Genomic DNA, 140,749 nt, shown 5'->3' with positions numbered 1-140,749 from the left:
CTTCATGAACTACGCAGGGCAATTATTGATATGGGAATTCAAAGTACTTTTGTACAAGGCATGTTTGAGGCTACTGCTCGTAATAATGCCATGATTCCTGAAGATTGGAAAGTGACTATGAGAATGCTTATGACACCTGCACAATTTGTTGTGTGGGACAGTAATGAATGTCTTACTCGTGGTGCTGCATCTGGTGGTGTCTACACCTCTGATCAACTTTATGGGTCAGAGCAATTTGCCTCCCCTGTACTTCTGCTTTTCAAAAAGTTCTTGTTTCAAGAAAACCCTCCTCCTCTTTTTCTAAGTTCCTAGTGCCTCCTGGCCATGAGGGTCTCATCCTGCCTCGCTCTGAAGCTCATCAAAGAGGTCTTTTTGTTTTTCCTTTAGTTCTTCCTGAAGGCACGCACTCTCCAATTACTATGCAGCTGTGGGTTAATATGCCACAGTCTCTTCCCTCTGACATAAGTCCAGCACATCTCATTTGTTATCCCTCTACTTTCTGTAAGCCTCATAGCCCAAAGATTGCTTTCTCTACTCCTATTTCAGCTCGTCCGCGGAAGCACAAGTTTTTGGTGGAAGGCGAGAGCTAGAGGGTCTTTTGCACATGGGCTGATTTAAGTGTTATTAGTCAATCACTTTGGCCTCTAATTGGCCACTTGAAGGTTGTCCTTCTGTTTGGGGAGTTGGTGGTCAACAATCTTGCTTATCAGAGTGCTTCTTTGCTTTCTTTTTCTTAGTCCTCAGGTCTTACAAGATCTCACTGCTACTTTATCTATTTCTGGTCTTCACATTGCCCCAGAAAAAATTCAGCGTGTTGAACCATTTCTCTATCTTGGCAGACGTCTTTTAGCACAAACTGCTATTCCTCATCTTCCTTCTCTACAATGGCCAAAACCTCTAACCTTAGTTGCTCTACAACAGCTTTTAGGAACGCTTAATTGGCTGCGTCCATCTTTTCCATTATCAACAGACCTGCTAAGTCCTTTGTTTCATTTGCTTACGCAGGGTAAAGCCCCAGGGCATATATTTTTTTTCTATTTATTGCCCGCCACTCCCTTACGGCTCGTGGCGGGTTACAACATTTAAAAAACCCCAATAAAATCCATTAAAATCCCTCAACAACAATTACAATATAACATTATCGGTTAGCAAGCTAACCTGGCAAGATAGGCTAATCAACCTCCCCCTCTTACTACAAGCAGGTGGAGAGGGGATACTGATGGTACTAATCCCCAATCTCAATCCCGGGTCCCCGGGGGGGGGGGCATAGATGTTGTCCCATCTCCAGAGGCTTGCAAAACTTTTAATCAAGTGTCACTAATTCTTAGTCAAACTTTTGTAGACCGAATTCCTCCAGATTTTCAAGGTTTACAACTGTTAATTCTATCACAAAAATCTCTTGCTTAAGACTACTGACACAAAGACCTGTCGCTTGTATTTTCTGGAATGGTTGTTCCTACCCCACACTCCTTCTGGCAGTCTTACTTCACTCCCTGACCTGGTAAGTTGATCTGATCTCCCAGGGTCCTGAACGTGCTCTTATCTGTGGTGCTACAGACCTTGTAAAAATTTCTGTTCCTTTGACAAAACATGCTTTTCCCCTAGCATTTCAGCATTCTTCTCTTCTACAATGCGCTTTAGCAGATTTTGTGGGACAGATCTCTTTTCATCTTCCCAAAGATCCTCGTCTTATTCTCTTTGCTAACTCTTCCTTAAAGTTCCTAAGTCTTCTGTCTCTCACTCCCTTACAGGGAGCGCCTACAGTCTTTTCTGATGGAGGAAAAACAAGAGGTGCTATTGTTTTTAAAACTCCTACAGGCACTTGGCAATCTCTTTACACAGTATGATTACGAATGTGTGCTATAAAAAAAGCATGTTTTGGTGCCAATAGGAGTTCACGCAAAGTTAAAAAAAAGAGATAAAAGATTACAATCGAGAGATGGGGAGAGATAAGCCTTGGATATGCCCGCCAGCAATCTTACTGTATATTGCGAATTGCTAATAATATTAAGAGAACAGAAAGGAAACGTTTGAAAAGCCAGGATTATGGCAGCCAACTCTGCTCGCTGGAAATATCTTCATGTGTGTGTGGATACCTGTTCTGGCGCTCTTTGGGTTACTGCCCAGCGTGGAGCAACCACTAATCATGTCATATCTCCCTGTCCACTGTCTGGCTTCTGTTGTGGCCTGGGGTCGGCCAGCTCGACTCAAGACTGACAACGGTTCTTCTTACTTTCACAGGCTTTTGCTGCTTTTTGCTCACGCTGGGACATTCAGCTCATTCGTGGCTTGCCCTATAACTCTACAGGCCAGTCCATAGTAGAACGTGCTAATCGTTCCTTCAAATCCCTACTTTCTAAATTAATAGAAAAGAGTGGACATCCCCCTACCCAGCAATGGGCTTTTAATCTGGTCTCCAAGGCTCTTTTTGTTTATAATCATTTAAATTTGACACCCTCACTTGGCTCCTCTGTAACACCGGTTTCAGCCTTGGACCGGCATTTTCGGGCACGCCCAGTCCTACCCTGCCCATGGTCTTTTACCTGACAGGTCCACGTGGCATGGACCGGCTCCTTTGTTAACCTGGGGGAGAGGGTATGTATCTTTTTGTCACCCATAGGTCGCATGGCTTGGCACCAAGGCCAGCCCAACCCAGTACCGGAGTTCCCGAACATCTCTCTCCAACACCACAGAGTGCCAACAACCAACAAAGCAGTTCCCGTGACCTGGGGGGCTGTCAAAGCAACGACTCTCCAAGCTCGCCAGCTTCTGCAACAAACTGGAGCCCAGGAGACACTAGAGAATCTGTTCCTTGCACTTTCTGTGGCTATCACTGCTAATTCTGCTCACATACGCACCACTTCTCCTTCTGCTGGGAATCTTTCTGCTGCTATCCACCAGACCGGTGCAACTACTTCTCAACCGCCTTAAATTTAATCTCTGGACCCATCTAGCACAGCGAGTAAATGCATCCATCTTTTGTCTGCAATCCACCATGCACTTGCACAATTTACTCTCCACATGCTTAATTCCTGTCTGTACTCCTCTGCATCTGTTGTTAAATGAGACTTGGTTGAAGGGAGTAGTACCTGCTAACAAATTCAGTTATGGGCAGATGTATGATTGGGGAAAAAACTCACGCACACTCAAAGACAATTCTCTTTCTCTGTATACTCCTTATGTTGCTTCCAATACTACCTGTGCACATGTCATTAATTGCACATCACATCACAAGAAGCCCCACTGTCTTAAAGTTGGTCCTAATGTACTTAATTGTTCCTCAGTTGAAAATGTTTCATTTGCTTATGCTCACACATTTCTTCCTCCAGGATGGTTTTTCCACATGTGGATCACGCACTTTTAACTATATTCCAGCTAATGTGTCAGATTCATTGTGTTGTTTAAATCGCTTATCAGTTGTGTTACCACGCAAATAATGGTTTTCTAGTCAGAGAGTTCGCAGAGACGTGGCCTCTTTAGATGAATCTTGCAATTCAGAGGTAACTCTTTTAAATAAGGCTGAAGCTGTAGCTCTCGCCATCTCTCTAGTGGGAGTGCCAAGTTTAGCAGTTATTAACCATGGAATGACTGTTGCTATTGCCTGTAGCCTAGCCAAAAGTATAAACGCTACTTCAACAGCACTAGCAGCACTTAATGAAGACCAAAAAGAACTGAGACATGCAATCCTAGATAATCGAGCTGTCGTTGATTATTTGCTCCTGCTGCATCATCAGGGTTGCCAATCTGTAGCAAATACGTGTTGCTTCAACCTTTCTGATAATTCAAATGTTGTGCAGAAACAAATGGATTCTCTCCACACTTAGGCTGCCACTATTCGCAAGGATGTTCTTCCTACCTGGTGGGCTTCACTTTGGAGCTGGTTGCCCCCTGGCTTCTTCGGAACCATAGTTAAATTCGTTTGTCTTGGCTTTTTTGCCATTCTAGGGACATGTTGTTTGTTCCAATGCTTACCCATTCTGTTGGCACAGAAATCTTGCGCTGCTCCACCTCACCGTATGCAGGCAGCGGTGTTGTGGCGGCAGAACAGGAGGTACAGTGACTCAGATGGGGAAGAGGCACAGACAATGCTCCCCTAGATCTAAAAGTTCATAGATTGCTACCCCTCACAAATTAAAAATAAAAAAGGGTGGAATGTGGTGCAGGCCTAGTGTGTGTGTGTGTATTGCTAAAGTGAACTGCTGAACACGATGTTATCGCAATGCAAGTAGAAAGCACAAAGAACAATAGCTGCTTGTACACTTACATGCAAGAAGCTTCTGGGTTTGAGTACCGGCCTGAAGGCCAAAAGAGATACATGGATACATGTTATGTGCAAGTGACGTTAATAAAAGATGCTGTTCTTCGGGGGGAGCTCGGCGGAAAATCGACAGACTGTGTGTGTCTGAATCTCTCTCATCCCAACAGTTCCCTTCCCAACTAGTCCAAGACTAGTTAGCTATTGCTATTGCTCAGCTTGATGTGCTTACAGGGTTGCTGAAGATGGGTGGCCCGAGTTTGAATGCCCACTACACCACAGAAGCTTGCTGGATAGTCATGCTCTCTGCATTACCTACCTCACAGGGTTGTTGTGAGGAAAAAATGGAGAGGACGAGAACGATGGAAGCCACTTTGGGGGTCCCCATTGCCCTGACCTTGATGATTGGGAGAAATGAGAATTCAAACCGGGGTTGCAAGTCCACACAAACATCTGGAGTAGAGGTGCAGCACTGGCTCTTAGCCACAAGGTCTAGATGGAACATGCTCCCTCAGGGGCAGGGATGCTCTGTCCTCTTGGGGCTTGGGGGGCACAGTGGGAGGGCTTCTGGCCTCGGTGGTGGACCTCCTGAAGGCCCCTGGGTTTTGGCCACTGTGTGACTCAGTGTTGGACTGGAGGGGCCCCTGGGCTGATCCAACAGGGCTCCTCCTATGCTGGCCTCTCGATCCCCTCTACCGCAGGCACCACAGGCCGCCTCTACCGGAGCACAGAGTTCCACAGGACTCTGTAGCCCCCCATTTCTAAAGGAACAAACCATGCGGGAGTGAAGATGCGGGACTTCCCTTCACCTGTCCCAGCAACATCCATTTTTCCATTTTCTTACTTCTTTTTCCCCCTTTGTCTCTTGCCCAAGGAGCTCCGCAGCACATCTGCCAGCAAGTTGCCTGCAGCCCCTTGGGGGGCAAAAGTCGGGCTGTTTTTTGGAAACAACAGAAAATAGATCAAAGCCATTCTACGCAGGTTCATCCCCACCCTGCCTCCCCCACCCAGGGACTCTGCCTCATGAATGGGACGAAGCCAGAGTCCTCCCCATTTTGCTGAATCAGACCCTCAGTCCACCATGGACAGCCAAGGCCAGCCAGATCCCAATGGATCTCAGAAGCTAATCAGGGCCGACCCTGGCTCGGATTTGGATGGGAGACCCCCAAGGATTTGGGTGGGAGTTCCTCCAAGGAACATGAGGGGTCGTGACTCAGGGGGCATAGCACTGCCCACCCCTTCCCTGGTACCCACCCAGCATTTTTGCTTAGGGGCTTTGGCCCAGCAAGCTTTCTGATTGGTCAATGGAGATTCGATTGGCTGTGGTGCAGTGGTTAAGAGCAGCAGCTTCTCACCTGGCAATCCGGGTTGGATTCCCACCTGCTCCTCCCCATGCAGCCAGCGGGGTGATCCTGGGCTCGCCACAGTCCTGTTAGAGCTGTTCTCCCATAGCAGTTCTCCCAGAGCTCTCTCAGCTCCACCTACCCCGTAGGGTGTCTGTTGTGGGGAGAGGAAGGGAAGGCGATTAGAGGCCACCGCTCTTAACCACGACACCGATCTGGTTCCGGCTTCTAAGCAGGCAAGCCCGCCCTTGAAGAGCCGGGCGTCGGATTCAGCAGAAGGCAGTTCCGTGCCTCCACGTGTCCGAGAGGCTCGGCCCATCTCCGCCGTGTTTCCCCACCAGATTCCAGAGCTGTGAGGGCAAACGCGGCGGGACGCCAGCTGAAGGCCTGACCTGGTTCCAAAGGACAAGTTATCACTGTTCCCCCCCCCTCCCAGCCCATCCTCCCCACTTAGGTGACGGCAGCGTCTTTCTTTATTTCCTGTAATCTAATTAAGACAGGAATCTGCATTCGTTAACAGCTCCATCGGCTCTGTAGCCCTTTCTGCCGCCCGGCCCTCGGGGCTCAATGGAGGGTCTGTAGCCGCCCCGCGGAATTCCAAAATAACCCGTCGCAAAGCCGGCATCACCGCCGATGGCTAAATAAACAGCCGCGGCCCCCTTCAGCCAGCTCTGGATGCGTCCACGCAGGCCCGGCTCATGAAAGATGGGTTTATATTGGGGTCAAGTGATGCCGAAGGAGTGTTTCTTCGGGGGGGGGGGGGCGGGTTGCCTAATTAGCCCCTGGTGCCACAGACGGCCTGCGCTCCTCCGCGGACCCCTGGTGAATGTGCCTTGGTTGTATTTTTCCCCCCCTTCGTAGAACAGCCTCAGCTGTTTCTCCCTTCGTAAAACAGCCCTCAAGGCTTCTATTTACGGCCGGGATGTGCAATGAGGTCGGCATTCTTGCCCGCCACTAACTGCCACTTAGCGAGGGCAGCTCACCGCTCTGTCCAACAGCCCTGGAAAGCAAAGAGGCTCCTGTGTCCGCCGGGGTGGGTCGCTGGACCGTGGCCTGGGACACTGCGGGTGTGTCTCTAGCCGGGAGAACCAGGTTGGATTCCCTGTGCCTCCCTCAGCCAGCTTGGTGCGGGGCACGGGTGGCCAAACTGGGGCTCTCCAGAGGTCCGTGGACTACAATTCCCATGAGCCCCTGCCAGCAGGCAGGGGCTCACGGGAATTGTAGTCCATGGACCTCTGGAGAGCTCCAGTTTGACCACCCCTGGTGTAAGGGTTAGGAGCAGAGGGCTCTAATCTGGAGAGCCGGGTTCGATTCCCCACTCCTTCACGTGCAGCCAGCTGGGTGACCTTGAGCCAGTCCCAGTTCTCCCAGAGCTCTCTCAGCCTCACCTTCTGCACAGATTATCGTGTGGGGGGGGGGGGAGGCTAGGTGGTTGCAAGCCACTCTGGGACTCTTTTGGATCATGAAAAGCGGGATCCAAAAACCTCGCTCTTCTTTTTGGCCACTGGCAGATCCAGTTGAAGGGATGCTACATCCTTGATCCTTCTCCGCACGAAGGCAGAAATAAACACAGTGTGGAAGTGACACACTGGTGACATCCTGGGGGTGGACACTCTGGATTTGGGGCAAACCTCTATGATAAGAACCTCATTCTGCCATAGAGTTTTTGCCCACAAACCAGAGCGTTGGCCCTGACATGCCGAAGTCACTTCTGGGTGTTGTAGCCACGTGGTGTTCATTTCCGGCTTCTTCTATCCTCTGCCGCCTGGTCCGGTGAAGCTGGCCACCCTACACTCTGGACATTTGGGGAGGGAGCCCGGGGAGGGCCCATCGCATGGCGTTCCCCCTCCCAAGCAGCCCACCCCAGCCAGCCCCCATCCTCTCCCGGTGGCCCTGGCTGCAGAGGAACGCTTTGAGTCAGCCATACTTTGTCCTTTGTTCCTGCCAGCTTTGCCTCTTGGATGGGCACGGTGTGAAAAATAGCCCTCTCCTGCTCATCTCAAAGGTTGTGCGGGTCCCTCGGGGAGCAGACGTTCCCTACCAGCTTCCCGTTTCTTTTTCTGGCCGTGACCACAAGGACAAGGAGGGCGTTTGCCCAGCTGGAGAGGACAGAGAGTTCTGGAAGCTTCTTTCAACAAACCGGGGCCGTTTGGATCCCTCCACAGTGCCTGGAACGTCTCGTGTGCCTACCAGGGCGGGCTGCGGTCAAACGGAAGCCAAATATTGGGTTCACCTGATGTCCTGTGGCCCGGCCAGTGTGGTTTGTGGGAAAGGGTGGGGGGGAGAAGCCGGTGAGAATATTTCTCTCTCTCACACACACGGGTCTTTTTGACTCGCTTGAAAATGGAATGGAAAGGAGGAGGATGTAGACCAGGGGTAGTCAAACTGCGGCCCTCCAGATGTCCATGGACTACAATTCCCAGAAGCCCCTGCCAGCGAATGCTGGCAGGGGCTCCTGGGAATTGTAGTCCATGGACATCTGGAGGGCCGCAGTTTGACTACCCCTGATGTAGACGGAAGAGACCAGGAGGTGTGCTCCAGGCCCTGAAGCAGTGTCTTTTCAGCCATCTCTTTGTCCTTCTCCTGACGAGCAAAGTTCCAGCATTTCTTAATGCGGGGAGAACAGAAATCTCCTCTAATGTCAGGGCACGGCGCGGATCACTGCCGAGGGGCTCTGGGGTGTCGACTGGGAACGAGGAGAGCCGAGTTCCAATCCTTCCTTGGCCACTGAGCGACTTTGGGTCTCCCCATCTAGACTCCCCAGCAGGGCTGCTGGAAAGGGGGGGGAATGGAAGGGCAGAATCACAAGCTCTTAGGGTTGCCAGCTCTGGGTTGGGGTTTTCCTGGTGATTTGCCACAGCCAGAGTAATGCCGGGATGAGTAGCAGCTAACAGGGAAGGCACAGAAACAAAGGGGGTGTTGGACACCGTCGCCGGCAGCCACATTAAAATATCTGAGAGAATGTGGGATAAGGTTTCAGCCGCCCCAGATCCATGGGCACGCAATCTATACAAGGAGGAAACTCCAGTGCAAGGGGGGGGGGAGCATTTAGCCCCACCTCTGATATCAAGGGCATTCAGCATCATTCCTCACCTGCAGACCCTTCACACCCCTAAGGAGGGCATGCATCTGTGCCCCTCGAGGCTCTTCCTCCAACGCGGAGAGTCCCAGGAACATGAAATCGCTGCAGGAATGTTGAAGGAAGTCAAAGAGAGCTGGGAAAGAACTACGCATTTCAAGGGAGGAGCGGTTTGCATGTAGCAGCTCTGGCCAGTGCCTCTGCTCTCTGAATGGAAAAGCAACCTGTGGAAGGAGAAGAAGAAGAAGAGCTGGGTTTCAAACCTCGCTTTTCGGTACCTTATGGAGTCTCAAAGCAGCTTACAATCACCTCTCCCTTCCTCGCCAACAGGCACCTTGTGAGGTAGACGAGAGAGCCCTGAGAGAACTGTGACTGCCTCAAGGTCACCCAGCAGGCTTCATGTGGAGGAAGCAAAAAGACAGCTGCGGTTTTTGTACTTCACTTCTTACTTGGAGTCCCCAAACGGCGTGCAATACTCTTGCCATTCCTCCCCCCATAATCGCGGGGGGGATAGGAGCAGGGTTGCCAGATGCAGGTCGGGAAACTCCTGGAGATTGGAGTCTGGGGAGGGCAGGGACCTCAGAGGCACCCAAGGCCACAGAGTCCCCCCCCCCCCCGCCCAAGGCATTCATTTCCTGCATTAGTCTGGAGATAGTCTAAACCAGGGGTAGTCAAACTGCAGCCCTCCAGATGTCCATGGACTACAATTCCCAGGAGCCCCCTGCCAGGGGGCTCCTGGGAATTGTAGTCCATGGACATCTGGAGGGCCGCAGTTTGACTACCCCTGGTCTAAACCCTTTGTGGGTTCACAGCTCCCCCCATAAGTCACACATGATGCCCTCCTCAGGGACGGAGAAGCCGTTTCAGCAAAAGGTGGCAAGACCCCCCCCCCCGCCCCCCCGTGGCTGTTACAAATCCTGCCCTGGCCAAGAGGCTGTGGGACGCAGAGTCAATAAGCAGCGTGCCACGGAGGCATCGTTCAACCCACGCCTTTCCCCACAACTCCCCCTGTCCTCCCCACACAGAGACACACAGAAATATCACACCTGTGCAAACACCAGGCCCAACTGGGGGGGGGGGCCTTGGGGGGGCGAGTTAAAAATGGAGGGTGCCACTTGGATGGCCGCCCCTCCCTCGGGCATCCCGAGCCAGCAGGTAAACACGGCAGGGTGGATTTCAGAAATAACCCCGGGCCTTGTCTAAACAGACCCATCGCTTCCCAGCGCATCTGTTTGGTTTGTCACGGCTTCAAAACCGAGCGAGCACCTTGGACATGAAAGGAAGCCGCCGGGATGGAGCACGAAAGGATGCAGAGCGGGACAGCAGCCCTGGGCTCGGCCTGGAAGCAGAAAGCCACCGGAGCGGCAGCCGGAGCGGCCTGGAAGAGGAGGCCCCCTCGACTCCTGCACTGAGAAAGATGGGCAGCAATGTTCCCCTCCCGAGAGCAATTTAAAATGTGAGGGCCAAATTACATTGGGGGGGCAGCCCTGTTTGCTTCCCCTTGAGTGTCCTGTAGAATGCAAGGAGGGGGGGACAACAAAATTACAATCGGCAAGCCTCAGGTGGTATCGTTCCGTACTTTTTCTATAGCTTTGGCACAGCAAGGCTCCTCGTGGCATATTTTATCTGTCTTTCTGGCCAAATCTGAGCCACGAAATGGTAGAATCCTAGAGTGGGAAGGGGCCATGCAGGCCATCTAGTCCCACCCCCTGCTCAGTGCAGGATCAGCCTCCAGCATCCAGGAGAAGGATCTGTCCAGCCGCTGCTTGAAGACCACCAGTGTGGGGGAGCTCCCCACCTCCTTAGGCAGCCTATTCCAAGTCTGAACTAGACCCATAGAATCCTAGGGTGGGAAGGGCCCTGTAGGGCATGACCCCTTCCATTTCAAATGAATCAACCTTCCTCCTGCAGGCTTTCTTCAGTATCCAGCACACTCGAGAGATCCGTTCCTGGGCTTCGACCACTTCCAATTCCTTCACATTGACGATGATTCAAAGTCAAGTTTTTACGGCTCCATCCCAGTACAACAAGAAAACCGTCTCTCTTTGCGTCTCCTTCAGTTTCTCTGCTAATGAGATGATTAAAGATTTAATGATATATTTATGGTCCCCAAGCTTATCACCAACTGGGAACTCTTAGCAATATTATGTCAAAACACACATTTTCTTCTCTCTCCCCCCAAACCCCTCCATTGCTGCTTCGTGTCAGGTTTCTGCAGATTGTCCAAGCTGAAATTGATCCTCCTCTTTAATATGTGCCAAGCAGGACCGGCTTCCGCACCAGAGTTGATGGCCATTTTTGCTCATTTGCAAACTCACCCGAGAGTTTTCCTTTGCTCATTTTCCCCTTAGCGACAAGCACAGCTGATCTCTCCGGATTCTAGGGTGACTTTCCGGGAAGCCTAGTAAACAACGTGTCCTGGGCTTCACCCTCAGGTGTCCCAAGGTGTAAGTTAGCTCAGACCTAGAGCTGAAAGCCTGTGGGCTTCACCTAGTAGACCATCCGGAGGGTTGGAACCTGCAATCTCTGCAGCGTGCATGCTTCAAAAGGATATGAAGAACATCCTGCAGGGGGGTTTGCACCAGATTTGCATTTAGCATAGTTTGATCAGGAACTTCCTGGTATTTTTATTAGCTCATTGGAGACTTCCTGCTCCTCTGCGCACCCTTCCTCCCTGCTTGCCCCCAGAACCGACAGACAGAATGTTAGTCGGAGACAGCCTGTAGGACCCTCCTCTCTCTTTTTTGGGATTTTGCACATTGTCACAGCAATTGCTTTCATAAGGATAGATTCCAGGGCAGGGAGCGGGTCCTGCCAGCAGCAAAGGGGAGGACCTACAGTGATGGGTTTAAACTACGTGGCTAGATATCAGGGGGGAAATTTTGCAGTCTGAGTAGTTCAGCTGTGGAATGGGCTGCCTGAGGAGGTGGGGAGCTCCCCCTCACTGGCCGTCTTCAAGCAGGGGCTGGATAGAACCTTCTCCTGGATGCTGGAGGCTGATCCTGCACTGAGCAGGGGGTGGGACTAGATGGCCTCATGGCCCCTTCTCACTCTAGGATCCTATAAGTCTAGTTCAGCAGTGGGATGGGCTGCCTCAGGAGGTGGGGAGCTCCCCCTCACTGGCAGCCCTCAAGCAGCGGCTGGACAGATACTTCCCATGGTTGATTTAGGCTGATCTTGCACTAAGCAGGGGGTGGGACTAGATGGCCTGCATGGCCCCTTCCCACTCTAGGATTTTGTGATAATACCGGGGTGGGGTGGGGATTAAGACATAGCAAGAATTCCCAGTGTGATCTTCCCTTCCCATATCTGAGGGACGGAGCAGTGACTCACAAAACCACAGCATGCTTGAACGATTTGGCAGTCTTTAAGCGGCCTCAGGTCTTGCGTTTGATTGTGTTGCCCCGGGGTCGCTTTCCCTGTGCCATCTGCTGGGAACAATTGCCGGCTTCCCAAGAAAGGCTTGTTGTTGCGTTGTGCTGTTTCAGAACTGGGCCTGGGAGTGCGTGATCTCCATCCCCCAGGCTGAAAAAGAAAACATTTACAACACTGGGCTGCCTTTCCGGCACTGTCGTTTTGCATGTTGTCGAAGCTTTTATGTGGGAACACAATGGGTGGGCATGACGTTGACATCCACGGAATCAGACCCAGCGTCCATCCAGGTCACTCCTGTCTCCTCAGCCAGGCAGCTGTTCTCCAAGGTCTCCGGCTGAGGTCTTTCCCGTCCCCTCCTGCCTGGTCCTTTTCTCATTCCAACTAATACCCACCCACCTTCAGCTAGATGGCTGATCTTCAATAACCCGATCCCGTCAGATCTCAGAAGATAGGCAGGGTCAGGCCGAATTAGCACTTGGATGGGAGACCCCCAAGAAAGTCCAGGGTTGCTGGGCAGAAGTCACCCAGGGCAAACCACGGCTGAACGTTTCTTTCCTTGAAAACCCTGTTGGGTCACGTGAAATCAGCAAAAGTATGTGCATATTCAACTCAAAAGTAACACCTCCAGTGGTTTAGAGCAGGGGTAGTCAAACTGCGGCCCTCCAGAGGTCCATGGACTACAATACCCATGAGCCCCTGCCAGCGAATGCTGGCAGGGGCTCATGGGAATTGTAGTCCATGGACCTCTGGAGGGCCGCAGTTTGACTACCCCTGGTTAGAGATACCTTACCACTTCCCAATTCATAATGTATTTACTCTCCCCTTTCCCCCAAGGGCACAATAAGCCATTCCTCCCCTCCCCCCAACCCCCCACCCACCCCCCATTGCCGTCATTTTCAGCTGATCCTTCAACCCACTGACAGCTCGGGGGGGGGGGGAGGCCGGTGATGCCTTCAGGCCATGATCCCTTTGACCACCATTTCTTTGAAAAAATACATCCGGTGAAGGTGGCCTCATTAAAAGGCTCGTTCACAAAGCCAAGTTAATTATGAGTGTTTGGATGCGGGGGCAGAGAACAGCCTTGGCCTGGAGCGATTCGGCGGTCCCCCCCCCCCAACCTCGATCCGGAGGGGGAGGGTGGTCACGGGTCTCGGTAGGGTGTCCTTGACTGGCACCAACAGTACCAGCCGGTTTCACCCCAAAACCCGCCCTGCCATTGAGTGCACCGTGGCAATGCATTTCGTGACAAGGCATTTATTAACTTCTCTCGAATAACTCCGCAATGGCGTCTTTCCTCATTTGGCTAACTGGATTCTGTTAATAAAGTTAAAATGTTGGGCAGGGTGGGTGTGTTTCATTTGTTTCCTGGAATGGATGCTTGAACAGGAAGAGGCAGAAGCTTTTTCTCCCTTTCGCCAAAGATTAGGGCATCCCATGAAGCTGATGGGCAGTAGGTTCGCAACAGTCCAAAGGAAATACTACTTTACACAGAGAGCGATTAAAATGGGGGATTTGCTGCCAGAGGATGGAGTGATGGTCGCAGGAATAAACTACTTGAAAAGGGGGATTAGATTGATTCATGGAGTAGGTCAATTGCTAGCTACTGTCCATGGTAAATGAGGGGAACCTCCACATTCAGAGGCAGTCAACCTCCGAATCTGAGTGCCAGGAGACCCTGTCAGCTATTTTTCTTGTGCTGTTAAATCACACACTGTAGAGATCTTTACATATCCCACCATTAACCACTATATCACACTGCCTCATTCTGGACTCGACCGGCGCAACGTAAGGAAAACCCGACAGCAATATTGCTCAGATTACATGCAGAAAAGAGCAAGAATCCAGTTGCAACCTTAAAGACTCACAAAATTTGGGGTAGGGGAGGAGCTTTATTCCCAAAGGCTCCTCCCCTGCCACGAATTTTGTTCATCCTGGACTCTGGCTCTTTTCTACTCCTACAGGCAAACACGGAGACCCATCCGGATCTATCCAATCACACATTTTGACGTTGCTGTAACGTTTGTACTTCCTCAGCACCGCGCCGAGATTTCTGCTGATGCAAAATTTGGAACTCACATGGCCCCACTGAGAAGCCAAAGGGACCACACACCACTGAAGTCCTGCCCTGGAAAGTTTCCTGTTTGGCATCTCAGAGGCAGAAATATTTTGCTGCTGAACACGGATGACTGAATCATTCACTGTTACCGTCATGATCACAAAGACAGAGGAGAAGCAGGACAGCAGGGGGGGGGGGGAGGAGGTCCGGATCCTGCAATGAAACCCCCGGTTCTCCCTTGTTTTAAGAACTAACCTTTAAATTGAATGAGGAGGAGAGCTTGATGACATGGAGAGAAAGTCACGTAAAACGATGGACGTAAAAAGATACCCAGAATTGCCCTAAGGAGGCAATACAAGTTGAAACCAACTTATGGCAACCCGAAGAAGAAGAAGAAGATGCAGAAGAAGAAGAAAAAGAAGGAGGAGGAGGAGAAGAGGAGGAGAAGAAGAGGAGGAGGAGGAGGAGGAGGAGGAGCTGGGTTTTATTCCTTGCTTTTCTCCACCATAAGGAGTCTCAAAGTGGCCTCCCCTTCCTCTCCCCACAACAGGCACCTTGGGAGGGAGGTGGGGATGAGAGAGTCCTGAGAGAACTGTGACTGGCCAAAGGTCACCCAGCAGGCTTCCTGTGAAAGACTGGGGGATCAGAACTAGTTTCCAGATTTGCAGCTGCCTTTCTAAACCACCACATCACGCTGGCTTAACTAGTGGTTAAGAGAGGTGGATTCTAATTTGGAGAACCGGGTCGGGTTCCCCACCCGTCTTCCCACATGGGGCCTGCTGGGTGACTTTGGGCCAGTCCCGGTTCCCTCAGAGCTCTCTCAGCCCCACCCACCTCCACAAGGTGTCTGTTGTGGGGAGAGGAGGGGAAGGTGATTCTCAGCCCCCGGAGGTAGAGGAAAGTAGGATATTAAAACCGGCTCTTTGTCTTCGGCCAGGAAACACAAGGTGCTGCAGGAAAGTTGAAATGGAGGGGCCAAGGGGCCAAGGGCATTGGGTGCTTGGGATCAAGGGTGGGTCCAGGAGAAGCAGGTGTCAGGAGAGAGTGGGGCTGCCCTCATCTGCTGCCCTTCACAGAGGTCAGGCAGGAAACAGGTTGGGACCAAAGTCACAATGCTTCCTATAAACCAGAGCCCAAAGTAACGTTCGCGAATATTTCACATTCTACAATGGAGATTGGTGCTGAAGCTTGGCTTTTCGGGAATATTCCTTTTGACTCCTGAAGGGTGGCTGTTTTCAAACACAATCCTCTTAAACTGTTTGGTTTTTAGCTACGCTGCAGGTGACGTGAATGCAGACCTGGTTATGAGTGATTGCAAACTTCGGAGAGGATGCAAACTGAGTTGTGTTTGACATAACAAAAAGCAAAAAAAATTCCAGCCGATTATCTGATATGTGTACAATAGCAGCCACTCTATGCATGGCAGGGATGACCCGCCACCCCTTTCTCTGCCACAGACCTGCCCGTGGCCGGGCATTCGTCATGTGGGTATTTTTATCCCCTTGCAACTGGCAGACGGTCCCTGCTGCCAATCTGTACTGCCACCTTGTGTGAATCCAACTTAAAAAAAAAATCTCTTTCTGTCCCTTTGATAAGGCGCCCGTCATTTCAGTGATCCTGAATGGCTGACAGCAACGAGCCAGTCATCTGCGGATTGTTATGGCTTCAAGCTTTAAGGACCCCTCCTTCTCCTCCCAGGTGCTGCTCATGGCTCCCTTTGAGGCTCAAGGAGGTGGGGAGAGTAGAGGGGATGGCCCGAAACACGCTTTCCTCGTGCAAATGATTCGGAGGCCTTCCGATCTCCTTGGGAACGAGGACAGCCCGTGTTGGGAACTGGTTTCATGAAACTGGAAGTCAGTGGCATGCCGGGGAAGCTGCCGAATCCGAATGGGCAGAGGCTCACATGCACACCCAGCGCATCTCCACCACATCTTCTCAATATATAAATAGCTCCATTGTTGTCATTCCAAGCAGGTAGGCTTCTGAAGCAGTGACCTATCCATCTTCTGGGTGAACAAATACGCCCCTCTTTGTTCGTTTGTGAAAGACGTGACACGCTGCAGGTTTTTATTTTCTACTTGGGGGGGGGGAATCACAAGAGGAATAACACGTACCTCAGGGGAAGCTAGTTTCTCTGGTCTGGGTTATTTGGTTAGTTGTGCGTGACCATATAATGGGGACCTTATAGTTTGGGCAGCAAAGAACTAGGCTCTGGGCAGCTTGAAGACTACAAAGCCTATGGTGCAGTGCAGGGCCGAATGCCCATGATGGAGAGCTGCAGGAGCAATTGGTAGGTTCATTGTCCGCCCCACAAAATGCACTTCTGCTTTGTTTGGGGGGACTTTTCCTGTAGAACAAGATGCTCAGGCAACGACAAAACAAGGCAGGGAAAGTCTGTGTAAATAAATAGCCGTCCCCCAGGAGTGCCTCTGCCAGATTCTGTTCTCCGGTCTGAAAGGAGAGGGGGGAAAGCAGCTAACAGGACAATTCTTTCCCTTCTCTTGCCATTTTTTTAACCATTAACTTCCTTTGGGGTTTGGGTCTCCACTGACCCTTCTGAAACCAGGAATGCAGGAGACAGGAGGAAAACCCCCTCCAAGAGGTTGCCGTGCTGAACTGCTTCTCAGCGAAAGGTCCAGCTGAGCTTGTAGGTTTTTCCAGCCACCCTCCTTAGCCCTCCTTCTGCCTGGTGGACCTTTGGACTTGCGCAGGAAACACCTTCCCCCAAAGCTTTTCAGCATGGTCCAATGTTTCCCCACAGACGAGTCAAGCATTCGTAGAAGGGGGAGGAGGGGGGGACAGTTCCCGTTTCTTCTTTTCTGGACCAGTTCCCACGGTCCTGTGCCCATCGTGCTCGCCTTTGACCCACAGCTCATCCGGTCTGGTTAATCGTCCCTCGGAATGCAGAGAACTGCCAGGCGAGGACAGAAAGCCAGCAGGGCAGAGAGGCCAGTGGCTACATGGGAAGAAGAAGAAGAAGAAGAAGAAGAAGAAGAAGAAGAAGAAGAGCATCAAGCTGAGAGGGTATCAAGCTCCAAGTCCTTTCTAAAAGTAAGGCAGAAGACGAAGAACAAGAGCAAGAGTTGGTTTTATACCCCACTTCTCTTTCCCTTAAGGAGCCCCAAAGAAGCCAACAAATGCCTTTCCCTTCCTCTCTGCACAACACACACCCTGTGAGGCAAGTGGGGCTGGGAGAGCTCTGAGAGAAGTGCTCTGCTAGAACAGCTCTGAGAGAATGGTACCTGGCCCAAGGTCACCCAAGTTGGCTGCATGTGACCTTGGACTGGGCACAGTTTGTTCTCATAAGAACAGCTCCTTTAGAGCTCTCTCAGTCCCACCTACCTCAAGGGGTGTCTGTTGTGGGGTGCAGAAGAAAAAAGGTGCTTGTAGTAAGTTGCTCTAGTCTGCTAGATATCAGAAGGTGAAAATCTTTTAAAAGGCCAGAAATGCAGGTATTGTGCACTTTTTCGTGATTTCAAATACGGAACCACCCAGGGAAACAGGAGTCCTGGTTTCATGTTCCTGTGACTCAAGACCTGGAAATTCAACAGCTGAGGACATCTCAGAAGAAAACACCTTCCGGTTTCATAACTTCTGCTTTCAGCAAAGAGACTCGGCAAACAGCGACTGCATGACTGTAGTTTTCTTAAAGGTAAAGGTCTCCCCTGTGCAAGCACTGAGTCATGTCTGACCCTTGAGCCGGCTGCTGGGATCAAACTCCCAGCCTCATGGGCAGAGCTTCAGACAGCATGACTGCTACCTTACCACTCTGCACCACAAGAGGCTTTCTTACTGGGGTTCATATGAGCAGAAGCCATGCTGGGTGAGGCCAGGGGCCCCTCCAGTCCAACGCTCTGTGGCCAAAACAGAATGGCCAAAACCCAGGGGCCATCAAGAGGTCCACCAGCAGGGCCAGAAGCCCTCCCACTGTGCCCCCCACCGTCCAAGCACCAAGAAGACAGAACATCACAGCCTAAGCAGGTTCTCAGCACAGTGCTGGCAGCCACAGGGTTGGGGAATGGCAGGGAGGGGGTTTCAGGAGGATATGATGTTGCTTGCAAGTGACACTCAAGGAATTTCCCCTCATCTCTGCGGGAAAGACTATAGACACCAAGGGAAATTCCTAGAGCATCACCATCCATGACACCCTTTATTCTCCTGCTCCTTCATGTCTTACAAGGAGAAGTTGAGAGATGTGGGGACATGGAACTTAGAGAAGAGGAGGGCCAGAGGTGAGAGGATACCTGTGTTTAACTTCGTCAAAGGCAGACATGTTGAAGAGGGGGCCAACGGGTTTCCTGCAGCTTAAGAGACAAGGACCAGGAGCCATGGGCTCACTGGCAGTCTTCAAGCAAAGGTTGGATACACACTTTTCTTGGATGCTTTAGGATGCTTAGGGTTGATCCTGCGTTGAGCAGGGGGTTGGACTAGATGGCCTCTATGGACCCTTCCAACTCTATGATTCTATGATGGGAAAGGACATTCCCCTTAAATGCCAGGAAGCATTTTCTGCCATGAGGGCTGTTTGAAGATGGAAACTGCTGTCTTGGAGGGGAGAGCGTGGCATCTCCTTTGTTGGAACTTTTTGGAAGGCAGTTGGATGAATGCCTGTCCGGAGTGCGTCCTAGAAGGTAGGGGGCTGGACTGGATGGCCCCTGGTGGTCTCTTCCAGCTTTGTAAGATTCCAATTCTAACCGAGGAGGGAGAGGGGGGATTGCTCACTGCCCGCCACCAAGTGGCAAAGTCTGCTTCCGGCAGAAACGAGAGAGCACAGTCTTGAGTTCAGCTGAAAACCTGAAAGAGAAAACATAACATAATCCGTGAGGATTTCTCAGTGGTCACTTGTCAACTCACCTCTGTCACCTTAAGCCTCTCACGTTTTTCTACTCTCCTTTAGGCCCAAGAGCTGGTGCTCCTATCAGAGTAGGAAAAGCTTGTAGAGGAGAGGAGGTGGAAAGATTGCAGTCCTAACAGAGCAGAGGGCGGCTGAAATGCCACGGAAGAAGGGAACGCGGAAGAGAAATCAATTCCAACTTAGGCCCACACTAAGATTCATGGAGTCAGAACCCAGAAGCCCTCCCTGGTGGGCTGAGGGCCCTCTAAAGAAAGCCAAAAGCAAGGGGAAACAAGTTTCGCACAGCCGGGCTTTCTCCACCTGTGGCCGAGGTGGGGCCAGGAGATCGCTCCGAGTTCCTGGGTACGAGTTCAATGCTAGCAGCGATGGATTAGGGTTTTTAAAATGTGGGATCCACTGCCAGAGGATGGAGTGATGGCCACAGGAATAAACAGCTTGAAAAGGGGATTAGAGAGAATCATGGAGAAATCTACCTCGGCCTCTGGAGGCCACCGTGGGCTGTCCAGAGGAACCGGTTGTCCAGTGTTTGATTCTGTGAAGGTTCAAGAGGGTGGAAGGTTTAGCGTGGATGAGCAAGAGGGTTGTGTCCTGCATTGTTCAGGGGGTTGGACTAGATGAACCAGGAGGCCCCTTCCAACTCTTTGATTATTCTATGAGACGGGATTTAAAAACTGCATTATTCAGCATGTGTGGAAGCACCCCATGTTAGCCTGTCCGTATCAGGATAAAAGAGCAAGACTCCAGTAATTGTAGAGGACAGGTGAGGCAGCCTTCACCTGGGCCTTCCTGGCCAGGGGCTCGTCCACTGCTGGCCACCAAACAGCAGTAATGTAGACCTGTCAAGGGAGGGAGAACAGACTACCGATCGCCCTCCATTCTGCAAATTAAACGGTGACATAACAGACAGGCGGTTCATTCTGGCTGCCAAAAGCGGGCAGGAACAAACCCGAGGCAGACTCTCCTTTATCAGTTTTGAGGAAAGGGCTGTGTGGTTTTTGTCTGTGCAAACCATCCGTCACAGATAAAACTGGATTGTACCAACCTTGATCTGATCATCAAAAGCAAGGCAGAAGCCTATAATAATATGGAAAGTAGATACAGCTCTTCCAGCCTGGCCAAGTATCAAACCCAACAGAGAACAGAAGAAGGAAACCCAGAGGCAAAACAGAACCGGGATGCCAAAAGCAACTGGAATTTCATCAGGGGCTTTTTGGCAGTAGGGTTGCTCCCTTATCAGTATTGGGTCACCTGGGGCCGAAGAGGACACAACGCAACCTCAGAACAACAAGGAAACGGTGCTTCTCCTGCTCTCCTGTGCACTCTCACAAGATAACACCTGCCAGCTGAAAAAGGGCTTGAGACGCAACATGGGTGGGGAAGGATGCTGAACTAGCTGGACCCTCCCTGGCCTGACCCAGCAGGGCCACCCTGATGTCCTTAGGAAGGCCTCGGCCTCCCCGCCCCGTGGCTGGCCCTCCAGAGGAATTTTCAGATTAGGGCTCTTCCTCTTCTTTTGACTGCAACCTGAACGTGAATGGGATCTACTTGAATAAATGTTACTTTACTTTTTATTTCTTTTTCTTCTTCTCCTCCTCCTCTCCACCCCCCCCCCCCCCAATATACCTCTTCGGAAATTTATTGATTGTATTCGGGATCTCGCTTCTCTGACCAAGTAAAACTCTGCTATATTAACCCAAAACCCTAATAATTTCGAGAGGGGAGCCGGGGGAGGTCAGGGGATGCCAACTGTAGCCTGGAGATGACCCATAACTCCAGGGCACCCCCAGGTCCCATCCGGAGGCTGGCTGCCCTATGAGGACCACCGCCCGGGGGCTGAGGCCCGCTTGCTTGTTTCCCATCACAGCAGTGGTTGCATGTCAGATCACCCCCTCCCCCCCCCCCGCCGCACTATCTCTGCCGATAGCAAAGTCCCAGCAAACAGCCGCCGACGGTTCCCACCGGCCGCACATGTAAACATCTCCCCCCTCTCGGCGGAGGGAGACCGGCGATGCTGATGGCCGAGATAAGGGCACAGCTGCCTGCCAGGCCCGGGATCGGAACCAGCTGCTCCTGGCGGCTTCCTGGCCTCTCTCTGCCTGTGCAGAAGCCAAATGGAGGGGTGGGGGACAGGAGTGGCTCCAGGGGATGGCGAGCGAAAGGGTCCTTCCAGAAGGCAGAGATGCACTTCCTGATGGTGGCTTGCAGGGGTGAGGAATCAAGCTGCTTCCCTCGAGGGGCTGTGCTGGAGACCTTCTGGAATGACCAGCCGTCTCCGAGAAGCGCAGTTACATTATTCCCCTGGAGAAAAGGGCTGCAGCCCACCTTCCGAAACAGCTTCCAAGGGGACAGACTCCTCTCCCCAAGCCCCGCCCTCCCCAGGCTCCACCCTTAAGGTCTCCAGGAATTTCACAATCCAGATTTGGCAGCCCAAGGGTTGCCAACCTCCAGGTGGGTCCTGGAGATCTCCCAGAATGTCTACCTCCTCCAGCCAACAAGAGATCAGTTCCCACAGAATAAATGAGGCTACAGAGGGAAGACTCGAGGACACGTAAGCCTCACCTGTCCCCAAACCCCCACGCTCCAGAGGCTCCAGATCTCCAGGAATTTCCCAATCCAGAGTTGGGAACCCTGCCTACGAGGCATGAAGTGTACAACAGATAGGGCCAGGCATCTGTGGATGGCCAAACTATAACTCTCCAGATGTTCCTGGACTACAATTCCCATGAGCCCTTCCCGTCAGAAAATGCTTCCTAATATTTAAGGGGAACCTTCTTTCCCGTTATTTGAACCCATGGCTCCTAGTTCTTGTCTCTAAGATGGCAGGAAACCAGTTGGAAACCAGGTCTACCTCTGACATAGTTCAACTCCACTCTCCTCTCACCGCTGGCCCTCCTCCTCCCCAGGATGACCTTGGGCCTGTCACAGTTCTCTCAAAGCTCTCTCGGCCTCACCTACCTCACAAGGAGGGGGAGGAGGGGAGGAGAATGTAAATTGCTTTGAGATCCCTTCAGTGTAGAGGAAAAACAAGTCAGGAAGACAGCTCTTCTTCCTGGGGCATTGGTTCCTACCCGGAGAGCAGCTGGGACTGCTTGGGAGTGATGGAGAGAGCTGGGCTGCTGTTCAGAGGCCTGGGACGGCCACCGGCCTTTCCCAAGCTCTAAAGTCTTTCCCAAGCTCTGAAACAGGGTTTGCAAGACCATTTCCTCACCATCGCAAACCTTACAAAACTTCCTTACAGAACTTGAAACTTTGTGAGCCCTTCGTTCTCAGCTTCTGGGGATCGCAGCATCTCACGAGCCTTCTGTGACATCACAGCAGCTAAGCCAATCACGGCAACCGGTGCTGTGATGTCTCCGCTTATTACCTGCAACGGACTCTGAAAGACTATAGATTTTGTCCGCTCAATTCCGCGGTTCCTGATCACCTGCCAGCATTCAAGGCGCCTCGTGATTCAGCAGGACGCAATGTTCAAGGAGGAAATTCCTTTCTTACGTGCCTTGGAGGAATCTCGGCTTCTCTGGTGGTTTCCCCGTCCCCCTTCCTCTCCCAGATGTGAGCGGCTCTCTCTTTCTGCCTCTGTCTCTCGGCCCTGAGCTTCCGCCTCACTTTCCATGAAGCCTTGTCCACAAAGTTTCCAGTCCATAAGAAATAATGTGATGCCGCGGGACGAATAGAAAGAATAAGAGTGGAGGAAGATAAATATATATCTCCCCCCTCAGCCCTCTCTACGGGAGCGTGGGGACCTCAGAGGAAATCATAGAGGGTTTGCGTGTTTTGAAAACATGCCTGGATCGTCCAGTCTTTTCAACATAATTACAGAGCGGGTTTGGGCAGAACAGAGCGTGGCCTCTTTTTATGCTTCTACGCAGCATTTTTTGAAATGTTTTATTCTTTCTTTTTTCATAGTAACTTTTTTCTGGGCTACGGTCTATTTTGGAAACTTGGGACTGTGGGTAACTGTATCCGTGTGGTTTCCACCCATCGGGGACTGTGTTGGAGGGTTGGTGAGAAAGAAAGAGAGTCGGGGGGGGGGGGGAATCATATAAGGGAGCGCAAATTATAGAGAGCCCGTTGCTAAGGAAATGCAAGGCCTGCTTGGCCAAAAAGATTCTGGGATTAGGGCTCCGTTTGGGGAGCAGAAAGTCAAGAGCAGTCTGTACAGTCACTCGTTCCTTCTAGTTTTAAGCCTGTGGGCCGCTTTGCAATTCCAGGACAGCGTGCTGGGCACAGCGACAACATGGCGACTGCAGGAGGCGGGGCCAGCCACACCTCACTTGCGGTCACACAGCAGAGGCTCTTGTTCCATATGTGTTTGGGCTGGGTCATCTGAAGTTCTGAGAGCCAGTCTGGTGTTGTGGTCAAGAGCGACGGCCTCTGATCCAGAGAACCACATGGGTCGATTCCCCATTCCTCCTCCAAGCTGAGTGACCTTGGGCCAGTCACAGTTCTCTCAGAGCTCTCTCAGCCCCACCTACCTCACAGGGTGTGTGTTGTGGGGAGAGGAAGGGAACTGTAAGTTGTTTCAACATTCCTTTTGATAGTAAAAAGCGGGGTATAAAACCCCAGCTCTTTTCTCTCTTATTCCGTGCCTGCAAAGAAACTGGTCATGTGACTGAGCCTTCACGGTTCCCGCCTAATCTCTGAATTTTTTAAAAATAGAACATGTGGAACTACGCATCACCGTCTGATTACAATTCATGCTCCACCACAGCACATGGGTGCATCTTCCTCGAGCGCTCTCCGCTTCCCTTCTTGAAGAGTTGGCAGCTTCTCCAAAAGTTGGTTATCACTTTTTTCGTCAGCTAACAAAATATAGCTGTGCACACTATGAATTATTGAACTGGAGTTATGCTGGAGTGGCGCTTTTTTTCTTTCTTTCCTGGAACAGCTTGTTTTACATCTGGTTGCGCATCAATAAAAAGTCCCGCTGTCTTTGTAGAATTGGTTATTGTACCACAATAAGCCATTTAATTTGTTTCGGATAAGCTACCACGTTGGTGTGTTTTGTGGGTTCAAAGTGACACTCTAACTGCAAGCCGCAAAGTAGGTTTATTTTTGTCTGTTTGTTACTGACATAAGACCCTCAGAAGAGCCCTGCTGGGTCAGACCAGGGAGGGTCCCTCTAGTCCAGCCTCCTGTCTCACCCAGGGGCCAGCCAGTTCCTCTGCAGGGCCAGCCACAGGGCAGAGAGGCCGGGGCCTTCCCCTGAGAAGACCCTCAGAAGAGCCCTGTTGGGTCAGACAGGGTGGGTCTCTCCAGTCCAGCCTCCCGTCTCACCCAGGGGCCAGCCAGTTCCTCTGCAGGGCCAGCCACAGGGCAGGGATGCCGAGGCCTTCCCCTGAGAAGACCCTCAGAAGAGCCCTGCTGGGTCAGGCCAGGGAGGGTCCCTCCAGTCCAGCCTCCCGTCTCACCCAGGGGCCAGCCAGTTCCTCTGCAGGGCCAGCCACAGGGCAGTTAGTGTTGTACCCCCCCTGATTTCTCCACATGCCACTCCCAAATGTTGAGGGACTTCCAAACCTGGAGGTGGCCACCCTATGGATGAGTAAAAAGAGAACACCAGCCTCCGTAGCTGTGTTATCTGGAGCTGATTTTTGCATGTGTTTTATCTCCAATTTTGTTGACAGACACCGTCCGCTCTTGGGAGCACCTTTGAGCTTCCCCTTAGGCCAGGGGTCCTTTTTGTCCACCTCCAGGAGCTCTCTGTGTTTGGCATTCCTGGGGTCTTGCGAGAATCCGGCTGACTTAAGTGGAAACGTAAATAAGGGCCGTTTAGCAGAGAAGGAAATGGCTCGTGGCATTTTTTGCATTGCCCAACTAATCCCAGATAGCTGGAGCCAGAATCTTCCCCGGCCGCCTTTGAATGTTCCCGCCAGACCGCAGTCTTTTCTGCAGGCCAAGAAACCGTTCCTCCTGGCCAGTGCGTTTTACAATAAGAGCCGGAAGCACGGTCCAGCATGGGGTTGGCAGAGTCTGTCTACGCAGAGAGGGCCGGGCCCCAGGCTGCGTAAAGCATAATATAGTTCTTGTTCAGAAGAGAAACAGTGATGGACAGGAGAGAAGAGGCCTAACCAGCTAGCTACCATTCTTCCGTTCAACAGCTGTTCTAGAGGCAAGCAGGGAGGAAATGTGCTCAAAAAGCAGGAAGTGTCCTGTTGAACCCGTCAGCCCACTAGAGAAGATAATTTGAAAATCGTCAGGACGCCTTCAGATAGAGAAACGTGGAGTGCCAAAAAAGAAAGAGCTCTATTGCTTGTCCTCCAGCGACCATCTGGAGGATGGCAACCAGAGTGGTGGCCAAAGAATGGCCTGGGGAGGGAAATGTGGGGACAGCCATGCATTGGAGGAGAGGAAAGTGCCACATCGAACTGGACTGGCCTTTGAGAAGGACTATCCTTCTCCTCCATAGCGGAGCTGGTTTGTCAAGCAGCTTTGGCTCTCCTTTGAGAGGCCTGAACTGCTCTGGGGCCTTTGCCTGCATCGAGGTGAAGCCATGAGAATCCCCTCCTTGTGACTCTCTCCGCTGGAAGCGCGGCCTCCTTGGACACAGGAACGCACCATCTCCAGGAGAAGCAGCTGAGGGTGGGCCGGGACATCCACGTCTACACTACGCATTGGAATGAACCTCATTATGTCAACGGATTGGAGAAAAGGACTTCTGCATGGGGGGGGGGGGGCTGCTTCAAAGGGACGCCAGAGGGGCTGGGAACATGAGTGCCTCTGAGGAAGATCAGCCAGGGGGTCACTGTGGGTGGGCAGGTAGCTGTCCTGGGAACAACCCAGTGTTCCTGATTTCGTTTCCCTTTAAATTTGCTTCTGTTTCTCTTGGTGGTTTTAGTTCCCTCCTTTGGGCTGTGGGTTTATTTCTGTACTTCCTTTATGTTCCAGCTATTCCCCCAATGGAGACTCGCGGTGGCTTACCTCATTCCTCCTCCATTTTGTTCTCACAACGACCCTGCGAAGTAGGCTAGATTGAGAGTGAGTGACTAGACCAAGGTCACCCAGCAAGATTCCGTGGCAGAGGGTGGAGTCGAACCTGGGTCCCCCAGATCCTAAACCGCCACAGTGGCTCTCACAAGATCATGGAGCAGACCCTTGCTGGGAGGGGGGGGGATATAACATAGGGGGGATGGCACATGTCATGGAAAAATGTGTTGCAAGGGAACATAAACTATTTTGAAAGTCAGAATTACGGGCTCAGTTAGCAGCAGGGGAAAGCAAAATCTGAATGGCTTTTAAGGCTGAAACTGCGGAAATCAGAAATACAAAACCATTCAGATTAAGAAAAGCCTTTCCCACCCCATGCCAGAGCCCCAGAATCAGACTCCTGAGCCCACTGAAAAATAAATTTTAAGAGGAACAATGCACTGGTCCATGAGGGATTGGATCAGGGGTAGCCAAACTGCGGCCCTCCAGACGTCCATGGACTACAATCCCCATGAGCCCCTGCCAGCGAATGCTGGCAGGGGCTCATGGGAATTGTAGTCCATGGACATCTGGAGGGCCGCAGTTTGGCTACCCCTGAATTAGATCAATTGTAATAATGGGTATTCCCAGGTGCCACCTGGAGGTTGGCATCCCTATATAACCCTGAGCTGTCCACCCAAGTTAGTACATTCACTCAAGTTTCCCTTTCAGTCTTCAAACTCTCTTTCTCTCTCTCTCTCTCTCTTTGTGCCAGAAAGGTTGACCCTGAGAAAGGAGAGACCAAAAGATGAATGCCTCAATAAACTGACTTTTCCAAACTAAAAACAGTCCCCCCTCCTTTGAACTACTCCTCGGTGTAGCAGGGACAGCCGAGAACGGCGTGGGAGAACTCACCCGCATGGGGAAGAAAAGGTTTCGGCTTCCTCTCCATCCATCATGAAGCCGCCGGTCCTTTGGCATTTGCTACCCGGTAACTCCGGACGGTGACTCACCTCCCGTCACCAGGGCAGCCACGGCCGGCCGGGGCTCTGCAGGGCCTTTGCGTAATTTACGGCTGCCCCCACTGATGTGGTCCGATCGGAATATTATTCCAAGGCGCATTACGAATCTCGGCAAGCTCTAAGGAAAGGAAACATTTTCGTTGGCCGGCCCTTGCAATAATAAATCAAAAAACTCAGCGATGGGCTTAAGACAATATCGACGGGGACCCAACGGCAGCTCTTCTGGCGCTGGGCTCTTCCTGGGGTCCTCGAGGAAATTGACCAGAAACAAGAGCAAGGAATTGGGCCCGGGAAGATCATAGGAGTCTTTGTTGCCAACAGGCCGGCTTGAAAGGGAGAAACGACTCCGCCTTCCACGCAGCGGCTGTGGCTGGGTGTCGGTGGCAGAAGAGCTAATCTCATTGCAGTAGTGCAGAGGCTTAGATGTTCCCAGGAATGTTTCCCAGCAGAGTCAGAATCTGCCCCTCTGCCACACTGCAGGGCAGGGCAGCCTGGAAGTTAAAATGCATTTTAAATCTGGACATGGAATTCGGCTCACTGTGGGTGGGCAGGTAGTTGTGAATTTCCTGCATTCTGCAGGGGGTTGGACTAGATGACCCGGGAGGTCCCTTCCAACTCTGTGATTCTAATCCGTAAGGAGCCGCCTGGAAGACAAGCGTGCAGGCAAAGCACCTGGCTGCAAGCAAAAGGGATCCCACGTCTGAACGCTTGCCTAGAAAACTCGCAGATTGGGTTGGAAGACTCGCCCATGCAAGCGGCAGAAGGATTGGGACAGGGAGGAGGGGCAACATTGCAAGTTGAGATGACACCACTGCCAGGAGAAAACAGGAAGTGACAATAGGAAGCGCTGGAAACTCTATGGTAAAACCACAGAGTTTCTGGAAATCCCTAGAATGACCCACTTCTTTACCAGCACCACTGCTGATTTTTTCTCTCTTGTGCTGCTGCTCCAAGCAGCATCAGGCCACAGGAGCTGGAAGGAGGGAAACAGAATCACACGGAGCTGGAAAAGACTCCAAAGGATCATCCAGTCCACCCCCAACTTCAAAATCACACTCTCCTGACTCACCTAATCTCCTTTTAAAAACTTACCATGAGGAAGACTCCGTCACACACCAAGGAAGCCCATCCCACCTACCAACAGCCCCCAACATCAGAAAATGCTGCCTAATGGAACCTCCTTTCCCGTCATTTGAATCCAAGGCCCCCCTCGGGAGCTTGACAGTTCTACTAACCTGTCAGGGAGAAGACTAGGCCAGCATACCTCTGGTCTTGCTAGCTTCCCAACAGCAGGGTCTTTCTGCCACGGGTGCCATTCGACCAGGACATCGCTGAACCCTTCCCGTGCTAAACTAGTTCACATGCTAAACGAGAAACAACAACATTTGAGACCAGCGGCACCCTTAAGACGTGAGCTTTCGAGGGCGTGTGCTCTTCCTCAGGCAACGACACCAGAAACACGCAATCCCTGCGAACAATGCCTACTGTGTGTTGTAATGATACGACAGCATCACGTGTGCTCGTTAAGTATTACTCGTAAGAATAATAAAGATATCACAGAAGTCGATGTGATCCTGCAAGGTGAACTGAGAGAACCCCCAGCCTGACTTCTGCAATAAACTGCAGGCCGGCAGACCAACGAACGTCGTCGGTTTGCGATCCTGCGGAAAAGCAGGCTGCGATAAACTGGAGACAAACGGACGGCTGAGCTGCAGTCTAGCTGACGGCGAGCATCAGAATGCCAGCCCGTTTCATGGCTGATCGTCCTCAGAGGTTATTCTTACTACGTCTTCCTCAAAAGTCATCTCCCCGTGATTTATAACTCCTATAGCTCACATGGGAAGCGAGTCAGACTTCTCGTCTTGTCTCAATCTGGTACGAGGGGCTTCCGTTCTAACAATAGCTGGCTCTGTGATCCCGGGTTGTTTGCAAACTAGTTCACACAGCAGGGCCTCGGCCAAAGATGCCAGCTGATGGCGAGTCCATACGTGATATCCGGGGCCCACAGGCTGGACCTTGCATTGAAGGCTGTTAGATGTTCTGGGAATTGAACCCCATGGACCCGCTTTAATGAGTTCCGTCCTGCTACCAGATTTCACGAACAAAGGGAGGCATCAGCCAACCCCCTCTGCTTCTCCCTTGCCTTGAAAGCCCCTTGCTGGGATCGCCCCTAGTCTTGGATAGGAGACCACCAAGGAAGGCTCTGCAGAAGAAGGCCATGGCCAACCACCTGTACTTCTCACTTGCCTTAAACACCCTTTGCTGGGGTCAGCATAAGTAGAATCATAGAATCATAGAGTTGGAAGGGGCCATACAGGCCATCTAGTCCAATCCCCTGCTCAACGCGGGATCAGCCCAAATTCTTGAATGGGAGACCACCAAGGAAGATTCTGCAGAAGAAGGCAATGGCCAACCATCCCTACTTCACCCATGGCTTGGATCGCTGGGATCGCCATTATTCTTGGAGGGAAGACCACCAAGGAAGACTCCGCAGAGGAAGGTCTATACTTCTCACTTGCCTTGAAAGCATAAGTCTTGAATTGGCGACCAGCAAGGAAGGCTCTGCAGAAGAGGGCCTTGGCCAACCATTCCTGCTTCTCCCTTAGTTTGGAAGCCCCATGCTGGGATCGCCATTAGACTTGGATGGGCGACCACCAAGGAAGACTCTGCAGAGGAAGGAAACAGCCCACCACCCCTGTTTCTCGCCTGCCGTGAAAGCTCTTCACTGGCGACACCATGCATCTTGGATCCTGCTGTTTTTCCAGACCATACGAATAATACTTTTATTGCCTTGTGAGGTTTCTTCAACTTTGTAATAACGCTTGCACGTGACCAAAAAATTTACACAGAGCACAGGGTCTCTTGGGAACTGAATGGAGGTTCTGCTCTGAATTTTTTTGGCCATGTGCAATTATTATTAGGAAGCCGAAGAAGTCTCACAACGAAACTAGACATTACCTGGGAGTCTACTCTTGTTTGGATGAAATTAAAGACTCTGAGGACAAGACTTCTCTTCGTGTTTAACGTTAACCTCTGGTAGGAACATAGGGATTCTTCAGTTAACTGCAAGATTTATTGAGCTCCTGCTTGTACACATCCTTCTGTGTGTCTTTCCACTTTCTTATTTTGGTTTCCAAGGCCAGGCTAGCAAACATATCCACGATGGTTGACGTAGGCTGTTGAGAGGTGACAAAGGCCATCTCTTCCTCTCCCCACCTCCCCTCGAAAAGTGGGGGGGTCCAACCTGCTGCTCTTGTTCTTCCTCAAAGGCCATCTTCCCATGAAATCTTCAGTCCAGCCTACTGAGACAAAGAGTAAGATCATGCAGCTGGGACAGATGATGCAGTTATTCATTCCCTGTTTCTCCTGGTCTCCACTTCCTTCCCCCGTCTTTATTATCTTCCTGGAGGCCCGTCTTAGTTCCTCAAATATGCTTTTCAGGACAGAGAATGGCCTTCTTGACCATCTCCAAGTGCCGTCCATATTGATGACATAAATAATTGACAATTAATAATGCAGCTCGGCTAATGAGCATCAGCAAAGAGGATGAACCCAGGCGAATGAGCATAGGAAGGAAGAGAAGGAGCAATTAAAGAAAAAAACCCTGGAAGATAAATGTTTGCAGCGCAGGAGATTTCAGCTAATGAGGAAGGCAATTAATGAGGGCGAGCCAGTCTCTTGGGATGGGTGGCTCCAGGTTCTTGATAGGAGATGGCTTTCTCCTCCCCACCGCCCCATTTCTGGTTACTTTTCCACCAGCTTTGCTCAATCGAGCCGAGGAAGCAAGAAAGGAGACGGTTATCTCTGCATCGAGCTGGAGAGCGAAACACCAGGCTCGCCCAGAGGCCGCCTGACCCCGAGTTGACTCGGTTTGGTTTGGTCGCTTCTTCCTCTGTAATCATATGATCACGTTGGAAGAGCCCAAAGAGGAAAATGAAAAGCCATCCGTCTCTTTGGCTCCGCCTCCTTGTTCTGCAAATAGAACGTGGGGTCAGGGATATTTCTTGAGTTGCGTACAGCAAGCTCTGCAAAATGGCTTTCAGGGAGGGGGGAACCACAACATCTAATCGGTGGTGCCATGCGGCATGTGTCAAAATGTCGTGCGTCTGACCGGCTTCCTGTACAGCTCCTCAAACAATTGCATCAAATGCAAATGGCGTTTCACAGTCCCTCCATCTGTTTTAACAGCCAATGACCGAATGCTGCCGTGCGCTGCCTGAAATGCCCTGCACATTTATGAGCGTCCCCCAAAGGAACTGGAGGGTGTTGGGCAGGGAAGCAAAATGTGGCCTTCCCCTGCAGAGCCTTCCTTGGTGGTCTCCCATCCAACACTTATGCTGACCTACACAAGGGCTTTCAAGGACAGGGAGAAGCAGAGGTGGTTGGCCATTGCTTGCCTCTGCAGAGCCTTCCTTGGTGGTGTCCCTTCCAAGTACAGACCCTCCTTATCGTCTAAGAGGTGACCAGATGGGACCATAACAGGCTGCCTTCTCTCCCTCCTGCTGCAGGTGAGAGGCGAGCAACCAACCGTCGGCTGTTTCTAGCCTTCTAGCCGCTTGACGATTTGTTGGCAACATCAGCCCGCTAGACTGCAGCAAGGACTTGTGGGCCGAGGCACCCCCACCAAAAAATAACTACAGAGTAAACAGCTCAAGGACTGCGGAGTCAGAGTTTCTGACATCTGGATCGCTGACAGCTGAAAAGCTGATGTTTGTCACCAACACTCCAGAGCGAGTGAGTTCCAGATGTGGCCCAGAGTCTGCTGACAGCCCAACTTTCGTGTGAAATTTCATTCTCAGGCCCATTTGTTGATCCCCAAAAATGTCGTGCCGGAGCTTGGAGAGGATCCGCTGATTGAGAACAGGTTTCTACCCTGAAGGTCAAAATCCTCATGTGGACAGAGAATGAGAACTGTGCAGACACCAGCAGTGTCAGAATACGAAAATACTTTACAAGCCGTAAAATGAAAAATGAGAGCCACGGTGGTGTGGTGGTGAAGAGTAGCAGAATCCGGAGAACTGGGTTTGACTCTGCCTGCCTCCACGTGCAGCAGCAGCAGAAGAAGATGAGGAGTCTTATATGCCACTTTTCACTCCCCTATGGCGTCTCAAACAGACTTGCATGCATCTTTCCCCTCCTCTCCCTGCAACAGACCACCTGTGAAGCAGGTAAAGCTGAGCGATCTCTTACAGAACTGCACTGTACAAACAGTTCTCACAGGAGGTCAGCTGGGTGAGCTGGGACTCATAGTTCTCTTAGAGCTGTTTCTGCAGATCAGTTCTCAGAGAGCTCTCTCAGCCCCACCTACCTCACAGGGTGTCTGTTGTGGGGAGAGGTAGGGAAAGGTGTTTGTAAGCTGCTTTGAGACTCCTGTGGGGAGTAAAAAGTGGGATATAAAAGCCAGTTCCTCCTCCCCTCCACCTCATAATTAGCCTCTCTTTTTAGTTTAGCTTATTGGGAAAGTTTGTGGAAAAACCTCAATTTTGTGCTGAACTTTTCTGAGAAATCGTGGAGAGACCAAGCCCGGAAGGAATTGGTGCCAACATTCTCCATGATACCCACCCCCTTCCCAAAGCTTTCTGTGGTGAGAGAGGAGGGAACTGGCGGGGGAGAAGTCTCCTTGGAAGTCGCCAGAGATTCTCCCGGGGCCGTAGGAGCCCTGCAGCAGAGGAGCCTGGGACAAGAGATTTCTGGCACCGCTTGGCCCTCCTTCCATGAAGAAGAGGCATGGCTACACACAGAGCTGCCTCCTATGGAGTCAGACCCCTGGTCCATCTAGATCGGTCCTCCCAGACTGGCTGCAGCTCTCCAAGGTCTCTCCCATCATGTGCTGCCTAGGGGGGCCAGCCTCCAGGGGGCTCCTGGATAGCCTCCCACATGACGCTGCATCTTTAGATGGCAGGGCTCACTTCCCCTGGAGAGAATGGACGCTTTGGAGGGTGGAATCTTCATCACTGGACCCACTAAAGTCCCTGCCCATCCCTAAACCTCCAGGCATTCCCCAACCTGGATCAGGCAACACAACTCCGTCTATACCGGGAGCTGAATGCCCTGGCCGTGGGCGGGGCACAAAGGAAAGCTTGGCCATCTGGGTGGGAAGCCACGTGCCCAACACCCCCCCCCTTGTTGCTGGCCCTGCAGAGGAACTGGCCGGCCCGTGGGTGAGACGGGAGGCTGGACTGGATGGTAGGGAAGCCAGTCCCCGGGGGGACCTGGGGATCCCCTGGAATTACAGCTCATCTCTAGGCAACAGAAAGCAGTTCCCCTGCAGAAAATGGCTGCTTGGGAGGGGGTCTGGCATTATACTTTACCGAGGGCCTCTGCTGGTCTCAGGTTTCAGTTCTCAGACAGAAGGAGCTACAGATGAGCCGATATGAAAACAGAATGCCAAGGGGGCAGACGGAATGCAAGGTCACACAGTCTAGTGAGTCAAGAGTCCGAGGGCATCAACAGAACCCGGGCTTCCCAGCCCCAAGTTAATATAGGCTCCCAGCAGCCTCTCGGGGCTCACTCTGCAATGACTCACCAGCTTCTGCCGTCAGCAAGTGCCTTGCTAGCCTGGCGTGGTGCCTTTTAGACGGGAGCTCTATTCCAACAGGCTTTGCTTAATTGGCTCAGGTGAGCCAGGTGAGCTGGCCAGACAAGGAGCTGCAGCTGGAGGCTGGGCAGGAGGAGCTTCTGCAACCACTTGGGAGTCTGAGCCCTGTTTTGTCTGCAGCTCCCTTCCTTTCTGGTGGTCAGAGCTCTCTGCCTGTTGAACATCTGGCTGGGCTTAGCTCTCAGAGTTAAGCAGAGCTTAGCAGAGGCTCTGGGGGCTCCTGGCAAGTTCTCACTACCAGGCCCTGAGCTCACAGCAGGTCCCTCCCTGCCCCAAATCCCTCCCACTCCAGGCTTTTTTCAGCCCAGAAGGGCAGCCGTAGTCTAGATTGATCGGATCCTGTAGGGCTCATATGATACGCTTGATCTCTCCCATCAGAGATCCTGGGAGATCTCCAGCCACCGCCTGGAGGTTGGCAGCCCTAGGTCTTTCCAAACTAGTTCCGCCAAGGTTTGAACCTGTGACCTTCTCCACGAGAAGCACATGTGCCACCACTGGGCTATGGCCCCTTCCTGCCCACGGGCAGCGCTCACAAGCAATGCTCAGAAGCCATGAGTCAGCTTCCTTTCCCAAACCGCAGAGAGGACTCCGGAGAGGCTGGCTGTCTTATCAGAACCTGCGATGCCAACCGCACCGCTGCTCAGTTTGGGGGAAGGTGGATGCCGTTCCCGTGGCACACCCAAGTGGCACTTCCGCCAGCACTGCTGGGTTCACGGGGGAATTGCAGAAACATCAGAAAGGGAACCACTGGGGGGTCTTCTGTTTCAGGCCCCCCTTCTCTCTGAGTTGCACCCCAAACCTTTTTTTACAAAGAGTAGGGTGACCAGCTCCTGGTCACGAAATACTTGGAGATTTGGGGGGGGGGGAGTCTTAGGAGGTGGACAAAGCTCTGTGCATGTGTGCTAAAAAGAAACAAAATAACAAACAGACACTGTTTCGTCTTTTGGACTAATTTGAGCCCTTGATTTTAGGGCACTCCATTCTAGAGCCAGCTTGGTGCAGTGGTTAACAGTGGTGGCTTTCTAATCTGGCGAGCCAGGTTTGATTCCCTGCTCTTCCACATGCAGCCAGCTGGGTGACAGTTCTTTTAGAGCTGTTCTTGCAGAGCAGTTCTGTCAGAAGCTCGCTCAGCCTCACCTACCTCACAGGGTGTCTGTTGTGGGGAGAGGAAAGGGAAGGTGATTGGAAGCTGCTTTGAGACTCCTTTGGGGAGAGAACAGCAGGACATAAAAACCAACCTTCCTTCCTCCTCCTATGAGCCTCTTCTCCAGAGCAGCCATTTTCTCCCGAAGACGCGGAATACATGTTTTCAATCCATAAGCAATAAAGCAATAGAGATCAGCCATTATTGCGGGAGGCCTTCTCTCCAGCAGGGCCGGGCGGTCGGTGGGTCACTGGTTCGGGGTGGGGGCTGTTTGCCGTCTAGCCAAGGCAGGGTTGCTGCCCCTCCTCCTGCTCTTCTTGATCTCGAGTTGGCATCTGTGTGGACCGCATCTTATCCCTTCTTTCCATCTGGCAGGTACTAATCTGCCCCTCTCAGAAAGCCCTTTACACTTCAGATGGATGAACTTAATCCGGCTTTGTGGCCTGGGACCCACCCAACCTTCTCAGACGCCCCGTCCGGCGACTCTGCTTCTCTTGCATCTCTGCAGAGAACATCCCCTTCCGTTTCAGAAACACAAAAGGGATGCAAGAGAGGCAAGGCTGTTGTGGAGGGATGCCAACCTTCAGGCGGCAACTGGAGATCCCTGGTGGGGCCTGGACATCTCCCAAGAATTGCAGCTTGAGAACCAGCATGGGCTAGTGGTTAAGGCTCGTGGCCTCTAATTATTATTATTATTATTGTTGTTGTTGTTGTTGTTGTTTTTATTTTATTTTATTTTATTTTATTTTATTTTATTTTATTTTATTTTATTTTATTTTATTTTATTTTATTTTATTTTATTTTATTTTATTTTATTTTATTTTATTTTATTTTATTTTATTTTATTTTATTTTATTTTATTTTATTTTATTTATATACCGCCCTCCCTGAGGGCTCAGGACGGTTTACATAAGAACAAACAAAATATGCTTTGCTCTTGTTCCCCCCCCCCATGCCTGGGGCTCACGAGAGCTAGGAAAGGAGGCCTCCTGACTCCTCCGAGGTGCCCCAGAGGCCATCCTCAAAGCTGCCTCTGAAATGTCCCACTGGAAAGAAGGCTTGGGGTGTCTCCGTGGACCTGGCCCTCTTCTATCAGGTCTCCCAATCAGGCCCCACAAACCTCGTTATGGGTCAGGGAGGGCAGCAGCTTATTTCAGCCCTTAAGGAACAATCGAGGCCTATATTTAGCCGGCGGACTTTGTAATCCCCTTTTGAAGTGAAATCTTGACTCTCCGGAGCAATAAAGCAATTTTCTCCCTGGTGTGCGGCTGGAGAGAGATGGAAGGGAAGTGTTTTTCCAGTTCTGTGCCGATTAATTATTGTTTAAAACGGAGGGGAAGAAATCGTCCCCCCCCCCAGGCATAAATCATTGCCGTGACCAATGACCGGATTTGCCCAACATTAACAGCTCCCCGCGGGTGAAAGTGTAATAAACAAGGCCAGCCTTTGTGCGGGCGGAGTGGCCACGGCCAGAGGCCGCGCTGGAATTTACGGAATCGTCATGATGGAAAGGGGTATCCAAAGGTCATCTACTCCTGCCCCGCAAGCCGAAGTCTATCTTGTGCAGCTCTGGATTTCCAGCCAGGCTCCTCTGGGGGCCACAAACAGGGGGGAAACAACCCAGTCGCAAAACTGGGTGCCACAACAGGGTCTCAGTTAACGTACCTGATGGCCCAGAGTAGACCAACCTTCTCAGATCTCAGAAGCTGGCTCGTATTTGAATGGGAGACCCCCAAGGGTTTGGGTGGGGGTTCCTCCAAGGAACACCAGGGCTAGCACACCACCTTCGAACATCTCTTGCCAGCTGGATCACACACACACCGCATGCATTAAATAAACATTAGTTACTCCTGCCATCCCCCAATTAAGAATCGGTCTCTGATTTTGATATATTTATTTCCTTCACTATGTTTTTCCTCCAGGGTTAAACCCCAGCGAATGGTGATCATAGAAGCTGTTATTCGGGTTGGGTCCTTGCATCTGTTCAGCATCTTCATGATGTCGGCTGCTCATCGGCTGTTCACCCTCCACCTGCTTTTACGGACTGGCAACTTCCATTTTAACGTATCTGAAGAAGAGAGTGTGGATCTGGGAGCTTATAGCTAGAATGTTTTTTTTAATTGGCCTGCAAGGTGCCGTTGGACTCGAAATTCATTTTGTTGCTTTAGACCAGCCTCTCTCAACGTTTTTACCCTCGAGAAACCCCTGAAACATCCTTTGGGCTTCGATAAACCCCCAGAAGTGGCACAATCCTGCAGAATATGTTTGGGAAGCAGGGCTGTGGACACGCCCACCTGGGACCCCTCCCCTTCCCACCCCCTCCAGGCCCATCACTGGCCATCTGGGGGTCAACATGACCATGTACGGTCATGTTATCAGATGAATGTCTAACAAATTTAAAAAATATATTAAAAATGAGTTAAGCCACCCATTCAGGAAACCCTTCCAGGGACATTTAAAAAATCCCGGAATTTCACCCTGGCTGAGAAAGCGTGCTTTAGACCAATGCAGCAATGCGCATGAAATAATGTATCTGAAGCCGTGTGCATGCCCTTAGCTGCTACCCAGAATTCACCTTTGTCGGACTTCAGGGTGCTGTGTTCTAATTCCACTACAGGCGCTGATCAAAGGTGCCCAAATAACTACCAGTTCAGCTTGCATCCAGTTCATGGGTCACAAACAGGGACCGGATTTTACGATGAACACTGGGGGCCTCGTCCATCTATTCATCGGTGTCCAACAGACGGCTTCACTACACCTCGGGCCATCAAGGCCAAACTGGTAGCTGCCTCCAACTGACTCAGGAAGAGATCTTATATCACCTATTCCCTGCTTCCTTTAACTGGCGATGCCGGGGATTGAACCTGGGGCCTTCTGCAGGCCAAGCAGAGACTCTGCCACTGAGCCAGGGTCCCGGATCATGGCCTTTCCCATCCCCTCCTGTCTGATCCATTTAACTGGCGATGCCGCTGAGGATTGAACCCGGGACCTTCGGCAGGCCAAGCAGAGGCTCTGCCTGAGCCAACAGCCCCTCCCCAAAGAAGCAGGGGCACATGAGCACGTGAATTTGCCTCGTGCTGAATCAGCCCATCAGTCCCCCGGGGTCAGTCCTGTGTGCTCCGACTGGGCGTGTCCATCCAGAGTCTCAGGATGTGGACTTTCATATCTCCTGGAACTTGATTGTTACTAGAGATGCCGGGGATTGGACTCGTGACTTTGCCCCGCCAGACAGGGGCTCTAAATGCCGAGCTCTACTCCTCCTTTGCCTTCCTAACCACACAATGGGCACCCATGCCCGTTCTGGCTAGGAAGGGCAGTGCCCAGGGCAGTGCCTGGGGATCCCCTGGAATTGTAGCTCATCTGCAGGCAACAGAGATCAGTTTCTCGGGAGAGAGGCAATGCTTTGGAGGATGGTCTCCGAGGCATTGTACCCCACAGGAATTATTCCCTTATTTAAAATATTTATTGGCTGCTTTTCTTCCTTACGGAATTGGAGACAGCTGGCATGAAGTAAGCAGGGTTGGTCTATTAGTAAAGCTTTTTTTCTGTTTCAAGAGTTAAGGTTGTTGGTTCTCTAGGGCAGGGGTAGTCAACCTGTGGTCCTCCAGATGTCCATGGACTACAATTCCCATGAGCCCCTGCCAGCAAACGCTGGCAGGGGCTCATGGGAATTGTAGTCCATGGACATCTGGAGTTACCACAGGTTGACTACCCTGCTCTAGGGGAAGAGATCTCTGTAATCTGGAGGGCTTTGTCTTCTCCCGATTGGTTGTAATTTGGGAGACCACCAAGTGCCACCTAGAGAGAGGGAAACAGCCGCTGAGTTTGGCAGCTCTTTCAGCCCAAAATAAAGACTGAGAAGGGAAAGGCTAAGATATTCTGTTCTGCCTCTCCCCCTCTCCCCTGTTCTCGTTCTGCCGCAGTGAGGCTTGCAAAAAGACAGCGCCGTTTAAAACCAGCCGGGCCAGAATTGCTGTCGTCCCAAGAGGCTGAGCACACAGACACCTCCCTGGACTCCGTTCGCTCCAGAGGATGGAAGCAGCAGCACGTCCGAAGCCAGGAGATTCTCTGAACTCCGGGAACTTCTGTCCCTCCATTCCTGTCCCATCAAAGCCGACAAAATGAACCTGACTGTTGGGCAACGGTCTAATTTTATCGTCTCCTCTTCCCCAGTTTGTCTTTTTATACCGCCGTGCTCAAGGGCCCTTTGTGTGAGCATGACCTCCCCACACCCCATGATTATAGCTCTCCTTGTCCTGGGAAAACAAATTGGTTTTATTTCGGCAGCAAAGGAGATGGGACGAGGAACAACACTGGCTTTCAAGGGCCTGGGGGAAGCAGGGTCCCAGTGGCAGCCTCCGGAGGAGGGAACGCCACCTTCCTAATTTCGGAGTCTGGGCATGCATGTGGGCAAACAGCGGTCCGGCCAGGGTAGCTTTAATACATGCTGTGGATACCTCAGTAGGAGACAGGGTGGTCTCCAGATGCCACAGAAGGCTAGCCAGGGTGGCAGAGTGAGACTTCCGTATGCAGAGAGAGTCACAGAGTCATAGAAACAGAAATAGTGGGAAGGGCCCTCCATGGTCATCTAGTCCAACCCCCTGCAGAATGCAGGAAAATCACACCTACCTGCCCACCCACAGTGGCCACAATTCCATGCCCAGATGATGCCCCCCCCTAAAAAAAACCTGCAGAATCCCTGGCCAGTCCTGCCCGGAAGGAATTTGCCTTCTGATCCCAAAGCGGCAATGGGCATTTCCCTGGGCATGTAGGAAAGGCCCCCAAGAGCCAAGCATAGACACAGTCCCTTCTGCCCACCCACTTTTGCCCATCCAGTCCATACCTGAACACCAGGTGCTGTAGAGCAGGGGGAGACAACCTGTGGTCCTCCAGATGTCCATGGACTACAATGCCCATGAGCCCCTACCAGCATTTGCTGGCAGGGGCTCATGGGCATTGTAGTCCATAAACATATGGAGGACCACAGGTTGACTCCCCCTGCTGTAGACCAAGGGCTCCCAATGTGCACCAAGGCACCCCTAAGCTCCTTTCTGTTCCTTGATCCTCCCTCACAAGATTTATGATCTTCGGATCAAGACCTGTTTAGGATCCCTGGCGGGAGAGAGGTGAAACTGGCCGCCTGAAAGGAGCAGGGAGTCTCCAGGGGAGGCAGCCAAGCCACAGGAGGAGAGAACTTGAAAACGCCAGGAGGTGCCTAAGCCAGGTCTGCTAACTCCGCATCTCCTGCAATGCCGATCTCTCAGGTGCTGCAGGACTCGAATCTGGTTCTTCTGCTGCAGAGAACAGGGTTCCTGATCAAAGCCGATACGGGGATGACCATGAACCAGCTTTAAAAAGCAGTCAGAGACAGGGGCGTGTGGCAGAGACTTTCCTATAGAATCGTCGAGGGTCGGACATGACTGAACGGATGACATCATCATCATCATCAATTTGAAAGAATTCTGCCAAAAGTCTGTCTTTCTTTCTTTCTTTCTTTCTTTCTTTCTTTCTTTCTTTCTTTCTTTCTTTCTTTCTTTCTTTCTTTCTTTCTTTCTTTCTTTCTTTCTTTCTTTCTTCTTCCTTCCTTCCTTCCTTCCTTCCTTCCTTCCTTCCTTCCTTCCTTCCTTCCTTCCTTCCTTCCTTCCTTCCTTCCTTCCTTCCTTCCTTCCTTCCTTCCTTCCTTCCTTCCTTCCTTCCTTTTTCTTTGTCCCTCCCTCCCTCTTTCCCTCCCGCCTTCTCTTGCTTCTTTCCGCCATCCTCCCCCCTCCCCACACTGAAGTGGTCTAGTCCAGGGAGGGCTGCCCCACACCCCTGAGCCGGCAGTCCAGTCCAGCAGGCCACTGACAGGGTCCAGCTCCGGAGTGTTTTAATAATTGTGTTTCCGTTTCGGTTGGTTCCTTCCCCCAAGACAAACCGTGCCTGAGGCCTTTCATCCTTCTTCCTCCTTTCCAAAACGCCCCCGGCCTCTGCTGCCGCCCCGTGAGCTCTTTCTGGTCCATCTACGGCTTCCTTTCAACCAGAGAAGCCAAACTGGGTCAGGCTGGGCCGGCCGCAGCCAAAGGGGAGCCCTCGAGCTCTCTGCCTCAGACCCCGGGCCTCGGCTTCATGCATCCCCGGAGGGCATTCCTTCTGCTTTGCTTCTCCACTAAGGGGAACTTTTTTGCTTGCTTTCCCTTTTTCATGGCACAGCCCTCCGCGGGCCATTAGATCATTGCTCCAAGCGGTGTTTTGCATTTTGCTCGGCTCAACACAGCTGGGTCAGGGACGGCAAACCATCCGCAGGTCGGTGGGACTGGCCTTTTTGAGTCCACTGATTTGGGTTGTTTGTTTTTGCCCCTGGAGGTTCTGTTCTCAGAGCCTTCAATTTTTCCCAGACTCACTTTTGTTTCCTTGAGAAAAACCACTGCAGCACTCAAAGAAGAGTTGGTTTTTATCCCTCGCTTTTCACTACCCGAAGGAGTCTCAGAGTGGCTTCCAATCGCCTTCCCTTTCCTCTCCCCACAACAGACACCCTGTGAGGGAGGGGAGGCTGAGAGAGCCCTGATATGACTGAAGAAGAAGAGTTGGGTCTTATATGCCGCTTTTCACTACCCAAAGGAGTCTCAGAGTGGCTTCCAATCGCCTTCCCTTTCCTCTCCCCACAACAGACACCCGGCAAGGTCATATTGCAGAAAGAAAATGATGGTGTTTGGAATATAAAGCTATAAGAAAAGTAGATTTTGAAACAAACAAAAAAAGGTCCTTATTCTCCATGATAAATGATCGATCCTAAAAAGCTGGGCAAATAGGGAATTGCAGCAAATATGTAGAAAAGAAGGAGTATCAAATAGGGGCTGTGTAGTAAGGATGGAATTAATAATATAGCTGTAAAACATCTTCATTCCACAATGAGAGGCTCGTCACCCTACCCAGAGCCCACCCTCCCAAGCAGCCCTTTCCTCCAGGGGAACTGATCTCCGCAGAGTGGAGAGAAGCTGTAATTCCAGGAGATCCCCAGGCCCCACCTGGAGGCTGGCATCCCCTGCCGTCCCCTGTGGAAGCTGAACCGGGTCTGTGCTTCTCGTGAGCAGCCCGGCTGCAGGGAAGCGACGTCCAAGCGTTCTGTATGGACAGAAGACAACTGCAGAACTTCGTGGTGCACCATAAACCTCCTGCGGCAAGAGAGGGAGAGGAGCGGAGGCAGGGAGGGAAAGAGGTGCTGTTCTTTAGCTATAAAGCAGTTCGGGGGGAACCAGCTCCCTTGTGATCAAATGACAGGTGGGTTGACTCCCATCCTTTGTGATTTATGCTCAGATTGATTTCATTTCTGATGAGAACGCACAGGGAAACGAGGGGTGATATTTCTCTAGGCAAATGTGAGGTCTTTATGGTGTTTGCCAGGTGTCGGAAGCAGTTTACAAAATACAATGTTGCTTGGAAGCACATGAATGCATGGCGCTGCCTAAATCCGGCCCGTGGTCTACCAAGGTCAGAATTGCCTGCTCAGACTGGTAGCATCTCCCCAGGTTCTCAGGGAAGAGGCCTCTCCCATCCCCTCCTGCCTGGTCCTTTTAACTGGAGATGCCGCCGGGGATTGAACCTGGGACCTTCTGCAAGCCAAGGAGAGGTTCTGCCACTGAACCTCCGAAAGATTGCAGGGAAGTCTTTGAAGTCCACAGGAGCTCATGAAACTGGCTTGCACTGAATCAAAGTCTTGGACCAGCAAGGCCAAGGTGGCCTGCTCTGAGAAGGGCTGTCCAGGATCTCAGACTGAGGTCTTTCCCATCTCACTGCCTTTACCCTGATAATATCTGACCATGACGTGTCAGGAAAGGGGTGATCTCCAGGCCTCAACTGGAGGCTAGCAACCCAAAGGGGAGCCTCTTTGCCCCGGGGCAGAGAACAGCTCCAGTTAATCAAAACGGAAGACAACTTTTGCAAGGCTTAAGTTCTGAGATGTTCTTTTGGGAACGGCACAACCCCCTCACTCTCCAGAACGGCACATTTTGTGTCTGGTTAAACATTTTTAAAGCCCTCGCTCTTTTCCGGATTTGGCCGCTGCAGTCTTGGAGCGGAAAGGGCCAGGCTCGGACCTTGGACTTTCCGCTCGCAGGGCCAAGGATCCACAGGCCCACCTCTTGGGCATTCCGCCAGCACCCTGAGAGCAGGGCCTCCTCGCAGGGGCTGTCCGGCCAATCTGATCCACAGAGCTGGACGAACGTCAGCCAACATCATCTGTTTGTGCTGTAGACAGAGTTTAGATAGGCAAGAATAGTCCTGTCTAACTGACTCAATTTTCTCCGGAGGGGAAGCAGGGAGGAAATGTGCCCAATGGAGTAGAAAGACTCCAAATAAGCCAATCAGAACCCCGGAGGAGATCTTTTGAAAATTACCAGGAAGTTCCTGATTTAACTATGCTAAATACACATCTTCTCTGATGCCCCCTGCAGGACAGTCATCATACACCGTTGAATCATGCACGCTGCAGAGCTCGTATGTTCCAACTCCCAGGAAAGCATCCTTTGCATTGCAGCCGAAACTCAGCTGGGCAACATCTCCAAGCAGCTTCCTCACCATCGGACACTTCTGAAAGCCCTTGTCTGTTCATAGAAAGGGGGGGCTAAGTTTTCAATAGAGTCATGGTGTTACTGATACGTAATGTGACATCTATTCATCACAGGTAACACCGGGAGCCATTTCCTTATATATCTATATATATTTTTCTTCTTCTTCTTCCTTTTTTCTGTATACTCTATTTTCTATTATTATTAGTTCTGTGTAGTTCTTTTAGGCTATGCTCTAAACAGAAGTTGTGAAGGAGGAAGGAAGGAAGGAAGGAAGGAAGGAAGGAAGGAAGGAAGGAAGGAAGGAAGGAAGGAAGGAAGGAAGGAAGGAAGGAAGAAAGAAAGAAAGAAAGAAAGAAAGAAAGAAAGAAAGAAAGAAAGAAAGAAAGAAAGAAAGAAAGAAAGAAAGAAAGAAAGAAAGAAAGAAAGAAAGAAAGAAAGAAAGAAAGAAAGAAAGAAAGAAAGAAAGAAAGACCTTATCAGAGACAAACTGTGAACGCTTCAAAAGGAATAGTTGTTCATGGACAACCACGAACACCTGACGCTGGCGCGGCCCCGCCTCCTAATGCCCGTCTCCCTTGCTCTGATCTGTGCCAGCCCTGGAGAGATAAAGATAATGCTTCTCAAGGACAGGTGATTCCACTACCTGTGATCAGGTTACAGCACTCAGCAGCAGTAATGACTTCCCTCATGGCTTTCCACCTGACTCAGCAGGGGTCTTTCTCGGAGAGGGCGATAAGACACCACCCCCACCCCCACCCCCATCCCCACCCCCACCCCCTCCTCCGACACATGGATTGGGAACCAGTGGAAATTGGCTCAGCCGCAGCTCTCGGGTCTGTTAGTTCCAAGCCAAATAGCATGAAAATACATCCGTGATAAAAGCTCCGGGGACTGACTAAGCACTTCTCGGACGGGGTCTGGACCCAATTAATATTTACCAGCTTCTCAAACTGCGGCCGCCCGTCTAATCATTGATCCCTTTTACTTCTTCGCAGAATGAGTGACCATTCGGGGAAGGGACATTCCGAACTGTTCCGGAGGCACGACACATTTCTCGCTCTTGTTGATTTCTGTACTTTATGTACTGCCTTTCGCCTCAATGGGGGTCCAGAGGAGCTAACTGTGTTCCCCCGCCCCCCGTTTTATCCTCACGATGGCCCTGTGGTGTAGGCTAGGCCAAGAGCGAGTGACTGGCCCCAGGTTGCCCAGCAAGCTTCCATGGCAGGGGGGTGATTTGAAACCAGGTTTCCCACATCCTAAACCAGCACAATAACCACTGCACACTGTGGCTCTCCAGATGTCCATGGACTACAATTCCCATGAGCCCCTGACAGCTCGCTCATGGGAATTGTAGTCCATGGACATCTGGAGAGCCACAGTTTGGCCACCCCTGGGGATCCTTGTTGAATGTTATTCATGTGCAATTTTGCTGGTACCCAAACAAGTTTACCTGCACATGAAAGCTTAAACCCAGAATTAAATTTTGTTGGACTTAAAGGTGCTTCTGAAATCGAACTTTGTTCTCACATCTGTTAACTCTTGTATCGGTTTGCTAATTTGCTTCACCCACAGGCCTTCCCAACTGCCTTAAACCAGCCTTGGCTATAATCGTCCACTTCCTGATGCATCTGCCTTTCCTGGCAACTAATCCCCCCACCCATCTATATGTAAGGCTTGAGGAAGCCTATACCCATAATTAAACTTTGGTGGCCTTCAAGGTGCCCCTGGACTCAAACTTTGTTCTGCTGCTTCAGCCCAACTCGGCCGCCCATCTGAATCAATGTCCCTGCAGGAGTGTCCGTGCACACAGAAGTCCATGCCCAGAATTAAGCTGGGTCTCTCAAAAGGAGCCAGCCTGCTGGCTTATGCCAAACACCTGCACACACCTACCAGACAAGTTTGCATCAGGTTTTGGCCAAGCGGCGCACACACAAAGACACTGCTGATCCAAGCAGATAGGCGCCGATTAACGTCACCGAGATGAACGCCGGGCTGTTGTTGCTGCTTAAAACGCATTGTGTTTGACTATGGCGGAGCGTTCCCACTTTGCTCCACCGGGCTCTGTTTACCTCCCCTGGAAGTGTGCATTTTTCTCCCCACCCCTGCCCTGCCACTGGAGCACTCTGCTCTTTCATCTCTCCTTTATGCTTGCAAAGGTGTGCACCAGGCTGGGAAATACCTGGAGATTTGGGGCGAAGCATGGAGAGGGCGGGGCCTGGGAAGGGGAAGGACCTCGGAGGGACACAGTGTCCTTGAGCCCCACCCTCCAAACAACAGACTCTCCTCCCCCCCCCCAACATCGATGCTTCATTCAAGCCTTATCCAAGCCTCCCCGCCGGAAGACCTGGATGTGGAGCATGACCCACTGGGAGCTGCTGACAATGTCCTTGGTATTCTTGGGGGCTGTTGATGTTGCAGATATTGCTGGACCGTGGCTAGTTTTAATTTTCAATTTATTTTAACGTGATGGGTCAGTTTTGCATTCCATTGTGGTTATTTCATGTTGTACACCGCCCTGAGCCGGCTTCCTGGGTAGGGCGGTATAGACAACAAACAAACAAATAAAATAATAATAATGATGATGATGATGATGATGACGATGATGTTCTCCAGGGGAACAGACCTTGTTCGTCAGGGATAATAGCGGGAGAGTCCTCTAATGCCACTTAGCAAGCGTTGCAGTGCTGGGTTGGGAAATACTTGGGGGTTTCTTTAAGGAGGGGCGGCCTAGTGAGGACAGGCTTCAGGGAGGGACCCTGCCAGGGTGCAAGGCCATAAGACCCACCCTCCAAAGCAGGGGAGATGCTCTCGGGCATCTGGCTATCAGTTGTCATAGCAGGAGATCTGGAGATTCTCTAGTGGTATTTTCCTAGCTTTATTAGTCAATATCCAGACATGAAAGCAGCGCTGGGCTCTCCCAGCCTCTCAGGGGAGGAAAAGGCTGTTTGTCAATCTCTGTTCCAGGAAGGGAAGGAGCCGAAATTGACAAACAGCATCCCCCCCCCCCCTTGAGTGGCTGGGAGAGCCCACCTCCCCTTTCATGTTTGGAAACTGACCCATCAAGCCAAGAAAAGGCCATTAGAGAATCTTCTAGCACAGGGGTAATCAAACTACGGCCCTCCAGATGTCCATGGACTACAATTCCCATGAGCCTCTGCCAGCTGGGAATTGTAGTCCATGGACATCCGGAGGGCCGCAGTTTGACTACTGCTGTTCCAGGAAATAAGAACGTCTGCTAAGGATTGATTTCTGAGCCACTGAGGAAAATCATGCTATGGAAACGGCCTGTGCATCCAGTCTGTGCATCCGGTCTGGCTCATTTTGAATGAAAGAAGAAAAAGACTTTCCCCCTGGCCAGTTTCTCTGCTGGTCTGGCATCACATAACGGCCAGGTCCAGCTGTCTTTGGCGTTCTCCAAGTGGGGACTGGCAGCCCCAGCTGTGCCCCAGCACTCTCATGACCCTCATCACAACCAGGTTGCCTCTCTGGGTCCCTCGCCTGATAGACTGCTCCTCCATGAAAAAAAATCCCTGCTTCTAGACCAAGATGTGTCAGGAAGGAGAGTCTTAAGTGCTGTTTGCATGCTACTTTCCGGTATGCGTGGATGCTTCTGTCAATGGGAGACCCTCCCGGCACGTGGTGCTCCCCACCACCCCCTAAAGTGGAACAGTCCAGCGACATGCGGTCCCTACTCAGGGCTTCCTGTCATAGCATCAAAGAACCCCGTATCCAGAGTTAATCCTGGAGATGAAGTGGAGCCTGCAGCCCGGCCCTGGAGCCAAATCAACAGCTCCATTTTGCTTGTCGCTTTTTCCTTTTCATGTGGATGAAGGGAATATCTTTTGCATCTTCCCGAAATGGCATTGTTGCGGGCCCTTTGTTCTCCGGGGCGAGGCTCCTGAAGCCTCCCCTTTTATCTCCGAAGGAGAGACGTTTGTCGAGCTCCAGATCTTCGCCGCGTTAATGATTACAAAAGCGGACCGAGGTGGCGGGTCCTGATCGGCAACCGCTGTGCCCCAGGAAAGTCACAGACTTTGACTCAAGGTGCAAAGGGAGGCTCCGTTATCGCAAGAAGGGGGCCAGGCAAGGCAGCGGGGGGGAGGGGGGCCTCTTGCCTGCCCCATTAAAATGAGAAGCGGGGGATGCTCTGGCAGATCGATAGCTTTACAGGAGGGGAGACAAATTTAACTATTGGAAGATGCAAGATCTGCAGAATATCAAGGGTGTCCTGCAGGGGGCATCGGAGGAGATGTGTATTTAGCATAGCTAGGATAGGAATTTCATGATGATTTCCCAGTTATTTCCTGCAATGTCTGCATTGGCTCAACAGGGGACTTCCTGCTTGTTTGAGCCCACTTCCTCCCTGCTTGCCTCTAGAACAGTTAAGACTGTAGATCTTTTTCTCTCACACTCTCTTTCTATGCATAGTTGTTCCTCCTCTGAATAAAAAACTACTTTATCCTTTAAGCAGCCTTGTGCTTTGCTCTCTCTGCTATTCAACTCTGCCAACATCGACAAGGGAGGGGTCTTCCAAGTGCCCGACTGCACTCAGACTTGTTCCTGCTGCTTCGGACCACCCACCGGGGCCACCCACCCGGATCTATCTTCATGGGTGCTAGCCTGAGCTATGCTGGAAAGCAGGTGAGGCTGAGGGTCACAACCCCTATCTTTGTAGTTCAGAGGAACCCAAGATGTCACCATGTCACCCACGTCGTTAGCAAACACCGATGCTGCCTCTCCAGAGACCCATTGGCACATTACGTTGTGCTGGGAGTGAAGAACGTGGTCTGAGCCGATGTCTGTGCGGCAGAAGTAGTTTCCTTTTTTAGGCCCATTTCCCCCTCTTCCTTGACGCATTTCTGATACCGCAGGTGTATTGAGTTTCCTCTCCGTTCGACAGCCTGTGTTGGTAATGCATATTGAGCCAGGCGGCGGCACCGGTTGGGAAATGCCCGTCCCCCGTTGTTCTCACACTCGAAGAAGGGAGCTCAGACTCCCAAATCAGGGTGGTCTCGAAAGTGCTGCTGGGGGTGATGATGGCCCAAGGACGTCCCCGTCCGGCTCCACCGGCTGGCTGCCCTGGAATGTTCTCGGTTCCTAGAAGTTTTCCATCAGAGCGGGAGCTGGACGGCGGAAGGGAGGGAGGGAGGGAGGACCGGAGCCCAGCATGTGTGCCGCTCTGGCATTTGGAAGGATCTGTCTTTAATAATTAAACAGAGCCGAGGCAGCCAGGCCCTGCCGCCAGCCCCTATCCACGGGGGCCATGTGCTCCCTCCTCCGCCGGGCTGCTCCTTCCTTGAGGCCCGGTTGCCGGTTGGGATTTCTTGCAGTTGACCGTCTAAAAATATATCAGCAAACATCAGTGTCAGAGCAGCAAAGGCCCCAGTGAGCGTCCATGGCTCCTTGGCGCTGCGGAAACCTTATTTACCGTCAAGGAGTGACGGCGCTCGGCCGCATAGTGGGCCGATTCTCTCTCCCCTCGCTTCTGGCTGCCTCCTTCAGGGCCTGCTCATGTCGGGTTCCGGACCGCTGCTCACCTAGCCCCTTCCCCCCCCCCCCCCGCCCTGCTATATATAGCCGGGGGCTTGGGAAGCCGGCCTGGCGTGGCAAAAGGCCTTCCGGGAGAAGCTGAAACGAGGTGGCTAATTGAGGGGAGGGAGCCTGACGCCGCTCGCCCCGCTGGGAGGGAGGGAGGGGACACCTTTACTGATGCCTTGCACATCTATGCTCAGCGGTGCATACAGGCCGGGGGGGGGGCAACACGCATCACCAAAGGCATCTCGGTACTATTCAATGTAAGCGTTTATTTAGAACAGTTTACAAGAGGCGTTTCTTCCTTGCGAAGCATGAGATGGTTCCCAACCTACAGCCGGTGACTGGCGAGTTCCTGTGATTACCAACGAGTCCCAGGCAAGAGAGGCCAGGTCCTCTGGGAGGGGGGCTTTCTGGCATGATGCCCCTGTCCAGGGGTAGTCAAACTGCGGCCCTCCAGATGTCCATGGACTACAATTCCCAGGAGCCCCCTGCCAGCGAATGCTGGCAGGGGGCTCCTGGGAATTGTCGTCCATGGACATCTGGAGGGCTGCAGTTTGACTACCCCTGCCTGTCAATTACCTCCCCCTATTCAGGGCTACTCTAATCCCATGCAGCCCCAAGGAAAACAGTGGCAGGGGTGTTGTGTGGCCCAGTGGTAGCATCTCTGTTTAATTATTAAATTTCTATGCCCCCGAGGTGCCTGAGTGGACAGCAGTTACAGTTACCAACCTCCAGGTGGGGCCTGGAGACATCTGAGAATTCCAACTGATCTCCATGTTGGGAGGGGGGGGAGAAATGGCCACTTTGGAGGTCCCTCCTTGCCCCCAACCCCCACCTTCCCCTTGTTCGGAAGCTCCAGGAATTTCCCCGCCTGGAGTTGGCAGCCCTCCAAACTAAATGCAAGGGGCAAACAGAGCAGGGGCAAGAACCAAGGATACCAAAGGGAAACGGGGAGTGGGTCGTGTCTTCCGACCCAATTTTCTGCCGGCTGGCTGAGATCGAACGTTTCTTATTAAGGCTGTCACCCAATTAAAGAAACCTTGGTTTAATCAATCGCACATGTCCATTGATCAGCTAATTGAATCTGCATGGATTCCCAACTGGCTTGCCAATGGGGGAGGTTTTGTTAGTGTGTTGAATCGGGCATTTTCTTGGAAGGCTTGTCGTATTTGTCACGGATATAGAAGAAGAGTTTTTGGACCCCGATTTTCATTACCGCAAGGAGTCTCAGAGTGGCTTCCAATTGCCTTCCCTCTCCCCACAACAGACACCCTGTGAGGGAGGGGAGGCTGAGAGAGCCCTGAGATTACTGAAGAAGAAGAAGAGCTGGTTCTTTCTCTACCCGAAGGAGTCTCAAAGGCTTACATTCGCCTTCCCTTCTACTCCCCACAACAGACACCCTGCGAGGTAGTGGGGTTGAGAGAGCGCTGAGAGAACTGGGATTGGCCAAGGTCGTGCAGCTGGCTGCATGTGGAGGAGTGGGGAATCAACCCCCCCCCCAATGGTTCTCCAGATTAGTGGCTGCTACTCTTAACCTATTTATTGATTGATTTTTATTTATTATATTTATATACCGCCCTCCCCCGAGGCTCAACCTACACCACGCTTGTAGGGGCAAAGGTCAGGAAGACAGGGAACAACGCTGGACTTGACTAAAAGGACCGTGGAGAATGCTGACGCTTCGGCCAAACTGATGTTTCAGATAAACATGCCAAACAGAGAGTCCTGAAGCCCAGAATAGCCCAGCTTCAGAGGGAAAGAAAAGAATAACAGACTGATGTGATTAGAAATAGTATAATGACAGACAAGATTAGAAACAGCATAATTAACTCGTGTTGGGGTCCAGGTGCGAAATGCGTCTGAGGAGAAGAATGTCCAACTTAAGTAGCGCTGCCTGGCCCATCAAACCAGCTGGTGGGGGCAAAGGGGAACCTACCGGGGGCAGGCAGGGAGGACGCCTGGAAAAAATATCTCTTTGTGGGCATTAAAAAAAAAAGTCGCCTTTCTGACGCTCCGTTTCTGGGGGGGAAACACTATGGTAGAATTAGCTTCTGACCATAGAGTTCGGCCTACATACCAGAGCATCCCCCCAATGTAATCAAAATCCTTAGGTCACTTGCAGGTGATGTCCGACATTGTTTTTTTGTTTTGTTTTTCATGCGTCTGTCATGGTTGGGAGGAGGCGGGATTTCCCCGGGGGGGGGTTCTTAAACCCCTGAAGTGGGGGTGGGGGTGGGAAGGCACCAAACAGAGATCCCCAAGGACCAGCAACCCTAAACTTAATTCTTATGTGAAGATGCAGTTCAAAGATGGGGAGGAAGGTTGTGAACCCACCCAATTGCTCTTGCAGGAGGGATCTAGTCCAGCAGCACCTTGGAGACAAACGAGATTTTTGGAGTCCAAGGCCCGTCCGTCCCTCGGATGCTTGGAGTCCAAGGCCCGTCTCACCCAGGGGCCAGCCAGTTCCTCTGGAGGGGCAACAATGGGGCAGAGAGGCCGAGGCCTTCCCCTAAGATTGCCTTGTGGTTCTGGGATCCAGAGGTATAGTGCCTTTGGATGTGGAGGTTCCCCTCAGTCACTGGGACCAGTGAACCTGTGAGGGGAGGTCCAGGAAAGAGAGGCTGAGCAGCCTTGTGGGTTTCAGAGCCGAGCCGAGATTGGGACCTGAGCTGTTCCTTCCTGATACCACCATGGCTGTTCGGTCCTAGCTATGTGGCCCTGGTGCCCATGGGCCTTCCTGAGAGCAAGCAGCTTTGGAAGACGGCAGGCAGGGCACTGAGGCCTCTAGTCTGCAGCAGCTCCCGGGTTTTACGGTACATATTTATTTAGGCTGCCCTAGCTGGAAATAGACACATTTGTGGTTCTCAGAGAGCCACCGCCCACCCACCCCTCCCCTCTCCTCTCCCATGGCATTCGGAATTGCAGAAATATGTCGATTTAAAAATACCCAGCTATCGATTTCAAAGCAAATGGGGATTTTTTTTTTTAAGTCACACACACGGCTTTCCATTCGGTGTCTTTGAAACAAAATGACCCATCGCCTTTCCAAAAATCATGTGTGATGTTCCAAACCAAGGAAGGACCCAGAATTTCAGCTGGCGGAGGGGGGGGCATCCACCATCACAGATATGTACGGTAGAGAGGAAAGTCGGTGTCCAGGGACACCTGCAAGACCAGCAAAATTAAATCTGGGGAGAAGCCTTTTTGTGCACGCACAAACTTTGTTGGTCTTCAAGGCACCCCCACACTCCAGCTTTGGCTTCTGACCAACACGGCTCCAGGCTTGAATCCAGGTGTCTGAAGAGGTGGGCCTCATGCGGAAGCTCTGTCCTTCGCTGGTCTTCTCTGGCCGCTGGACTCGGCCTTGGGGCTGCTTGTGTCTCACCGACATGATAGCCTCCCGCCTGCCAGACTTCCAGTTGGGGCCTTCAAAATAAAGTGATCCATCGCCTTTCCAAAAATCACATGCAATCTTCCAAAGCGGAGGGCACAGGATCGGCTTTTGGGGGGTTCACAAGACCCCCACACCCCATGCGCAAGGTCCCAAAGCAGAGAAGGGTACGGGGCCATTCCCAGGGTGCTGACACCCCCTCCCCCCCCCAAAAAAACAAACAGCTATTTTGCGGGAGCAAATCCTCCCTGCCTCTAGCAGAGACCCCCGAGGGGCAGGGCAGCCTCCGAGCGCCCCCCTTGCAACAGCTGGCAAAGGGGGCGGGGCGGGAGGTGTGGCCGGGAGGTGTGGCCGCCCCCAGGCTTGCGGTTGACTGGACGGTGGTCACGTGGGGGCCCCGCCAGCCAATGGGGCGCTAGCCACGCTGCCTTTTCTCCTGGCCCGGGCCCCGGCGGCTTCATGCTGCTGCGCTGCGCTCAAGGCTCCCATTCATGGCGCCCCGACGCCGCCGCCGCCGTGCGCGCTCCAGGGGTGGGGCAGGGGGGCAGGGGCAAGCACTTCCCCAGAATCAGTCCCCTTGCAAAAGACGTAGCTCGAAGCACTTTTCCCGGGAGTCAGCGCCGCCGAGGACGACGGGGCTTGCCTCCTGCCTGCCTTCCAAGGCGCCCTGCTGGGGACTGCAAACACGCCGCCGAGTTCTCTCTTTGTAGGCATTACGGCATTTATACGCCGCTTTGCCTCGGGGCTCTTCCCGGCGCCCCGCTTTGAAAGGCGCGACGCTCTCTCGAGCAAGCGGGGGACGCCGAAGGGCCCCCGGGAGAGCCCCTCCGTTGCCGGCCTCCGAGGAAACGCCGCCGCAGGCTTTCGTGGAGGCTTGCTCCCGAGCAAACCCACGCCCCCGGCCCCCGAGTCTCGCTTGCTCCCCGCGCCCGCCCCTCCCTCTCCTCTCGCGGAGGCAACGAGCCAGACCCCCGAGGTGCCAAAGGCGGACGGCTACAAACTTACCGGCAGAGACGCGCTTGAGGACCGCGGGCGGCTTACTCGCGAGTAAGCCCCCCTCGCCTCCTCTACCGGAGCCGCGCAGGGGCATGGGGGCTCCCGCTGCCGGGATCGGGCCCTGGCGGGGCAGACGCAGGCAGTCCGCGGCTTACCTTGGCCGGGCGGAGCGGGGAGGGGCCGGGAGCCGGAGGGCCGGCGGAGCTCAGCCCCCGAGGCCGGACGCCGCCTGGGCTGGTGGGCAGCGACGCTCCGCGCCGGAGAGAACCGAGTCGGGCCCCTTTCCCAGGCCGAGACCCCCACCCACCCACCCCCGGGTGGGGCTCGCAGGGGCGCAGGACTGTCCCGGCCCCCGCCCGCAGAAGGGCCGCAACGCCCCGTTGCTGGAAACAGTTGCAACCGGAGGGGGGGGGGATCCCGCTCCTTCTGGCTTTGCTCGGGACCCCGTTGGAAACTGCAGGGGGGGGGATAAAAGCCTCCCCCCCCTCCCTCCGTGTTCCGGAGCGAGCCCTCCCGCCGGCTGTCCGGGCCTGAGTCCGCAGCGGCTCTGGCGTCCCCCCGCACAAGAGGGCCAGTGTGTGGCTTGGGCGGCGGGCAGGGGGGGGGCATTAAAAAAAACTGGCAGCGGGAAAGGGCGGGGGAGGATTTGGGGCTGCCAAACCCCGTTGCAAAGACGGGGAAAGAAAAGCCTTTTTAAAAGCCCCCCCCTTCCTCCCCCCCCAGCCCCGCCTCACCCACCGCGACTTCGCTGCAACTTCAACCATAACATTAGGGAGCTAAAAATAACGCGGGTGGTTTCGAGCGCTCCCGCCCCCCCTCCTCCCTCCCTCCCTCCCTCCCTCCCTCCCTCCCCCTTTGCCTCCGCCTCTCTCTCCCCCCCCCCCTGCGCCCTCCGCCTAGTTGCGCGGGGGGAGCGGGGAGCGGAGCGGCCGCCCGGCCATATGGATGTGATTTCCCGGCTCGGGGACAGATGCGCGAGGCGCAGGCAGGCGGCCGCCGCTAGGCAAGGCGAGGGGAGGCAGCGCCCCGCATGGACCTCGCGCCCCGCCCGCCTCCTGCTTGTGCCGCCCGGGCCGCGCTCCGGCGCCCCTTCGCCGCCTCGGCCATGAGGAAGCGGGCCAAAGGCACGGGCGCCGCCGCCGCCGCCTCCCGCCGCTCGGGCTAAGCGCGGCCGCACAGCCTGCCCTGCCTGCCTGCCTGCCTGCCTCCTCCGCCCGGCCGGCCGGAGCGACCCTCGTGGATGTGGCAGCCGAGGCGAGGCGGCGCCGGCGATGGGATCCGCGCTGCTCTACCAGAGCCTGGGACTGGCCTTCTGCTGCTCCGTGCTCAGCTCTGCCTACCTGCGGGTGAGTCTCTCGCGGCGGCGCCCACGAAGCGAACTTTCCGATGGGCCCGGGGAGGGGGGGGGGCTTTGCCCGGGGACCCCAGCGTCCCGTCCCCCCCCCCCCCCAGTTCTCCCAGCCGGCGGCAGCCCTCGCGATTTGGGGGAAATTAAAATCCTCAGCCTTTGCGAGTCAGGGACTAGGGAGAGGGACACCCCCTCCCCCCCGCCGTGCATTCGGTGCATTGTGAGGGCGGAATTCCTGCTGGTGCAGTTTGGTGTCACCTGGAAGGTGCTGGGTGCCTCCTCCAGCCTTGGGGCCTTCCTGTTGCAGGACCCCCTGGGGAACAGTTGCTGGAGCCCTGTGGCCGGAGGAGAGGGTCCCAAACTCGCAGTGGTCAGTAAAACCGGAGTCCAAGACCAACAAAGATTTATTCAAGGCGTGAGCTTTCCAGTACAACTGGACTCTTCCTCAGAATCTCAGGATGGGTGGGGGCGATGGCAGATTTTGGATGATGGGACCCAGCTTTTGTGGCTTGGGTGCAAATGCTCCCGAGGTCTCTGACTTCAGCGCTTTCCAGTGTGCACTATTCTAACTGTTCTCCCCCCCCCCAAAAAAAAACAGTTTCATTTGCATTTTTTAAAAAAACCCAGAAAAATCCCCAGCCTCCGTGCATCAAGGACTAACCCAAGGGACATCTGCCCTTCTCCCCCAGCCCCTGTGGGTTGAGTTTATTGTGACCGGCACGATGCGTCTGGTTTTCCTCTCCGGCTGATAGTGCTACTTGGAAGGTCTTTGGTGCTACTTGGAAGGTCTTTCCTGCCTCTGTCAGCCCCAAAGGACACCCCTGGGAGAGATTCCTCCGTCAAGAGTTTGCGCTTCCTGTTGCAGCGACAGGAGAGGACATGGTGTGACGGTCCGAATTCTGCCATGGTGGAGACGGCCGAATGGGCAGGGGGGACAGAACCGGAATCTCAAGCGCTGCACGTCTGCTTCATCTTGACAGATTTTGATCCCCCCCCCCCGCCCCATTCAACAAACCAGCAAATTCTGGGGTCAGGGTGGCATTTGGTCTGATGCGCTCCTTTGTGTGTGTTATGTGCCGCCGTGTTGCTTCCGACTTCGGGCGACCGTCTGAGTGAACGGCCTCCCAAATCTGTGCGCGTCCAACATACCTCAGGTTTAAAATGTTTGTCCGGTACCCAGCTACGGGGATTGTATGCGCCAGGATTTCCAAGCGTACATTTCAGGGCTTGGTGCCCTTGAAGGATCAGCTGCAATAAACGGAGATGTCTTTCTTTCATTTCAGCGTTCGAACATGAAAAAAAACCCACATAGCTTGAAACTGATTCTCTCATTCCTCCCCACAACAGCCTTATGAGGCGGGTCACGTTGTAGATTGCAGACATTTAACGGTGCAATCCTAAGAATGCTTTGAAGGGACTAGGCCTTGCTGAGTAAACCTGTTTAAGGGCGGCTCTGGGTGGGCTGCGGCCATCTCCGATTTTATCTCCTTGCAGTCAGGGACACTTGAGCAGGATCAGGCCAGATTTGGGTGAGTAACTGGTGTGGAGCAATAGAGCAAAGTCTGAGTCCAGGGCATCTTGAAGACCAGAAAAGTTTATAAGCTTCCGTGTGCACACAGAACTCTGCAGAGGCATAGATTCCGATGGGCAGCTGTGTCGGTCTCAACCCAGGAGCACCTTTAAGACCAACTAAATTCAGGTCTGGGCATCATCGGCTTGCGTGTGCGTGCCCACTCCTTCAGACCCGTTCATTCCCGTGGGTCGCCGTGTCGCTCTGAAGCAATAGGCCAAAGTCTGAGTCCAGGGGCCCCTTGAAGGCCAGCAGTTCTGGGTATAGCCTTCACGCACAGGCACAATTAAGCAGGCATGCCCACAAAAACGTCTACCCAGAATTAAGCAGGGGGCCCACAGCCTTCTCTGTATAAGGCCACCAAGCGAGCGTGCTGTCCCAGTCCTCTACAGCAGGGGTAGTCAACCTGTGGTCCTCCAGATGTCCATGGACTACAATTCCCATGAGCCCCTGCCAGCTAACGCTGGCAGGGACTCATGGGAATTGTAGTCCATGGACATCTGGAGGACCACAGGTTGACTACCCCTGCTCTAGGTGTAACTGCCAGCGGACCAAAAAGTCACGGGTCTTTGCACTGGGTCCGAATTCTAAGGAAGCAGGAGAGGGGGAAATGAGCACCCCACTTGCTCCCTGCCGCTGCTTGGCGATATGCTGCCCCTCAGCATAGGGGCTGCCCCTACAGCAAATACTCCCCACGACAAGGGGCGTCTTAGGCCCAGGGCTTTCGAATTCTCCCCTGTATCACCCGGCTGCTCTGCCGACAGAGGTTGCCTGGCACCTTCAGGAGAGATCGACTTGGCCTGCGGAGTCTCGGAAGCTAAGCAGGGTCAGCCCTGGTTAGGATTTGGAAAGCCCAGGGCTTCTCCGCAGAGGCAGAGAGGCAGCCCAGGGCAAACCACCCCCCAACCCCTCTTCCCTTGAAAACCCTGCAGGGTCACCAGGAGTCGCCGTTGGGGCTCCATTACAGTTTCCGCCAGCAAGGATCAACCCCCCCCCCCCCCGCCCCAGCCTGCCCTTCAGGACTATTCTGAATTGGCTGACATTACACTGTTATTTTTTGGGGGGGGGGATTGGCGGGGCCCAGTGCTAAATGCTAGCTGTACATGGGGGGGGGGGTTGCTTTGCAGTCACACCAGCCTGTAAACTGACAGGGCAGGAGATCATTTCTGCTCATTCGGTGTCGGCGGCATGCCATCCTGGTGTGGGCGCTGCATTCGCGTCCAGTGGCACCTTCGGGACCCACAAGGTGTTGGAGAGAGGCCCGGTTGGTCTGAAGCAGCAGGACGAAATCTGAGTCCAACGACACCTTTAAGATCCATAATGTGTTATTTGAGGTATGGGCTGCTGGGTGAGCGCCCACCTCTTCAGGTATGTCCACAGGGACATTGCAGGTCTGCCCGTACCGGCAGGGCAGAGGGGGAGTAGCAAAGTTGCAGATGATGTGACGAAGGTGTGGGGCAGATTCGAGGAATAACAATCTGAGCGTAGATAGTCGTTGTTTGATCCCTGCTTGTAGCCAACAAGGTGAATCCCCCCCCCCCCGAATTTAGCCAAAGCTTGCTATTCAGATTCTGTCCTGGCGTCTGTTGAACACCTCAGTGATGCTGTCTGCTAATAATCTGCTGCCCCCCCCCCCTCCACCTACTTGTGCAAACCGGCAACTTAATGTATGTGAAGAAGCAGTATCCGTGTTTGCATGGAAGGGTCTACCTTGAATTAATACTTTGCTGGTCTTAAAGATGCCGCTGGACTCAAGCAAAGGTTCTGAAGGTTTGTGCTTTTGAAAGTCCAAGCTCCCTTTGTCCCTTGTCGGCCTCGAAAGAGCTAACTGGGCTTGGATTTGGCTTTCCTAGGGGGCGACCCTCTGGGGCCAGCTCCCTCTTGCTGCTAAGAATTGTGTCTGGAAGACCCAGGTTCAGACATTCAGGCTGCTGGGTGCACTTTCAGCTTCGCCCGCCTTGCAGGAATGTCGTGAGAGCAGCACGAGGAAGGGGAGAACTGTGCCCACTGCTTTTGAGCCCTTTGGAAAAATGTTTTTAAAAGTGCTCTTTAGATCAATTTGACATGATTTCTGCAGCCATCCCGGGTGCCTCGCTGGGGTTGCAAAGGGGGAACTGCTGTGGAATGTTCCGGCAAAATAAAACTGGAGCTACAGGGTGCCCCAAAGACCCTCAGTCCCAGCTGCCTGGGGACCGATGTTTTGTTCTGCTTCTTTCAGGAAACGGATAAACTTTCCCCTGGAGGCCTTTTTATCTCTCGGCCTGCTGCAGGGAACTGCGATAACCCACAAAGGCAGGCAATGCACAGAAAAGGCACCATCAGGGGTCAGGGAGGCAATCCGTGCATCTCGGTTTTGCAGTCCACTTTGGAAGCGCCGAGGAGGGCATTGCCAGGAAACGGAGCAGGTATCGATAACCTGCGCAAATGGAGGGGTTCTTCCGACGTGCTCAGGGGTCAGCCTCTGTCTCCCGGCAGGAAACAGCCCAGCGATGGGGCTCGGGCTGGCCTGAGACACCGACCAGTCTCTGCGCTTTTTCCAGCTTTGGATTAGAAAGTTGCCCCGTAGGGTGTACTGGTTAAGTGGCTGCTCGGAAATCCGGGGGGGTGGGGGGGGTGCGTGTTATGAAAGTGTTATTTCGCTATGAAAAAAGAGATTAGAATGCCGCAGGATTCCCCCCCCCCCTCCAGCTTCTGAAGAGTCAATCAGAGCAGGCAAGCCTTTCTGTTGCAGCTTCGTTTCAGAGGGGAGCCAGGCTGGTCTGCCCTGGAGGAGACGAATTCGAGTCCAGCAGCGCCTCAGGGACCAACAAGATTGGGGGAGATAGAAGCTTTCGAGAGTCGAAGCTCCCTTTGTCAGATACAAGCAGGAACGGAGATCCTTGCATCCTTCTAGCTAGATTACCCTGGGCCGGCCACAGCTCTCTCAGAGCTCTCAGCCTCACCCACCTCACAGGGTCTCTGTTGTGGGGAGAGGAATGGTAGTAAAAGCGGGATACAAAACCCTGGGTCTAATTGTTTTTCTTCTTGCCGTGATTGTTGTTCTGCTGGTTCTTGTGGTTCTCCTTGTTCTTCTTTTTCGTGAAAAAGTACTGTTGTTGGGTTAGCTATTCCTGGTGCAAATGGTATTGCTGTTGGGTTAGCTATTCCCCGTGCAAATGGAGGGCCACTTCCAATACTCTTGGTGGTCAGCCTCTGTCTCCGCAGGACACGTCCCAGAGACTAGAGGTGTTGTCCGTGGGCATTTGGCCGCCTTTTGCGCAGAGGTTCTTTGTGTAAGCGAGCCCCGCAGTCGTCCCAGCGATGGCCAGGAGGCATTGCAGAGGAAGTAGCATAGGCTGAAGTCCAGGATATTGATTTATTTATATTTGGATTTTTATACCGCCCCTCTCAGGCCAGCTGCCTCAATGCGGTGTACAACAGGATCTGACATTGATTACAAGACAAAAATAGCAAAATGTCAATGTAAACATTTTGTAAAATGCTGTTCAGGGTTCCACAGGATTCTACGTTGGCAGAGTTTAAAGGTGCAAAGGAGCAGAGAACAAGGTGCTTAAAAGGATAAAATGGTTTTATTGAGAAGAGAAACAACTTTGCTAGTAAGAGAGGAGAGAGGTAGACCTAACTGTCTAACTGAATAATTGTTGTTCTGGAGGCAATCAGGAAGGAAGTGGGCTCAGAGGAGCAGGAAGTCTGCAATTGAGCCAATCAGGACAAAGGATGATATTATTTTAAAAACATCAGGAAGTTCCTGATCTAACTATGCTAAATCCACATTTCGCCCAGTGCCCCCTGCAGGATGTTCTTCTTATGCTGTTAAATCAGGAACACTGCAGGATGAGACAGGAAGGAAGAACAATCACACTGCATATTCCAACCATCTAAGCCCCAAGCCAGCACAAGGAGATACCTTTTCATTGGTGAGGAAGCAGCAATCAAGCCGCAGTTGACTTAGGCGGGGGGGGGGGGGGGACCACAAAGGTCTATGCTGAGGAGGTTCCCCTCCATGTCAGGCACTGTGTACTCTTCGGAGGCCTCCCATCCAAATGCAAGTCAGGCCAACCCTGCTTAGCTTCTGAGATCAGACAGGATCAGGCTAGCCTGGGCTACCTGTTTAAAAGGAGACCTGCCCAAACAACACAAAACAGTGTGTGAGTTTTTGGCTTCTCAGAATCACACAGAGCTGGAAGATACCCCTAAAGGCCATCTGGCTCAGCCTTCACAGCCCTCCTGGATCGGCTCATCCCAAGAACTTCCAGCGGAGACTCCACCCCCCCGCCCCGAGGGAGCAATTTCCATCTATGAACAGCCCCCACCGTCAGAAAATGATTCCTAACGTTTAAATGGAACCTTCTTTCCCGTCATTTGAACCCAAGGCCCCTTGTCCTTGTCTCTAAGGCTGCAGTGAACAAATGGGCCCCCTCTTGGACATGACACACCTGTCACATCCCTCCAGGCAAAGCTACCCATCCCCAAATCTCTCAGCCTCTCCTCTCTCATCCTTTCTCCATAACTCTTCTTCCAGCTGGGAGTTCAGGGGAGAGGAATGAAAGGCCCTTTGCATTCCAATTGGAAGAGCTTTGAAAATAATAAGAATTATTTCTATTATTTTGCAACCCATGCAAAGCATTTTTTCCAATGTGGAGGTCTCCCTCGTGTGTGTGTGTGTGTGTGTGTGTGTGTGTGTGTGTGTGAACGTCTGGTCTGCTGGAAGAGTTCTGGAAGGACTCAAAGCCGCATTGTTTTGGTTGGTGCCGCATAAAAGGGGATCTGCGTTTGGCTTGCCATTTCCTTTGAACCTCTGTGACTCCAGGCGACCTCTCCTCCAAATGTGGTTTTCGGCCTTTGTGGAGGAAGTTGTGACAAGTGAGGAAACACAGATTTCCAAGCGCTGACAAAACACGTCCGGGATTTCCGACATGAATGTGCGCTTGTCAAAATCCGTTACAATTTAGGACGCTCCGCCTTTAAACTAACTTAAGTCCCATCCTTCCAGGATTTTAGCCGTACCAATCTCCATTTGTGAAAGAGAGCTCAGCATTTGGAGTTGGGGAGAATTAAAATCTAATTAGCACTCATCTAGGGAGAGAGAGAGAGAAAGAGAGATCAACCATGCATTTACAAACAGGAACATGGTTGGCTACAGAAATGTTCAAGACTCTCCCAGATATTTCAGAGGGCAGCAGCTCAGTTTGAACCCGGAGACCCTTGGAGATCGACAAGCATTTCGGGGCCTGACGTTTCAAGAGCCGGAGCTCCTTCAGAGAGGGCGTTCTCCCCACGGGGCGCTGGTGTCAAAGGTGCTGCTGGCCTTTCAGCCACCAGATACTTCAGTAAGCTGCTTGAAATTCATTCCGCCTCTCCTTAAAAAATCTTGCATGGTTTTTTGTCAGAGCTAGCCTGATCCCATCTCAGAAGCTAAACAGGGTCTCGGGGCCTTTGAACCCACATCTCCCGGGCCGGGGATCATCCAGTCTCCTCCCAGGAACGTCCAGCGAAGGAGGCTCCATCTAGGAACAGCCCTCCCTGTCAGAAAATGCCTCCTGATATCCAGTTCCTTTCCCTTCCAGTTCCTCTGGATGGCCAGCAACAGGGCAGAGAGGCCAGAGCTTTCCTCTGCGGTGGAGCCCTGGCACTGGGATTCAGAGGTTGACTGCCCCTGAACATGGGGGTTCCCCTCGGCCACCATGGCTCGTAGCCACCGATAGGCCTTCTCTCCGTGAATCTCTGCGATCCACCCTTGAAAAGCCTGTGTCCATCGCAACGTCTTCCGGCAGTGACTTCCACATTTTCGTTTGCTGCATCGAAAGAGTGACTGTGGCCAGCAGTGTGGTCATCCTTTCAAGCTTCCTGCAGCAAGTGTGAAGAAATCCCACTGGAGAGGGAGGTGGTGCAGCCTCTACCTTCTACCCCCCCCCCCCCCGTCCCTCCCCCGGGTTTCTCACACTCCCAGTTGAGTGCAGCATTGCCCAAAAGGCACCTGCATTTGGTGCATCCTATAATGGGCTGAGTTTTATATGCCCTAACAGGGGTGACCAAACCGTGGCTCTCCAGATGTCCATGGACTACAATTCCCATGAGCCCCTGGCATCTGGAGAGCCACAGTTTGGCCATCCCTGTTCTAGAACTTCTAGACCCCATGCAAATAAGCACTACAACCGCTCCGAGTCTTTTGTCAGGAAGGAATAGCCAATAAATCTGATAATATATTAATAATAATATTATAATCCCCAGATCCCAAACCAAGACATCCCCCCCCACACACAGTTCTTTCAGAGCTCTCTCTACTCCACCTGCCTCACAGGGTGTCTGTTGTGGGGAGAGGAAAGGAGAGGTGTTTGTAAGCCACTTTGAGACTCCTTTGGGTAGTGAAGAGAAGGGCACAAAGACTGCCCCTCGCCCTCCACCGATTCTTCTTCTTCTATGAGAGATCTGTACTCTTACTGGTCTCAGAAGAAGGGAATTTTGCCCATTGCAAGATTCTCCCCCGGAAATTCAAGGGGGTGGCAGGTTACGGTGGATGAGCGATAGGGTTGTGAGTGCCCTGCATGGTGCAGGGGGTTGGACTAGGTGACCCAGGAGGTCCCTTCCAACTCTAGGATTCTCTGATTCTAAATCTGATTGGTTGGAATACAAATCGGCTCTTCTCCTGCCCATCAATACGGTGGCTCTCCTGAGACTGTTCTCATTTGGGGGCATCGCTGAAAGGAAAGTAAAAAAAGCGAAGTGCAATAACAAGGGAGCAGGACAGCAACGGCGTCAAGAACATCTGCGCCCAAAATGCGAAGTTTTGACATCGACAAGAAATACTCGGCCTGGGCCCAAATCGCTCGCAGGCAGCGGCAGTTCCAAGGTGGTCCTCCACAACAGATACTTCTCCGGAGAATGTAGCGTCTCCGGTCCCTGCGGGTCCGTTTGTCATAAAACGCCTCTCCTTTATTCTTCTTAGAAGCCTTTATCTCCCTTGCAGAATCTCGGCGGGTTCCGTGCATTTAGCCGCGTGGCGCGGTCTCTGATCGGCAAGCGAGATCCTCCCCGGTTGTATCTTGCTGCTGCTTCTTTCTCTTTTTTGACCAAACCATAATAGCGATTCCCTCCCTGACCCCCACCCCCTGCCCGCTCCCCGGGGTGCAAGGGCCTCGCTTGGTGCACGGAGGGGCTCAGGCCTGCGGTGTTTGTCATGTTGTGTCTGTGTTCTTAAAATTGTTTATGCTTTATTTTCCTGGAATTAATTGCATGTGGTTCTGCTCTCGGAGAGGCTGTTTGGCATCTCTTGAAGCCGCGTTCTCCTGCAATTATTCCACGCTGGCACCACATTCCCTGTTCCGGGTTTCTAATTATAGAGCGAGCGGAAGTCCCTTTAACTGCGCCTGAAGAGTTCACGGTTAAGCTCACGTTGGCCCGCAACTCCGATGCTTCCAGGGGCTCCTTGTAGCATAGGGCCAGGGCGGTGCAGCGGACAGGAGCACCCTCCTCGTGCCATGGAAGCTGCCTGGTGAGCCTGGGCCTGCCACACGCTCACTGGTCTGATCCAGCAGGGCTCTTCTGATGTTGAGCTGCCTGAAGCGAGCTGTGACTTGAGGCCTCTTTGCTTCCACACCCACCAAATGAGAAGATGTCGTTTCTGTGCTGCGTTTCATCCCTTCAGGCTTTCTCCTGGTGCTCCCAGAAGAGCTTCTTGGACTTCCATGTCCTTCCCCATCTTCTAGGCTCTAAGAGCATGCACAAAGTTTAACTCCGGGTACCTGAAGAACTGCGCATGTATATGTGGGCTTAAACCTGGAATTGAACTTTGTTGGTCTTGAAGTAAGTTTCCCCCCGGACTGGAGCGTTGTTCTCACTTCTGCTCAAGTGTGCATCTCACCACAATGCTAACGGTTGCCTTGTGCCTCTCACAGTTGGGAAGCCAAGAGCGAAGGAACTTCTGTTGCGCATGAAGCCAGGAAGTATCGCAATTGCGGGCCACGGCACTTCCGTCCCCTTGCGTAACTTCCACGTACAACATCCAGTTTTGTCTCTGCGTCTCTAATGGGAGTTTGCATCATTTGGAGCTCTGATGGCCCAAGCCCCCGGCTCTCATGGACTTCATGGGTCTTCCTCTGTCTGTAAAAATGCAGAAGACACGATCCGTCTTGAGCCACAATGGGAAAGCAGGGAGGGGGGGGGGAGTGTTAACCCTTCAAGGCTTGCTCGATTTTGCTTTTCGGAACTGGGTTCCCTAGACGGTTCCTGGGACTTTGGAGGGATAAAAGACATGAGTTTTTTTAAAAAGGCGTCTTGAATTTGAAGAATGAAAACGAGAGGAGCTCACTTTGGATTTGTAAAACCAAGTGGGGATTGAAAGCTAAAATGTTACTTCTTTCATTTTTAAACCCACCTTTGTCCTCAAGGTGGACCCAAAGCAGCTTGCTGTATCCGAGGCTGGTTGTTCCACCTGGCCCACCTCGCAGGGTTGTTGTTGGCGGTGGTGGAGAGAGGAATCCAGTGTTCTAGCCATGTGCGACTGCTGAGGCTGGGCATGGGGTGGGGCACTGAAAATCTACCCTATTTGCTGGCAAGGACGATGACATAATCGATAGATTATGCCAAATAAATCCAAAGTAGCTAATTGGTATGGAAGCTCTAAGGCAGGGGTAGTCAAACTGTGGCCCTCCAGATGTCCATGGACTACAATTCCCATGAGCTAACGCTGGCAGGGGCTTCTGGGAATTGTAGTCCATGGACATCTGGAGGGCCGCAGTTTGACTACCCCTGCTCTAAGGCATTGGGTGCCAAACCCCGCCCTCCTGTAGCTCCACCCACAGATTCTCCAGGTAGTTCCCAGCCTGGAGCTGGCAACCCGAATGGTTCCCAGCCTAATATTTGACACCCCTGATCGCCGTCTATCTCCCTAGATAAACCAGGGGTAGTCAAACTGCGGCCCTCCAGATGTCCATGGACTACAATTCCTATGAGCCCCGGCCTGCTGGCAGGGGCTCATGGGAATTGTAGTCCATGGACATCTGGAGGGCTGCAGTTTGACTACCCCTGCCCTAAACGGTCAAGCAGTTTTCAAACTGGTATGACTGTTTGGCGTCGTGGTTAAGAGCGGCGGCTTCTAATCTGACAAGCTGGCTTCGATTCCCCGCTCCACATGCAGCCAGCTGGGTGACCTTGGGCCAGTCCCAGTTCTCTTGGAGCTGTTCTCTCAGAGAAGTTCTCTCAGAGCTCTCTCGCACCCACTTGTCTCGCAGGGTGTCTGCTGTGGGGAGCGGAAGGGAAAGGCGATCGTAAGCTGCTTTGAGACTCCTTTGGGCAATTAAAAGCGGGGTATAAGGACCAAGTGTTTTCCTTCTTCATCTTCCAGAGCGGACGTTTTTTGAATACACGTAATGCGGCCGACGGAACAATGTTAAATGGGGGTAGGAGATGGGAAAACAGCTGCCCGAAGTCCGAAGGCTTCTTGCAGCAATCCTGGTAATAGAAAATCCGTCTCTAAATTGTGCCTTGAGACAATCTGCCTTCAGATCTCTGCAGAATATCAACGACCAGGGAATTGTTTGAATGAGCAGCAGCACTTATCTCCCTCCTCACGGCTTAGATAAATTCCTTCCATCGGTTTTGAATATTGAATAAGAAATAAGAACAATTCAGAGGGCCAGGACTGATTAGGGGGTGGCTTGTGTGTGACAAGAATGAATTATCTCCTCTTCTGGGTGGGAAACGGGGATTCTTTTAGCCGAAACGCAGGGAGGCCGGAGATGATATTCTCATCTTGTTAACCGCATTGTTTGACAGAGTGACGGTAACAATTTAAATTAACTGTTATGAGATACAACCTTGGAAGAAGGAGGACAAAGACTAGGTTTTCATATCCAATTTTTGGCTCCCAAAAGGGGTCCAATGCAGCTTACGAGCCCCTTTCCCTTCCCCTTCCCCACAATAAACACCCTATGAGGTAGGTGCGGCTGAGAGAGCTCTGAGAGAACTGGGACTGGCCCAAGATCACCCAACTGGCCACGTGTGGAGGAGAAGTGGGGCCTCAAACCCAGTTCTCCAGATTGGAGGCTGCCGCTGGCTGTCCTTCACCATTCTGCCCATTAGAGCCACCTAAGTTTTCTGTTTCAGGAGATATTTCAGGTCTTCCCAAGGAGGAAATACAGTCAGGACGATGCTCCATTTTAGGGTTGCCAGCTCCCCAGTGGGGGGAAAGGATGCTCTGCTCCCAGCTAAAAAAATGTGGTCGTTTTTCTGAGCTCCGACAAGAGAAAAATAAAATTTAAAGCCCTTAAGCCGATGGTGTGGCATCATTTCTGAGTTTTCCCCAGAAGTGACATCACTCCTGTCTGCCAATTGCCCAAATTCTTAGAGAGGACTGATGACACTTCTGGGGAAAACCCTGGCATGGCTTTAGTCCTATCTAGGAATTGCTTACTTGGTGACCAGTGGCTCATGCAAGCTCATCTCCTAGCACAAATTTTGTTTGTCTTTAAGGTGCCCTTGGATTCTTAGGGGGGTGGACTAGATGGCCTCTAGGCCCCCTTCCATCTCGATGATTCGATTCTTCTACGACTCTATGATTTTTGCCCTTTTCTGCTGCTACAGACAGGCTAACCTGTGAAATCCCATCTAGATGCTACAGGCTAGCCTATTCTCTTCCCATCTTTAAACCTAAGTAGGGGAAGCCCTGCTTACTATTTGGATGGGAGACCTCTGAGGAAATCCAGGATGGGCCACGAGGAGGAAAGCCCTGGCAAACCGCCTCTGAAAACCCTCAATGGCCACCATAAATCATCTGGGGCTTGACGGGACTCCTCAGCACCCCATTTCTGGGAGAACTCTGTGTGAACGCTCCAGATTTCTTTTGGTGGGTCTGAAGCAGCTCTCCCTCACGGAGGCCAAGCCATAAATAGATCTGCTTATCTCCAGCTGGCCTGGAAGGGCAGGATCAATAGAGAGCCATTATCTATTTCACACAGACAGGAGCCCTCTGCCGCCATAGGGACACCGAGACAGAAAGAGAGGAGCTGATAAGGGATGGGCAGTGGGAGCGCTCACCTGGTCAACAAAACATTACAGCTGTTTAGGATGAGTTCCCTGGGGCGAAACTATCTATCCCTGGGTCAGATTCCCTCTGTTCTTGGGAGAAGACAAGGCAGGATCTCTGTGAGCGGCTCTCAGCATCCCACGATTAAGGGATTGCGTCTGCCCGTTAGTCTCCCATTTTGACATGTTTATTTCCTTCACTATGTCCCCCCCTCTCTTCAGAATTAAACCCAAGCAAACGGGAACCTTTACAGGCCACGCTTGTTATTCCTGTTTGGTCCTGGGATCTGTTAAAAATCGTCCTTGTGCCGTATGCTGATTTATTGCCCACCCTCTGCCTACGTGTAGGGCCCAAGCAAATACAGACAAAAGGGACGGTTTGTAGTGTATACAAGCAACAAGAGAGAAAAACCTATCCCAAGGCTACTAGCAATGCCTGCAAACTTTATACAGAGTCAAGAAAAATAAGATAAAAGGTCTCTTCTTTCTGTGGATTTCTAGATCTCTCCCGTTTTCAAGGTAAATTTTCCTCAGTGGTTGCATTACTAGCCTCCCTACACTGCAGAGCCAAAGGCCGGGGTATACTTTAATTTCTTTTAGTAGAGGTATTGAAGTACCAATTCGTTTACAAGTGAGAGGAACAACCACTGAGGAAAATATACCTTGGGATAGGTTTTCCTTTCTTTTTAATATGTGTGGCCCAGCAACTTCTAGCTCATAGAGCAGCCAGCCCAAAACCTTCCCCTGATCTTGCCTCTTGGCACTGGGATTCAGAGGTGGACTGCCTCTGAACATGGAGGCTCCCTTGAGTCCCCACGGTCAGCAGCCATGAATCTGTTTAAAAGCCTTTGGCCGTCGATTCATCCTCCGGCAGCAAATTCCGTGTCGTGATACTCCCTGCGTAAACTCAGGCCTAGAATCATACGACTGTAGATTTGGAAGGGGGCCAGGCAGCTCTCTAGCCCAAGACACCCTGTCAAGGCAGGATCACCCTAAAACATCCATGTTCCCCCCCCCCCACCCGTTCCTCCAGATCCCACGAGATCAGTGGATGAATAAGCACCCGTTAAGGCATCCTAGGACTCCTCGGGCCGCGTTTTGCCTCATTTCCCAGCATTATTTGGTCTCTTGTTGCTCTTTTGCATCTGCCACAATGAGGCCTGTTTGTGTTTGTGTGTGTGTGTGTGTTTTCCATTCCTCGGATCATTTCCCACTCGTGAGATTCTGACTCCGACCTGCGGAAACCGCGGCGCAGACAAAAGAATTCCCGAACGTCCCCTGCAGAGACGCTGGATCCGGCAGTGTTTACGGGCGAGGCCGAGCTGGCACGGACTGGAGGGAGCACAGGGAAGGAGGCGGCACAGGCCGGCTCACAGCTGCGGGCAGAGTGGCAGAAAACAGGAGGCTGAGCCTGGTGCCTACCCTGGAGGGGTCCCCAGACCAAGTACCGTTGGCTGGGAATTGCAGGGATGGGGGAAAGATGAGATGAATCCGTGGGATTGTGGACAGAGCCTTTTGTCTAGGGCAGGGGTGTCCAAACTGTGGCTCTCCAGATGTCCATGGACTACAATTCCCATGAGCCCCGGCAGGGGCTCATGGGAATTGTAGTCCATGGACATCTGGAGAGCCCAGTTTGGACACCCTGGCGGACGTAGAAACAAGAGGACTAGCCAACTTTAACGGAGAACAGATGAAGCTGGCTTGCAGGGGTCTCCTGATCGATGCCGGCTGGAATCATTTTAACAGGAGAGGCTGGAGCGCTGGATGTGAGAGGGGGGAGTCTTCTGAGGGCCAAGGAGGTGTGCCATTTCGCTGAACCTGGCACGACACAGAGGAGCGCTCAATGTTGTTGATAAACCAGCAGCCGACTCTTGGACCGCTGGGCTGTTTTCGGGTCTGTTCAGCGTGGTTTATCTCCAGGCCCTTTGCACAGAACCAAAATCCGGTGTGTGTGTGTGTGGGGGGGGGGGGGAGTCAAAGAGGGCAAGTTCCCCTGGTTGGCCCCGGGAGGGAATCAGCACTTTCCAGAGGTCAGTGAGATTATAAGGAGGCAAGAACAGCCAAGTCAGCAGAAGACGGTGGGTTGCTTTGCCAAGGCGCAGTTTCCTGGTTGCCTGCCAGCCCCGGATCCATAAAACCAGGATCCAGATAGGAGATGCTGGAAGGCAGGCTGGGATGGTGCAAGGGGAAATCTCTTGGTTCAGAGAGCCATTGTGGTTAAGAGCGGCAGCCGCTAATCTGGAAAACTGAGTATGATTCCCCGCCCTTCCCCATGCAGCCAACTGGGTGACCTTGGGCCAGTCACAGTTTTCTGAGCTGTTCTCGCAGAACAGTTCTCTTGGAGCTTACTCTGTCCCATCTGGGAGCCGTTCCTGTGGGCACCAGAGGGCGAGGATGGGTTTAAGTGACAGGCGGAAAGATACCAACTGGATACTTGTCATTTTAATTTTTGCAGTAATAGTAGTTCTGCATTGAAACCAGCTGCCTAAGGAGTTGGGGAGCTCCCCCTCACTGGCCGTCTTCAAGCAGCGGCTGGACAGATCCTTCTCCTGGATGCTGGAGGCTGATCCTGCCTTGAGCAGGGGGTGGGACTAGATGGCCTCAGTGACCCCTTCCCACTCTAGGGCTCTAGAAGTCTTGTTCAGCAGTGGAAGGGGCTGCCTCAGGAGGTGGGGATCTCCCCCTCACTGGCCGTCTTCAAGCAGCAGCTGGACAGATCCTTCCCATGGTTGATTTAGGCTGATCCTGCACTCAGCAGGGGCTGGGATAGATGGCCTCTCTGGCCCAACTCTAGGATTCTACATGATGCTCAGAGGTCTCACATCTGCCTGGCATATGGAAGGTCCCAGGTTCAATCCCCAGGCTCTCCAGTTAAAGGACCAGGCAGGAGGGGATGGGAAAGACCTTTCTCTGCCTGACCTCTGGAGCTGCTGCCAGCCTGAGTAGACAAGACCGACCTTGACGGACCCAGGAGGCAGCCTCAGGAAAAGTCTGAGAATCTGGACGTCTGCCATGTGGGCTCCAGCGGCTCGTTCCTAACCTCGGGACCTCTGACCCGTTGGGCGCGTGCCCTAGAAATGCCAGCTTTGCTTCCCGCCCAGGGTGCATCCCCCACGGCTTGCTCATTGCTGGACGTGCTGCTCTCTAGTGGCTCTTAACTTGGCAGCAGCCGTGGCTATGTTTGGGTGCCCCACCCCCCCAGACAGCCCTGAATAGTTCCCTGCCCCCCTCCGCCAATGGCCCTCTCTGGCGAGGCATGGCTGCCACGTACGGGGTGGGGTGGGGTGGGGGGCCGGGGACAGCCTGAGCATTGCTCACAAGAGCAGCCCATGAGGTCACAGCTTCTCAGCCTCTCCCTGGCCCTGACACCCCGCTGGTGGCTCCGGGCCAGGACCTCAGACCCGTGTAATTCCATGCCCAGCGAGTGAACTCAGGAGGCGTTTGGGGATTCTGGGCTGACACCGGCGAGGAAACGCTTCGCTCTGCCACCATGATCAACCCAACGTCTGATTCAGTATAAAATACTTTATGCAGCGGGGAGGGGCTGTGGCTTAGCGGAAGAGCCTCTGCTTGGCCTGCAGAAGGTCCCAGGTTCAATCCCCGGCAGCATCTCCTGTTAGAAAGGACCAGGCAGGAGGGGGTGGGAGAGGCCTTGGAAGCTGCCTTCTGACTGAGGGGGGGATTCAACAAAAAACTGCTTCGTGTGTTCCGGTCTTATGTTGTTGGGAGGGCCCAGGGCTCAGTGGCAGATACCTGAAGAAGGGAGCGGTGTCTCCGAAAAGCACCTCCCCTGCCCCAAATTGTGTTAGCCTTGAAGGTTTCTGCCGCCCATCTTGACCTGTCTCCACGGAAGGCACCACCTTGAGCCACAGGGAATGGAAACCCCTCAGCCTGGTGCTCTCGGGTGAAGCGAGTGGCGGCTCTGGGAGCTCCTTTCCTGCCTCTACGGAGCTCCTGGGCTCTGCCTCTTTTCTGCAGCCTCCGTTGGGCCATTTTTAGCTACGGGGGGGAGTGTTCCGGCTTGATTGGATCTCGGGCCCTCTTAAGCCGACAGAGATGACAATCTGCGCCAGTCAAGTTGGGCGCCCTCCTGCTTGCCCCCCACATCCTGCTCGGAGGCGCATCGGCAGCAAAGCTGACTAGCTGTGAGTGGAGACGTCATCGCCCGGGCTCTCTGAATTACACTGCGGGTTTCATGCGCCCACTTGCACAGTGATGTCCTTGTTGCAGGCTGATACTGCAACGCCCCCCCCCCCTTCCCAGTTTCTTCCAAATCTCTGTTGGCCCCATCAACTGCCCTTCTCTCCTCCGGGGATCCGCAACCGAAATTTTTGGAATAGCTACGGGGCAAGCCAGTGGGGGGAGGGGGTGGGGGAGCCCAAATGCGGAGGGGGGGATTGTATGACAGAACAGAAAGGCAGGAGGGGGAGAGAAACTGTCCCCCCCCCCAGATGCCTGCTTGCAAACTCCCCCTGGCAGAGCCTGGCGTGTTTATGGAAGGCAGCCCTGTGAATGAAGACATTAATCAAAGTTATGGGCCTCGAGACTTGGGTCAGATACCTGTGGTTTCGGGGCTTGCCAGAAAAGTAAAATTTCACTCTGGGTCATAAAACCCAACGCTACTGATTAAAGTTCCGCAGCCCTGTTTCCAGGGGGCCGGGTGAAGGGGTTACGCATCAGCGGCCGAAAACACAGGCCAAAGGCCTCCGTGGGATTCCGGCCACGCTACGGGAAGGCTTAGGGTTGGGTGTGCAGCAGCGGCAGGGGGGGGGGTTCTACCTTTCCCCCTTCCTGCCCCCCTGCTCTGCTCAGGGCTGGCTCCCGTTGCGAAAGAGCCGGGGATGCAGGCGGAGAGCTTGCTAGTCCGTCTGTGGCAGCAGAACAAAGCCAAAGTCCTGGCGCGTCTTAATGACTTAACAGGGCAGGAGCTCTGGGGAGTCTCTCTCTCTATATATATGTATAGTCAGCACATTTAGATTAGGAACTTCCTGGTATTTTTCAAATAGTCTTCTCCTGTGTCCTGATTGGCTCATTTGGAAACCTCCTACTCCATTGAGCATACTTCCTCCCCGTTTTCTTTCAGATGAAGAACGGTAGTCAGTTAATCTGTTAGGACTATCTCTCTCCTCTCTTTACAAAGGTGTTCCTCTTCTCAATATAGCTATTTATTCTTTAAGCAGCTGGTGCTCTGCTCCTTTGTACATTTAAACTCTGCCAACATTTTTTGTTAAAGGTCTGGGTTAATTACCGATGGCTGCTAGAGTGGTGAAATGGATCCTCCATGTTCAGAGACAGCACACTAAGTTGTACACTGGAGGCAAAGGGGGGGAAGGCCTTACCTGTCATGTCATCCTCGGGAGCTTTCCACTGGCCACTGCTAAGTGGGGAAGAATTCCAAAAAAGATGGACTTCGGGTGATTCTTGTGAGAAAACTTGCCAGAGCCAAATCTCACTTTTAGGCCAAGGAAATGTTGGCCTTTGGTAGAGAGAAATTTGGGGCGGCTGACAGGAGCGTAAGTCCGCTTCTTCTTCATCTTCTTCATTTCACGGACTGAGTGGGAGAGCCGAGCTTTCTGGAGCTGAATAATTTCACTTTCCAGCCGGTCAGTCTGCGTTTGTTCGGCAGCCGCTGATGGCCGCAAATCGTGCTGTGTAATCGCACCCCCCCCTCCCTCCCTGCGCTTGGCTTTCCTTCCACATGGTGTTAAATCGCAGGCTGGAGCAGGCGGCTGGGCCGTTTCAATGTCACGGAGGCAGCCCGGGGAGTTCTTTCAGGAATTCTGGCCTTTGGGAGAGAAGGAAAGATAAGGATAAATAGGACTGATTTGTCAGAAGTCCTCCGAGCATCCTGGGAAATCATCTACAGGTTAAATCCGGAGCAGACTCCCGGGCTGCACAAATAAAGGCAGGCAGGGACACATCCAGCTGGCTTATCCTAAATCAAGATAGATGCAAGTTTGTCGCTGTGTTGGTCTGAAGTAGGATAACAACAATAGAGTCCAATAGCACCTTTAAGACCAACCAAGATGTATTCAAGGTGGGAGCTTCTGAGTGCACGCACAGAGTGCACTCTATGCGTGCACTCGAAAGCTCCCACCTTGAATACATCTTGGTTGGTCTTAAAGGTGCTATTGGACTCTATTGTTGTTGTTATACTAAATTAGATCGTTGATTCATCAAAGGTGATATTGTCCACTCAGGCTGGCAGTAGCTCCCTAGGGTCTCAGGCGGAGGTCTTTCCCATCCCCCTTTGCTTTTGACACCTGCCCCTCCCAAAAGGTCATTGTTACTTTGCATTGGGCTAAATTATAGCTCAGTTCAGGCCTGGCCCACCAGTTTGGACTCCCCTTCTCCTGACTGGCATGTGGATTCTTGAAGGTCAGCGGTCTATGTTTTTGGCTTGCTCTCTTGCATAAGTTGGGTTACATCAGGGGTCCCCCCCCCATGGCACCCACCAAGTGTTTTCAGGAAGTGGGTGGGGGCTTCTACCCAGCAAGGATGTGCACACTTTTGAAAGCATTTCTTCGGCAGTCGCTAACACCTCGGCCTGAGCATCTTCGCTGGCTGACTCAGCACAGGTGCTGTGCGTGCAAGGAAGTGTGTTTCAACAGTATGTTCAGTTCGAAGGCAGCCTGCTAGACAGAGGTTCTTCCTCGAATCATGAACTGTTACGATGGGGAGTTTTGCATGACCTTGCTCCCTGTCCTTTTCTGGGTGGCTCCCTCCCCTGGGGCAGCCACTTTGTCAGGAAGCCCACCACCTTCCACGAAAATCCCAGAAATGCCCGCAGCCTCAAAAAGGTTGGGGGAGCTCCTAGGCCATACCCAAGAGTTTGCAGCATCTCCAGGTCTAAGCCTGAGCCCCAAGCTGGGTCCACACTGTGCTGGCTGTTGGGCGCCAGAGGCTGCCCTCTGCTGCGGTCACTGCAACCCGCCAATCATCCAAGGAAGCCCCTCCAAGAGTCCAGTGCAGCAGTCTAACTTGGAGCAAACCAATCCAGAGATGCTCCTAGCAGCATCGGGTTGATGGCCCGTCCCCTTCAGCAGCCTGCCCTGATGTTGCCAGGGATCGTAAAATGGGCTCTGTCCCATTCCACAGCTGTTTTCCCTCACCGGCCCAAGCCGGCACGATCTGTTTATCTGCCTGGTTGCCTAGCTCCATTCCCCGGTACTCTCCTTCTCATCCTCGGTTTCCAGACCAGCTCCTCGGCTTCCTTCCAGCCCGCTGGTGCTGCAGAATCATAGAATCCTAAAGTGGGAAGGGACCTCCTGGGTCATCTAGTCCAACCCCCTGCATCATGTAAGACACCCAGAACCCTCTCGCTGACAGTGTAACCTGCCACCCCCTTGAATCTTCCCAGAAGCCGGTGGGCGGTGGGTTCCCGTCCTTTCCTTTCTGACTTGGTAAGGCCTATGAAATACGAACTGGCCGTTTGAGGCTGTGGGCAGGTGTCATAATGGGCAGGAGGGCAGCTGCTTGCGATATAAATGGGAGAGGGGGGGGGAATCCGCATGACTGAAAAGTAGCTAAAAACACGCTAAAAGCAGTGTGTTCTATTTTAGCTCTGCGCATGAGAGTGGATTTTGTCCGCGAAACCCACAGAGTTAAAATTCCCTCTGCACGTTCAACCCCACCGAGGGTGCCTTTTGCGTGTTCTGGCCGTGGTTTCTGACACCCCCTCGGGAGTGTGGCAGAACCTGCGTCTGAGTTCACATTGTCGCAAAATGCGTCCCCTCAGACCAGTCGGTCATTTTCTTTTAGCTTTATTCTCTGAGGGTTTCCCCCGCTCAAAAAGAAGAAGAAGAAGAGTTGGTTCTTATATGCCGCTTTTCCCTACCCGAAGGAGGCTCAAAGCGGCTTACAGTCACCTTCCCTTTCCTCTCCCCACAACAGACCCCTGTGGGGTGGGTGAGGCTGAGAGAGCCCTGATATTACTCAAGAAGAAGAAGAGTTGGTTCTTATAGGCCACTTTTCTCTACCCAATGGAGTCTCAAAGCGGCTTACAGTCGCCTTCACATTCCTCTCCCCACAAAAGACACCCTGTGGGGTGGGTGAGGCTGAGAGAGCCCTGATATCACTGCTTGGTCAGAACAGTTTTATCAGTGCCGTGGCGACCCCAAGGTCACCCAGCTGGCTGCATGTGGGGGAGTGCAGAATCGAACCCAGCATGCCAGATTAGAAGTCCGCACTCCTAACCACTCCACCAAACTGGTTACAAAACAGGTTTAATGACCCCCGTTGTCAGTTTCTCCATTTCCGTTCTCCCCGGCCCAGTAAGATTCTCCGCTTTCCGTGACTCTGTCAGGGCGTGGAAGGAGGAATCTCTCCGGCGGAGGGAGAGAAAGAACGACGCCCGCAGGGGCAGCTTTTCAGAACCAGCCGAGAGATGTATCCTGCGGGGATGGACGGACGGATGGACGGATGGCGGAGGCTGGTTCCTCCTTCCAGGCAGAAAGTCTCTGGGAAGGCCGGGCCAGGGTGGGGAGGGGCGGGGAGGGGAGGGGGGAGCCATTGAGAAAGGCGTCCCTGGGACATCCCCTGCTGCAGACCTCTGAAATCTGACCCCGAAAGAAAAGTTTATGCAGTTCAACTGACTGCGGGCCTCCCAACCTGGCTGTAGCGCTGCCAGAACAAACAACCGCGCTGTGACCGCTCCGAGGTGTTTGCGGCAGGCGTCGGGGGGGCGGGGGGGGGGCTGGAAAAAGCTTTCCGTGGAGGAGAGCGAGAACAGGCCGTGCAGATGCGCGCACGTTGGCCGCATGGGCTGTTTGCAAGAGGGGACGGATCGGGGACCGCTTTGGGGCACTGCAGCCCGCGGTTACCTGGCTCTGGGTGGAAAGAGGGGAATCCCTGGAGATCTGGGAGGAGGGTAGGTCCTGGGGAGGGGACAGTGGGGGAGGGGAGGGACTTCCGTGGGGCATCAGGCAAAAGAGTCCTCCTCCCAAGCAGCCGTTTTCTCCAGGGAAATTGTTCTCTGAGGCCTGGAGATGAGTTGCAATCCCAGGATGTCTCCAGCTATTACCTGGAGGTTGGCAACCCTCGTGCTTTTGAGAGGCTAAGGAGACTGGTCTTGTAGGGTGATGTGGGGAGTGTGAAATTAAACACTCACAAACACACACGGGGTGAATCCTGCAAATGTGTTTGCCTTGCCCCAAAGAGAAATAGTTGTTGTTTTTCTTTTTCTGATGCTGCTAAGTTTTGCAGAGAGCGGCTTCTCTGCTGAGTTGGAATGTTACCAGGTTGCCAGCCTCCAGGTGGGACCTGGAGATCACCAGGAACTTGATCTCTAGAGCAGGGGTAGTCAACCTGTGGTCCGCCAGATGTCCATGGACTACAATTCCCATGAGCCCCTGCCAGCGTTAGCTGGCAGGGGCTCATGGGAATCGTAGTCCATGGACATGTGGGGGACCACAGGTTGACTACCCCTGCTCTAGACTATGGAGACCGACCAATCTTCCTGGAGAAAATGGCTGCTTCAGAGGTGGGCCCTGTGGCATTGCAGTACCCTGAGGCCCTCCCCCTCCCCTCCCCAAATGCCTCCTCCCCTAAATCTCCAGGAATATCTCCCCCCAGAGTTGGCAACTGCACACCATTCTACCATGTGAACTCGTATAGGGGGGCAGCCACTGAAGAAGGGAGCCGTGACTCACAAACGTTCCCCCCCTGCCACAAATTGCGTCAGTCTTTGAGGTGCTCCTGGAACCGGGTTCTTTTCTACGGGTCGCGGTCATTCTCAGCCAGGGTTACTCCAGACCGCTGGAGGGGAAGGGTCTGCCTGGTCTGCAGCGGCCTTGTTGAATTCACGCAGGATGGAAAAGGAATGGGAGGGAAGACTGAATCAGCCACGGATTCTACCCTCCAGAGCAGCCATTCTCTCCCCCCCCCCCGGAAACTGATCTCTGTAGTCTGAAGATGAGTTGTGATTCCAGGGGATCTCCAGGTCCCACCTGGAGGCTGGCATCTCCAGCCAAGAGCTCCTTTACCTTGATCCAGTGTAAAGACTGTGCCCAACCTGCATAAGGATTCCTTTCTTCCCAGGTTTCCCCCCTTGCCCTGAGAGCTGTTTCCGACCCTGGAAAATAGATTCTCAGGTCTTGCTAGAATGTCCCACCTCCTGGTGATGTCTGAAGATCTCTCAAAAGTTACAGGTGATCTCCAAATCACAGAGATCCTTTCCCCTGAGGAGAATTGCTGCTTCACATGGTGGGCTATATGACAGCAGAGATGACTGCTCAGGCAAAGTACTGCACGCAGAAAAATGAAACTATCTTCTTATTTAACAAGCGTTTTGTTTTGTGAGCGATGCCATGCACACTGTAAACATGTGACTTCTGGGGGTGTGGCAGGGAGGCGGGGCCAGGTGTCATCACTTCCGGGGTTACTGGAAACCTGAAGATTATTTCAGGGATTACTCCACAGTCTAAAAGTTGAGAAAGGCTGTGCTAGATTTAATTCTGGTAGGACCTCGGAGACCAGCAAGATTTTGAGGGTCTGACCTATCAATTGGGGGTGGGGGGAGAACCCAGGAAGGTCACAGTGCAGGTGTATGCGGTGCACCCACTGTGCTTCTGAGCACAACAGGCGTTGCATATAGTGTCGGTCTATAAAAAAATTTATTGCGTGGTTGGCATCGGTTGCCTTCTGACAGCCCAAGCGGGCGCGGTGGAGAACCGACTCATGACTGACTTCCAGATGGGCGACAACGGAAAACAAGACATCAAGGCTGATGGCTGATTGTTGTTTAGAGTTTGGGGATGAAAGAGCTTTTTTCGTCTAACGGCTCCCCTGCTGCCGGATGAGTGTTCTGGTTTATTTATGCGGAGGATCCAGGATGAGCGCGTTTGTAATCAGGAGGTTATGAATTAGGGGAGGGAGGGAGGGAGAGAGAGAAGGGTTCCAGGTGTTGCTCACAGGCTGGGCAGGAGAAAAGCACTCTGGAGCAGGGCTGTCTGAACGCAGGGCACTGGGGGCCATTGGCCGGGGCCCCACAAGCATAGGGGCCCCATGCTTTGTGATATGTGAATGGGCCAGCTGCTTATACAAGATGTGAAAATTGTAGGATGTAGACCTTGCTTTTTAAGGTTTAAACAGTGGTTTTGTTGGAGGCACCGATAAATGTAAGTTTAATTTTACTGATAATTTATGGTTTTATTCCTGTGAGTGGTGGTGTTGGTAGGACCCTTTTCCCAGGGGCATTTATAATGCTCTCAAGACAGCCCTGTTTGCGTCAGACCCGCCTCACGCTCTCCCCATCTCAGACCCCCCCCCAAAGGGGCGAATTGTTCCTTTACACAGCGGGAGACATCATAAGCCCCTGAAAAAGCATTTCATGCCCCAAAACGATAGGTTTAAGCATGCTGAAACTTCAGCAGAACAACCAAAGATGGATCTTTGGGGAAAAGAGCTAAGCGAGAGCTCAGACTGGGGGCTTCAGACATCCAGGATCTGAAAAGGAACCCCAGACGGTCACATTTTTGAAAGGTTTATTTCAGGCTTGCACTTACCAGATCCCCCGCCCCACCCCTGGCCAGAAACTGAGGGTGGGGGGAGGGTGAGTTGCCAGATCCAGGCTGAGAACCTCCTGCAGATTTAGGGATGGCGGCTGAGGGGGGCAGGGGCCTCAGTGGGGCACAAGGTCCACCTTCCAACACCTCCGCTCCCTCCAAGGGGAAACTCTACTCTGGAGATGGCAAGTCACCTCTGGATGTCTCTTGCCCTGACTTGGATGGCCCAGGCTAGCCAGATGTGGCCAGATTTCCAAAGCTAAGCAGGGTCGGCCCTGCTCAGTCCTGAATGGGAGACCCCCCAGGGAAGCCCAGAGTCACTACGCAGAGGCAGGCAGCGGCCAAACACCTCTGAGCATCTTTTGTCCTGGCCTGGCTGGCCCAGGCTAGCCTGATCTCGTCCCATCTCAGAAGCTAAGCAGGGTCGGCCCCGGTTAGGACCTGGCAAGGAAGAGGCAGGCAGTGGCCCACCAGACTCTTCATCTCTCGGCCTTGACCACCGAACAAAGTTGCCAGAAGTTGGGCTGTCTGAACGGCATAAAAAAGAGGCAGAAACAGCAGCAGGTTGATTGAGAAGCCGGCAGTCCCGAGCCCTTGGCCACGTAACCCTCTTTGGCGATGAGGGCCCATGCGCCCACCAGAGGCGATGTTTGGCTCCATCCCTGGACACATGAAAAGCATTAAGGGCTGTTTTTTTGCAAAGTGCACCAGTGTTTCACTCTCCTGGAATGAGGGAGCCGGGAGACGGTGATTGCTCTGGGCGCAGCCCCTGCGTGTGCGTTTGGCAGCCCTCCCCTCCCCGGAGGGATTGGAAAACGTTCGCTCCAAACTATGCTCTCGACGGCAAAAGCACAAGCGTATTATTTGTGTTTTTATTTTCGTCTTCTCCGTACCACAAAACATCTGTGCATGACATCACCATCGATCGGACTTCCAAAATACTTCTCTTTTTTTTTAGCGTCGAAATTTGGTGTGTGCGATAGTAACTTGGCAGGATCGAGCACCAAAATGAAAGCCTTCTGCAAGAGCTTTGGCCTTGAGAACCGCTGAATTGGAGACCAAAAGGCCGCTAGTCTACATCTCGTTTCAAGGACTGGCTAGCTAGATGCCCGCCTGTTGGGTTAAGGGGTAGTCAAACTGCGGCCCTCCAGATGTCCATGGACTACAATTCCCAGAAGCTCCTGCCAGCATTCGCGAATGCTGGCAGGGGCTTCTGGGAATTGTAGTCCATGGACATCTGGAGGGCCGCAGTTTGACTACCCCTGGGTTAAACGTTAAAAAATCTGATTTTCTTTGGAACATGGAAGCTGTATGCAGTATCCATGATTCTCCATGTTCCCCAGTCAAGGGGGAAATGCCGTCCCGACCAATTACAAAGATGGTCTGACTCCAATGGCAACAAGAGAAAGAAATTTTACTTACAAAAATAACAGCAATTCAGGACATATTCATATAGGCTTTTCCTTTTGCAGGGACAGCATCGTGTAGCGATTAGAGTCTCAGACTAGAGGAGGAAGGGTCATGGCTCAGCGCCAGCACCTCAGCTTGGCATGCAGACGTTCCCAGGTTCAGTCCCCAGCAGCTCCAGTTAAAAGGACCAGGCAGGAGGAGATGGGAAAGCCCTTTCTCTGCCTGAGACCCAGGAGAGCCACAATACTGGCCTTGATGGGCAGAGGGTCTCTGTTGAAGGCAGTTTCAGTGGAACAACTTCTGCCTGGCCTGCAGAAGACCCAAGACTCCAGAAAGTGACTGCTAGTCTCTCCGCCTAGACCAGGGGTGGGCAAACCGTGGCTCCCCAGATGTCCACGGACTACCATTAAGCATACAATTAATCATTAAGGAGGGTCACAGTCTAGGCCAAGGGTAGTCAAACTGCTGCAGCCCTCCAGATGTCCATGGACTACAATTCCCATGAGCCCCTGCCAGCATTTATCAGGTTATGGCTGTTAGGTGGAATGTTTGGTGGCCAGTCACAAGATCTTCTGCCTGCACGTGGAAACAGGGGATCTCCAGCCCCGTTCTGGAGGTTGGTAACCACACTCAGAATGCATTCTGCAAGGGGTTGGACTAGATGACCCTGGAGGTCCCTTCCAACTCTGTGATTCTATGACTCTTCCATGAGAGCAATGATCCAAGACGTGAAAGGGCACAGAGGAAGGGACTCCCCTTCCTTCCCAGGCAGGCTGCTCTTTTCTGGGCTGTGCAAGACTGCTTGAGGTTCGGTACATCTGGCTTCTCTGTAATTACCCGGGAGCGATGAAGCCAGGCGGCCGGCCTAATTGCAAGAGACTCTAAAACCAGGATGGGGAGAAAGGGAGAGCTTGCCATTTGGGGGCAATAAAGAAAAGTGCAGGGTCCAGAAGACGCTGGCGCTGCCCTCTCTGCCTGCCTTCCGTCTTCCATCTTTCTCGCTGGCACACAAGTATGTTTGGGGGCAAAGCGGACACATGGGAATTTGGACAAAGCCAGAGGGTTAGAGGCACACCTTGCAGATTCCAGCAGATTCCAACAACAACCCTGTGAGGTAGGTCAGGCCGAGCGTGCATCTGTGGCCCAAAGTGCCTCCTGCCCAGCAAACACCTCAGCCTGACCTTCCTCATAGGGTTGGTGTTGTTGTAATCTGCAAGGTATGTTGTGTACATGATTTGAGAACTTAAGAGGAATCTCCTACAGGGGGCATCAGAGGAGATGTTTAGTTAACAAACTCCTTCTTGGTCCTGATTGGCTCCAGTGGAGGTTTCCTGCTCCTTTGAGCATCCTTCTTGACTGATTCCCCCAGAACAGTAGTCAGTTAGAAAGGTAGGGCTACCTCTCTCCTCCTTTCTTTACAAAGTCATTTTTCTTCTTAATAAAACTATGTTATCCTTTAAGCAGCCTGGTGCTTTGCACCTTTTTGCATATTTAAACTCGGCCGATGGTTGTGAGGATGCAAGGGAGATGCAGAAAAAACTGAAAGCCACTTTACATCCTTCCTCGTTGCGGTTCAATGAAATAAACACAAATGACGGACATGAGGTAGGGGGCGTGGCTCTGTGCTTGGCAGGCAGAAATCCCCATGTTCGATCCCCAACATCTCCATTTTCAAAGGACCAGGCAGGAGGTGAGGGGAAAGACCTCAGCCTGAGAACCTGGAGAGCAGCTGCCGGTCTGAGCAGACAATACTTGATTAACTGAAGGTCTGACTCAGTAGGCAGCAACTCTGTGTGTTCTTGGTTGCCAACTGGGTAACCTTGGGCTAGCCATAGCCCTGCTGGAGCTGTTCTCACAGAGCAGTAATACCAGAGCTCTCTCAGCCCCACCTCCTTCACAAGGTGTCTGTTGTGGGAAGAGGAAGGGAGGGTGATTGTGAGCTGCTTTGAGCCTCCTTCAGGTAGTGAAACTGGGGTATAAAAACCAACTCTTCTGAGTATGTCTTTTGTAAGTAAAAATTCTTTCTCTTGTTACAATGGAATCAGATCATCTTTGTAATTTGTTTGAACAGCAGTTCCCCCTTAGCCAGGAAACTTGGAGGATCAGGAATGCTACATAAAACTTGTGCTTCCAAGACAAATTATTTTTTTTTTTTTGCATTTAACTCAATAACCAGAACCTCCAAGTAGCAGAAATTTCAGGATGTTCTGCAATGCTGCATTCTGTCACTAGGTGTCAGGGTTTGACTTTTTGAACCCCTAATGCCATATTCTGTGACACTGCATTCCGGCAATTCCCACACACTCCTCTTGTGTGTCTCAACCCACAGGGAATGCACATTTTAAACCAGGAACTCACAGAAGGCCTTGTTCTTGCCGAAGGAATTGTGGGCAGATTCTCTGAAGCCAGAGAGAAGCCAGTGTCTCTTGCGGAGTGTCTGTAGCTTCCCACTGCTCAGAGGTTGCCAGCTCTGGATTGGGAAATACTTGGAAGAATTGGGGGGGTACAGAATGAGGAAGATGGGATTTGGGCAGGGGAGAGACTTCCACAGAGTTCTTCCTCCGAAGCAGCCATTTCGAAATCTCCAGCCACCTCCTGGAGGCTGGCAACCCTGCACTGCTCCCACGTGTCTCACGGACAGGCTGTAGGAATCGAACGGTGCTCTGGGCCTCCTAGTTCCATGCGTACGTCATTCCAAACATTTAATAGTTTGGATGGGACCACAAGCCACGTTCTTGTCCGTGTGGTCCACGCCAGAGAGCTGTGCCACACGCATCACTTGGAACGCTCACCGCTCTATCGGGGAGGCAATCAGATGGCCCGGCAACATCGCAAGAGAGGATCCAGTTGCCAGGACATTTGGCCCGGAGAGCTCTGTGCCCTTGGACATGCGCTGCAGCTGAGCGAAGCCAGATGTGGTTGTGTTATCAATTTGTTTCCTTAATTCCCCCCGGAAGAAGCGCTGCCATTTCTCTGACAATGTCAGGCTAACAACCCAACAGCGCAGAGATCCGTTTTGGCTTAGCAGGGAACTCCGAACACGGAGGAAACGACCTCCAAGCATTCTTTCTGTCCCTGCGGAAGTGAAATGCCCTGTAATAGCATGGATTTGGGATGTCGCTGAACCCCCGAGGACAAATATTTGGTGATGTGACAGGGAATGACGTTGGGTAACATTTGATAACTGGCTTGAATTGGATTGAGCTTTCAGTGGTTTATGTCACCGATTTATTTATCGATTCCCCATCTTTCCCCTCAATGGGGACCCCAAGCAGATTCCGTGGTTCTCCTCACCTGTTTTATGTTCACAACAACCCTGTGAGGTAGATCAAGATTAGTAGAAAAGAGCCAGAGTTCAGGAGCGCCTTAAGGACCTGCATAATTTGGGGCAAGGGGAACTGCTCACGTTCAGAGTGAGGCAGGCAGGCGTCTAAAATAGTTGATAAGTACAACAAAACATAATCAGAGTCCACCTTTAAGACCAACAAAGATTTATTCAAGGCGGGAGCTTTCGAGTGCAAGAAAGAGTTCATACACTCGAAAGCTCACACCTGGAATAAATCTTTGTTGGTCTTAAAGGTGCTCCTGATTATGTTTTGTTGTGCTGCTTCAGACCAACACGGCTACCCACTAGAATCTATAGTTGATAGATGTTTCTGATAGACACCCATCAATTCTGCTGCTACTTGTTATTTAAGTTTGAAAGCAGATAGTGCCGTTGAGTGGCCGGCTGCCGCTCCCTGAAACCCACTGATTTCAAGGTGCTCCTTTGGTCCCATTAAGAAAGAAGCTAGATTCCGTTTGCAGCCTTAGGGCCCTCCCCTCCCCCCCCCCCAGTGGGTCCCCAGCAGTCAGGAAGAAAGCACAGCATCCTCTTCTCCTTCTCCTTCTTCTTTCTTCTCCTTCTCCTTCTCCTTCTTCTTTCTTCTCCTTCTCCTTCTCCTCCTTCTTGCCTGTCATCAGTACATGCTTCTGTAGCAGATGGGGAAGACGAGGGTCCCTGGAGAGCTCCAGCAAGGCCTACCTGCGCAGGTAAGCCTTGTTGAGCTTACCTGTTCCTTTCCCGGGCTTTCTCCTGGCACCGAGTATAATGCCAGATTCTTCCAGATCCAAACGGTCCGGGAAATGGGCCGCCCCGTCCCCCCCCCCCCCCGGGAGCTGGCAGCACACGTGAATGGCTGTATTTATCCACGGAGGCACGGGAAGGAGAGAAAAGCCATTAGGACTGGCGGTGACAGCGTGCATTTATTACCTCGCCATTAAGAAAAGCAAATGTCCTCCTTTGATTAATAACCAGCGCAAGGGCTTTTGACGGAGATTTTTTCCTCTCTCTCCCCCTTTTTAAGAAAAATCCTACAAAGGCCTCACGGAAGGGTTGTGGAGTGAGGGAAGATTTACGGGAAGACCAGGTATAAATTTCACCGGGGTTTCTGGTCAGCAGTCCTTTCCCTCCAGTTCCAAGAAGACCCTGAACCGGTTCTTATAGATGGAGCCAACTGCAGAAACAAGAGAGGAGACCCACTGGCTGTAACCAAAGGGCCATGAGGCTGCCTTCTGCTGAATTGGGCCCTTGGCCCACCAAGGTCAGACTGGCAGCTGCACTCCAGGTCTCAGGCAGAGTCTTTCCCATCCCTTATCCTGCTCCTTTGAACTGCAGATGCCAGGAATGGAACCTGGGACCTTCTGCATGCCAAGCAGAGGCTCCTACCAAGAAGGAGTCTTCCACCTACCAAGAGGGAGTCTTCCTGTTTAAAGTAGTAGCCCTCCAGTCCTGCCTCCCGTCTCACCCAGGGGCCCCTCCCTGCACCACTAGGACAGAGGCTGAGGCCTTTCCCTTATGTTGCCTCCTGGCATGGGAATACAGAGGTTGATTGCCTCTGAACATGGAGGTTCCCCTTCGTCACCAAAGTGAATAGCCACAGGTAGATCTTTCTTCCATGAATCAGTTTAGTGCTGTACAGAATAATTCACAAAATTACTTGGACAAATTATGAGTCGCAGTAGCTGATGCTTCTGTGTATCGTTTGCAGTAAATTAGATCCTACCGTGTAATTTTGCATCGCTTAATGGGCCATGTCAACACAGAGGGGGTTGCTTCAGCTCTGTGTTTGTTTTCTTTTTAGACTTCTGGTTGATTGTACAACCCAAGTCCTTTTTTCTTTATTTCCCAAACGTCCAGTCCTGTCGATGACATTGACCCATTGCGTTTAACCCACCTGGAGCCTCAGTCAGAAGGGCAAACAATAAGGACGTGTCTACATAAATGAATCACATGGTGCAACAATCCCACAGTGGGATCCTGGTGTCAGCACACCCTGCATGGCAATATAAAGCAGAGGCCCTGATCTTTTATCCAAGTAACTTTGTGAATTGCTCAGGTCAGTTTGCAGTGGGCGGCCGTGTTGGTCTGAAGCAGCGGAACCAAGTCTGCATCCAGGGGCACCTTGAAGGCCAAACAAGAGTTTCATTCTGGACATCAGCTGTTGTGTGCCTGCACACTTCTCCAGGTGCAATGCAAGGGAGGTGGCCGGACCAGACGTCTAGGCAGAGGGTGGGCAGTAAATGAGGATTAACGCTGGTTCAGGTGAACGGCCATGTTGGTCTGAAGCCAGAACAGACCCAAGCCTGAGTCCAGGGGCAACTTTAAGACCAAGCGTGTTTAGTTCTGGGTATAAGCGTTCCTTCACATGCACCCAAAAGCTGATGCCCAGAACTAAACTTAGTTAGTACAATGCTACTCTCCTGCGTGCATGGAAAAGCCCTCTTAAATAACTCCCTTCCGCCTCATTGGTGGAAAGCCAGCAGAGAGCGAGCTTTCCTCGCCCACCCCCCCAGGCAGGCCGCTCCATAAGGTGGGGGCCACGAGTCAGGCGTGGATGTGTCCCCATGATCCTGGCATTCTCCCCCTCCTTCCCAGGGCCTGCGGAAGCATTCCTCTTCAGCCCAAAATCAATGTCTGTCTCCAAGGAACATACAAATCATATCTAAATCATGGGGCAAGGCAAGAAGGACAGGAATGGTAAGTGAGTGAGGCCGTAACCAGTCCTCCTCAGTAGGGGGCAGTGACGCATTTGCAGCATGGGTTGCCAACTCCAGTTCTGGAAATTAGAATCATAGAGTTGGAAGGGGCCAACTCTATGATTCGTTTGCTCCTCACATAACTGAAAAATATTTTCTTGTTACAGTGGGCTTCCCTGGCCAATCTTGGCTCACTCTCAGCTTTGGCCTTTCTGATGAAAGAAAATTCCTCCAGATTTGGAGGTGGAGCGGAGGGGAACGAATATTGGCCATTTGAGATATTCCATGCAAACCCCTCACTGTGCCACGGACTCAAGCACGGTTCCGTCGAGTGGGCGATCTTTCAGGCTGAGATATCTTTTCATTTTGCTTCTTCGGCTGAGTGGTCCTCTGGGCAAGGGGGTCAGAAATGAGATCCTCCCACACCCATCCCTCCGAAGAAAGGCCTTAGTGCCCCCGATCGTAGGAAGGGTATTTGCAGAGGTGAACGAGTAAATGAGCTCGGAACCCACCCAGCAAGCTGTGCAAGTTAGAGAAAAATATTTTTTTTATATCTCCTGCAAAAATAAAGGGGGGTGGGAAGGAAATGTAAAAGCTGAAATGCGATAATGGGAAATGGAAGGCAATGCGAGTTTTCTGTTGGGGCAGGAAGCGGAGAATTGCTGTCAGCAAAGCAAATGCGGGGACGGTCCCCTGACGCCTTGCTCCAGCCCAGCGGGTGGCAAGATTGAATTGGGAGAGTATTCCCCGGCTGCAGCGACTTACTTTGGCCTTGTTTTAAAATAAATAATGCCCATCGATCTTTATTTTTACAGCCTGGCCTTCCTGAACACTCAGGTCGGGTAACAACATGAAACGAACAGTCAGGCACAAGTTGAAATCATATATAAACATACCCAGTAAAACAGTTTATATTTCAGTAGCCCCCCAACCAGGTTGTGTGGGAAAGGGGTCAGATTTTCCTTGACCATAGGCCTGGTGGAACAGCTCCGTCTTGGAGACCCTGCAGAACCGGTTATGGTCTCACGGGGCCCTGGTGTCTGTCGGCAGAGCGTTCCACAGGGCGGGGCCAAGGCCAAAAAGGCCCTGGTTGAAGCCAGCCTCACCTCCTCTGAGCTGGGGATCCTAAGTGGATTTTGGTCAGATGGTCTTCATGCCCTTTGAGGGAGGGAGCAGTAGAAAAGGCGGCCACCAAAATCTTCCTAGTTGGTACTCCGTGGCACCTCTTTAGTGGCCCAAAACAAGTTGGCGGGACTGTTTGGTGTAGACCGGGTTGGATCTCCAGAGCCCCCGTGGAGGCAGGGATTCCCCACTGCCAGGTCCTGCCCCCCACTGCCGGCCAGCAGGGGGACTTACCAAGAGATATCGGAAGTCCCACGGTACGCTGCCGGCAATGTGGCCACGGCTCTTCCGGTGCGCGCTGAAAGTGACGTCCTCACGCCAGCAACGTCTGGGAGATGCACTGATCTTTGGGCAAAATCTCTGGGGCAGAAGTCATGTTTACCATAGAGTTTTTGCCCAAATGCCAGAGTGTCCGCATCTCCAGGGCTCTCTCTGTTTGAAAACTTCGTGGAGGAAGACTCGGGTCTCTCAGCTTCTCGGAGGCCAGAGGCTTCTGCCGTGCACCTGAAGCAGGCCGGCGGGAAGGCCAGTGACAGCTGTCCCGTCCAAGCCCTTTTGGGCAAAATACTTGTTTGGTGAGCAAATTCCAAAGCGTCCGTCTCTCCCCCAGCTCCGCCGGCCGTGGCTGTGTGACCCCGTTGCTATAATCGGCAGGTGCCTGCTGTCTGGCATACCAGAGAGGAAGCAAGCGGCTGGAGGGAGACAATGGAGCCCGGCCTGGGCTGTGCAAGCACTGCAGGGTAGAAAGGCCTTCAGCCCCGCGGAGCCCGGCAGGAGAGTGAGAGAATGTTCACCTCGAGGTCACTGGTTCAATTCCAGCTTGGGGGCTGGGGGGGGGGAGGGAGTGACCGAACGCCATTGTTATCTAACAGCTGTTCGGCCTGCGTTCAGTTCCTTTTCTGGCTTCGCAGTTCCCTGAGCTTCAAAGGGGAGAATTGCCGGAGCCGTCTGGGGTCCCCGCTGGGGAGAAAGGCAAAGCGTTAACGACAGCTAGGCCGTGCATCGTCCGAGGAAGTGTGCCTGCACATGAAAGCTCGCGCCTTGAATAAATTTTGCTCTTAACGGTGCCCCTGGACTCAAGTGTTGTTCTGCTGCTTCAGACCCACATGGCCATCCTCTTGACTCAGTTAGACAGTTAGGGCGACCTCTCCCCTCTCTTCCTTTCGTAGACTTTTGCTTCCAGTAACAAAATGGACCCAATTTCAAGGATGTGGAAGCCAAGAGGAACTGGAAGACCAATAATGTCTGCATTCGCAGAAGACGGCTAAAGATCCCAAGGCTCAGGCTGCGGGTGTGAAGTCCTCCGGCCCCTATAATACTTCCGAGGGAAATATCGGGGTGCCTTTTCACCAGAGCCGTTGACAGGCTCTCTCCTGCAGTGGCTGAATGCCTTGTTCTACCCCAATCCTTTTCCTAGAATTGTTTCCCCCCCGCCTGATCCTTGGAACGAGGTGGAGGAAGAGAAGACTGCTCAAACCCGCCGTCCTTTCCCCTAGTCAACAGCGCTTGTTTTCTTTTGAACGGCTCCGGTGTCTCGGCCCCCTTTCCAACGGCGAGACAATCATCGGCCTGATCGGGAAGCGTCTCCAGATGTTTGGAAGGAACGGCGGAGTTATGGTTGAGAAGGGAGCTTAACACCTCCGCGGAGGGAGAAAAAGCACTCTCGTATGACCCAACCATGCCGGGAAAAGGCAGACGGAGGAGACGAATCGTTTTCGGACAAGGAGAGAGGTTCCCTGGGTGAAACTCGATCTCGCTTCCATTGTTAGAGGTCAGTGGGGACCGAATGCCTGCACGCTGCATCTGCGGAAGGAGGTACGGTGCCTCCTTAAACGATTCCAGATTGGGCGCGGATTTCCTTTGATAACCAGGGACAGATTAGCCAGGCAGAGGCGTGTCTGGACACCTGCCCAGAGCGGCGCGTTTGGGAATCTTCCTGGCTCAGCCCCTCCCTCGGCCCCTCCTTTTACGATTGGCCGTTGTTGCCCTGGACATTCCGGCCCTCGAGGAAAACCTCTTTGGAGCGTATTTTTAGCAGCCTCCCCCTCCTCCGCACCGTCTCTTCGGCTTCCCTCCCAGGATTACGGTTTTGATCAGCCTTTCCTCTGGGATGGGTCCCTCCAGAGACCAGGTGCCGGCAAGCAAGAGGGAAGGCCGGGGCAGACAAAAACGAAATTTCTGGCTCCTCGGAGGCCCAAGATCCCAGTCGCAAGAGGGTTAAAGGTCTCTGCAAGGGACGGGGCGGGCGTCTGTCCATTTTTCTCTTCTCCAGCAGTTCCTTCGGCCTCTTGAAACATCAGGCTGAGATTGTTTGACCTGCTGCGGACGGAGCCTGAGGTTGGAGCAGGATCTCAGCTTACGATGTAAATTGAGCCGTGCGCGGCTAGATCCCCTCTGCCGGATCCAGTCGGATTAAACCAAAACTGACCAAGAGTGCGGACTGGCGGGGAGATCCGTTGTTTGCTTGTGTAGAGAAGTCGGGGGGTTCAGGGGTGGGGGCTTCTTCGGTTCGATTTGGCTCTTTTTGTGCCCTGCTCAGATCACATCCAGTGTCTGTGTCCAGCCCGGAACCCACGGATTTAACATGGGCCTAGGGATGGAGGGGTCTGGGGACGAGAGGTACCCCCGGAAGGACACCACGCCATCAAGTCTGCCCTCCAGAGCTGCCCTTTCTTCCAGGGGAGCTGCTCTGTGTCGCCTGGAGGTCAGATGTGATTAAGAGGGGTCCCCAGGCCTTGTCCAGATGCTGACCATCCCAGATCAGCACCTTTTTCGAGCGCATCTCCTCTTTTGGTCATTCCGAAGAGCCATAAATCCACAAAAGGGCATAAATATAATCTGTTTCCTCGTAATTCTAATAGCTGAGAAGAAAGACTCCAGGGACGGGGTTTTACGAGGCCCATAAAACCTCGGAACATCTGCCGTAACGAAAGGAAAGGCTCGAGAAAGTGCCTTATGGGTGCCAGTGGAATTCTACACAGAGGACCCGTTTCCAAGAACCACCAGCCCTCAAGGTGGATGACCTGGCAGCTGCAACTGGGCAGAAATGGGGCCGAGGGGCCACGGGAAATGGGAAAGGACTCCTCTCCAGGGGCCGGCCAGCTGACTGTGCTTATGGCTGCCTTCTGGCAACTCACACAGGCGAGGCTGGAATGAACCTCCAGCCAGAACCTCCTACCCAATAAAGAGTGCCGACAAGTCATGACAGTGTGGGAGCATCCATCGTGGATCAGGCCAGTGGCCCCTCCGGTCCAACACTCTGAGTCACACGGAGGCCCAAACCCAGAGGCCTCAGGAGGTTCCCCAGCAGGGCCAGAACTCCAGAAGCCCTCCCACTGTGGCCCCCCCAGCACCTGGGAGACAGAGCACCCCTGCCCACCCTCCAAAGCAGCCACTTTCTTCAGGGGACCTGATCTCTGCAGTCTGGAATTCGTTGTCATTCCAGAGATCTCCAGGCCCCACCTGGAGGCTGGCAAGCCTATGTGTATGTCAACGCACGTGCAGAAGTTGCAAAAATGTGTTGCTTCCCTTGAACATGATCAATTTGGCTGGAGAAAATAGTATCAAGACAATTGTGAGAAGGGGGGAGCGGGAATGAAACAGATTTTTTTAAATTTGAAATGGGGTGGGGGGTTGACACATTTGACATCATCCCTGACCTATCTTCGATCCATTCTAGCCCCCGAGAATCTTGAGACAGTTTTTAATCGCGGACACCTTTGCAACCAGGACCCAGCCCTGCTGGCGGGGGCACATGGGAATCGTAGTCCATGGACTTCTGGAGAGCCACCGTTTGGCCACCCCTGCCCTTTAGGTATCCCCTTGAGCTTCTCCGAAAAAGGGACTGTCTTGGCCCCATTCAAAGATGAGTGAGGCGGAGGCTTCTGCTCCAGCGTAGCCAAGGAAGCCGTTCTGTTGATTTATGACTGTTTGACGTTTATGAGACTGCTTGACATTGCTGTCCTCCAAAGCTTTTAGCAAAGCAGGAAGGCGGAAGGATGGGCATGGAGGCTTCCAAGTGGCGCCCTCGGACCATGGTGCCCGTATGCACCCCCTTAACAGCAGCGCATTCCTGTCCCAGCTCCACAAAAACCCCTGGGTCATCAAACAGCTCCACAAATAGACAAGATATTACTCTGGTTCATGTTCCCTGAATTTGGCAGAGTTTGAATATGCAAAGAGATGAAGCAGCAGGCCACTTAAAGAATACAGATTTTATTCAGAAGAGAAGCAACTTTGTGTACAAAGGAGAGAAAGAGACCTAACTGTCTAGCTAGCTGTTGTCTGCAGTTATTATGCCTGTTCAACTGCTGTTCTGGAGGCAAGCCGGGAGGAAGTGGGATCGAAGCAGCAGGACATTTCCGAACAGACAATCAGGACACTGGAGGGGAGTATTTCAAAAATTCCGGGAAGTTTCTATTCTTACTATGCTAAATACACATCTCCTCTGATGCCCCCTGCAGGATATTCTTTTTATGCTGGTGAAATATGCCTACTAAAGACCTTGCATATTCCCACACTTACGACAAGGAGCATTCCTCACCCAAGGAGAGATCTTGTAGGGACCCACAGATCTTTCTGGATTTCTCCCTTAATATGGGAGCGTCGGGTTTGTTTGATTGTTCAAAATATTTGTGAGCCAACTTTCTATCTGGCGGAACTTGACGGGCATATAAATAGAATGAGGATTTTGGGGGTTGGGGGACAGATGTGAAATAAAAACAATATCAATAGAGCAACAATGATAAAAACACATGCAAGCCTACAATTAGAAACCAAGAGCTGGAAGGCACCTCCAGGGTCATCTAGTCCAACCCCCTGCACAATGCAGGAAATTCACAACTACCTCCTCCACAACTCTGCCAGTGACCAGAGGAAGCCAAAATAATCTCCAGGGTCCCTGATCCAATCTGGCCTGGAAGAAAACTCCTTCCTGGCCGTAAAATGGCGATCGGCATTACCCAAGGCCTGTAAGAAAGGGTCAGGAGAGACAAGCAGTGGCTTATCCCTTCTCCCTCTCACAATCTGCCTACAGTTTAAAATATCCAGTCAATGAAACTGAATTAGTCAAAGGCAGTCTTAAAGAAAACTGTTTTCAGCTGCCTTCTGAGGAGGGACAATGCGGGGGCCAGGCACACCTCCCTGAGGAGGTTCTTTCCTAACTCTGGGGCTGCCACCAAAAAGGCACCGTCTCATGTGCCTACCAGGTAAGCTTGATCAGCTGGTGGGACAGTCAGAAGAGCCTGTCAAACTGCGGCCCTCCAGATGTCCATGGACTACAATTCCCATGAGCCCCTGCCAGGGAATTGTAATCCATGAACATCTGGAGGGCCGCAGTTTGACTACCCCTGGCTTTTCCTATCCCCAGGCTGAAAATAATTTCCCAATCTGCCCCCTGCCTTTCCGTGTGTTCCGGGACGCGCCTCTGACTCCGAAACACACGCAGAAGCGAGCAGATATATTTTTAGAAGACGACACGTGAAATATTCTCAACCAACCATCGGATGCCCGGCGTTGGTGTTCTGTGGCCTTCCTGCCAGGCACAAAACGGGTCTTCGGCCCTTGTGGTTGGCTATTTTTGTTTGTTTTTTTAAAAAATGAATAGATACTATTTTCATCATAAAGAATGCGGTCTGAAACACATTTCCTGTAAGGTTGGAGCTGGAAAGGTTTTAAGATAAATAAAGGCCCGTGTGCCAGCTGGCCGGACCGGGGCGAGGGAGCAGAGAAGTGAATGGCAGCGGAGGCTTCTTCAGTTGTCAGGCGGGTACGTGCCACGGAGGTAGCAGGAACTCAACGTTCCAGCGCTGGGGGAGAGCAGAGGCCTTCTCCCCCATGTAGGAAGTCGTCTTCCAGGTAGCCTCTGCCCATACAGCGGGCTTTCTCCACCAGGGTTTCTTGAAGATCCTGGGATGGTTTCCCAAATGAGTGGAAATATACTAGACTGTACTAGTTAATACACTGGACTTTAAAGCCCATTGCAGGGTTAAATACAACATGCGCTAGCGGGGGGGGGGGGGGAGTGAGCAAGCGGGAACTCCCAGTCTCCCCCCCCCCCCAGCCCTTCCGCCAGCACCCACTGCGGCCCTGCAAAGCTGAATTGGCCTGCTGTCCGGAAATGAAGTCCGGACAGTCCCCGCCCACCCAGGCCTTGCTCAATTATTTATAACAGCGAAACATGTTACATATATATATATTCTTCTTGGTGCTTGTGGGGGTGGGTAAAAGTGGGTGAGCTTCTGTAGTTCTGGCCTTGCTGAGAGGTCCTGATGACATCTGGATTTGGCCACTGTGTGATACCAGGTGTTGGACAGGAGGGGCCATTGGCCTGATCCAGCATGGCTTCTTTCAGGTTCTTATGACACATACCAAGCTCCATCCCTTCTAGGCCAAATGTGAACCAATCTTATGCCTGTGGAGACTTGAGTGTAATTCCAGGGCATTCTTCCAGAAACTGCAGTCTCATCGCATTTGGGGATCTCATCCCAGGGTAGGAGAACACCCACCCTAGCTGGTTTCGTTCCTCCATGGGAGAGCCGTTTCTGTCTCTGGAAAGAGCCATTTCTGAACTCGAGGCGGATCTCTCAAAGACTCTCTCCGCCTCGTGGGGGCCAGTTTTCGCTCCGACCCTCAGCAGGAATTTTTTAAAAATAAAATAAAACCTCTTCCACGTTTGCTTCTTTACTATTTCTTGACCCGTTGCCAGGGAGCGCCTACAAAAATGACCGTGTTATCCCTGAAAACGAATCCCATAAACCAGAGCGAATATGACCTCTCCTCGGAGAATTGGGGTTTACTTTCGCGGCTGGGAGATCAGCCAGCCAAATGGATCGCTCGAAGAAAACATTATCGTAATTATCCCATGTCCTCCTTTCGGTGGGCCGGGCAGGGGGAGCGGGGCAGTCGACCAAAGCTCTTTCCCAGGCCCCAGCCGGGTCCTCTGCCTCCTCACGCTCCGCGGGCGAGTCATGAATTTCTCCGTTTCCTTACAGCGTCGAACGCTAGATGTCTTTTTTGCAGGCCAAGACATTTTGATGGGAAAGCAGCCACAAATCTGAAGCTCAAGAGAAAACAGTGGTGGGATGCGGGGGGGAGGGCAGAGGGAGAACCCCGGGGGTCCCCACGTCATGTGCATGGCAAGCTATATTGAGGTGGTGAAACAAATGAGAAACATCTTGTAATTCTGTCCCTTCTCCAGAACCTCCGCAGCATCAGAGTAAGGCCCGCTCTAGATGCTACCCTTCCATGCCGTCCTCTGCTTTCACCCGGGTTTGGGTCTTTGAGGACGGAGAATGCCTGCGGTTGGATTGTTGAGTCTCATTGCTTCTTATGTTTTTGGCACAAATTCTGGGATCACTCAGTCAGACATTTGTCCCCGTTTGGGAATAGCTGTGCTCTTTGTCCGTGGGACCGGGACGGATGTCTGCGGACCTTGGTTGAACGCCACAAATGGAGGCCATCGAGCCGTCTGTATCTGTGGACTTGAACATGACAGTGGCGGCCCTTCCCTGGGAGTGGAGGGGCAAAGAGGACAAGCTTCCTTCGCCCTCCTCCGAAGGCTGAGTGCCGTGTGGAGCCAGCGTTGGGTAGTGGTCAAGAGGGGCAGGTGCTAGCCTGGACCACTGGGTTTGATGCCCCACGCCTCCTCCACATGCAGCCAGCTGGGTGACCTGGGGCTAGTCACAGATCTCTTAGCGGTGTTCTTGCAGAGCAGTTCTCTTAGAGCTCTGTCAGCCTACCTCACAGGATGTCTGTTGTGGGGAGAAGGAAGGAAGGAAGGAAGGAAGGAAGGAAGGAAGGAAGGAAGGAAGGAAGGAAGGAAGGAAGGAAGGAAGGAAGGAAGGAAGGAAGGAAGGAAGGAAGGAAGAGAGAAAGATGACAAATACAGATGTCGAAACCAGCAGTGAATGTGATGTCGAACACCGAATGGCATCCCCGGGTCCTGGGAAGGACGCACCCCAAGGATGTGTCTGCTGCCACCCTCCCAGTGCTCGTTGTGGGATTTAGTGGGGACGCTGTTGACGGAGGGCTGATGCCACATGGGATCAGAACACTTGGTGGCCGATAGGGAAGCCCTTTGGTATTTTTGTACCTGCAGGTATTTGGGAGGCTGCAGGGAAGAGACATGTGCTCAGAAGCCGCGAGGCTCAGCTGTTGTCTTGTGTTATATTTATCAGTGCGGCTCTTAGGAGAGATGCAGCGCCCGGAGAGCATTGCTTAATGGGATTCCTGGGAGAGCTGGGAGGAGTGAGCCTCTGGGCAGGCGGCCAGGGCATGGCGTACGTCTCCGCATTCGGGTGTCTGAGTGTGTGGCTGTCCATTCTGTTGCACGTGAGGAATGCTTCCAAAGCTCTTGTCCAGAAGCTCCCGTTGGCCCAGCCAGCGTCCCAACTCTTCCTCCCTTCCCCTTCTTCCTATATCCCTTCTCTCCCCAATAGCATTTTGCATGCTCGGGGGATCCCGTGACTGCATCCCGCAGGGGGTTGGATTAGATGACCTTGTAGGTCCCTTCCAACTCTATGATTCTATGATAGTAAGAATGACTAATACAACCGTAACAGCTGCTAGAAGATCAAGTTGTCCAGATCTGACTACCTATTATATTTAAATAAAGGGGGCTGGGGGGGGGATTTTCAATTGCCAAGATTGATTTTATTGTGTGGTTTTAAAGTTTTGTTACCCGCCACGAGCCGGTTACGGGAGTGGTAGGCAATATATTTAATTATAAATAAATTATAAAATAAATGACCAATTCCGGCCAAAAGGTTCTGTGTCTTACAATGGGCTAGAAAGACAAACCGAACGCTTTGAAAGGGGAGAACAAACAGGCAGGTGGTGATGGGAGAGACCGTCTCTTTGAGACCCTAGCGCAGGGGTAGGCAAACTGTGGACCTCTGGAAGTCCATGGACTACAATCCCCATGAGCCCCTGCCAGCATTCGCTGGCAGGGGCTCATGGGAACTGTAGTCCATGGACATCTGGAGGGCCGCAGTTTGACTCCCCCTGCCGCACAACATGAAGTCCAGTTCCTTGGCCATGGCCCTTTGTTGGTTGATTTGTTGACAACGTTCCCCTCCCCAAGTCTTCTTGGTCCTGACCTCTCTGGCCCCCTCTGCTTGCAGGACGATCCTGATGACGTTTTGACGAAGGAGGAGCAGATCTTCTTGCTGCTGAAAGCCAAGGCCCGGTGCGAGAGGCACGTGAAAGCCAAAGGAATCCGGATCCAAGGTGAGTGAGCGAGCGAGCCCCCTCCCGGCCCCGGGGGCGGCAGCAGAACCGACCCGCATGGATCGATGCAAAGCCCAGGGGCTCGCTTGTTGATCTAGCTGTGTTTCCTCCGCCGCAGCACAAACACACCCTCCAGGGGGGAAATCCCCCTCGAGTACAGCCGTGTAAGAAAAGCAAGGCATCCGTTAAAACATCTGGATCGGTTGATTAATCAGGCATTGCCAGCCGCAGAAATATGCAGCCTCCGTCACGGGCACGATTCAGTAGCATGGGAGGAAGAGTGGGGTCATCGGAGGAGGTGGGGAGTGGCAGGGTCAGAGTGGGAACTTCCTGGGGGTTGTCAGCTGTTCACCTCCTGGACCCCGACTGGCCATAGAGACCATCCTCCCCGGCAGACAAATTGATCTCTGGTGTGTTTTGAGCATGGTCCCCCTTCCCCACATGGACCCCAGGCGGAGTAGAATCACAGAATCCTGGAGCCCCACCTCCGTAGGCAGTCCATTCCACCGCTGAACGGTTGTTGTTGTTAGGTGCGAAGTCGTGTCCGACCCATCGCAACCCCATGGACAATGATCCTCCAGGCCTTCCTGTCCTCTATACCATTCCCCGGAGTCCATTTAAGTTTGCACCGGCTGCTTCAGTGAGTCCATCCAGCCGCCTCATTCTCTGTCATCCCCCTCTTCTTTTGCCCTCAGTCGCTCCCAGCATGAGGCTCTTCTCCAGAAAACCCAATGGACAGTTCCCAAAGGCAAAACTGCTGAACTACTCAGACTTTTAAAAAATGTCCTGGTGTTGAACCCAGATCGTTCTACAGGTCAGCCCATCACTGCGGATCCCATCCTCTGCTGCCAACGGGACCCTTTCCCTGCCGCCCTCTGAGTCACAGATTTTCAGATACAATAAAACCAGAGTCCAGGCAGGCACCTTTAAGACCAGCAAAGATCGATTCAAGGCGTGAGCTTTCGGGGGCAAGCACCCTTCCTCAGACTAAGAGCTGGCCATCGTGACAGTGGGAACATACTTAAGAGAGCCATCCTGTTCCCTCCCACAGAGAGGCAGCCCAAGCACCAAAATGGGAGGTTCGGGATTTCTGATGACTGGGCCCACAGCAAAGACTTGAGGCATGGTCGAAGTATCAACACGACACGTTAAGTGGTGCAGACCTTCCAGAAACAGGATCCTCCTGACAATTCGAGCAAGAGATTATGCTGCCTGTTTGTGAGATGTCTTCAGGGTGCTGTTTGCTAATTTCCTGCTAATTGACTCTGTCCTTCTATCAATTTGGTGCCAGTTTGGTGTAGTGGTTGGGAGTGCGGACTTCTAATCTGGCATGCCCGGTTCGATCGTGCACTGCCCCACATGCAGCCAGCTGGGTGACCTTGGCCTAGTCACAGCACTGATAAAACTGTTCTGACCGGGCAGTGATATCAGGGCTCTCTCAGCCTCACCCACCTCACAGGATGTCTGTTGTGGGGAGAGGAAGGGGAAGGCAATTGAAAGCCGCTTTGAGCCTCCTTCGGGTAGGGAAAAGCAGCATATAAGAACCAACTCTTCTTCGTCTTCAGTAATCTCAAGGCTCTCTTAGCCTCCCCTCCCTCACAGGGGGTCTGTTGTGGGGAGAGGAAAGGGAAGGCGAAGGGAAGCCGCTTTGAGACTCCTTCGGGTAGAGAAAAGCAGCATATAAGAACCAACTCTTCTTCTTCTTCTATGTGCACTCTGATGATCCCTACTTAGAATCCTAGAATCATAGAGTTGGAAGGGACCTCCTAGGTCCTCTAGTCCAACCCCCTGCTCCATGCAGGACACTCACAACTCACAGCACACGAAAGCTGAGGACGTTCGCATGCCCATGAAAGCACACAGAATAAAGCGGTGCCGGTCTTCAAGGTGCCACCAGGCCCAAACTTTGATCCTCCTTGCAGTGAGCTGTACGCAGCAGTAGAGAGCACAGTCCCCAATTGTTTCTCCCAGCAGGTTTGTAAGACGGTTTCGTGCAGCGCAACTCTATGGCCCGCGTGTTAAGCCCTTGTGAACCGTTCAGTTGTGCTGTTCTGGAAGATCAGCGCTCCTACTGGGAGATCCCCAGGCCCTACCTGGAGGTTGGCAGCCCTATGAATTCCCTAGGTCTTGACTCAGAGAGAGAGAAAGACTTGCAAACACACCTCCCTGCGAAGGGAAGTGGCTGCTTTGCTCTCCCCTTTTCTATTTCCAGCATCTTTTAATTGGCACCAGATGCACCGAGAGATGGAGAGAGAGAGAGAGAGAGAGAGAGGGAGTTTGTGTGCAAAAGGGACCCTTCTCCGCCCTGTGGGCAGCCAGCATCTGTTTTTCATAGAAACCCTGGAGGGGCTTTCACCCACCCCGCTGACGTCTCCCCCCATCTCTCTAGCCAGAGCTGTGGGGCTAACGACCTACATTTCCCTGTTGTGCAATCATCCCTTCTTTTTAAAATCTTTCCAAAATACCCCGTTCTCCTTAGTTCAGACCTCTTGCTTCTCTCTGGCATATCCCCACCTCCCGAAACCACATCCTCCGTGGCTGCAGATCGTGTCCGCCCACGGCCCAATTAACACTTCTCTGAGGCCTCCGGGTGGGGAAGTTTTCCCTTTTCTGCCCTCAGAGCCGGGATGAGAGAAGGGGGAAGGCAATGGCGCCATCACCTACCTTGCAGGGCTGTTGTGAGGCAGAAGGCAGGGTGAACCATATTCACTGCTCAGAGAATCCCGGAGGAAGGGTGGGATGGATGGATAGATAGAAACTGGAGCTGTGTTTGGCCTTTCCAAATGACACCGGGGACCCTTCTTTTATGCTACCAATAGCCTTGCCAACTCCAGGTTGGGAAATTACTGGTGGTTTGGGGGTGGAGCCTGTAGGTTGGCAGAGCTGAGGCTGAGGGGCAGCCCAGAGGGGTGTGATGACAGACTTCACGTCCAACGTAGCCGTTTTCTCCAAAGGAATTAATTTCTGTATTCTGTAGTTCGGGGAGATCTCCAGGCCCCACCTGGAGGCTGGCAAGCACAGACTCACATCCTTTCCTGAGCTGGGAAGTATGTTTCAGAGCCAGCATGGAGTTGTGGTTAAGAGCGGCAGCCTCTCCTTGGGAGAACCAGGTTTGAGTCCCCATTTCTCCCTCAGCCCCATGCAGCTAGCTGGGAGACCTTGGGCTAGTCACAGTTATTCCTGTAGAGCAGTTCTCTTGGAGCTCCCTCAGCCCCGCCTACCATGCAGGGTGCCCGTTGTGGGGAGAGGAAGGGAAAGGTGTTTGCAAGCCGGTTTCCAGCTGCCACCTGGAGGTTGGCAACCCTAGGCCAAACAGCCATTTAACTTTGGTGCTGTGTATTCGCTGAGCTCCAGAGCCTGGGCTGCCCTTAATGCTAATTAATGTCTTTCCAGCCGATCAGAAACGGCTCCTTTTCAATGCCAGGCTGGGCAATTAACACTTCCAAAGGGGCAATGAAAATCCTTGCAGAGCAATTCCCACAGGTGAGACGATTCCCGATTCCCGGATGCAGGTGCCCCCTCCCACCTGCATCCGGGAATCCTGCAGTGCCTCAAGAGCCAGTCATCCCGTTCAGCCTTCAGCAACCCAGTCCTGGAGGAGCCCTCGGAATTCTTTTCTGGGGATTTTCCTCTTCCTTTCACAACTCTGGTAGGAAATGATGGCTGCCAACCTCCAGGTAGGGCCTGGAGATCTCCCAGAATTGCAACTGCAGCGAATGATCAGTTCCCCTGGAGGACATGGCTTCTTGGTAGGCTGACCTCGATAGGCCGCTATGCCACGAGGTCCCTCCCCCCACCAAACCGTGCCCTACTTTGGCCCTGCCCCCAGCATCTCCCGGTAACCCTTCCATAATTCAGCAAGACAAGCGGGAGAGCCGAGGGCTTGCGTGGACCAAGCCGGTGCTGGCAGTGCGTTTCCAAAGCGTAGCTGCCATATTTCGTCTCTCTGCCTGTTTCCGATGGGCAGTCTTTGGCCCTGGTTTGCAGGGAGGGCGGGAGGGAGGGAGGGAAAGCCCAGGGAAAATTAAACAGCCGTCCCTGCAAGCCTGCGGTTTGCTTGCTTGCTTTTTAAATCTAGCTCCCAGATGAAAGGGACAGGAAACCCCCAAACGTTTTCTTTCGGGACGTAGGCAAACATGACGCTTCGAGGAGGAGAGCCGAGCCACGGCCGTCCCCCGAAACCAGCCCTGGAAAAGGATGAAGAGCAGCAGCAGCCGGCAGCGGCCTGGCTCCCCCCGTCCCCCTTTATGAATCAGGAGCCTGTGTGGACTGGTTTGAAGGCGAAGAGGGGACATTTTGCGGGGAAGGACGCGCGGGAGAAAATGTCACTGCAACCCGTTATTAGCAATGAACATCGGGCTGTCCCTCGGCTATTCTCGGTCTTCTGAGCTGGTCTTTATATGCCTTGGCCTCTCGCTCTTTCGGTAATAAATAAGCGTCTTATTTGCTGAGGCGAGGCAAAAGGCCCAGCCAAGCTACCCCGTAGGAAACGTGTCCGTGTGCCGTCCCCGTTCTCCGAGCAGAGAGCCAGCCGAGCGGGGATTTGAACCCGGGACTCAAACGCCCTCATCGGACCCCCCTTGACAGGCACGCCACACTCACGCAGACTCGGGGTTCAAGCGGGTTCTAGCAAGGAAGAAACTACTAAATGTAGGGGATTTGTCTCCCTCCTTTGCTAAGTTTGGGGCCAATTGCAAAGACGACACAGGCGCAGAACCCCATAAGGAGCAATCAAAGCTGCTCTGAAAATTAGAACAGGAAAATACTGGCTAACCCATTATGCCCTCTCCCCTGGAGAAAATGGCTGCTGGGCAGGTAAACCCTACAGTGGGGGGGGGGCAAACTGGGACTTCCTGGATGTGCATGGACTCAACTGAGGCCCCTCGCCTCCCCAAACCTCGCCCTCCCTGGGCTCCACCCACCCTGACTTCCTAAAGACAGGGCAGACGATAATCAATAAAAAATCTCCCGGTGTTTTCCAACTCAGAGCTGGGAAGCCTGTCCAGATAGACAAAGCCACTTCGCCTCAGGGCTGCTGTTTTACCAGCCAGGGAGGCTGAAGCCTCTGCAAAACCAAACATCGGTCCGACGTGGTGGGGAAGAACAGCTGTGCCCTCCTCAGGAATCCGGATCGTGCAGACACTGCCCTCCCTTCAGCCTCCAGAGTGGGAAGGGGAGGCGGGGGTGCCAAGCCAGCTCTGTACCCTGCGGAGAGCAGGGATGGCGGCCCAACGTTTACTGGAAGCTCCTTGTCCCGCGCGTTCGGCAAGCCGAATTGCAAGGTTGCTTCCCAAAAGAGTCCTGCGGCCCTTTCTCCTGCCTTGTTTCCAGTTGCAGGGTGGGAAAGAAATCTAAACAGCTCAGGGATGGACTCTTTCTTCAAGCAGGGACTCCTGTGAGCGGATGAACCTCTAACCAACCCAGCCCCTCCCCTCCCTTGCTGGAGACAAAGGCCAAAGTTTCAAGCTGAGTCTTGAAGGAGATAAGAACATCCAAAGATTCTCTGCAGCGGGGCAGACGGGCCTTCCCCGCAATGTGTGAAAGCCACCCAAGGCAGAATGGGCAAGGGGTTTGGTTGGGCGCAGTGCGGGGCTTGACACGATGCGGGCCGTTATGCTCCAAGTCCTCCGTGCCTGAATTCCCATCAACCCCCCCCCTTGGCTTTCTGGTCTTCTCTTCCAGATGGCTTTTGTGCGACGGAGTGGGACAACCTCATCTGCTGGCCCGAAAGCCTCCCGGGCAAGTTGGTGGCTATGCCCTGCCCAGAGTATATCTATGACTTCAACCACCAAGGTGAGTCTCTCGTTGTTGGGGCCCAAAGTCAGGGCAGTTCAGTCGCCTGACCTAGGGGGGATCGAGGGCAAGGGGTAGGACAAGCAAGAGGCTGGGGGGGGGGGGGAGGAGAAGTCCTGCAGGGAACGGTCCGAATCTGAGCTGGGTCCAAATCTGAGCCTCAGTCGCACCGCTCAGCCTGAGAAACTGAACCCGGTCAGTACATTCGTCACTTAGGGGGACGACCCCTGTGCTGCTCGGCCCGGTTCTTCCCGATAGCTTGTCCGGTAGAGCCTTAAAGACCACCGAGAGGTCTGCGGTTGAAGCTCTTAGGGGTCCGAGCTTGCCTTGTCAGACTCCGAGATTTGCCTCCCGAAAGCTTCTCTCGTGGAAATTTCATTGGTCTTTAAGCGGCAACAGGACTCGACTCTCACCCTTTTGCCACAAACGGTGCCCCCCCCCCCGAACAATCCAGCTAAGACGTGTTCCCTTAGCCTTGATCTGACCTGTCGCTTTCCTTGATCCATCCTCTTGGCCAGGGACAGTCAAACTGCGGCCCTCCAGATGTCCATGGACTACAATTCCCAGGAGCCCCTGCCAGCGAACCCCCCCCCAGTGGAAAGGGGTGTCACTCTGAGTGTCCTTAAAGAGGGGGAAGGGGGAGGAGAGAGGATACGGCCCTGATCTGGGGGGCGGGGGGCAGGCACCTTGTGGGACCTGTGCTATATGGATATGGCTCTTCTGCGGGGAGATGAGTTTTTAGTATCTTTACCGCCATCTCGTAGAGCTATAGATTTTGTGCTTTGGGGGATTGTTTTTAGGTTATGGTTGTACATTGTGTGTGGTTTTTATGGAATTGGATCTTGTTTGTGTTAAATGGCTGTGAACCGCCATGAGCCAGCTTGCTGGGACTTGCGGCCTACAAAACAAATAAATAATAAATACGCCAGCCATGAGCCCCGTGCTCCCTTGGGCGTGGCGACAGAAACCGGCAGGCCCTTAGCCAGGGGCAGCATGCCTTCCCGTGGTTCCCTGCAGCCTTTCCCGTGTCTGAAGGGCCCCTTGTCTCCTTGCCAGGTCATGCCTATCGGCGTTGTGACATGAACGGGAGCTGGGCGTTGGTGTCCAGCAGCAACCTCACCTGGGCCAACTACAGCGAGTGTGCCAAGTTCCTCAACACCAACCGGACGGAGAGGGTAAGGCGATTTCACGTGTGCATGGTAGGCAGGGTCTCCTCGGATAGCGGGTAGGGATTGTGCAGGATCTGGGACTGTTCTGCATCCTCATTTCCCTCAGCTGCAGGCTGCCAGCTCCACCCCCAAAGTATTCCCCGGCCCAGGAACAACCACCCTGACCATGCATGTCTGTGTGTTCCTAGAATCATAGAATCACAGTGTTGGAAGGGGCCTCCTGGGTCATCTAGTCCAACCCACCCATTATGGTTGTGAGTGTCCTGCATAGTGCAGGGGGTTGGACTAGATGACCCAGGAGGTCCCTTCCAGCCCTAGGATTCTATGGTTCTAGCCCTATCGCTCCTCCACTGTCACCTGCCACCCCCTTGAACCTTCACAGAAACAGCCTCTCTGTCAGATGGCTCTCCAGCCTCTGCTTAAAAATCTCCAAAAATGGAGAACCTTCCTCGGACCTCCCGAGGAAGCCTGTTGCACTGAGAAACCGCTCTAACCGTCAGAAACTTCTTCCGGATGTTTAGATGGAATTTCTTTAGAATTAATTCCATCCCCTTGGTTCTGGTCCGTCCCTCCGGGGCAAGAGAGAACAACTCTGCTCCATCCTCCTCCTTCTCTTTCCCCTTCTTTGCTTGCCAGTTTGTCAGTTTCCACGCCTGTCGCGAGATCTTGGGCCCTTGGGAGAGCTTCCACCTCTGCCCCCAGCACACCCCGATGCTCCTCCTCTTCCTGCCTCCCTCCCCCCCTTCAGCATTGGCCTCCACGGTTTAAACCGCACAGGCTTCACGCTGCGGCCAGGGGATGAGTCAGACCCTGCGAGGTGCTAGCCCCTGTCCGAAAAAAGCAAACTTTTCATGCCGCTCGGATGGCCACCTGCCCTCCCTACGGGAAGCCTGCGCGCTGACTTGGGGTGGAAAATGCGCAGCCCTCGCTCCGTCCCTGCCCACGAGCTGCTCCAACCGCGGCTGTTACATTTCTGTTTATTTAGTTTCTGAATAGATTAACGTTGGCCAGCACAGGATTCCAGCGGTAGATGCCGCCAGGAAAACAGTCTCAGGTCTCGCGGACTCTGATGTCATGCGCCTGAGGTTAGAATTCCAGAAAAGCATTCCTCTCCAGCCCAAACGGAGCACCAGAGATGTCATTAAGAGACCTGCGTGCGCTATGGAAATTTGCAAGGGAAAGGGGGGAGGGATTGAGGGCACTGGTAAAAGGATGGAAGGGAGGGGAGGGGAGGGCCTATGGCTCAGGGGCAGAGCCTCTGCTTGAGCTGCAGAAGGTCCCCAGTTCAATCCCCAGCATCTCCAGTTAAAAGGACCAGGCAAGAGATGATGGGGAAGACCTCAGAGAGCTGCTGCCAGCCTGAGCATGCAATACTGACCTTGCTTCTCATAAAAAAGGGTTTTCAGAACTTTTCTTTGTTTATGGAGCCTACCAAAACATGTTCGTTCACAGAGAGCAAGGCGGGTGTAAAAGCCCTCAAGGCCGCCCTTTTTTAAATGTTTGGTTATACTTTTGTCAAGCGGTTCTGGTGGTCCGCTTTTCCGTTGGTTTTGCGGCTTGTGTGCATCTTCTACGCCGTTATGCGCTATTCTCATGGTTCCGTATGCGCCATTTTGATAGCTAATGAAAAGGCGCTTCTCTTAATGCTGAGAAATGCACAGGTGTTCCGGAGGTGAGGCGGAGAAGCAGGAACATGCAGGGCATCAGCTGGATCTCTCACAGCCTATCAGAAGCCATACTGGTCAAGAGCTCCCCCTGACTCCACCCACTTGGAGGCGGCTGTTGCCATGGTCACCAGGTTCAGGACCCCGCCCTAGACAGTTTCCTAACTACTCCCGGAATATCAGAGCATGGAATAATTTCCCAGAATCCCACCGGGTTTCCTGCCCGCTTTGACCTCTGCTCTTGGGCCACTGTGAAATCAGTTCTCGTGCCTGACTCTTCCCTCCATGCTCTTTTCCCACCTGCCCTCTCCCCTGCCTTTCCCCAGGAAGTCTTTGACCGACTCTATTTGATTTATACCGTCGGCTATTCCATCTCGCTGGGGTCCTTGACAATCGCTGTGCTCATCCTCGGCTATTTCAGGTAAGCGGCTCCCTTTCAGAATGCAGGAGGTGATTTCTCCGTGCCCGTGGTTGGGTCTGGGCGGGAGGAGGAAGACGGGGGGTCCTCGTTGCAAACCCCTTGAGCAACTTTGGATTGTAGCAGGGGTAGTCAAACTGCGGCCCTCCAGATGTCCATGGACTACAATTCCCAGGAGCCCCTGCCAGCATTCGCTGGCAGGGGCTCCTGGGAATTGTAGTCCATGGACATCTGGAGGGCCGCAGTTTGACTACCCCTGGATTATAGAATCATAGAATCCTAGAGTTGGAAGGGGCCATACAGGCCATCTAGTCCAACCCCCTGCTCAACGCAGGATCAGCCCTAAGCATCCTAAAGCATCCAAGAAAAGGGCTATATCAGGGCTATATGATCGGCTTCCCATGGGTTTAGCTACTTCAGCCGGGTGGTTTGCTTAGTTTTAAAAATATATACAAGTCCACATCAGTTTAGAAACAGGAAAAAAATGCTAGCTACTAACAGAGGAGGTGCAACAAGATGCACATCTCTTTCCACAAGTTTGGTTAGTCCACAAAGTGCTCCCAGAGTCTGGCCGTATTCTGCCCCACCATACGGAGTTAGGGAATCTGCTGGCTGAATGGGCAGGTGGATGCCTCTGTCCGGAACGACCCTCTTGGGGAAATGCCCCCGCGGAAAAGAGGGATAGGCTGACGCTTCCGTCCTCTTTGATTTCCCCCTTTCGGTCTCTCTCCCCTGACCAGCCTCCTTTCTCATTCCTCTCGCAGGCGTTTGCACTGCACACGGAACTACATCCACCTCCACCTCTTCGTCTCCTTCATGCTCCGCGCCATCAGCATCTTCGTGAAGGACGCCGTCCTGTACTCGGGGTCAGCCCTGGAGGAGATGGAGCGCATCTCGGAAGAAGACCTCAAGTTCATCACCGAGCCCCCCTTGGCTGAGAAGGCCCCCTTTGTGAGTTGCCGCTTGACCTAGGCGCAGCAGTGCATGCTGGGAGAAGGAAGGGGGACCGCCAGCTTGGGGCCAAGCTGGAAAGTCGTATTCGCTGGCAGGGGCTCAAGGGAATTGTAGTCCATGGACATCTGGAGGGCCGCAGTTTGACTACCTCTGCTCTAACTGCTCCTTTTCTCCTTTCCTGACCTCTCTCAGGTGGGCTGCAAGGTCGTTGTCACCTTGTTTCTTTACTTCCTGGCCACCAACTACTACTGGATCCTGGTGGAAGGCCTTTACCTCCACAGCCTGATCTTCATGGCGTTTTTCTCTGAGAAGAAATACCTTTGGGGGTTCACCTTATTTGGCTGGGGTGAGTCCTCCTTTCCCTCCCCTTCCCCCAAAGAAAGAGCTCACACTCAACGCCTTGAGCATCAGAACCGTCTCAAATGTCATCTCCCAAATCTTTCCCAAAAGGGATTTTTTAAGAAGTGCAACAGCCAAGGTTGTATCAGGATTTTGGACTCAGAATAGGAAGGGGGCCCATTCTGCTGGGATTAAAACCGTCGAAAATTCACTGCCCACAATAGAATGCAATGGCAGATTAGACTGGAAGGCAGAGGGCATCTCAGTAAAATATGGTGGAATCGGTTTTACCAAGGAAGCAAGAAGATGCAAAAATTCCGGCACCTTGTCTGTCTAACTGTTTTAGAGAGATGGATCCAGGTCGGCGGCCGACTTGGTCTGAAGCACCAGGACAAAGTTTGAGTCCAGGGGCAGCTTGAAGACCAGCAAAATGTTATTCATCTTTCAAATTTTCCAGTAAAATTCCAGTTTATTGAATAAAAATGTGTTGGTCTTAACGGTGTCCCGGGGCTCAAACTTTCGTCTCAGGGAGACAGGAGAAACAGAGGCCCAGGTTGCCCCTAGTGGCGATGCAGGCAGAAGGAAATGCACAAGAAGAAGAAACAAGACTTTCCCCCAAACTCCAAAGAGCTGCATTGTCCTGTTTTGCATTAGATGATTAGGACATGCACAGGTATAGCTCGTTTGCCCAACCCTGCCATCATGCGAGATCTGTGCCAGTACTCCTGCATCCTCCGACAGGTGGGCTTCCCTCCTGACGCTTTCCTCGTTGGCCAACTGCTGGCTGGATGTGCACCCCAGACTGCTCATTTCAAGATGCACTTGCTCTGCTCTCACACCTGTTTTAACTCTGGTTGCTCCCCTCCAAGGAGGGTCTACCAATCCCTTTTTTGGTCCCCACTTCCTCCTCTGGCCCCAGATGCCCCGGAGGGCTATTTAAAGTGGACCAGGGTTACCTTGAGTGTCTGGAGGCCTGCAATAATGCAAACCTGCAATTTTCTGAGGCCGTTGGGTAGGCTGGAAAACAGGATGTGGCCGTGGTGGGCAGATCATTAGCGAGAGCCTGTTTACGCGCAAGGGAAGGAGAAGGAGAAGGCTGGAAAAAGCCCAGCTTTTCAAAAATGGAGGAGATCTATCTCTATCTGCATATCTAGACATAAATATACAGGAAGGTAGACAGATACACAGACACAGAAATATCTAGATAGAAGGAAATATGGAGAGGAGGTTCAGGACGGACGTTACACAGAGAGTGGTTAGACTTTGGGATTTGCTGCCAGAAGATGGAGTGATGGCCACAGTAAGTTTGGAAGGGGATTAGATGGATTCATGGCAGAGTCTATCAACAGCTATAAGCCATGGTCAATAAGGCAAACCTCCACATCCAGAAACATTGAACCCCAGAGCCAGGAGACACCCTCAGGAGAAGACCTTGGCCTCTCTGCCCTGTTGGTGGCCCTCCAGGTTGGCCACGGCCACTGCGTGAAAAGGGATGCCCGGCTGGATGGACCATGGGTCTGATCCATCAGGGCTCTTCTGATGTTCTTGGCCTCTTGGCCCTGTGGTTGGCCTTTCGGAGGAACTGATTGTCCACTGTGAGAGACAGGATGCTGGGCTAGATGGGCCTGCACTGGTCTGACCCAGCAGGGTTTTCTGATGTGCTTATCCCTTGAACAGAACAAAGAAACAAAGCAGGCCCAGCCAAGATGCTCTGGACCTGAGCTACCAGCAGCCTTTCCCTGTTATTGAAGTTGCTGGGGATCCAGAACCAACCCAAGAAACTCAGGAGGCCTCAGACGAGTTTGCCTTACAGGGCAGGGCAGGCTAGGGAAGATTCCTGACCAGCTCAAAAGAATGGCTGAAGCGCACCCTTAGAGCTGACTCGCCTGTGTGCACAATGCACCGACAGAGAAATGTTGCTTCAGTGGCTTGTTTCGAGCAGAGCTTTGCAAGACCTCAGTCCACGGCAAGCCCTGCAACAGCTGCAGCAGAGACGGCCTGGCCTTATAGGACCTGCATTGTACACACTGTGTGTAAGAACTGGAGATGCACAGCGCATACAATGTGGATACTATGAAAGTCAATGTCTGCGTGGCCACCCATGCTCTGCTCTGTAGACACCCGGGAGTCAATGCTTCGTGTGTCTGTGCATGAGATAGCGTATTTACTGAATAAAACAATTAAAATGAAATAACGGCAGGATTATCCTAGATCCGGATAACCCCGGCTAGCCCTGTGTCACTGGGTCTTGGAGATTAACCAGGCTCAGCCCTGGTTAGCACCTGGGTGGGAGAGCACCGAAGAAGACCAAGGCCTCTGTCCAGAGGCAAGCAATGGCCAACCAACTCTGTTAGCCTGGTGCCTAGACCGGGGTGGCCCGGCCTAAGCTAATGTCAGATCACGAAAGCTAAGCAGGGTCGACCCTGGTCAGTATTTGGGTGAGAGACCCCCGAGGAACTTGAGGGTAGCTACAAAGAGGCAGGCAGTGGCGAACCACCTCTGAACATCTCCTCCCTTAAAAACCCCTCTGGGGTTGCCAGAGGTCAGCTGCATCTCGACTTCACCCCCAGTACCACCACCAACAACGTTCTCATGGGCAGAACGACATTGAACTCATGCACTTAGGTCAGTGGTTTTGAACCTTCCTAAGGCCACAACCCTCTTTGGGTTGGCAGCCCGGCAGCAGCAACGGCGACCCCTGGGGAAAGGGTCAATTGACCTCCCAGGGGTTGTGACCCCCAGGTTGAGAACCGCCGACTTAGATGCTCATGGCCATAGCATGGGTCTGCCCTGTCATTTCCACACTGCTCTTTCCAGTGGAGACCCACATCCGTGCCCACCATGGGCACAATGAGCCACATGGAAAGGTCATTCAGGCTGCTTCTGGGTTCAGCGTGAGGAGCCTTTGACTTTTGACTTTACCCAGGATTCCCAGTGAATATTCTTCTGCTGTTCAGAGATTTCTGCCATAAGTCCACTTCATGGTTCTGTGAACTCTGTGAACAGATGCATGACCACAATGACTGAAGGGCAGCAAGTAGATCTTTCAGAAATAAATAGGTACTTTTGCTCCAATGCTGCCCAGGAGAAGGAAGTCCTTCTGGGACCCTGGAGGACCCAAACTGTGTAGGGCTTTAGATCTCCACATCAGCACCCAGAATTGAAACATCCTGCCCTGACAGTCAATCTGCTGAATTTTATCTCAGAGAAAATGGGAGGGGGGATCAAGATGTCTGCCCTAAAAGAGAAGATTGGGGCATAGTTCTGTCACAAATGTAGATTTGATATGTAGCAGATGTATATGGATTTTTTCTCCCTCTTTCTGGATTTGAATCCAGACCAATCCAGAGGGAACTGCCCAAGGTCCTGAAACAGGGGGGGGGGTTGGAGAATCACCAATTGCCAGGCCAGGGTTAGGGTCCCACATCTGCTTGTGAAGAAGGCTGAGGACCTCACTTTAAAAAAAATCATTTATGCTTCTCTTTTGGGTGTAAAAGTACAGCAATTCACTGATTCTAGCCATTTAGGAAAAGGTGCATGACGGGAAAATGCAGTGAACACGAATCTGGAAAAAGATATTCCAAGGCCTGGCCGTCTTGAATAAAATGAGTCCTTTTTCCTTTCTGGGGCTTCAGCCCGACCCGCCCCTTCAGTATAATTGCAACACGAGGTGGCTGAAATATACATCTTAATTCCCACATCTGCTTTCCGTTTCTCGCAGGACTCCCCGTGGTCTTCGTCGCAATCTGGGCCACTTTAAGAGCCACGTTAGCAGACACAGAGTAAGTCTGAGAGTTTTCTGCATGCGGAGGTTAGGGAGGGCGGAGGTTAGGGAGTGAGACTGGGAGGGATCCTGGATTGTAGTCCCCCTCCAGCCATTGGGGGATCTCAGGCCAGTCTCTGTCTCTCAGATGGCCCCCACCTCGCAGGGGTGTTGTGAGGAGAAGACTAAGGACAGGACTACCACTGATCTCCTTGGAGAAAGAGTAGGTTAAGAACACCATAAACAGGGACAAGGAATTCCCCGGCCTGGAGCTGTAGGAACTCAGTGACCAAACTCAATGGCCAGTCGTTATGAAGACGGTTTTACTTTATGGGCGTTCCTCTCTCTGCAGGTGCTGGGATTTAAGTGCCGGCTATTTCAAGTGGTTCATCCAAGTGCCAATCTTAGTAACCGTGATGGTGAGTGGAAGATTTGAGTGGGGGCGGGGGACGGGGGGGACGGTGCGAAACAAGGAGGGGTCCGAACTTCCAGCTTCCCCTGACCATTCTGGGGCCTTGCCTCTCTGCCGCCTGCAGTCCAGGGCTCGGCTGCTCCATTCTTCTTAGAGAACAGGGAGCAATTGGGCTAAACCCCCCCCCCACACCCCCACCACCCCCAGGCCAGGCTTCAGCCCAGAGTGGAGAAAAATAGTTAAGACGCACAACGTGAAATCCTTCACAGTAACAAGGCCTTTCTTTAGGGCAGGGGTAGTCAAACTGCGGCCCTCCAGATGTCCATGGACTACAATTCCCAGGAGCCCCTGCCAGCATTCGCTGGCAGGGGCTCCTGGGAATTGTAGTCCATGGACATCTGGAGGGCCGCAGTTTGACTACCCCTGCTTTAGGGGGCACGTAAGCAGGTCAGGCAAAATGTAGCTTTCCCCCCACCCCAACCCCCCCATAGCAGGGATGTTGAGTGCCATGCCGTTCCGGGAACAGCATGCACCTCAGCATTTTTCTTGGTTCCGTCTGATCTGGATTGGAACCCCTGCCCACCCCCCAGTCCCTGGGATCCCCAGCAATCTCCCACCCCAAAGCTGGCAACCCTCACCAAAGCTGCCCGTTTCTCAGTGAGGTGGGATCAGGGCCATTGTTACACCGAGGTTTCTTGAGGTCCTGCTGGGTTTCGGTGGGGTTTTGCAGCCCCTAAATGGAAGCGGGTTCGTTGTAAAGGCTGCGCCTTAATATTCTGTTTCGAAAGCTGCTGTTGGGATTGGGGCCGATTGCTTTTTATTGGCCGCGATCCTTCTGTGGATGTTTTCGGTCCCCCCCCCCCCCTCCGCTGCCGCCCCAAGAACCTTGTGGTGATGAGGTGGGGCATAAAGAATTTCAGTCCATTAAGTCCAAGGGCGAAAACTAATGACCCTTTTGGCCGGCTTTGGGGTCCCAAAGGCACGGATGGTCTTTCGCAACGCAGAGCCCAGAGCCCTATAAATGTTCCTGCTGGTAGCTCAGGGTTTCGTTTTTTGTAAGTTCCAGGAGAGCCAGTTGTCAAGACCACACAATGGTGTTTGGCAGCAAAAGGGAGAGAAATTACGATTGGGAAACATGGCAAAGTCAGTGCAGTCAAGCTGCCAACAGGCCTTGAAATTTATCCTCCCAATTACGGCAAGACAATGAGCTGGACGGAGCGTCTGCTGTTCTGCGGAGGAAATTCCCAGGCGGCCGCTGGCGAGGAGTTCCTGTCCTCCTGGAACTGCCTATGGCCCAGCGGCCTGGAAGCTCTTCCCCTGTTTAGGCTGCGGGGCTGCTCCGGAATTGCCCGCTTGGCCGCACTCTTAATCCCCCCACCAGCCCGGCCCGTTGTCTTTTTCAATTGCTCCCCGTTGATTCTCCTGAAGGCGAGATGCACCGGACTGCCCCAAGAGGCCGTCGTGGGCTTAGGACTGGCCTCCCGCTGCGTGCCAGGGGTGCCACCCGCAGAGGGCCAAGGGGGCATTCTTTTGCGCTTCAGCTGGGAAAACCAGGCCGGACTTTTCCCTGAGAGAGCGGCAGACTGAGATGGGGCACTCAGAACGAATGGTGCATATTGAAGCAAGATATAGTCCTAGAATCATAGAATGACAAACTTGGAAGGGACCTCCTGGGTCATCCATTGCAGGACCCTTATGGCACATTAGTCATTGCCTATTAGAGCTGCCAACCTCCAGGTGGCAGCTGGAGATGCTCCAGAATGACATCGGGTCTCCAGACTTCATCGCCAGCTGGTTTGCTGGAGGTTGATTCATTTGTTCCCCCTGATGCTGGAGAACAAGGCTGCTTGGGAAGGCAGGCTTATGGCATGGTGCGATCCTGAGAGCCCTGCCCTAGGGAGGGGTGCCAGGCCCCAGGTGGGCCCCCTGGGATTATAACTCACCTCCAGAGTAAAGAGGTCAGTTCCCCTGGCGAAAAGGGCTGCTTGGGAGGGGGGACTGCTCAGCACTGAGGTCCCATCCTGCCCCAAATCATGCCTGGTCCTGGCTCCACCCCCAAAGTCTCCAGGTCTTTCCCACCCCAGCGCTGGCAACCCCACCACCCCAAAAGCCATTCTCCTCAGGTTCCACCCTCTGCTCCCTGGTATTTCCCAACCTGGAGTTGGCAACTCCACAGCAGGCAACTGGTATTCTCAGGGACACTTTCCCCGTTTGGGCTTCCGAAGGGTTGGTTGGTAGGAAGGAGGAGCTGCAGAGTAGCTAAGGTCGAGGCTTGCCAACCTCCAGGGGGGCCGGGGTTCCCAGCATCACAGCCGATCTCCCGATACCTGAGGTCAGGTGGGCTCGGTAGCCTAACACCCTGCTGAAAATGCTTCCCCTCCCCAAGTCCAGTTCTCCCCAACCTCGACTCCCCAAATCTCCAGGGATTCCTCAGCCCAGAGGTGGCAACCCTGCAGGAACCACAGAGCTACAAAGCAGCTTGTCCCCTTTCGCCTCTCGCCTGGACCCACCGTGTGGCCTCAGGGAAATAGCTCTCTTTGCCTCCGATGACGAGGGTGGGCTTCACTGAGTGGCCTCCTTTGCAGGGTTGTCGCTGAGTCATGTCAGTGGTTGAAGTGGGGCTCAGAGAGATCTCTTCCCCCCCCCCCTTTTCCCTTCCAGGCAAACTTCATTCTTTTTATCAAAATTATCAGAGTTCTCGCAACAAAACTCCGGGAAACAAACGCCGGGAGGTGCGATACGAGGCAACAGTACAGGTAAGGGGTGAAAGGCAAGAAGGGAGGTTACATTTTCCACGGTTCCCTTAGGAGGGTTCTCATGGAGCAGTTCTCTTTGAGCTCTCTCGGCCCCGCCTCCCTCACAGGGTGTCTGCTGTGGGGAGAGGAAGGGAAGGCGATTGAAGAAGAAGAGGGGTCTTCTTCAAAGCCAGCCCAAAGTGCTTCAAAGTTCTGGTGCTGTTTCTTTTGGGAGGAATGACCCAGCGCTCGTTCCAGCTCGTGCTGCAGGGTTGCCCTTAGGGTTACAGCTCTCTTGGAATCCGACCCCTTGCTGCTCTGTCCGGCCTCCGCTGCTCCGCTGCGGTCGTGCTGGCAGGCGGCCGCTTGCATCTGTCAAATTGGCCTCGTTTGTTTAGGGGGGGGAGGGCGGCTTGAAGCGCTTGGAAGGAAAACGCTTAATTTAAAGCAGCGGGACAGGCTGGATTTGGCCTCGGGAAATGCCAAGGTTTGTTTTCCGTCCTCACTGAGCCCTATCATTTACCTATTGATTTATTTCACGCCGTCGGGTGCTTGCTACTCATTATGGTTTGGAGGCAGCGCTGGGCTCTGTGGGAGATGGTTTTTCCAGGCCCTGACCCCGAGGAGCCAGCCCTTGCTGGCGGAGGGAAAGTTGGGCGGCCCACGGGGGGTAGGTGCCCCCTCGGCCTTTGCCTCCGTGCCGCATCACCACAGCCCTTGGCGGGCGGACGATCGCCTCCCCTCCCTCCCTCCCTCCCTCCCTCCCTCCCCCTCCTCCCCGCCAGCCTCATTTCCAGGCAGCGCTTGCACCCCCGGGGAACGCCGTTCCCTTAGTGGAACCAGATGTTCCCATGTGCTCACACCCTCCCCGAGGCCGTCTCCGCCAGCCTGTGGTGCTTGGAAGCATCCGAGGGCCAGCCTCCTCCGGGTGGCCCTCTCCTGGGCAGGGGGGTATGTTTCCGTCTGCCGTTGACATGATTCGCACCAGGCACCCAAGCAGCATTTAACCCTTCCCCAAGCGGTCGAAACATAAATTAGGAACCTCAGTAGGGTATAATACCCTAGCAGCTGATTTCTCCAGGATTACTGATCGTCGTGGTCTGGAGATCAGTTGGAACAGCGGGAGCTCTCCAGGTGTGGCCTGGAGGTTGGTAACCCCAATCTTTGGCCAATGCGCAGGTGAATTTTGGAGCGCTGGTCCAGCCTGGTCCCACATCCAGAATGAATGAACTTGTGCCGTTCATGGCCCAAACCTCACCCTCTTCAGGATTTGAGCCTCCTTCGGGTAGAGAAAAGCGGATACATAAAAGACAAACCGACTCCTCTTCTCCGGTTTTGAGAGCTGATGGGAGAGGCTGCCGGGGGCTGAACCCGGGTCCTTCCGCCAGCAAAGAATATGCCGCTCTGTGGCCTTTCTTTATCAGGTCATTGGAGGACTAGAAAGACAGGGCTGGGGTCTCCTCACCAGGGAGGGGTAGGGGGGACCCTTCAGGCCAGAGTTCACAGTCAGGCCTCTCCTGCTTGCGCTGGGGTGAGAGGCAGCCGATTTCCAACCATGGCGTGATATTCCCGCGGGGCTGACGGAGAACTCCTCTGGCTAGCTCCAAGCCGGCCCCCCCACGAGGCAGCCGGGATCCCCAAGGACCAGGAACCCCCCAGTGCTTCCGCTCTCACCTAGCAAGCTCAGCTCCTGGATCAGGACTTTGGAATCGTTAACGTTTTTCCTCCCTTCCTTTTTTCTCTCTCCTGCAGGAAGCTGCTAAAATCCACCCTGGTCCTCATGCCTTTGTTTGGAGTGCATTATATCGTTTTCATGGCGGTGCCGTACACCGAAGTGTCAGGGATCCTGTGGCAAATCCAGATGCACTACGAAATCCTCTTCAATTCGTTCCAGGTACGGGAGGCTCCGGGATCATTGCCCGGTTTCAAAGCCAGAGGACATTTCCCCCACTGGGATCTCCCCGTCTCCCATTCTTTGACCCCTTGCTTTGTCTTTGTTTTTGTATTAATGAATGCTAATTTAATCACTTCTTTCTAGGAAGCTATTCTAAGCCCCCTTCCTTTCTTCAAGAAATCGAGGTGGCTTACAATCTCAAACACGATAAAAACAAAGCCCCCGTGGCTTTTTAAGTCCCACTTTTAAAAATTCCATGTAGGACAATGAAAACCAGATTGGTCCAGAGGAAATTATTTTCAGCTGCCTTTTGAAAGGGAGAGGGCCAGAGAAGGTTGTTCCACAATTGTGGGGCTGCCACCTAAAAGGCCCCGTCCCATCATGTACCTACCAGCTGTGCCTCTGATTGGCAGGATGGTCAGGAAGGCCCCTCCCCATGACACTGTCATAGTTTGTCTGTTGTGGGGAGAGGAAAGGGAAGGTGCCTGTAAGCTGCTTTGAGACTCCTTCGGGTAGGGAAAAGCGGCATATAAGAACCAACTCTTCTTCTTCTTCTTCTTCTTTATATTCTGTTGAAGTCCCTCCCCAAACCCCACCCTCCTGAAGGTCCACCTCCTCTTCAGGCCTCCAGGAATTTTGCACCCCAGAGGGATTCTCCTCTGCTCCTTCTCCCCCACACTTCCCCCCCCACCCCAAGTTTGTTCCTCAGTCTCCAATTTCACTTTCTGTGCTGAAATATTTTTCTATTGTGACGGGTGGGTACTTTTAATAGATGCGCTCCACTGCATTTAACAGCAGACACTGGAACGCTTCCTCCTGAGGGACTTGTGTCGCCTGCTAATGGTTTGCAGGTGTTTCCTTGTACCCGGCAGAGAGGGAGAGGGAGTGTCACGAGACCCCCCACAAGGGAGAGCTGCAGCCTCTGGTTCCCAGCTCCGTGTGACAGATGCGACCTCCCCCCAAACCCTAAAATAAACCCCCAGCTGCGGGGCGGGCGGAGGGGGAGAATCCTCCTTTGCATCTGGTCTCCTTAACAGAAGAGCAAAAAACATGCCAATAGGACCCCTAAGCACAAGGTATATTTATGCTCGACTAAAGGGGCTTATAGCAATAAGGGAAATGGATGGGTGTCGGAATCGAAAGGCATCCGCACGTGTCTGGAAGAAAAACTGCTATTCACAGAGTCTGAACGGTTACTGAGAGAGTCCTGGGGGCGGAACCATCTTTGCTTCCGAATTCCCCTTTACTGCAGTAAAGCTCTGCCTGATTCTGAAATCTCCCCGCTGTGTCCTTCATCACGTGGTGACCCCCAGGCTCCCCCAGGCCCACTGTTTGGCTAGCACGGTTAACACCAGCTTCTCCAGAGCACCACAGGTTTGCCAACCTCCAGGTGGCACCTGGGGATCTCCTGAAATTACAGCGGATCTCCAGGCAACAGAGATCAGACCCCCTGGAGAAAGTGGCTGCTTTGGAGGGGGGGGGGGGGTTATGGCATTAGACTCCCCTGAAGTCCCTCCCCTTACCCCATCCTCTTAAGGCTCCACCCCCAAACCCTTCAGGTGTTTCCCAACTTTATTCCACCTTTTGCGCATGTATACTCCTGGATCAGCACTAATGTGTGGTCTGTTTCTCTTTCGTTCTCAGGGGTTCTTCGTGTCTATCATCTACTGCTTCTGCAACGGGGAGGTAAGTCTCGTAGCATCCGGTTAGGCATCATCCAGGAGGGCCCTGCTTCCCACCATGGCAGGAGGTTAGCCCACATGGTTCTGAAAGTCCCACTGTAACATAGAATCCTAGAATAATGGAGTTGGAAGGGACCTCCTGGGTCATCTAGTCCACCCCCCTGCACTGTGCAGGACACTCACAACCCTATCGGGTTGTGAGTGTACTGCACAGTGCAGGGGGGTGGACTAGATGACCCAGGAGGTCCCTTCCAACTCTATGATTCTATGGTTCTAAACCTATTGCTCACCCACTGTCACCTGCCACCCCCTTGAACCTTCACAGAATCAACCAAACATGGCAGGGAAAAGGGTCCAGTCAAGCATGCTGTATTGTGGGGCGGGGGGTAAATTTGCAAAAATTAACCATCTGACACTAGTGGTCCCAGCGGCTTTATGGCTGCCCCACAATCTGTTCCCAAGAGAGCTGGCTGGCCACTGCCTGCCACCCTTGTCTTCCTTGGGGGGCCTCCCATCCAAGCACAAACCAGGGCTGACCTCGCTCAGCTTCCGAGATCTGATCACGCGGAGCTTAATAAATCCCTGTTTGCTCCTCAACTCCCTCAGGTTCAAGCGGAAATCAAGAAGTCCTGGAGCCGATGGACGTTAGCGCTGGACTTTAAGCGGAAAGCCCGCAGCGGAAGCACCACATACAGCTACGGGCCCATGGTTTCCCACACCAGCGTCACCAACGTCAACCCAAGAGGGGGGATCGGCCTTCATCTCAGCACGAGACTCATCCCGGGGTCCCTCAACGGGCACCGGAATCTGCCAGGGTACGTCAAGAACGGCTCCTTTTCCGAGAACTCCATGCCGTCCTCTGTGCCGGAACAGTACAACAAAGAAGGGGAGTTCCTTAACGGATCGGGATACTTCAACGGAGACAAGCCGACGGTACTTGTGGAGGAGGAGAAAGAGACCGTGATGTAAATTTCCACCCCACCCCGCCCCACAAGCCAATGGTTAGGGATTGGGATGAGTTCCCCCGAAAGCCCTGCGTGTTTGAAAGAACGCCCAGCCCATCATCCGACGCCAAGGGACTTTGGACAGTTATATTTTTCCGGAACAAGATGTCGAATGTTCTGTGGGACACAGGGGGCCATCTGTCTGATTGCAGACGCTCCGTTTCTTGGCCCGCTTTCCCACGGTGGCAGCGGACGCTGGGCTCTCCAGGCCCAGCCGGGCTCATCCTACTGCGGGAAAAGGAATGAAGGAGATACTGTGAGTTTACAGGGACTTGCCCGTGGCTCTGTAGACTTTATGCGCAGCTCCACAGCCGTGGGAGCCGGCCACGTGTCACGGCTTGTGCGACGAGAGGGGAGGCTCAGAGCGATGGAGGGGGGTGCATTACAAGCCGCCCCGAGGCCTTGCAGACCCTGGTGGGCCTCCGTGTTGCTCCTGTTGAAAACAACTTGATTTCCATCATGTGGCGTGTCCACAGAACAGGGATTCAGGGATCACCGAGTCCAGGAGCTGGGCGTGGCCCGCTGGTCTCGGTTTCTGTGGTGAGGCTGATTTTTCGTTCCTTCGTTGATTCCGATCCAGTTCTCACAAGAGGTGGCTGCATGTCCCCAGGAGGACCTGAACACTTCTTCCATCTAAACAGCATGCGGTCACTCCCTCTTGCGGTCACTCCCTCTGACCGCTACCAAATGGGAGCCCCTGGTCCAAGAGAGCCAGCGGGGTATCAGGGGTAAGAGTGGCAGCCTCTGATCCGGAGAACTGGGTTTGATCCCCCACTTGTCCTCCGCGTGCAGCCAGCTGGGTGACCTTGGGCCAGTCACCGTTCTGTCAGAGCTCTCTCAGCCCCACCTACCTCACAGGGTGTCTGTTGTGGGGAAAGGAAGGGAAAAGCTGTTTGTAAGCCACTTTGGGGGGAAGTGTAAAGCGGGGTATAAAAAAACAACTCTTGTTCTGCTCTCTCTCTCTCAAGGGGAGTGTCAATGCTGTGAGAAAGAAGCGAGTTCTTCACGGGTTGGCCCCTCCATCCCAAGTCCAGGCTTCTTCCATCCTCTGGTGATGCAGGGAGGGGGGGGGGGTGGAAGGTGCCATCCAATCACAGCTGGCTTATGGTGATCCTGGGGGTTTTAAAGGCAAGAGACCAGCAGGGGTGGGTTGGCATCTCCTGCCTCTGCAGAGCAACCCCGCACTTCCATGGGGGCCTCCCATCCAAGTACTAAGCAGGGCTGACTCTTCCGTGATCTTCATGATGAGCTTAGCTTGGGCAGCCCTGCTCAGGGCAATTAAATCCATCTCCTGCCAGTTAAAACTTCCATCTCTTCCATCCCGCAAAGAAACCTGGAATCGTCATTTGCTGACTTTGCATAGAATGGAGACCCCCCCCCCCATAGGACTTCCCTTCCCAGGATTCTCCGGAGAGTAGGAGCAACGGGTGGACCAGCCTGCAGCGTAGATGCACTTTACGACGAGGAAGCAGGAGACGGACAATGGGGAGATTCACGGGCGGCTTCCCAGGGCTGCTACAGGGCTGGGTCCCCAACCTTTGGAATCGAATCGGTTCTTCAGCACATCTGGCTGCCCATTGAAATGCTTTGGATCCAGGGGTACTAAACTCCAGAGGCACCGCTGGGTCCATGGGGCATTCAGGTCTCCACCTCTCCCTCCCTCTGCAGTGGAGTCTAGGTTCCCCCCCCCTAACACACACACACACACACACAATTTTACCCCGTAACTCCAGAGAGTCAGGTTCTGCAAAGCGAGAGGTAGTTTCCGGTGGGTCGTAACATCAGTCCGCAGGGGAAGAGCCGGGTTCGAGACCAGCAGCACCTGAAGGTCCACAGGATCCCAAGGCTCAACGATGCCATCCTCCAATCACAGTAGAAGATGTCTAACCAATAAAAATTCAGAATTTTAATTCAGGAGATTCCCTCATGAAGAGCCACGGAAAGCGAAGCTGGCTTCAAACTGGTTTGAATTGGCTGTGCAGATGTTCCACGCCTGGATCTGCCTGGATCTTTCTTCCTGATCTGCTAGCTTTTCAACTTGCGGGGAAAGTGTTTTTCAACACCAGAAAGCGCTTAAAGATGGCATCCCCCCCCTCCTGCCCCGCCTGGGCCTGAAGTATTTCATAGAATCCTAGAATCTTAGAGCTGGAAGGGCCCTCCTGGGTCATCTAGTCCAACCCCCTGCACTACGCAAGAGGTTTCGATCTAGAACACTCAGGATTCCACCACCTGATTCCCAGGGGCTCAGACAGCCGATGTTCGGGAAAGAGGGTTACCAACTCCTGTCTGGAAAATTGCTGGGGATTTTGGAAGTGGAGCCTGGGGCGGAGGACATTTGGAAGGGGAGGGTCCTAAGCGGGATACAATGCTGTAGAGCAGGGGTAGTCAACCTGTGGTCCTCCAGATGTCCATGGACTACAATTCCCATGAGCCCCTGCCAGCGAATGCTGGCAGGGTCTCATGGGAATTGTAGTCCATGGACATCTGGAGGACCACAGGTTGACTACCCCTACTGTAGAGCAAGGGTTCCCAACCAGGGGTCCGTGGACCCACCAGGGGTCTGGGGAGTTCTGCAGGGGTTCTGTGGCATTTCCCATCCTGCCTTCATGGACTCGGACACAAGTTGAGAAGCCAGATGCTTCCGTTGCTCCCCCTTTCCTCTCCTGGGCATGAGTCCTCTTGGGTTTTCCTCACCTGGGAGGGAGCGGATTCAGCACCCTTACTCTCACCTTGAATCACATCCTGTCTCCCCCCGCCTCAGTCCTCCTCACACCTGCCTTTTCATGCGGGTAAGCAATTTCAGGGTGGCGCTGCATGAAGGCGTGGCCCCTGACATCACTTCCGGGCTCTTGGAAGCCTGCAAAATTATTTCCGGGGCTCTTCTGTGTGGCCAAAGGGCTGTCATGGAGTCTTCCCTCCCAAGCAGCCCTTCTCTCCAGGGAAACTGACCCCTGGTGTTTAGAGGTCTCGGAGCCCCTCTTGAGGTCTGGCAGGCCTATAGGGGAGGTCTCCATCGGGGCCCCAAAGAGCCGTGACCAGTCAGAAGCCACAGGACCCCCCCGCAAGGGACCACGGGTGTGATTCTGGACAGGCAGCTGCGTGTGTTCCTCCGAGCTCCCGTCCCCCCCTCCAGAATCCCCTCCCTCTCTCTCAGGGGGCCAAGGGCAGGGAGGAAGGGGTCTTTCTCTAGCTCCGCTGGGGTCCTAAGAGCGAGGGGATCCTGGGTGCATTCCCACAAGTGAAAATGGGTCAGAGGTGGCCCTGAATGGAATGAATCATTCAGCAAATGTTTTGTTAGAAATGCAAAGTGAAAAAATGTGACTTAATTATTTGTGTTTTTCACCAAAAGAAATTGACTTGCAATGAATAATATGTGTCTGGAAATGATTTGAGCAAAAGGAGGGGGGAAATGGACAAGAATTGTTTACACACTAAAGACATCCATCCGTGATAAATAAATTTTAAAAAAGACTTCAGCCAATGCTTCGTTGATTTTTACGATGGGAAATCCGTTCTTGCGCCTGGGGATTGGACACTGGACAGGAGGGAGGAAGGAGGGGAGGGAGGGAGGGAGGGAGGGAAGGCAGCAGACCAGTTTCGGGGTTTGCATGACCCGGGGTGGGTCACAGAGTGGGGCACGCGGCGTTCTTTGCCCTGAGCCCGGGTGGCTGAGTGGCTGGGCATGTGCCTGGCAGCAGAAGGTCCCTGGTTCAGCGCGGGGTGGTGGCTGAGAGCAGCGGCCTCTAATCTGTTCCTGGAGGCGAAGCAGAACAGATGAGTCCATGCGAGGCAAAAAATGTAAATAAGAAATTTTACTAGTGTGATCAAAGAGCTGCTTCTTCAATGCAAACCAAACTTGCTGTCATCTAGGGAAAGAAACCTCCTCAAGTCTTTGTTCTGGAATTTCTAGTGAATATTGTCTGCATCAAACCTCGTCCGGAAAACTTTTTATTATTATTATTCTTATCATGTCCTTTGAGCTGCAGATTCGGTGCCATTCTGAGACTCCTTTGGGTAGTGAAAAGCAAGATATAAAAAGACGGCTCTTCTTCTACTTTGAGATTCCTGAAGATCTGGGGAAGGTGGATTAGGGGAGGGGTCCTGGGGTCCATTTTCTAGAGGAAACCTGATCTCTGGAGTCTAGAAATCAATTCCAGGAGATCTCCAGGCCACACCTGCAGGTTACTGTGCAAAAAAGGCATGTACATTTTACAAATGCTGCTAATTTCTTATTTCAGGCCCAAAATTTAAGCAGAGCTCAAGGCATCCTGGAAACAGAACAGAGGCACAACCTCTGTTCTGTTTCCATGGGAACTAGAGCTTTGCTTAAAACTTTTGGTCACATGCAGTTTTTATCACACAGCTGAGGAAGATGAACAACGAAACTAGGCCTGACCTAGGATTTGGTTGTTTTGATGACGATTATTAAAGATTCTGAAGACGGGAGCTTTTCTTCGTGTTTAATGTTGACCGTCAGTTAGAATATACGAATTCTTCTTTAACCTGCCGGATTCACTGAGCCAGATGGATTTTTTCTTGTTTGTATTCCACCTGGCGGTAGGGAAACTTCCTCAAGGGTATTGGGGAGAAAGGGGTCTTCCCCTCCCTCTGAGATATCCCAGCTGGCTGGCTGGCTGGCTAACTGTGCATCTTTAGCGTGGAAGGAACCCGCTTGCCCTCGGAGCTGAGATCGCTCTGCCAACAGACAGCTGAGCCAGGTGGCCTGCTGGCATGGCCCCCGACGGTGATTCTGACGTGCCCCCCACAGAACTCCGGCCAACCAGCCTGTGGTTAGCTGGGCACAGGAGCCCTTTGTGCCAAGCCAAGGGAATAGCTGGTGGGCATGACACACCCTCTGGAGAGAGGCAGGCAGGCAGGCAGGCTGGGGGAGACGGCCATCTGTCCACCACAGCTCAACACGCTCCAGCTGGTCTCTAAAGACTCTCTTTTTCCGCCGTCTCCGTCAGCGGGTGGAGGAAGCAACTGAGGATAGGTTTGAGGCTTTGGGAAGCAAAGACAAATTCAGACTGTGCAGGAAGGGAGAGGTGCCACGCCTGTCAGCAGTTCTGTTCAGGAGCTGTGGCATTCCCTCTCGGCCTTGAGTTGTCCATGGCCACCAAAACGAGAAGGGGCAGAGAGACCGGGAGGGGCTAGGTGGGAAGCCTGTTAAACACAGCCAGATTTCAAATAGAATCCTAGAGTGGGAAGGGGCCCTGCAAGGCCATCCAGTCCCACCCCCTGCTCAAGGCAAGATCAGCCTCCAGCATCCAGGAGAAGGATCTGTCCAGCTGCTGCTTAAGAGCCAGCTTGGTATGGTGGTTACAAGTGACAGCCTCTAATCTGGTGAGCCAGGTTTGATTTCCCACTCCTCCTCCACATGCAGCCAGCTGGGGGACCTGGGGCCAGTTGCAGTTCTCTCAGAGCTCTCTCAGCCCCACCTACCACACAGGGTGTCTGTTTGCAGGGAGAGGAAGGGAGGGTGATTGTAAGGCTCTTTGAGACACCTTCGGGTAGAGAAAAGCGGGGTACAAAACACAGCTCTTCATCTTCTGCTTGAAGACTGCCAGTGAGGGGAGCTCCCACCTCCTTAGGCAGCCCATCCCACAGCTGAACTTCTCGGACTGTGAAAATCTTTTCCCCGATATTTAGCCTATATCGTTGTACTTGTAGTTTAAACCCATGACTTCGGGTCCTTTCCTCTGCTGCCATCCTTGCTCCATAAGAAACAAAAACAAAGAGAACAAAGGGCAAACCTAAACAGATCAATAGAGAGCCCAATGTTTAGAAAGGCCAATTATAAATATGTATTATGCATCCATCATAAAGCTATTCCTGCAGGAGCTGTTTTTGGATTGAATCCATCTTCTATGGTAGCTATTTTATGATTGTACCACCACCCTGGGTCAGAATTCCAAAGCTGCCCTGATGCCAAGTTTGACGTGGTTCTTGTTCAGCCACAGAGAATCAGAACATTTGAAAGTACACAGTATGCAAGCCAAGATCGGTTACCTTGTGGATGAGGCACAGATCCAGACTCACAGCACTTTGAGGTTTCAAAGACAGAATCTTTACTGGAAAGATTATTTACAGAAACACATCAGTCTCCTTACTGACTATGCAGAGGTAGTAGCTTTCTTTTTCCTGTCTCCATCCCATGGCAGATTCGAGGCACGGGGTCTTCAAGGCAGATCTCAGGGCTAGGCAGGGGAGCTGGTCACTTCTCTGGGGCTTCTCCTGCACAGTTGGAGGGACTCCCAGGGAAACACTTTTACCCTCCCAAGCAATTAGCTAGGCCTCCCTGCAACGATTGTCATGGGCTACCGCAGCATGGAGCATCAGGCACACTTCCCCGAAGGCAGAAGCGACGAATGCAAAAAAAGGGGGGGGGGATTATAATAAAGAAAATTAAAAATTGAAGCCCAGTGGCTAATTGCTCGCAGAAGACATTCAGCACCCGTTCTTTCTGCAGCGAGGGAACCGGATCCTGTGCCTCTCTTCCTACGCCAGGAGACGTGGGGGTGAGACACCTGGTCCCCCGGCTGTGTCTGCATCATTAAAGAACCCACTTCAGAGTCTCCCTGCAAGAACGTGGTGCACAACTTCATCCCTGCCTGGCAATTATCGGCATCCTTGCTCCGGCGTGGCAGGCAGGAGTCACAGCTCGCAAACGTGGCTGGTGGCGGTAGATGTGCCAGACAGAGCCCACGCAAGGGCTTGTTATATTCCTCTCTGTTCTGCTGAGTGACAGTCTGCTTGCCTCTCCCCAGAAGGGGGAACTCTCTTGCAAAGCCATCTATCTGCCCATCTCTTGACTTTTGACAGCAGAGGGGGGGGGGAGGGCTGACCTTTCGGGAGCCAATGGGCACTTTTAGACATTTGACAGGGGAGGGTGACCATGTGATTGTTGGCAGAGTTTAAATATGCAAGACAGGTGTAAAGCACCAGGCTGCTAAAAAGAACAAAACAGTTTTATTTGCAAGAGAGAAAGAACTTTGTAAAGAAAGAGGTGAGAGAGATCTAACTAACTGTTCTAACTGTTGTCTGCAGTCATTTGGTTTGTTCTGGCGGTAAACAGGGGGGGAGCAAGTTCAAAGGAGCAGGAAGTCTCCAATCGAGCCAATCAGATTATTTGAAAAATATCAGGCAGTTCCTAATTTAACACTGCTAATCACACATCTCCGCTGCTCTTAGCCACAACACCACGCAGGGTGGGTAGACATGGTCTGGGAACCCCAAAAGGTTCTAGGGGGAGCCAAGCTGAGCGGTCCCTGACATGCCAGAGGGAGCTACCGGGGCTTGGCTCTCGTGGCTTGGGGCTCCCAGCTGCCCTCCACAGCCCCCCTGGGAACTTTCCCTGGGAACACACCCACAATCTGCCTGATCTTCTAGGCTACTCCTTGTTCCCTGACGGTGCTCGCTTTGAAACTTGTCTTTCTCAGCCTTGTTTGAAGTAGGGATGCCAGCCTCCAGGCGGGCCCCGGGGGTCCCCTGGAATTACAGCTCGTCTGCAGACGAGAGGGACCACTTCCGCTGGAGAGAATGGCTGCTGGGGGGGGGGGGGCTCTGGGACCTTGTGCCCCATTGGGGTCCCCGTCCTCCCCAGGCTCCGCCACAAAATCTCCAGGAGTTTCCCAACCTGGATTTGGCAACCCAACCCCCTCCCCACTATTCCCCTGAACTCCTGGGGACGGAGGGGGTTGCTGATGCCGATTCAGAGAGAAAGAGACTGTCTCAGGGCCCTCTTGAGCTTTCTTGTTACAGACTGAGCCATCCGAACACTTAAAGCCTCCCCGACCGCGTGAGCAATCAAGGCCATTGATTTGTTTAAATGCCTTGTGGGGCCGGGCTGGTGAGCAGCACTGCAAGAGGGACCACCGGATGCTGACAGCAATTTGCAATCTACGCCTGGAGTTCACTGTTGGGAGGCTGGGCAAATACAGCCAGGTTGGGCCAGCCGACGACGCGGGATCCTGAAGGCTACTGCAAAAAGGGGGAAACTCACTTTGATTCAAGGAGATCCGGGGCACGTTCAGGTTGTGGTCGAAAGGGGGGAGAGAAGCCAAATCTAGAGAGGGCTTTCTCTATCACAAACGGCCAGCTTGTCCGGCATCGTGTGTGTGGGAGAAGGAGGGCATCATCTCGACAGGACAGAGCTGCAGAGACATGTGTCTCCATGGAAGGCCCTGTGTAGCGAGGAAAGGGGCAAAGGGGGGAGAGGAAGGGTCAGAGGGCAGCTTGGAGGGCTAGTCAGGGCCGACCCTGCGTAGCCTCTGAGTATCGGGCTGGCCTAGACTCCCCAGGTCAAAGCAAGAGACATCCAGAGGTGGTTTTGATCGCCTGCCGCTGCGTAGCCCCCCTGAGACTCCTCCGGGTAGTGAAAAGCAGGCTATTGTCGTGGTTCGGTCCTTGGTGGCTTGGGAACCGGACCGAACCCCGCCATCAGAGGCGCCCGCGATCACGGAGGTAGGGCATGGTGATCACAGGCAAGCCGGCAGCTGGGCGCCCCACCCGATCGTTGAGGTGGCAATGGCCGCTAAAGAACCTCAATGTCCCCCTCCACCTTTTGACAAGGGCCCGGAGATGGCCCTTTGTTCCAGGAAAATGGGCCATCAGGAACCCCGGAAAACCTCGCATATGTGCATGAGTCATGATTGTATCAGCATGTTCCCTCCGCAAGTACTGGGTGGGGCAATACAGCCTAAGGAGGTGGGTTTTGTATAAAAGGGAGCTTCCACCTGGAGTTCGGTGGAAGCTCTTACTCCATACCAGCGGACTCCACGTTGCTGAAATAAAGCTTGTTCCTGTTGTATCGTTCACCCGGCCTGGCGTGACGTTTTCTTCAAAGGGGCACCCTGTTTTTTCAGTTAGCAAGCGGGTCCCCGACATCGTAAGAGCTTCCCACCGAACTCCAGGGTCGGCATCGCATCCGAGCGCTTATCGGGACGGATCCAGAGATGGCGTTTTCAAGCAACGGGGCGGTCTCGACCCCCACGAACCCCGGGAACATGAGTTTAATGTCCCCGGGAGATTTCCTCCGAAAATCGGGGGGCCAGGAGCAGCTGTCCGGGACCCCCAGACCCTCGGCAGCGGCGGCCAAGGGAAGGCGCCGGGCCATGGGGTTCCCAAGCACGGCGGGGAGCGCGCCGAGGTCTGGGGGGTTGGCCCCAACCTGGGACACCCAGCTGAGGCAGGCGCTTCGCCCGGTAAGACCTGAGGAATCCCTAGAGGACCTGCGGCGGGCCATGGCGGACTTGGCCAGGCGCTTGCAGGCAGCTGAAGCCCGTGAGCAAGCTCGGGCCGGGCCGGGAGGGACTGGTAATACAACGGCGGAGGGGATCGCGTCGAGTGAGGACGCCTCCAGCGACGAGGACGAGCCCGGCACTGGTGAGCGGGCCCCGGACCCCGACCCGGAGCAGTTTTCAGTCCCGAGTAGGCGAGACGGCCAGCGGAGAGGCGAGACAGCAGAGGATCTCGGGGGAGCGGGTGAGCCGACGGGGCGGCGAGAGCCGGACCAACGCAGGAGCGACGTGCAAGGCAGGGAGCGGCACGGCGTCGTTGGGCAAGTTGGTAGCCGGTGGAGCGGAGCAGGACGAGACGGCGGACGCCGAGAATCCCGGATCCGGAGGGGGTCGGACTACTCTCCAAAACGTTCCCCCCCAGAGCTTAAGGCGCGTTTCGACGGGACGCCGGACGACCTCCCGCAGTTCCTCCTCCACGCGCTGACGCATGCCCGGAGGTATGGAGACCGGTATGAGGACTCCGAGGACTTGGTCTGGGGGGTGGCCTCGTGTCTCCAGGGCAAGGCGGGTCAGTGGTACCTGGGGTTGGCCGAGCGCGGCGACCCGGCAACTCGGGACCTGCAGGACTTCGTGGTCGCGCTCCGCCGACGATTCCAGGACCCCCAGGCTGAGGACAAGGCAAAGAGTCGGATCAAGGGACTTCGACAGGGTACGAGGGGGGTTATGGACTATATAGACATTTTCCGGAGGGAAGCAGGCAAGGTGTTCTCCTGGAACGAGGAGACCCAAATCGAGTACTTCCGGGAGGGCCTTAACCCGAAGCTCAGGGAATGGGCCGTGATCAAGGGGACGGAAGAAGATCTGTCTACACTGGAGGGGTGGTGTTTTGTGGTCGCCAAGCTGGAAGCCAGCCTGGGTTGGGCCGCCGCACCCCCCCGGGAGGCCAAAGGCGGGTCAGCCGAGGCGCCGAGACCGGGCCCCGACAACTCTCGCCCCAAACGACCCCCGAACCCCGAGCGGGAAAGAAGACGCCGGGAAGGACTGTGCCTGAAATGCGGGGGGTCAGGACATTTCGCAGCAGCGTGCCAACGGCCAGGGGGGGAGGACCGCGGGCTCTCCCAGGGGGGAGGTGCGACACGCCCCCAGCAGGCACGCCGGGCGGAGGACCTCCGCAACGAACCGGGAAGCGCCCAGGCGACGGGAAACGGCCAGGACCTGCTGTAGACGGCGCCGGGCAGCAGGTCCCGCGGTGCGAGGGGAAACCCCTACAGCATGAGGCGCGACCTCCGAACGTGGTAATTTTAGAGCTCCGGAACCCGGAGAACGGACTAAGTTGGGTGGGGGAGGCTCTTTTGGACTCTGGATGCGACCACAGCATGGTCCACCCCCAGATAGCCCGGGCTTTGGGGCTACCGAAGCGCATTCGGAAGGTTCCCCTGGTTTTCGTCCAGATGGACGGCAGCCCGATTCAGGGGGGACCTTTCGGGGAGGAGGTGGGTCCTATCGCCATCCACATAGGGGACCACCAAGAGCTGCGGTGGCTGATCCAGGTCCCCGTAGCGGGATATCGGGCGGTGTTGGGCCTGGATTGGCTGAAGGAACACAACCCCGTGGTGGACTGGCGGGCGGGGACCCTGAAGTTCGACTTGACGGTGGGTGCACGGCATCGGGTCCCCCACGAGAATTCCAGCCACAAGAGGACGGCGGCGCGTCCCAGGGGAGCGGCGGCGGCGCAGCAGGAGAAACCAGAGCCCGAGGTCCCGCCAGAGTACCGAGACCTCGCAGCCGTCTTCAGCGAGCGGGAAGCGGACGAGCTACCCCCACACCGCCGCACGGACTGCGCTATCAACATCCCAGAGGGGGCGGTACTACCCAAAGGGCGCATCTACAAAATGAGTGAGGGTGAGCTCAAGGACCTCCGGGAGTTTTTGGGAAAAAATCTGGCCCGAGGTTTCATCCGGCCCGCTTCCAGTCCCATGGGAGCTCCAGTCTTGTTCGTCCGGAAAAAGGATGGGTCCCGACGGCTGTGCCAGGACTACCGGGGCCTCAACGCCATCGCAGCGGGGAACGCTTACCCCCTCCCGCTGATCCCGGATTTGCTGGCCCGGCTGGGCAAAGGGACTCTGTTCACTAAGCTGGACCTAAGGGAGGCGTACTACCGGGTACGCATCCGGGAGGGGGATGAGTGGAAGACAGCGTTTAACTGTCAATTGGGACAATTCGAATTTAAAGTGATGCCGTTCGGTTTAAGCGGGGCACCTGGGGTTTTCATGAGTCTAATTAATGAGGTGTTACAGGACCTTCTGTTTCAGGGGGTGGTTGTTTATTTGGATGACGTCCTGATCTACAGCCAAGATCCCCAAGAGCACGTGACCCTGGTGAGGGAGGTGTTAAAGCGCCTGCTGGCAAACCACCTATACGTGAAGCTGGCTAAGTGCGAATTCCACCGTCCCTCCCTGGACTATTTGGGCTACCGCATCTCAGCCCAGGGCATAGCTATGGACCCCGAGAAGGTGCAGGCGGTGCTGGCCTGGGAAAGGCCCCGCACCCGGAAACAGCTACAAAGCTTCCTGGGGTTTGCTAACTTTTTTAGAGGCTTCATCCCCAGATACTCCTCCGTAGTGGCTCCCCTCACGGACTTGCTAGGTACCAAGGGGAGAGGTCCTCGCGCCACGCGGCCCAGCGCAGCGCTCGGCTGGAATGAGAAATCGGAGGCAGCGTTCCTGGCCCTCAAGCAAGCTTTCGCGTCGGAGCCCACGCTACTGCACGTCGACCCAACCCAGCCGATGGTGGTACAAGTCGACGCCAGCGACGCAGCAGCCGGGGCGGTTCTCCTGCAGCGAGACAAGGCGGGACAGCTGAGGCCGGCGGCCTACCTCTCACGAAAATTCGCCGAAACGGAGCGGAACTGGTCTACCTGGGAGAAGGAGGCGTTTGCGATTAAGTTCGCCCTCACCGAATGGCGGCATTGGCTGGAGGAAACAGAGGAGCCGTTCGAGGTCTGGACAGATCACAAGAATCTGGAGGCGCTCCGGCAACCGCGATCCCTGAACGCCAAGCAGATGAGGTGGGCGGAGTTCTTTTCGCGGTACAATTTCAAGCTTGGTCACATCCCCGGCAAAGAGAATTTCCTCGCGGACGCCCTCTCCCGTCTGCCGCATTATGGGGAGGGGTACGCTCCCTGCACCAGGTCTGTGTTTGGTGAGGAGCAGCTGGGACGGGGGGTCGTCACTAGGCGTCGGGCCAGGGAGGAATGGGAGCCCGACCCGGCGACCGCCCCGCTCCGAGACCGCCTAGTGGCAGCCTACGGGACAGACGAGGAGCTGGCTGAGCTCCGGGACTCTTTGATTTTGGACTCCGGTCTCTGGCGGAGGGGGGAGGCTGTCTACGTCCCGGAAGGGCTACGACGGGAAGCCCTCAGCCTCTGCCACGATGCTAAGACCGCCGGGCACTTCGGTTTCGTAAAATCCTGGAAGTTGGCCCGGCGGCGGTTTTGGTGGCCCAGCCTGCGGCGGGACACAAAAGCTTACGTCAGTGGTTGTCCTGTCTGCCTGACCTGCAAGCCGGGGGTTGGCAAGCCGAAAGGTCTGCTGCACCCGCTCGAGGTCCCGACCCGGCCGTGGTCAGTGATCTCCATGGACTTTATAACAGACTTGCCTCCCAGCAAGGGGAAAACGGTGATCTGGGTGGTGGTAGATCTATTTTCCAAACAGGCCCATTTCATTCCTTGCGCCAGTGTCCCCAGTGCTTCACAGTTGGCTCGGATGTTCCTGGATCACGTGTTCCGACTGCACGGGCTGCCGGACAAGGTGATTTCCGATCGGGGCTCACAATTCGTGTCCCGGTTTTGGCAAGCTTTCCTGCGCCTGTTAGACATCGAGCAAGGGCTGAGCTCCGCTTACCACCCCCAGACGGACGGGCAGACCGAGCGGGTTAATCAAGTACTGGAGCAGTACTTGCGGTGTTTCGGTTCCTATCATCAAGACACCTGGGTGCCCCTGCTCCCCCTGGCCGAGTTCGCGTACAACAACGCAGACCACAGCAGCACGGAGATGTCGCCTTTTGCCGTCGTCTACGGGACAGACCTGAGACACTTCCCGGAGCTTGGAGAGGTCCCCACCCGGGAATCGGCCGACCTTCGCGAGTGGGGGAAGCGTGCCGGGAGCTGCTGGAAGTCGCTGCAGGAGCAGCTCCACAAAGTCAAGGCAGCGCAGAAAGAGGACGCCGACCGGAAGAGACGACCAGCTGAGGAGATCCGACCGGGGGATCGAGTTTACCTTTCCACCCGGAACCTACGGTTGAATTTGCCCAGCAAGAAGCTAGGCCCTCGGTTTTTGGGGCCTTTCGAGGTCTTGGCCCCGATCAACGAAGTTTCGGTCAAGCTCAAGCTCCCCAAGAACCTCCGGCACATCCATCCCGTCTTTCACGTGAGCCTTCTAAAAAAAACTCCGGACGGTGACGTTTGGCACCCCGTGTTTTCCCCGCCAGCGCCCGAGGTCCTGCCGGGGGGGGAGCACCACGAGGTGGCGGATATCCTGGACTCTAGACTCCACAGGGGGAAGTTGCAGTACCTCGTGGAATGGAAGGACTTCGCTTTGGGGGACCGGGAATGGGTCTGGGCAGCGGACGTCCTTGCGCCCCGACTCACTGAACGTTTCCACAAGCGGTATCCTGGCCGTCCCGGGGGGTTGGAGAATGGACCTTTGGGGGGGCAGAATGTCGTGGTTCGGTCCTTGGTGGCTTGGGAACCGGACCGAACCCCGCCATCAGAGGCGCCCGCGATCACGGAGGTAGGGCATGGTGATCACAGGCAAGCCGGCAGCTGGGCGCCCCACCCGATCGTTGAGGTGGCAATGGCCGCTAAAGAACCTCAATGTCCCCCTCCACCTTTTGACAAGGGCCCGGAGATGGCCCTTTGTTCCAGGAAAATGGGCCATCAGGAACCCCGGAAAACCTCGCATATGTGCATGAGTCATGATTGTATCAGCATGTTCCCTCCGCAAGTACTGGGTGGGGCAATACAGCCTAAGGAGGTGGGTTTTGTATAAAAGGGAGCTTCCACCTGGAGTTCGGTGGAAGCTCTTACTCCATACCAGCGGACTCCACGTTGCTGAAATAAAGCTTGTTCCTGTTGTATCGTTCACCCGGCCTGGCGTGACGTTTTCTTCAAAGGGGCACCCTGTTTTTTCAGTTAGCAAGCGGGTCCCCGACAGCTATATACACCAGCTCTTGGGTTAAAGTTCTTTCAAAGTTATTTCTTTTAGTCCTTAAATCCTGAGGGTGCAACAAATTCAAAACACGCCTAACATCATTTTTCCCAGAGGTTTCTTATCGGCTGTTCGGCAGCGGTGGCTTGGTAAGCCTTAGGGCAGGGGTAGTCAAACTGCGGCCCTCCAGATGTCCATGGACTACAATTCCCAGAAGCCCTTGCCAGCGAATGCTGGCAGGGGCTTCTGAGAAATGTAGTCCATGGACATCTGGAGGGCCACAGTTTGACTACCCCTGCCTTAGGGGATCAAGGACCAACCAGGGTTCCGTGTTTGTGCCGGTGTTCAAACACATACGTGCACCATTTTGGACAAATGAATGGCCAGAGAGAACAAGCGGTTTTTCAGATTGCTGAATAAAAGGATTGTGCTTTTGTCCTGCCAGTCCAGCTTTTCTCTTGGCCACAAATTCCCAGAAATTGCCAAAGCTTTGTTGGGCTTCAGGGCCAGGGGGAGGTCTCCATGGCTCTCCCCTCCATTTTAGAACCACCACAACCCTGTGAGGTAGGCTTCGCTGAGGGAGAGTGAAGAGAACCGCAGCTAGTGAGGCTTCTGGCTTTCTATTAAAATATGACAGAATCATCAACCGTTTCAACTGTGTTTTCTACCTATCAGGGTTTGTTTGTTTTCTTATCCCAGGAGAGCTCAGGGCCAAGCATGTGACTCTCCTAGGATTGCCAGCGTGGTGTCGTAGTTAAGAGGGGCGGCCTCTAATCTGGAGAACTGGGTTTAATTCCCTGCTCCCCCTCCACACGCAGCCAGCCGGGTGACCCTGGGCCAGTCACAGTCCAGTTAGAACTCTCCTCTTTCTCATTCCTCTTCTAAACAAAACTATTTTATTCTTTCGAGCAGCTTGGTTCTCCCCGCTCTGGCATGTTCAGACTCCTTCAGCTACACTGACTCAGGAGGGGCGGCCGTGTTGGCCGGAAGCAGCGGAGAAAAGTTCGAGTGAGGGGCACCTTAAGACCAACCAAGTGCCCTCCTGGGCAGGAGCTTTCTGTGTGCGTGCCAGCTTCTTCGCCTCGTCATGTTCAGTCTCCCATAAGTGTGGCTCCTGCCCTGTGTGCTGAACATGAGCTGGGAGTTGATCATTCAGAAAACTGCGGTGGGGGAGGAGCAATACCAGGTCCCTCCTGGCCCCCTGCAAGGGATGAGGGGTGTCGGGTTGCCAAGTCCAGGTGGAGAAACACCTGGAGCTTTGGGGGTGGACCCTGGGAGGACAGGCACCTCAGTGGGGCCCATGGTCAGAGAGTCCCCCCTCCAAAGCATCCATTTACTCCAGGGGAGCTGATCTCTGCAGTCTGGAGAGGAGCTGTAATTCCAGGGGATCCCCAGGCCCCACCTGGAGGCTGGCATCCCTCACTGAGGGGCATCCAGGTGAATTTCAGCACGTTGAACTGTTTTCTAGCATGACTGCAGTGTATCCTGGAAGCCCACACACACACACACACACACACATACACCCACACCTGTTTGCCTCCATGTTTTAAAAAGGCCACTTGGGAGCCGTGCCACCCGCGTGGCCCTTTGTGATTAGCGGAGGCAGAATAAATTATGCAAAACACATGCAAATGTCGCATTCTTCACGCTTCGGCTCCAGTGCCCAAAGTCCAGCTGGCCAACTGTGTAAACGAAAATAGGCTTTCGATCCGCAGTGCAGGGGGACTCCTTTAAAAGAGACGGCTTGCTCCGACATTGGCCCCTGATTGAATTAGCCCCTGCCTCAAACCCAATTACGGCGCACTTGTCTTCCTTTCGCAGACAGATCCGATGGGGTTGCATCTGCTGTAATTGCCCATTTCCTCATGGCGGGCAAGTCGTCCACCCGGGGGGGGGGGTCCGCTGGTAGCAACCATGTAACTGAGCAAACCAAACGCTTGTTATTTGACAGTTCCTCATCTGCTTCAGGAGGAGCCCAGGGAGGAAGGCCCGTCTCAGCAGGTATCACACGGGAGGGACCCGGCTGGGGATGCACCAGGGGCTGTGGCTCAGTGGTAGAGGATCCGTTTGGCATGCGGAAGCTCCCGGGCTCCATCCCCACCATCTTCCAGCGAGAAGGACCTGGTAGGAGATGATGTGAGAAAACTCTGCCTGAGATTCTGAAGAGCCGCTGCCAGCCTGAGCAGACAATACCGACTTGGACGGACCCAGCATCTGATTCAGCAGGAGGCAGCTGGGTTTCAGATGTGGCCTTTTCCTTCAGAGCTCTGCCTGAGAGCTTGGAGGGATGCTGCCAGTTGAAGGAGGCCAGCCCCTACCCCCAAGAGATGCCCATGGGGGCCAGGCGACACCTTTCCTGGCATCAACCAAGGGGTTTTAGAAAGGGGGCGGGACTTTTGCCCTGCAGGGCTTCCGGTTGTCCATCGGAGATCTGATTGGCTGTACTTTGCCAGCAGCTGCTGCCGCGTGGGAGGAGCTTCAATGCATGAGGGAAAGCCAGTGGGGTGTATGCAAGGAGAAATGGTGTAAGCTGCCCCAAGCCCACGGAGAGGGGCCGCAAAGAAAGGAAATGAGAATAATGCACAAGGTGGTCATTTCAAAAGGCAGGGCTTCTGCCCGAAAGGTTGAAGAGTCACTATTAGAGTTATCTGTGACCTCACTCCCTGAAATTTTGAGGTTGGCTCCACCTCCCGTGGCAGCCATTGTGTGCTTGGCTCCGCCTCCTGTGGAGGACCATTTTGTTTGTGCCCATCACCCAGGGGGCCAGTCTTCACTGGCAGCCTTCAAGCAAAGGTTGGATGCACACTTTTCTTGGATGCTTTAGGATGCTCTGGGCTGATCCTGTGTTGAGCAGGGGGTTGGACTAGATTGCCTGTGTGGCCCCTTCCAACTCTATGGTTCTATGATTTGATGTGGTTAGAAAGAAGGAAGGGGAAAAATCTCATAATTATGCTTTTTTTTTAAAGGCGGCAAAGCCGTGATTGCAAGCCACACGCGCCCACTTCTACCCTCAGCATGGCGCCTCGCCTAATAATCTTGCTCTCCGCTCAACCATGTTGCTTTCACGGCTTCAAGAAGGTCGAATTCTCAATCGGCAGCAGCTGAGGAGCAAAATTAACCTCCTGGGGACAAGGGCCGCCAACGCCTTTCTTGTTTACAGCCTCCGAGTCTCCAACGCGCAGATTTTGCCACGGAGAAATTTTGTGACATTTCCCTATGAGGTTTGTCTCCTTAATTATTATTATTACCATTATTAAGAGCGGTGAAGAGCAAGTACATCCTGTGAGCGGCGAGTGAAGAGGCCATGAAACGGCCATCCTGACAGGTGGTTAATTGCCTCTCACAATCCAGCAAGCCCCTGTGAAAACTCTGGTTTCGGGAGAAAGTTGATCAGCCCCCTTTCGAGCTCCTACCAGTATTCCCATCAGCTGCTGCCCAGGCCTGGAGGGAGAAACTGGGGCCCATAACTTTTCATGGGGTTGACGGCTTCATCAAAGAAAAAAGAAGTACCTTTTCCTTTTGAAGAAAACAATAACGTTTGCTTATGCGAATAAGATAATTCAAAATGTCCTGTCAAGAACAATAATTTGATGTCAATTATTTATTTAATTTAGGGGTACCCTGCTCTTAACCACTACACCCCCTAGCATTCCGTCCCACAGCAGAGAATCCATCAGGAATATCCTACATGGATGGATGGAGGGAGGGAGGGAGGGAGGATTGTTAGTTAAGGGACTGAGAATAATTGAGGTGCGGCCTCATTTGGAATACAGTGTACAGATCTGGTTATCATGTCTCTACAAGGACATTGCTGAGCTGGAGAAGGAGGAGGACGAGGGGTTGGGTTGAGTTGGGTTGGTTTTATACCCTGCTTTTCTCTTAAATCACTGTGCTGGCATGACCCTAGCCAAACCCAGATTTCTCTTCCATTTCCTTCTGCAAGCACTGCAGTTACCAGCAGGCAGGGCAGAGGTTCACCAGGAGGTCTCCCAGTATAGCAACTGTAAGGTTGGAGCCCTCCACATGCCCTATGTGCTTCTGGACAGCTGGTTTTTCCCTTCCTTTCCAGATACTCCCTGCCTCCCACACCAGGAAGCTGGACTTTGCCAGTCCTAATACTGCTCTCTCACACACATTAGGGTTGTCACACCTGGCCCTCAACCTCTGAGAGCTTCCGGGGAAAAGGCAGGGAGAGCGGGAGCATAAATCAACATTGGGAGATGAAACCCAGAAGTTATACCATGACAGTCTAGGAATCTCCCTCAAACTCTCCATGATAATACCTGACCACTTCCTGGTGCATCGTGTCATGGCGCCATCTATCAGCCGAACGCCTCCCCAATTTCCTTCCACCGCTCATTCAAGCAGTGGCGAAGGTTTCGGGAGGTGGTGACAGGCCACCTCCCGCTATAAGGGGTCACCTGGCAACTGAAACACACACAGGTATTCCTGGAGTTGCCATTTTGTAGCAGGCTTCATAATTCACTTCCCTGGTTGTTTGTACGGGAGCTCACATTTCTGGGCTTCTGTCTGGCAACGGCTAACGGACTAATAAGGGCCCGCTAATAGTTTGTGGCCAGAGACCCATGCCAATCTTCAGCTAATATTGGTTTAACATTTGAAGGAAACTTCCCAAGCCAGAGCAAAACTCACATCTAACAGGGCTTCCTGCCCTTTACGGAATGTGGCAGCTATGAATTGGCCTCTTGATATCTTGGCCGGCCGCCTCTCCAGGGATCCTTTCACTGGGGGGCAGGGAGGACCCATTAAAGATAACCAAAATATATTCCCTGCATTTCATGCCCATTTGGACTAACCTCCAACAGCACCCGTCCCTTTGTGGCTACTTTGCAGGGAAAGAATACACTGGAGGCTCTGTATGTGATCCCTGATTGACTGGAACATCCCATTTGTCCCATCCAGGGAAGAAAAAGGAGGAGGAGGAGGAGAGGAGGAGGAGGAGGAGGAGACCCCATCCTGAGCCCAAAGAGAAAGGGCAGTTAACAAATGCAGATGAGGAGGAGGAGGAGGAGAAGAAGAAGAAGAAGAGCCTAATTAGAAGCAGTTGGCATAAATAAGTGTGATGAACAGGATATTTAAAAGGAATATATTCTCCCTGTTTAGGGTGTTCCATGGAAATATGAGGATTTTAAATTATCTTAGCCTACCCTGCAGGGTTGTTGTGAGGATAAAATGGGGGAAAGAAGAGAGATGCAAGCCAACTTGGACTCCCCCCCTCCTGGAAAAGGGTGGGATATAAGTAAATATTTAAGTAAATTTTTTAATTACAGCATAGAAGAGATGGGGTAATCCTGGCAATATGGACATTTTCAGAGAGAATTAGACGGAGAAAAGAGTTTATGGTGCAGAGAAGGTTCTGAAGTTGCAATTAAGAGCAGGCTGTCCGTTTCTTTACTTTAAAAAAAAATATTTTTTAATTTGAAAAAGTTTTACAAAATTCACCTTCCAAAGTACAACAACTATAGAAGTGTTCACATTGCCATTCTGAACTGGATGTTGTTTGTTCTCAGCTTGATTTCAAGCAATGCGATACAGGGACAGGAATTTGTCAAATTAAAGATCTTGACATGACAAGATCGTGCGGCCGCACAATCGCCCTCCCCACCACCACCGGACCGGGCCTTAGGAAGGTTGCAGACCACTGCTGTACAGAGTGTGGCTCAGTAGAGGAGCACACACCCCATGCCCGTCCTCCTGGAGGCTTACAGCTTGCGTCTCTGTGTCTTTTAAATTTTGCCAATCGACAATTACTTCTGTTACGGATTTCCGTTGCATTTTCCGTTGCATATCTTGAAAGATTTATCTTTTGGCTTCTGAATAAGATATTTTCCCATCAAAAATTCCTTGACACTTATCCAAATGCATTCCAAAAGGATATAGACATCTATTTTCTGTTAAAAATTAGCAACCAGGTTTGCTTAAGATCATTTGGAGCATCAGTACTTCCAGCATACAATGTGAGCACATAAATAATGCCCAGCCAGGACAATAAAATACAAAATGTCCTATTGTTCCTACTAAAGGTCAAAACGCCCATATTTCTTGGCCTAGGGTTGACCCAAGCTGCTCATACATTGAGGCTCCACAGATGTCATGACAGAAAAATCACTTTCGTTGTAATTCTGGGTTATAAATCTCATGTGCCAATTCAGCCTAAACACCATATTTGCTCACAAATATTTCCTGCAACCCTGGAGAAGCCTGTGGGCATCAACCGGGCCCAAGATTTTGTTCCGTGTTCCTCTGGACTAAACCGTCTCCGCCTCTTCAAACAAAAATTCAGAGAATACAGTACACTGACTGCAGAATGGTAGTTGATTTGGTGACATGAATGGCTTGATATTTATAGTTATTTATGGAGTAAACTCAGAGGGCCCCTTATTCGCTTGAAGGGCGGTAATTTTTTATTTACGAAGAGGATTTCTATATTAATAACATTGCGCTATCTTGGCAGAAACTGTCATTAGCTTGAATTGTCTTGACGGTGACTCAGCACCAGGTAGCCAGTCTGTCAGTTAGAGCTTAATGCTTTTGATAACTGTGGCTTTGTAGCCCGTGTCATTCATCCTCCGTCTAAATCAGTTCAAAACAGCTCTTTCCTTCTCCGCGGGGGGGCTTTTCTCAATTGTCCCCCGAGTGTCTTCTGGAACGGTTTTGATCTGATTTAGAAGAATTCCGTGTACAAAAGGCAGAGGGTGACTTTCCTAATAAAGACGAATGTTCGTTAAAAAGTCCAGTCCAACAGCTGAGCTTCAGGACGTCTCCGATCTTTTTAAGAGGCCCTCAGTTCCTTTCCAAGAGACGCCTGCCTTTAATGCATGTCGTGGTCTTCCCATCTTGATGAACGATGCTTCATTAGCAGGCCACACAATAGCAGCAGCCCACGAACCCCTTTCTCCCGCGGGTCATTTAGCAAGGCCTGTTTATAGTTCATGCATCTTGAGTCATGCTGCTCCATTTAAATCTTAAGTGGCTGAGCAAACAGCCATGAGGTCATAAATTCATCCTGTGTAGTGTTTTGTTTTGTTGTTGTTGTTTTTTACTTCCTAGGGATCTATTTAGCGAGATGCTTTGTTCTTAAGGAGGCGAAGGAAGCAAATTCTATTGGTCTCGAGACGCAAGCTGGACTGAGGTCCATACGCAAGACTGTGCATGAACCAAACCTCTCATTGCTGAGGCCCCTCCCCTCCCCCAACCCCCCCCCTTCCAAACCTCCAGGCACCTCCTGAACTCAATTCCCCACGGATAGGAGAAGCCTGGCCTGGCAGCCCTTGGAGTACAGCTGGGAGTGCTTGCAGGCGGGTGGGTGGGTGGGCAACAGGGGCAGGGTGGTCAGAAGTCATGCCCCCCTCCAGGAACCCTGGGTCCCGGCAGCTGCCCCACCTCAGGGTGCAGGGACGCCGGCCCTGGTCCTAGGGAAAGAAGAGAAGATGAAGGCAGGGAGGGATTCGCAAAAGGAGCCAGAAAGAGACGGAGACTTTGGCTCAGGAAATACAGTTTCAAACCGAGAGCGTCTTCCAGATCTCACCAAGATCAAAGCAAGAGCTGCATTTCGGTCCTGTGGCGCTTGGAGGGGGCAGGCAACACCGGCTGGGCCACGAGGACAGCTTGAGCGAAAGAGACCTGCGGCTTCTGGGACGTTTAGAAAACAACCTTGCCCTAAGCCTTAGCTTTGGATTTCTCGACATTCTGGGGAAAACTTTTCCACCCCGCCCTTCCTCCCAGGATCCAAAGGACACTGAACAGGCACTGAAAACAATACATCACCATCATTAGCATACCAAACGCTGGCTCAGGTCCGTCTTGAAAGCTGAAAAACCAGGCCACACAGGGGTGTCCACGTGCCGAGGGGGACTCCCTGCAGGGGGGCAGAAAAATACGCGGGGAGAATAAGGACAGCTGGAGAAGCTCTGCATGGCAAAAGGGAAGATTCCCAAGGGGCAGATCATTCCTGCCCCTTCCTAAGAACCTCAGAACTGCCCTGTTGGAACAGAACAGGGAGGGTCCATCTGATCCAGCGTCCTGTCTCACTCAGTGGCTGGCCAGAGGAACTGGCCAGCCACTGCGTGAGACAGGACGCTGGATCAGATGGACCCTCACTGGTCTGTCTGTCCAGCCAACAGTAGGGCATAGAG

At 53.1% G+C, this 140,749-nt stretch overlaps 1 protein-coding gene and 3 long non-coding RNA genes across 4 annotated transcripts; 2 read left to right on the top strand and 2 right to left on the bottom strand.

Annotated features, from left to right (window-relative positions):
• Positions 1-5,108: 5,108 nt before the first annotated feature.
• On the bottom strand, positions 5,109-8,842 carry LOC143821085 (uncharacterized). Its single transcript, XR_013225660.1, has 3 exons — positions 8,692-8,842; positions 5,611-5,752; positions 5,109-5,189 (listed from the first exon to the last, which is right to left on the bottom strand). It is a non-coding gene; the product is annotated as an uncharacterized LOC143821085 (long non-coding RNA).
• LOC143821084 (uncharacterized) lies at positions 6,604-10,739 on the top strand. The gene is made up of 3 exons (XR_013225659.1): positions 6,604-6,690; positions 9,885-10,133; positions 10,589-10,739. It is a non-coding gene; the product is annotated as an uncharacterized LOC143821084 (long non-coding RNA).
• Positions 10,740-13,290: 2,551 nt separating this feature from the next.
• Positions 13,291-28,327, bottom strand: LOC143820723 (uncharacterized). Its single transcript, XR_013225477.1, has 3 exons — positions 28,124-28,327; positions 26,782-27,006; positions 13,291-18,902 (listed from the first exon to the last, which is right to left on the bottom strand). It is a non-coding gene; the product is annotated as an uncharacterized LOC143820723 (long non-coding RNA).
• A 25,663-nt stretch (positions 28,328-53,990) lies between these two features.
• Positions 53,991-121,623, top strand: PTH1R (parathyroid hormone 1 receptor). Its single transcript, XM_077304677.1, has 14 exons — positions 53,991-54,444; positions 96,215-96,320; positions 102,003-102,113; positions 103,170-103,288; positions 105,273-105,367; positions 106,129-106,315; positions 106,511-106,664; positions 110,379-110,439; positions 110,773-110,839; positions 113,494-113,588; positions 115,320-115,461; positions 117,106-117,147; positions 117,750-120,528; positions 120,646-121,623. The coding sequence occupies exons 1-13, from the start codon at positions 54,370-54,372 to the stop codon at positions 118,110-118,112; spliced, it is 1,617 nt and encodes a 538-aa protein (XP_077160792.1). The 5' UTR covers positions 53,991-54,369; the 3' UTR covers positions 118,113-120,528; positions 120,646-121,623.
• The last annotated feature ends 19,126 nt before the right edge of the window (positions 121,624-140,749 follow it).

This window comes from Paroedura picta, chromosome 11, assembly GCF_049243985.1.
Source record: "Paroedura picta isolate Pp20150507F chromosome 11, Ppicta_v3.0, whole genome shotgun sequence".
NCBI lineage: Eukaryota > Metazoa > Chordata > Lepidosauria > Squamata > Gekkonidae > Paroedura > Paroedura picta.
This window is presented reverse-complemented; position numbering and strand designations above follow the sequence as displayed.

Coding starts and splice junctions, on each gene's coding strand:
- PTH1R (XM_077304677.1), top strand. CDS start 54,370: ATGGGATCCGCGCTGCTCTACCAGAGCCTGGGACTGGCCTTCTGCTGC. Junction 110,440..110,772: donor GCCACGTTAGCAGACACAGA/GTAAGTCTGAGA, acceptor CTCTCTCTGCAG/GTGCTGGGATTTAAGTGCCG. Junction 117,148..117,749: donor ACTGCTTCTGCAACGGGGAG/GTAAGTCTCGTA, acceptor CAACTCCCTCAG/GTTCAAGCGGAAATCAAGAA.